Consider the following 117,728-nt stretch of genomic DNA (forward strand, 5'->3'; position numbering starts at 1 on the left):
TGACTTTCGATAGTCGACAACACGAACAATGGTCCATTAAACACCTACTCCCTCCATTAATAAAATTGCATTCGAGAGAGGGAGAGAGAGACCTCTTCAATCTTCATAATCAGGAGGGATTGGGATCATCCCGTGTGGAGAGGCAAAGAATCTTTCACACAATTCCAGGAATCCATCTTAATCTTATTTAAAATTCTGATAAGATCAATAATTATTGTTTTTTTTTGGCTAAAATGTAAAATTAATTCTCTAAATTTCTTCATATTTTATTTCAGTTCTCTAACTTTAATTTCGTTCATTTATCCTTTAATTTTGATTTTGTTTATTTCAATCCTCTATGTTTTAGATTTATTCAATTAAGGCATTTCTGTTAACTTTTGTTAAAATTTTTTGAAAAAAAAATCTAGAAAATATTTTTCAATTATTAATTGAATTTTTTAATTAAAAAAATTTGAAGAAAAATTTATAAAATTGAAAAATTAACCACAATATATAACAAAATTTGATGGAAAAACTTTAATTAAATAAACTGAAATAAATAAAAGCAAAGTTAAAAAACTGAAATGAAATCTGAAGAAATTTAGAGAGTCAGTTTTGCATTTTACCATTTTTTTAATAATCCCTCCTAAAAGCAATAATTAATACATATAAGACCACCATTAATGACACCTAACCTAACACAAATTCCATGCAACGCAACCGACCTTATTCGATACAAACAACACAGAAAAAAAGACCAAATACATTGCCAATAATTTTTTTAATAGATATCTCATTAGATCTATTCCTATATTTCTTGTGTGAATTAAGAACAAGGATGAACAAGATGATCAAAGAAATACATATGAGGATGACACCACAACCACCATGCAATGATGATATCTGAGGTCAACTGTATTAGAATCACGAGCATCTGATCTGCCGAACAGGATAAGTACAAAGAACTCACGGTTGTGATTGGTTTACGTTTTTTAACCATATATACATGGGGAGGTTGTTAATAATTTGTCAGATTATAATTAATTTGATTCAAGCTGCTTCTAGAAGCCGAACAACATTGGAACCACACCAACCTTTCGTAGGTTTTTTCCTTATTATTACTGAGTCTAAATCACACGTTAACTAATTGATTAGTTAATTGATTCATCCCCTCTGGCTAGCACACTAGGGTAAAACCCTCCGTCCATTAAGTGTAAAGTAGTCAAATAGCTGGATTTTATCTTTATTCTCTCTTGGCAACTCTATTTTCTTCTTCTATGATTTTTGTCTTCATGTTTGGCGGGGTTTTTGGTTTGATTTCAAACCTAATCACTATGGTAGGTTGTAATATTGTGAGGGTCGGTCTTTGGGTTATCAAATAAAAAATTTATGATTGAATTTCACTTATTAATGAAAAAAGTTAAATAATATATTAATCTTATTATAAAGAATAATTATGGTCTATTTAGATACTGTTTATTGTTGAAAACTGAAAATATTGTTGCAAAATAATTTTTAAATGTGTGAATAGTTTCATGGGACCTATTATTAATGAAAATTTTGTTGAAAAAAAAGGTTTGTAGATCATCTAAACAGTGCATAGGACCCACGCGCAAAACACTGAACGCGCAAACGCTAAACACTCGTTGCTATCCAAACATTCACTCATTATGTAACTGTTACCATACGTTCAATTCTACTTATTCAACTTAACAAATAGTGTAAAAAGCTTGAAACTTGTTTAGTAATCTTATAAAAAACAAACAAGTCAACTAGCTTCCATGGAAAAACTCAGTTTTGGGCTTGTCGCTTAGCATCCTTAGCATCACTAGAAAGAGAGATAAAAGTGAAACCATGATGAAATTATGACTTCATAAAAAAAAAGTTCCAAAGACCAAAAAGAAAAAAAAAACGAAGTTTCTTTCTCCCTTCTATTTTTCTCACACGTATCATGCAAAAAGTCAAAGGTGGCTAGCCCTTGTCATTTTATCTTGAAACAACTGTGTAGACATTGGACTCATCACCCATTCTCCCAAATAAGCAATAATATATCACCTAAATCCGCGTAAATATACTCAATAAGATTGAAGAATTCATATTGTCCAAAAAGGAAAAGAAAAGTCAACAAGGTATAGTTGTAAAGCTCTCTTCTCACTTTGTCTGGTTTGGACTTTATAAAGCAGTAGGTGAATTTGAATATTAGACGAATATATATATTTAGCCCCTCCCTCTCTAAGTCTTTCAAACCATATATAGACCATTTCACCAATTCATCTCCTCTAAAATTCTCATTCTTTTCTTCTTTTGTTTCATTCATATCTAGCTCCTTGTTTCATACATTTCACAACCACTAGACGACTATGTGCTTGTAGTTTTTGAATCTAAGAAACCAACACCAAAATTGTTTATCAGCAAGTCAGCAAGAATGACTCTCAAGAAATTCACGTGGAGATCAGTAATACCAACATGTTACAAGTCTGAAGGCCCTTCATCCAAGACCAAGAAAGTCATGTGCTCAAAACAAAATTCATTACAACGGATTTCACTCTCCGATTTTAGTAACCCGGATTCAATTTTTTCCGAGGACCTCTCTATATCTCTTGCAGGCTCTAATCTGCATGTGTTTACGCTTATGGAGCTAAAGGAGATCACCCAGAATTTCTCTTCAACTAATTTTCTTGGTGAAGGTGGGTTCGGACCCGTTCACAAGGGGTTCATTGATGACAAACTTAGACCTGGTCTAATGGCTCAGCCCGTGGCTGTCAAGCTTTTGGACTTGGATGGTTTACAAGGTCATAGGGAGTGGTTGGTGAGTATTTTTATACAACTTTATCTAATTGTGTACCTAAATTTCCTAATTTACATTTTTGCATTATGATCATGCAGATTTAAATGATTGCTGATTCTAGCTTTTCTTACATTTTCTCCGACAGACAGAAGTTATTTTTCTGGGGCAGTTGAGGCATCCACACCTTGTGAAACTAATTGGATATTGTTGCGAAGAGGAACATAGACTACTTGCATATGAATATATGCCAAGAGGAAGCTTAGAGAATCAATTATTCAGAAGTATGCTGCTTTCTCATCTCTATATATATATAATTAAATTAACAACTTTTGATCCTTGTACATTTACTTTATTCTTTTCCCTATCTGCATGGAAATTCATAGAAAAATTAATTAATGTCTATCATTTGGTTTTGCAGGATATTCGGTATCACTACCATGGTCAACAAGAATGAAAATTGCTCTTGGAGCTGCGAAGGGCCTTGGCTTTCTTCATGAAGCGGAAAAACCTGTTATATATCGAGATTTTAAGGCTTCAAACATCTTGTTAGACTCAGTAAGCATCACTTTCTTTTTTTTCTTTTTTGTGACTTTTGTCTCTTGCCATTAGACTCCCATGACATGGGGTTGTATACGGTAATATGAACTTATCTTATCGATCATTTTCTTTGCAGGATTACACAGCAAAACTCTCAGATTTTGGGCTTGCAAAAGATGGTCCTGAAGGAGATGAAACACACGTTTCCACTCGTGTTATGGGCACCCAAGGCTATGCTGCTCCCGAATACATCATGACTGGTAATTAATTTATTAGACCCATTTTATTTTTTTTATTTTCCCGGCAATTTAATTAAACACTAAATGCCAATTCAAATGTGAACGCATATTGACTTTCGACTTGTTCCAATTTCAACTTTCATACTCAACTTGCAAAGTAATAAAGCTAAGTTTTTTTGCTAAAAAAAATAATAAATTAATGTGATAATAAATATGATTGGTGTCATTTTAACAAATAAATGTCTAAACCACATTTTCATAATTTTTATTATTATTTCAATTTCAATTAAATTTTTGTAATTAGTGACATATATATAAGTTTGTAAAACTTAAATAAATAAAATACCAAAAAATAATTAACATTTGTTTAATGTTCTTTCTCAGGTCACTTAACAGCAATGAGTGACGTGTATAGCTTTGGAGTGGTACTCTTAGAGCTTCTAACAGGAAGAAGATCAGTAGACAAAAATCGTCCTAACAGAGAGCAAATTCTAGTAGAGTGGGCAAGGCCAATGTTGAATGATTCCCGGAAACTTGGCAGAATTATGGACCCAAGATTGGAAGGACAATACTCGGAATCTGGGGCTCGAAAGGCGGCTGCATTGGCATATCAATGCCTAAGCCACAGACCAAAGCAAAGACCATCAATGAGTACTGTGGTTGAGACATTGGAGCCCCTTAAGGATTATAATGAGACCCCCTTTAGCCCATTTGTGTACACGGTTCCGTCTGAAAATGATTTACACGAGGAAAATGCCAAAGAATTAGAAGGACAAAAGGAATTGAAAAGAGATTCCCAAAAGAAAGAGAGTAGGCACCATCATGGTCATAGGCATCAACATAGATCACCAAAGTCACCGAAAATTCACTCACAAACTGACTTGCGCCAAAACTGTAGAGATCATCAAGGGTTGCACTCTCCTTTGCACCATATGGGCAGTGCGGCATAGACCAATAGTAATGTAAAAATCATACTGTAAATGTAAATACAGATTTGTTCTGGGTTTCCTTCATATTGCATAGTTTGTCACTTTATTTTTTTAGGCTGAAGTGTAAGGATTTTTGTTTCGAGAGAATAATTTTTTCTTTAATTGATTTTTTTTTTTTCAAATGTGTACAGGAAGTATTGTTTTTTAATTGTATGTGAAATGAAGCAGCGTTTTAAATGTTTTTTTTGTTTTTTAAATAAAATATAATAGAGGCACTTTTGTTATCAATTGTTTGTAGTGCATGCAATGATGCATTTATATTTATGGTTTTAATTAATAAAGAAGGTGAAGACCATTCAAAACTAGCCCACTAGATATTTAGATATGTTTATCGAAAGCAGACTTTTAACATTGTTACAGCGAGGCAGTTTGAAATTTTGCAACGCGGAAACCTTGGTAGGTGATGAAGTGAAGTGCCACTAAGCAATTCCACTAATAATTATTATTCTTAAGCAGCCCTTCTCATGGATTTATCGTAAGATATAGATTTGGATTTGGCTTTTACTTTTGAGTTTATTGCTTCATTAATTAGATGAGACACAAATATGACACATACCTACCTAGCTGTTCGAAAACAAAACTTGATTCACCGTCCCAAGACTTTCTATTTTTTTATGTGAGCAAATAAGACTTGTTTATAGGATCAACAAGCGCAAGTGAATTATGAGAGACAATGGATTTGTTTAAAACTTGCTTATTTTGCTAGAATTAAAATTTTTTTTGTTGAAAGTACAGTAGAAAAACGTAAATTTTAGTTAGAATAGTACAGTGGAATCTATTAATAGCACTAATAAATATAGTATGACTCATAAATAATAATAAAAATAAGTTAAATAGTAAAATAAATTAAAAAAAAAGCTAATCAAAACCACACGGGTCCGTTTGAATAGAACTTATGGTTGAAAATTAAAAACTGAAAATACTATAGTAAAATAATTTTTAAATGTGTGAATAGTACTATGAGACCTATTTTTAATAAAAAAAATCGATAAAAAGTGAAGTTTGTGGCTCCGTAAACAGTGCTCGGATGCACTGTTCACGCAAAAAAAAGTCAACAAATGCGGTTACTGTTTATGCACGGTGCATAAACAGTAGACTATGTCTCCTAAAACTCGTGAAAAAAAAGAAAAAAAAAAGAGCTGAAACTTGAGAGGGAAAACGTAGACGCACATCATTTGTATCCAAACGGATACACTGCAGGCTTATTCGGCCATGGACATTTGATATTTTTAATGATTTTCTTTAGTGTTATTCACTACACATGTCTTCTAGAAGTCCAATCATATAAATGTCGCTATAGATAGGCAATATTTTAGACTAGGCAATATTTTAGACCATGAGTTGTCAATCCAAAATCAAAATAGCTTTTTTTTTAAATTTTTTTTAATTTATATATATTGCCAAATTGTGGAAGCCACCTTTTGGGGTTTGGATTTGTTTGCAAATTGAGCCCAGATTTTTGCACGTCTAATATGGGCTGAACAGGGTCCACCTACTTCCAGTTCTGATCATCCTCTAACTGTGTTTTTTTTTTTTGAGAAGCTGATCCATCCCTTTTATTTGTTCTTTGCTCCATTCTAGGATCTCTGATTTTCTTTTTTCTTTATTTTCCTCGAAAACATTCAAATATTATTAGCCTTATCACATGCGCTCCTCACAGTGAGTCGTTTTTTTTTTTTTTTTTTTTTTTTTATAGTTTTTTTTTTTTTTTTAATTTTAATTTTAATTTATATATTATTAGTGAGGTTACAAATGAAGAGATTTTTATAAAATTAAAATTTAAGATTTAAAATGGAGTAAATTACTGGATTTAGTCTGTACTAGTTTTTAGAAAAAAAAAAAAGTATCAAAAGTATGTGAGATATGTTTAGATAGAGAGTGTGCTAATTTTTAAGAAAAAAGTTTCTCTAGTAATTTTGTTTTTGAATTTTGTTGAATTACAATTTTAACCTTTTTTTTTTTAAGAATAAAAATTATCTAATTAGATTAGAGATATTTTTGATATTTTTTGAAGTCATAACTAACTTTTTGAATCATTTTTATATATAAAGATAAACAAGCTAATATTTATTTCCAATCCTTCATAAATATCCATAATTCCATTCCAAATATACTCTCACAATTCCCAAGTTCCCAGCTTACATAACAAGAAAAAAAAAATTGTAATCTCCTATCAAAGAAATATTGTAATCATTTGAGAAATTCCAAAAGAGTTTATGACCAATTCATTACTCAAACTTGTTGCTGCAGGTACACATATGATTCTATTATATGGTTATCTATTCTTGTTGCAAATTATACAACTAGCTACAGTATTATGTAAAAATACACTAGACAGTAGCTTATGCAACCAATATATATATATATATTGCTACCACACAGCGTGTGACTTGATGATAAGAGTCATTCTCTCAACACTGTCCCATCATCCAAAGAGGAGTAGTTCAAGCAATAATTCTAACAAGGCCGTGATGTAATATAAGGTCGATGAGCCTACACCAGAGACTCCTTTTTTATTTAACAATATATATATAGCTATTTTTTATACCCTTTTTTGCCTCTCTCTCCTCTCTAGACCACCAAGTTGCTGTTGCCAATAACCATTTTGACGGTCATCACCAGCCATCATTGTTGGAAAAGGGGAAAAAAAAAATCATAGATATGTGGTTTGAGCGATCCAATTTGGGTGCAAATGACGATTTTGTTTTGGGTGGCAACTTCGATGTGGGTTCAGTGGGTACTTCATTTGGGCCGCGGCGATGTTTCCTTTTTTGGGCATTGTCAACAAAGATGAATGGTTTGGGTTTGAGTTTGCTTTGGATTTTTGGGTTTGTTCTTAAACTTAGCATTGTACGGTGGCTTGGGGTTTGTGTTTGTGTTGTGATATGGAGGGGTTGTGGTGACGATGAATTTGTGGGCTTGCGGTGGCAGGGGTTGGTTGAGTGATTTGTTGAGTTTTTTGGGTTCAGTTGTGTCTAATTAGAAAACTTAAAAAGGTGGGCTGGGACTCGGGAGTTGGGACACATGAAAATAAAAACTGGGTGCCTTTTCTTTGGACTTATCACTTACTTTTTTTGTTCTAACACTTTATGAATTTTTATAAAGCAAATCCCCATGTCACTACCTCAGCTACAAATTCTCATTAATTTTTTTTTCTTGTTGTATACAATGGTGTAGTGGTGGTAGTGTCGTGATGGGGTGGTTGTGTTTGAATTTAATCTTGGGTTTTGTTGTCTTTGGTGGCGGCGGTTGGTTGTGATGGGGTGGTGGTTGTATATACTGAGAGGAAAGAAAGGAGTGAGGAGAGAGAAAAAATAAATATTTAAATTAGGTAAGAAACAAAGTATTGAGTTGGATGTGTATGCATAAAGAACGTAGACAACTAAACTATTAGAGAGGTGTTATGTCCATAACATTTTTATAATATTTTCAAAACAAATCATAGGTAATTAGTTGTTATTGGTTTAAATTTGAACCTATTACTAAGATTACTTTTTTTCCTCAACAATAACAATCAGTAACAACTTGCCACTTAAGATTTGTTGTAAAAATGTTGTGGATATATCATTTCTCAAACTATTAAAAGTAGAAGTTTTTAGGCTAATTTAGCTAAAAATATGAGGAGGTTGATATGAATGCTCTAATATAGATAAAGTGACTTTTTTGGTGAGACAAAATTTTTCCCATTTTTTTTGGAATTAGCGGATGGAAAAACTCTTAGGCGGGATTTTTAACTTCTTTGTAATGGGTTCAGACTTCAGAGTTTTTATATAATGTGTTAAAAAATGGATGGACAAGTATGTGGTATTTACTATTTAGACAACCACAAAGCTAGTTTATTCCTAATGCAAACCAATTCAGTTTAGTATTGTTTTAGTTAAGATTCAATTTTATATGAAGTTTGCCAATGAAAGAAAATCAAAGCTAGTTCTAGTTAACATGCATGTTAACATTTCAAATTTTAAATTAGATCTTTATAAGAATATCTATTTGGAATCACAAAGGAATTTTAAAAATTGATTTTGGTGGGAAAGTTTATTTGAAACCTAAAGTTAAAACTAAATTTTTAAGAAAATATATTTGATCCCATTTTGAACTAGCTTGTTTTTTTTTTTTATAAATATTTTTTGTTTTAATAAAAAATATCATGAAACTAAAACTAAGGATAAAATAGGGTGGCACTAGGTCAGATCAAGGTGCCCCATCACCAATAGGAGCAGAGCTATATATATGTGTGTGTGTGTGTGTGTGTGTGTGTGTGTGTGTATTGTACGGGGAATGGTCCCAGGCCCATTGAGCCTTGAGCCCAGATCTTATGGTACATCGCATGATCCCATCCCTATTGGATCCTTAATCTTGGGCCGGACGCGCTTTAAGGCCCAAGCTGAGCTTGAGTACTATGATAAGCCCATCCTGTCCTAAGCATATCAGAAACAAGCCCGTACCGGTCAATTGTAGTTTGATCGGGAATGTACTCACCGAGAACAGCCTATGTTCTCGGTTGCCCTGTATTGCCTTAGGGAGTATCGCTACCAAGTAGTCTATTGGAGGTTAGAACCAGTTCCAATGCCATTAACCACCGTTCCCAACAGAGCATCCTTTTATGAGAAATGATGGGATTGGACCCCATCCACATGAGTGAGATCAAGAAATCATCATAACGCCTCCACTCATCTTGAGCTATAAATAGGAGAATAGAGTGAGAAGTGGGGGTTGGCATTTCGAAAGAGAAAATAGAGAGTAAAAGAGTGATAGTATTAGCACCACTAGGAGGGAAAGTAACACGCAGAGGAGAAAGAAAGGGAGTTCATGAGAGAAAGGGTCTCATTGAGTTGCTTGGCCAGGGACTGCACATAGTAGGAAACACTTAAGCCCACTATACAAATAAGTTATGAACCCAATCCTAAGCCCAACCCATCCAGGGAAGTTTGGGTATGCACATATATATAGGATTGTGGTTTCTGATTCAAGAAACCCAGGTCTCCAAGAAACTGATAAAAGGATAAAATAAAGAATGAGATCTCTATAATATAACAGAATTGGGAGAAAGGATCCGAACTTCAATTTTATTGATTACTTTCAATTACAACACCATTCTCTATTTGCCTATTTAATCCAGCAGCAGCTAACTAATAAGATATATATATATATATATATATATATATATATATATATATATATATATATATATATATATATATAGTTTAAATTATATATTATATTATTTAAATTTAATTGCCATTTTTGCAAGGTTTGAAAGAGGTAATTGGGAGACAACTTTATTTCAATTTTTTTTTGAGAGAGTGATTCCTGTTGTAACACCCCATAATTTTATTACTAATTTCTTTCTTATACATAAATTAAAAAGGAGGCTCACAATTAAATGGATTTAATTGATTTGGGCCTAAGATAATTCAATCAGATAATTATTAGGTATAAGAGGTCCAAGTGAGATGGCATATATATATATATATATATATATATATATATATATGGGTCTTGATAAGCTTTAAAAAGCCCTAACATTTTTCCTCTTAAGCTATACATGTATATATATATATATATATATATATATATATATATATATAAATAAGAGGGTTCCTTTTGTTTCAACCGCGACACACAATTGAGCTTTTCTTTTCTTCTCTGCGGCTGTGTGTAGAAATTGCAGGTATAGTTTTCTCCTGCAGTTTGAATATTCAATGGCTATCAATTGTCCCATGCTTACAGGAAAGACATGAGTTTGTGCATGAATTTATTTTAATACCTATAGGTGTCAGTCCGTGAACCTAATCTATCATTATATTAATGGAAAAGATGTCCTATAATTATTATATTAGACTAGGAATGATGCATATGGCTATATGTCAAGAAAGGGGTACTCCATAGGCTTTGAGATTGATTGGATAGAAAATAGTACATTATTGAGTAATAAGCTTGGACTTCATCAATTTAAGTTTGTCACCATGTGATGGGAAAAGGTTGCTTTATGATTGATATATATCTTCTTTACCATCCTTCTAGTGACGTGTATTCATCTTTAATTTATTGTAGAAGGCAACAATGCTTTTCAAGCCTAGAATATCTTTTTAGCCCCTATAATGTAGAAATAAGAAATTATATATTATCTAAGCTAAAATATTGATGGGTTACAAGTTATAACTTTGTTCTATGAATTATTTATTTAAAAAGGTTTGTTCCCACACCTCAATGTTAGTGAATTCCACTTATTGAGTTATCTCACTCCCTTTTTATTTCTCCTTATAGATACATTAGAGAGATCATTGGAGTAGAGATTCTTGGAAGACAACAGTTACAAATATTTTTGTGGAACTGAGGATTTTAAAATTATTTTTATAATATTAAATATTGTATTGGAAAATTATTTTGAGGATATTTTATCTTTGGTGGGATTAGAGCTTTGACAATTGTGATGATATTTTAGGTTGTTGGTTGCATTTATTTAATATTTTTATGGATTATTTTACTTGAATAGACTTTTATTATTTATGATTTTGGGGCATTAAAATTGTGGTATCAGAGCTTAGGATATGATTCTGTAGAAACTTAAAACAAGGTATGATCTTGATTTTTGTCAGAGCATTTGGTATTTAGGTTATGTTTGATAAGTAGTTTTAAATAATTTTGGCAATGTTACTTCTTATGTTTAGTAGTAATAATTGTTGCACCATCTATATTTCTTAATTTTTTTTGTTAACTAGGTATCATGCCACCCAAAAAGAAGAGAGTAGCGAATTCCAATAGGGAGGAACCTATTGTTAATTTACAAAGGTCAACCAAAGCAAGGGTTAATACTGAGGCTGAAGTCACTCAAAACATGAGAGATAATGAACGTCCTAGGGTGACACGCACTGATCCTTTGGATGAAGCTGTTGCACGACTGTTGGACAGGTTGACCCATGCTGCTAGTAGAGGTGCAGGTAGAGTAGAGGCAAAGGTTGGTTGCTCTTTTGAGACTTTTATGAAGCAGAATCCCCCTTCCTTTGATGGAAAGCCGAATCCCACGGTAGCTGAGAATTGATTCTTGCAGATAGAGAAGTTGTTAGAAGCTTTGGATTGCACTAATTCTCAAAAGGTGCGGTTTGTAACTTTCAAGTTAATTGGAGAAGTTGAGTGTTGGTGGAGATCCACTAAAGCCATTTTGGATGAAATGGACACTGAGAGAAACCCCATCACTTGGGAGAAATTTAAATGGGTTTTCTATGATAACTACTTGTTTGAGGTGATTCGGGAAAGAAAAGAGAGGGAATTTGCTAATTTGGTGCAAGGAAGTATGACTGTTGAGCAGTATGCAGCTAAATTCATCAAGTTATATCACTTTGGACCTTAAATAATCCTTACTGAGGCGAAGAAAGCAAGTAGATTTCAAAAGGGGTTGAACGAGAGACTTTGACACCATCTGATTGCATTAGGAGTTGATAATTATGCAGAGTCAGTTAAGAGAGCTATGAGACTGGTGGAAGATTTCAAGAAAAATGTTAGGAATGAGAACCCACCTAGAAACACTAGACAGATAGTCTTTCGACAAGGCAATGCTCAAGGTCATTGGAGCAAGAAAGGATCTTTTGGGAGGTCTAGGAGTAATTCATCATCAAATAAGCTAGAAAATAAGAATCCACCCTAGAATGCTCAAGGTAGAAGTTCGAATGCTTGCCCTACATGTGGAAGGTTTCATAGAGATACGCCATGTTTCTTCGAAGGAAAGGCTTGCTATAATTGTGGGAAGACAAGAAAGTTAGCTCAAACCTATACATCGCCTCAACAAAACTCAATGGCACAACCTAAAAATAATGATCAGAGGAGGAAGGAACAAGGGAGAGTTTTTGCACTCACACCACAAGACGTTCAAGCTTTAGATACTGTAGTTACAGGTTTCCTTCCATTATTCTCAAACTTTGCTAAAACTCTATTTGATTCAGGATCTACTCACTCTTTTATCTCCTGTTGATATGCTAAGTTATGTGATAAGAAACCTGGACTTATGGATTATGACTTGTTTGTGGCCACGCCTATGGGTGATTCTTTGGTGTGTAATTCTATGCTTAAGTCTTGTGTCATCCAAATTGAGGATAGAGAAATGTTAGCAGGCTTAATTTTGATGGACATGTATGACTATGATATAATTTTGGGAATGGACTGGTTGGCGGCTTATCATTCTAGTGTAGATTGTTTTGGAAAGGAGGTGGTGTTTCAGCCTCTAGGAGAACCCGGATTTCGGTTAAGGGCTCTAGGATGCATGCTTTACCTAAGGTGATATTAGCCCTTCGAGCTAAGCATCTATTATGGAAAGGATGCCAAGGGTACCTAGCTCATGTGGTGGACACTAGGAAAGATGTATTGAAGTTGGATGATATCCCTGTTGTTAGGGAGTTTCTTGATGTCTTTCCTGAAGACCTACCAAGGATACTTATAGATAGGGAGATTGAATTCTCCATTGATGTTTTTCTCGGAACTTCTCCTATATCGAAAGCACCATACCGGATGGCATCAACTAAACTTAAGGAGCTCAAGGAATAGCTACAAGAGATCCTTGATAAAGGGTTCATCAGACCAAGCGCATCTTCTTCGGGTGCACCAGTTTTATTTGTGAAAAAGAAGGATGAGACTATAAGGTTGTGTATTGACTACCTTGAGATAAATTGGGTTACTGTGAAAACAAATACCCTCTCCCTCGTATTGTTGACTTATTTGATCAATTGCAAGGGGCACAAGTATTCTCTAAGATTGACCTTTGTTTTGGGTATCACCAGTTGAAAATCAAGAATGAAGACATACTTAAGACAACTTTCAGGATGAGGTATGGGCATTATGAGTTCTTGGTAATGCCTTTTGGATTTACCAATGCCCCTGCTGCATTCATGGACTTGATGAATATGGTGTTTCATGAGTACTTAGACCGCTTTGTTGATGATATTCTAAATTTTTCCAAAATTATGGAAGAACATGAGGTGTACTTGAGAATTATTTTTCAAATTTTGAGGGAGAAGAAGCTACATGCAAAATTTAAGAAGATTGAATTTTGGCTTGACCAAATGGTGTTTCTAGGGCATGTGATATCTGAGGCAGGGATTTCTGTAGACCTTAGTAAGGTTGAAGCTGTGGTTGATTAGGCAAGATCGACGAATGTGAGTGAGGTTAGAAGCTTTTTGAGCCTTGCTAGCTATTATAGGAGGTTTGTAGAGGGATTTTCCTGTATTGCAGTTCCATTGACTCAACTAACTCGTAAGAATGCCAAGTTTGTGTGGAAAAAAGAATGTGAAAAGAGCTTTCAAGAACTTAAGCAAAGATCGGTCACTGCAACAGTACTAACCATATCTAGCAACTTGGAGGCTTTGTCATTTGTAGTGATGCTTCAAGAAAGGGGCTTGGTTGTGTGTTGATGCAGCATGGTAAAGTCATAGCTTATGCTTCTGCCAATTAAAGAGCTATGAACAAAATTATCACACTCATGACTTGGAGTTAGCTGTAGTGGTGTTTGCATTGAAGATTTGGAGACATTACTTGTATGGTGAAAGGTGTGAGATTTATACAGATCATAAGCTCTTGAAGTACTTCTTTACTCAGAAAGAATTGAATATGAGACAACGAAGGTGGCTTGAGTTGATTAAATATTATGATTGCTCAATCAATTACCATCCAGGCAAGGCTAATGTGGTGGCTGATGCATTTAGTCAAAAGTCTTCCGGTTTCTCAACTGCCTTGTTAACTACTTAAAATGAGATTATTAATGACTTGGAGAGGAAGGGAATTGAAATTGTCATGGGTGATTCCCAATCCTTTATGGCCAATTTGACAATACAACCCACTTTGATTGAGAAGATTAAGAGTTCACAAGTTGAAGAAGGGAAGAGACCAGAATTTAATGTGTCTGTTAATGGTGTTTTAAGGTTTAGAAATAGACTTTGTGTGCCAAATGATTTTGCATTAAAGAAGGAGATTATGGAAGAAGCCCATCATACCCCATACTTAGTGCACCCTGGTAGCACTAAAATGTATTGTGACATTAGAGAAACATATTGGTAGAATAACATGAAGAGAGAGATAGCTTAGTTTGTGGAGCAATGCTTGACTTTTCAACAAATTAAGGCACTAAACCAGAGACCTTTAGAATTATTGCAACCACTTCCCATTCCTGAATGGAAATGGGAGCATAAATGTATGGAATTTGTGACTGGTTTGCCAAAATATTTTAAGGGACATGAGGTCATTTGGGTAATTGTGGATAGGATGAAGAAAACAAAGTCTAGTACAGATATATATTGATAAATTACTCACTTGATTAGCTAGCACACACACACACACACACACACACACACACACACACACACACACACACACACACACATATATATATATATATATTGATGAGATTGTAAGTCTTCATGGAGTTCTAGCATCAATTGTGTCTAATCGAGACCCAAGATTCACCTCAAAGTTTTGGGAAAGTCTACATAAAGCTTTGGGTACTAATCTTAGCTTTAGAATAACCTTCCACCTGCAAACAAATGGACTATTAGAAAGGACTATTGGGACTTTGGAGGATATGTTAAGGGCTTGTATATTGGATTTCAAAGGAAGTTGGGAAAAATACTTGTCTTTAGTGGAATTTGCCTATAATGATAGCTACCACTCTAGTATTGAGATGGCTCCCTATGAGGCTTTGTATGGTAGAAAATGCAGGTCCCCATTGTGTTGGGAAGAGGTTGGTGAGAGATTGTTGGGACCAAAAATCATTTAGATGACATCTGAGAAAATTGATTTGATTCGTAAACGATTGCAAACAACACAAAGTTGACAGAAGAGTTATTATGACAACTCGAGAAGGAAAGTATCATTTGAAGTTGGGGATATGGTATTCTTGAAAGTCGCTCGAATGAAGGGTGTGATGAGATTTGGGAAGAAGGAGAAGTTGAGTCCCTAGTTTGTTGGTCCATTTGATATCCTTAAACGCATTAGTAAAGTTGCCTACGAGTTGGCTTTACTGCCTACACTTGCAAGAGTGCATAATGTGTTTCATGTTTCCATGCTAAGGAAGTATATCCCGAATTCTTCACATGTTTTGAACTATAAAACACTCAAGATCAAAGACATCTTGACTTATGAGGAAGTTCCAATCCAAATTCTTGACCACAAGGATCAAGTGCTACGCACCAAGACCATATCATTGGTTAAGGTCCTTTGGAAGAATCACACAATGGCAGAGGCATCTTGGGAGTGAGAAGATGAGATGAAATCAAATTATCCAGAGTTGTTCTCTAACAAAGGTATTTATAATTTTGAGGACGAAATTTTTTTAAGGGGGGAAGAATGTAACATCCCATAATTTTATTACTAATTTCTTTCTTATACATAAATTAAAAAGGAGGCCTACAATTAAATAGATTTAATTGATTTGGGCCTAAGATATTTAAATCAGATAATTATTATAATATAAGAGGCTCAAGTGAGATGGCATAAGTGTGTGTGTATATATATATATATATATATGAGCCTTGATAAGCTCTAAAACTCTAGCCTATTTTCCTCTTAAGCTACATGTGTATATATATAAGAGGGTTCTTTTTGTTTCAACCGCAATACACGATTGAGCTTTTCTTTTCTTCTCTATAGCTGTGCGTGAAAACTGCAAGTATGGTTTTCTCCTGCTTTAAATTTAGGAAGTTTGAATATTTAATGGCTATCAATTGTCCCACGCTTAAAGGAAAGACATGAGTTTGTCCATGAATTTATTTTAGTACCTATAGGCGTTAGTCCGTGATCCTAATCTATCATTATATTAATGGAGAGATGTCCTATAATTGTTATTATATTAGATTAGGAATGATGCATATGGCCACATGTCAGGAAAGGGGTACTCCATAGGCTTTGAGATTGATTGGATAAAAAAAAAGTACTTGATAGAGTAATAGGCTTGGGCTTTATCAATTTAAGTTTGTCACCGTGTGAATGGGAAAAGGTTGCTTAATGGTTGCTATATATCTTCTTTATCATCCTTCTAGTGACATGTATTCATCTCTAATTTATTGTAGATGGCAGCAATGTTTTTCATGCCTAGAATATCTTTTTAGGCCCTATAAAGTAGGAATAAGAAATTATATATTATCTAAGTTAACCAATTTGTCATCCACGCACTGCCATTGTTCAAAAATTTGTCCACCAATATCTTTAAGTTTTGGGGCATCAAGGGAATAATGGGCTAGTTATGGGATTGATAAACTAAGATATAACATATGGCTTCTACTATTGGATTGATCAGATATCCATCATTCAGCCATATTGAAGTTTCATGAACGTCTATGATTATATTAATGGAAAAATCTGAATAGGCAAAGCCATAAATCGGGTTATGCAGCAATATTTTTAATCCCAAAAATTTGATCAAAGCTGAAAGTGAATTAGATAGTTAAGTGAATAAATGGAAAATTTTAGAAATATCAGTGTTGTCCAAGATTATATTGTTTAAGTGTGAAAAAACATTTTTAGTGGGGAATTCGTGTATTGATGGGCCTATTTTTGCTGTTGCTAGGTTTGGATTCTATTGATTTATTGTGACTCAAGGGTGGTTGGTTTCATTTTTGCAAGTAAGAGGTAAGTGGAATTTACTAATTTGGGGGTTTTTCCAAAACAATTTTGATTATCAAACTATTCTTATATCAAAGAAATATGTTAATATTCTATAAATATATTGATATTCTATAAATGTTTGATGTGCACATTGTATGGAAACATTGACTATTTGTTATATGAAAAACTTGTGGGACAACCTAACTTATTAAAACTTGTATGTGTGGATAAATCTTTGTATTTTTTTTTGAGTATTATGACTGTATTATTTGTTGTTAGCATCTTGAATTTGTGAATCCTATTGCAAGTTGTGATTGAAAGCTTAGTGTTGTATTTAGTCCTTAGTAAGGGACAATTATGCTGTAGCTAGTCTTTAGCAAGAGACGGTCTTAGAGAAGGGGATAGTGCACATTTGGTAGCTCCTCAGTAAGGGAGTATACCATTGAGGATATAAAAAGGGAGCTCCTTAGCAAGGGAGTGTACCTTTAGGTTCCAAAGGAGCCACCCTTAAAAGAGGGGATGAAAGGGAGTTCTAGTCCTAAAAGGGAACAACACAACCTCTTCAATGGTGCGTAAACATTGACCACGAGAAAAGCCTAGGAAATTGTTTGTATAAAGGTGTTGATAAATCATAATGGCTCATAATACAATGATATTTTTATATGAATTTTTTTTTTGAGAATACTAAGTATTTTAACACATACACACACATACAAGGGGAGATGGGAGAAGGTTTTAAAGAAACTAACAGCGTTGTATATCCAAAAGGGCTTAACTCTTGGATACACAACACAGACTTTAATTATATGAAATATTTGATGTGAAAATATTGATGGGTTGCAAGTTATAATTTGTTGTATGAATTATTTTATTTAAAAAGGTTTGTTCCCACACCCTAATGTTGTGAATTTCACTTATTTAGTTATCTCATCTCCTTTTTTATTCCTCTTACAGATACATTAGAGGAATCATTAGAGTAGAGATTCTTAGAAAACAACAGTTATAAAATTATTTTGTGAAACTGAAGGTTTTATGATTAATTTTATGGTATTAAATATTGTATTGAAGAATTATTTTGAGGATATTTTATCTTTGGTGGGATTAGAGCTTTGACAATTGTGATGATATTTTAGATTGCTGGTTGCATTTATTTAATATTTTTATGAATTATTTAGCTTGAATAACCTTTTATTATTTATGATTTTGGGGCGTTACACCCGTGCTTGAACCCATTACTCTATCTTTACTTATCATTGCACCAAGATTTGAAGTAGGCAAAACCGCCCCTACAATGCCCCCTTTGAAGAACTAGAAAAACCCACTTAATTGGAGTAGGACGGGAAATTTTGCAATTGATTAAACTGGTTATGTTTTCTTTTACCAGTGTTTTATGATATGCCAACACCCCCTAAGAATTATAAATGTTATCAAGTTAGTAAGGCTTTTGGTTTATTTATTAAACAGAAGGCCCATCATAAACATGAATAACATTCCCCAAAAAAAGAAAAAGAAAAGACATTTATACATGACTACGACCCAATTATTTTGTAGCTTGGAGTAACAACATGGGTATGAAATCTATAATAACAAAAAGGTCGGTAAAACAAAATATATTGCATATGAAATTAACAACTAATAAAGATGAAGTGAGAGTCTAGGCTCCATCACTGCAACAAGTGGGAATTTACGGCATGTTGTGAGCCCATAAACTTCATCCATGCTCAATTCTTCACATTTCATATTGTCTGGTAATTTCCAGTTAAACCCATGTAACATATTTGCCAAGGTAGAGCTAACGACCTTTAGTCCAAGGCTGTAGCCAGGGCACATTCTCCTCCCAGAACCAAATGGCAATAGTTCAAAATTTTGTCCCTTCACATCGATATCCTTACCCATAAATCTCTCTGGTCGAAACTCTTCTGGTGCATCCCATATAGATGGGTCTCTCCCTATACTCCATGTGTTTATGAAGACTCTAGTTCCTTTTCTGATTTTGTAACCGGCTACATCACAATCTTGAATTGCTAAATGTGGTGCAAGTAATCCAGCTACAGGGTGCTTCCTCATTGTCTCTTTCATAATTGCATCAATATAAGGAAGTTGTGGAATGTCTCTCTCTTCCACCCATCTCTCTCTCCCAATTACTCTATCCAGCTCTTCGGTGGCCTTTTTGATAAGGTGTGGTTGCTTTATTAGCTCAGACATTGCCCATTCCATAACTGTTGCGGAGGTATCCGTTCCTCCAGCTATTAGGTCCTAGTTTTGATACACATGACCACAGAAAATTTCAATAAATGATATCTGGCAATCTGAAATGCTAGCAATGGTCGGCAAAAAATATGGACAAACTTCGTTTTATTATTGTCCTATGATCAGCCTGTTTGTAATTGTTGTGTAAATCGTAACTATTTACTATAAATTACAAGTAGATTATGAGTAATTAAGGCCATGCTTGGTTTAGTGTGTTTTTAGCACCTATTATTCATTTTTCATAACTCATTACTCGCTTTTTGTGGGCCACACTAAATGAAGTTGTTTGATTTAGCTTTCATTTTCAATTTCTATAACTTAACTCAAAAAACTAAGTTAGAGCTGAGGACAATGAGAAGAACTTTTAGGAGTTTTCAAGTGATGAAAACTGAGTTGAAATGACATTTTTGTAAATAACTCTACTAAAGTGGGGTCCAACACCATTGGACATATGTTTATGACTACAAAAGAGTTATATATTTTCTCGCTCTTCATTATCACAAACTGATTTATTTCTTTGTCTTTTTTTCTTTGCACTTCACAGACGATCATGGACTCTTGTATTGAGGTCCAACAGCAAGAGTTTGGATTAATCCAAGCCTAAAGTGGAACAAGCAAAATGATACCTCATGGTATTTCTAACAAATATATCTAAGGTTCAAATTTCCGATTTCCTAAATATTGAATTATATTTAAAAAAAAAATGACAGATGTTTTTTTATTTTGTGATAAACTTAATTATTAGGCCACTTAAATTCTTTAGGATTAAAATTTTTTTATAACTCTTTTTGTATTTCACTTTATACTCTATTAGTCATACCTTCCCATGTATTCTTTTTTACTTTCCTTATAAAATATCAGAGTTTAGAATGAAAAAAGAAAAAAAAAAAGGACGTATGGCATGGCACGGTTGATGGAGCATGAACAAAAGGTAGGACAAATAATTTTTATTTAAATCTTCTTTGTTTATTTAAAAAAGGTATAATTTATTAGTTAAATCAAATTGGTAAACATATCCACCCACAAAAAGAAGAAAGTGAAACATGAGGCAAAATAGAAGCATTAACAACTCCCTTGAAAATATGTTTTTCACATAACTGGTTTGGAGGAAAATTCATGCAACCCATTACATGAAAATTGAAAAATATCATTCATAAATACTTTGTCACATGATATTTTTAAAAATTTATATGACTTATTTAAATAATATACATTGATGATATTATGAATTGCTCTGTAGGGGTAGAGGGAGATTCCCTTGGGCTGGTTTGAAAGAAAATCTTGTCCATTAAAGTATTAAAATACATTTCAATAAAAATTAGAATTAATTTAATATAATTCTTTTGTGGGATAACAATTTTGTTCATGTATCTTCTCACAAAAGGAAGAAAGTGAAACACGAGCGGAAAAAAATACATTAAAATTAAAAGTGTTAGATGCACAATATTTTTCCAGCAATGCTTAGGGGGTAAACTGTTATTGATTTTCTTTTAGGCTTATTACTAACATCATTTAATAAAAAATTATTCATTCATTTTATATTAATAGTTTGCCATCTAAACTTTGTTAAGTAGTTTTATTTAAATTAGAATGGTAACGATATTACCTGAGTGAGTGCCTTGATACAGTCATAAGTGAGTTTAACATCAATATTAGGATCATCAGCCAGCTGCAATAATAAATCCACCGTATCCTTTGGCATAAAATCATTCCCTCCTTCCTTCTTTGCCTTGTGTTCATCAAATACGTGGTCAAGGAATCGATCAAATTTTTTCCTTAAACCCTTCATTCGCTTCACATACCCTTGTAAGTCCAAGAAATCGAGCCATGGTATCCAGTCTCCTATATTAAACACCGCATTTAGCAAGAACAACTCGTCTAACATTTCTTGAAGTTCTTCTGGTCTCACTATCGAGGTCTTGTTTTTGGACTCATCACTAACATACTTCTTACTCAATACAATTCTGCTTATAATGCTTAGAGTAAGACGGAAGAGATGGTCTTTTAGCATAATTGGCTTCCCTGACAAGATGCAAAGGCGTGACAAAAAAGCACGCATTTCTTCAACACGAATGTATTGATAAGACTCGAGTTGTTTTGAGCTAAAAAGTTCAGAGAGGAAAATCTTACGGCCTTGTCGCCAATATGGACCATAGGGTGACCACGTGATGTTGTGATAGTTATAAGCTGTGTACTTGCCAGCGGCAGTTTTTGGTCTAGAGGCAAAGACATGGTCATGTGTTTTTAGGAATTCCTTTGCCATTTGGGCAGATGAGGCAACCACAACAGGGAATGATCCAAACTTTAGTTGCACAATTGGTCCATATTTTTGGGCTAATTTGTGAAGGGATTGGGGGGGATGGGAACCAATAAGATTTAGATTGCCTATGATTGGCCAAGGTTTGGGACCTGGTGGAAATTTTAGCTGGTGGGATTTGAAGGGTAATAATTTGGAGAGAAAGGCTAAGGCTGCTAGTGATGCCATTACTATAAGAGCCCAAGAAGATGACTCCATTTGGTGGGAATTATGGAGGATATGGTCGTGCGAGTTTGAGGCATGGTGTATGGGTTTTATATACTTGGAAAAAATTGGTTTTTTAAATCTTGCGTTTAATAGAATTATATTCGTTGTACTTGTACATGTAAAGCGTACACAATTATACATATTTGTTTACAATTGTGTACGCTTTACATGAACAACGAATATAAACATATAATGTGTGTTTTGGACGCAGTAGTAAGATTTGGACAGACGGGCCCGCTAATATCCGTAAGAATCCAAAACATAATTTAATGCGATATGTGTTTGCTCACACAATCATTATGTTTTTTCTGAATCAGCTTCTATAATTATTGCAGCAGAGTGAGCCCTAACCACTACTTTCTTGCCATTGGCCATGTTCTTGACTTCTTTCTGGGATGTCCAATCGTTCAGTCACGCCCCCACGTCGGTGGACTATGGCCCAGTTATTTGGATCTTGCACTTTGAGATGAAGGAAATGAAGGCTTCGTTTGTGGCCTTCCATAACCCTACAAGACTCTCATAAATCAATGCTGCAAATAGAACAAACTCCTAAAACAGACCGGAAGCCCTATACCACCGAAAATTATATCTTGCACCCGGCATATATGCCGGGTGCAGGATATACCGGCTCACCACATAATTGGCAATTTTTATCTTTGGTGTTACCAAGTTCCAACCATATATTTTTCTTGAGAGTTAGGGTGCTTTCATCATGTCAGTGGCCATGCATTATTTGTATTCCCTTGCTCTCCCTAAGCTTGGTTTATAAGTATTTTTAGTTTAAGAAGCTAAGCTTATAAGGTTTTTTTTTTTTTCTTTTTTCTTTTTTTTTAAACTTTTAAGTACCATTTTTTTAAAACCTCACATTTTTTATTTATTTCATTTTTCTCACTTTATATATATAAAGTTGAGAGAAAATCCAATTAGGTTTTAGATTAAATTCTATTTATTGTCTAATTTTACGCCATGTATCCTATTTAAGTTTTTTTTTTTATTTTAAATTTTGTTCTAGTTGAGTTAATGAGGTGCAAAAGACAAAATGTCTAATATAAATAAATCATCAAAAACCCAATTAACAAAAAAAGAAAGAGAAAAAGAAAAAATAAACTCATGTGTGTATCCAAAAGAAATTAAAATAAAAAAATTAAAAGAGAGAGAGTATAATTTGAATCCATATATGTACATATGTGTAATTGTAATTTTTTTTTTAATTATACCATGCATATGCACAGGTTATATAATAATCTATATATATAATTAAAGCTAAAATTGAAAGACAATCTAATTAGCTTTTAAATTAAATTTCAATTATTGTTTAATTTTGTACTATGTGTCCTATCTAATATATATATATATTAAATTCTTGTTCTAGGTGAGTTAATGTTGTGCAAAAGACAAAGAGTCTAATATAGTTAAACCACAAAAAAAATCCCCAAAAAAAAGAGTAAAGTCATGTGTGTGTAAAGTTAAATAAGTTGATGCCAAATCCACACTAATTAAGAGTTATTGTCTATTAGATGGTTGGCTTAGCTTATAACCCATATCTCAAAACTCAACACTTAAACTCATAACTCATGACTCTATTCCCACTATCACTCAAATATCTCTAAAATGTGAGTTTGGTTCCAAATGTAAGTTATATCTCTCACTCTCTAACTACATCTTTTGGCAAAATGGTGGAGCCCACCCACTATCACTACACAGAACGGTCATATGGGTACCAGCGTGTGAGATTCTCCCCCTTCATTTTACTGCTCTTCCTTCCCATCACAAAACCCAGCAACTGATTTCACGCCTCTGTACTCCACAAAACCCATTTCACATAACCCAGCAATAGATTGGTTCCCTCCCACTTCTGGCATTGTTTCTCCATGAACTTTTTCTCTTACTCATAGCACATATTTTCCTTCTTCCCTATTTTAAATTTCAAAATTTATTTTTCTCTTACCCACAGACTGAAAACCACATATACAAACCCTCTTTAAAAGGAACAAAGAAATGAGAAAGAAGCTAGATTTGTGATCCAAAATTGCCAACTCAAACCCACAAACACAGAAAACCCAAATCCAAACCCAGGAATCCTAAGATCAAAGACCAAAATCATGAAAATGAGGAGTGGATTTCTGTTTCTTGGTATATATTTAATTCAGCATATACTGCTTAGATTCTCAAATTTAATTCTCAGCATTATTTCATAATGTCCGAATAAGTCTTATCATGCCCGGATAAGTCTAAAATTACATATTACTTTCATTGAAATGGGATACAATCTAATCAGTGATAAATATATATTTGTTAAAAAATTACAATAATTAGATATTTTTCAGCGATAAACACATAGTTATTTTAACAAATACCTCACAAAATAAAAGGAAAAAAAAAAAAAAATCTAATTTTCACCCTAACACTTCTTGGACTTACTTGTAGTAGAATAGCAAAAAGATTGAAAATATCTTTGATTCGCCACACCAGCACATAATTGCAAACATTTTGCTCATCACAAGATAGGACACAGGTGCTCTCTCTCTCTCTTGCTCTCTCTGTTTGAAAGTCTCTCTCTATGGTGTCTCCACTCTCTTGCTCTCTCTGTCTGAATGTCTCTATCTAGTTTTTGTCATTTACAATGTAACAAAGCTTCTGTGTAAATAATAGTTGCAGACAGTAGACTAGATAACCACGTGTATCATACTATCGGTGTGTGGTTAAACTCTTCTCTAGAATCTCTACCAAAGCATGTGGGTACGTTGTAGCCGTGTCCTATGTTACTATGTAGCATTACCATAATCCCACTTTCGAAGGTACTTTTCCTTTCATCTTTTTATAATTTGACTTTTCTTTACTATGTATTTAGCTCTGTTTAAAAATAATTTATTTTATTAAAATTAAAATTTTTTTACTAAAAGTACCGTAAATAAAATTAAAATGTAGTTGAAATAGTATAATAAGACCTATAAATAGTATCAAAAAATTTAATAAGATCTATAAATAATAACAAAAATAAGATAAATAGTAAAACAAAACTAGCTGTTTAAGCCAATACCAAACACACTTAATTGTTATTAAAATAACCCACATATCATATATCATTATATGTTAAAATTCAGGACGGACCTAGTAGGGGGCCTGGGCCCCCCTGGCCCAAATTTGTTTTTCCTAGGTATATTTTATGTTTAAATAGTTAGGTCCCCTCTCTCCCAAAACCTTCCCACAACCATAATTCACGTGTATGGATTAGATTTACAACCATGGTCCACAGGTTTTGGTTTCATTAGTTTGCTCTCTCTTTTTTCTTTTTTTGTTTCTCTTTTATTTAACCACCACACACGTGTATGGTATACTGGGATAGGTATGACTTTTCTTGATTCTTCTTTTCTTGATTTTTATGAAATTAATTATATTATTATATAACATATTAACAATACATACATACATACATACATATATATATATATATATATATATATATATATATATATATATAAAAGCTGATTTTAAAATAGATAAAAATATATAATATAAAAAATAAAACACTAAAATGTGCAAATCATTATTTGATAAGATTTTTTTAATGCATTTAATTTCAAGAATTGTTTGTCTACTTTGCAACTTTAACTTATTAGTATTTTTTTTTATATGTTAGTCATTAAGTACTTAATGGACAATAATTTAGTTTTAATAATAATCCCATAAGCAAGTTAAAACTATTTGATCTATTCATAATGATATTTCTAAAAATAATACTATACTTTTGGATTCTAATGTTGAGTTATAAAATAATTAACTTACATATTGAATGGTATTTACATTATACTTTAAACTATTATATAAATTATGAATATAACATATATAAACAAATCTCGTTTTCATTTGGGGCCCCCAAAGACAAGTTTCAAGTTATGTCATTGCTACGATTTTATTCACATAACTTAAATTTCTTAATGACCACTGTGGGGAGTAAAAGGATCCAAATGGGTATATGGGCCTTTGGACTGTAGCATGGAGGGCCGACCTGCTCCGGAATTAAACTCTACGAATTGGCCCATACGCCGAGGATCCGAAGGCACAGCTGAGGACGAGCTTCTCCTCGGACAAATCCAAGAAAACTCAAAACTTCATTATGAAGGTCAAGGCATAACTCTGGAAAGACTAATGGTTAAAGGAGGACACCCTGAACCTTCTAGATGCACCAGTGTTAAAGAAAATATCAAATGCAAAGGTTGCCACCTCCGCATTAAAGGCTCTGCACCTACCTCCCTGGCCGCATTAATGGGGAAGTGACCCCTGAACAGTAGGGCTGAAACTTCTAGTCACTGTCCAAAAAGTATCGGGGAAGGAAGTATTTAAGGGGGTGAAGGCTAGAGAAAAAAGGGGTCAGCAAAAAAGAAAGAAACTAAGAATTGTAACTTTTAAGGAAGAAACAAAAAATAATACAGAAATAGTCCTCGGCTTACGTCCGAGGAGGCCTATTTTCAGTTATCTTTTGTTATCTATACGTGTTTGTAACTCTTAGCCCGTTATCAAGTTCTCCGCACTTCTAATCTAGGTTTCAAGCCTACGCTTTACAAATTTTATTGTCTAAGGCTCATTGGGCCTGAGCCCGTAGTTGTCTTTGGGTCCAGGTGCAATTGTGCACTTACAACTACCTTAAAAATATTTCTAGAGTTGTCACAAGCTATATGTATGCTTATTTGGATTTTTTTTTTGCTTATATTCCGGCCCCCTAGACTTAAAATTCTGGGTCCGTCTTTGATTAAATTGCATATACATTACTGTTCTAGATTTTATATGTAGTATGGATGTAATTAATTTGACAATGCCTAATGTTTCCATTTGTTTCTTGATTGTATCTTGTACTTCTTTTTTAGTTGAATGAACTTAGTTTACCATTTAAAAAAAATGTAATTAATATATAAACAATTTTTTTTTTCTAATTTTATGTATAGCCCCCTTAAAGATAAATTTTTAGCTCCACCACTGCAAGTACTTTGTTTAAATGTTGTGAGATTTATAACAAAGTATTTGATAAAATACTTTCTTCTTGAGTGTTAAATTAAATTTATTATTTTGAAAAAATCACCACCTCGAGATATCTCAACAATTAGTATCATAATTGGTTTGATCTCGAGAGAAACTAATCAAATGAGAAGATTGTCAGTAACAGTTGTATTTCACATTCATAAGGAAGCTCAATAATTCCAACTACGAATTGTCGAGGTCATGCTTGGAGTCGTACTTGATAGGAAATGATTTGTGGGAAGTTCATTATCAAGAAGGCACAGACCACCAATCGATCACAGAGAAAGAACGAAGTGGAACACCAAGGTTGCCGAAAGAAGAGCACACACTTGCTTCAATTCTAAAAATAGAGATCAGACGCATGGAGCAAGGAAAACTTGCTGCTGCATAATATTTCCTTAAGATGAATACATCATGACAATAGCTATATAACTATTAGATCATTCACATAACAAGATATCAGAATCCAAGCTATAGAGGCTCCTCATCAATGGCATACGACCTGAGTATATATGCAACTTACTGCCTGTTGGACTATGGTGGAAACATGAAGGTCGAAGAAAAGGATGAGGCATTAATTACTTTCAAATTATTTCAAGGGAAAGCACAAAGTAAAATTTAACTTGATATGAGGAGTGACAGTGGTGGATTTGGAAATGAAGATAATAATGGTAATAGACTCCTCTTTAAGAGCTTTTGACCCAAGGTCACTACTATTTAAAAATAATGTAGTCGAATCAGCAAAAGTTTTATTTTATTAATACTGCACATTTTACCTATCTCGTTCCCCATATCGCAAAATCAAGCCCATAACTAACATCATTCCCAAGATTTTATTTACTAATAAGCAAAGCCTTGGTCCATGACAACAACACAATTGGGAATTTGCGAGATGCTGCAAATCCATAAACCTCATCCATGCTTAAATCTTCATTTTTCATATTTTCTGGTAGTTTCCAATTAAATCCATGTAACATATTAGCCAAAGTAGAGCTAGTCACCTTGAGCCCAAAGCTGTAGCCAGGGCACATTCTCCTCCCTGAACCAAATGGCAAAAGCTCAAAATTTTGACCCTTCACATCAATATCCTTACCTAAAAACCTCTCTGGGTGGAACTCTTTTGGGGCATCCCATACTGATGAGTCTCTCCCAATACTCCATGTGTTTATGAAGACTCTAGTTTCTTTACGGATTTTGTAATAACCAGCTACATCACAATCTTCAAGAGCCCAATGTGGTGCAAGAAATCCAGCTACAGGGTGTTTCCTCATTGTCTCTTTGACAATTGCTTCAATATAAGGCAGTTGTGGAATGTCAATCTCTTCCACCCATCTCTCTTTCCCAATTATTTTATCGAGCTCTTCAGTGGCCTTTTTTATGAGATGTGGTTGCTTTAAGAGTTCAGACATTGCCCATTCCATCGTTGTTCCCGAAGTGTCTGTGCCTCCAGCTAGTAGGTCCTAATTAATATTGATTAACATGAGCAGGATTAATAATGTCAATGCCAAGGGGGCAAGCTAATATTCGAAACTTTAACAATGGTTGTCATATAATAGTAGAATTAATTACAACCTTTCAGTTAATTGTAATTATCCATGCTAGATTATAGGTGATTTCTAATATTCACAGTAAACTTTAAAGTAACACATTTGTGGGTTGATTAAGGCGAAAAGTGCAAATCGATGAGAACTAATTTGTAAATTTTGACGTATTAATATACCTTAGCAACTACCGAATTTAGTAATTTGTTAATTTCGACACTAACTTGTGTGGAGAAACTAAAATAAAAAAAGATCGGAAATTGCAAATAATCCTATAATTTTCAAATGCAGTCCAATATGTTCTTGACATAATTTTTTTTATTATATGAGATCAAAATTTTATTTTGACTTATTTAAATGTATACATGTGTGAAACTCTCTCTAGAGACTTGAATATTAATCATCACCCCCTACCTTCATAAAAACTTGTACTTGTAAAGTAACAATTATACCAAAGAGTGCAATAATGTTTTTGAAATAATTATTCCTTGCAATATTATTCTGACCGGAACCTTATTTTTGATTGCCTTATAAGGCTGGCTCTTCCACCAGATCACTTAGTAAATTGTCTATGGCCTTCAAGTAGAAGCCCCCTAATTTTGGTCACATATAATACAATACTATATTTATATTCACTACAAAAAACGCGGGTCTTAGGCCGCGTTTTTTTCAGCCGCGTTTGGAAAAACGCGGCCTAAGACCCTACTTGGGCCGCGTTTCTAAAAGCAAGAGGAATAAATTTTAAATAAATAAATTTAAATATAGAAAGTGAATAAGTATTACTTAATCAATTTTCTTACATTTATTAAGTAAAAAAAAATTGAAGAACACTTCCGAAATCTTTACTAAATACTCTACGTAATTCACTAGTGGGATAACAATTTTGTTGACATAACTTCCCAAATAAAAAAAGTAAAACAAGAGGAAAATATAAACACTAGAACTGAAAAAGATCTTCTCCCAAAAAAAAAAGAAGAAATAAAAAGGTAATGGTATTACCTGAATGAATGCCTTGAAATTGTCATAGGTGAGCTTAATATTAACATTAGGATCATCAACGAGTTGCAAATATTACATTCACTATGTCCTTTGACACAAAATCTTTCACTCCTTCCTTCTTTGCCTTGTGTTCATCAAATACATGATCAAGGAATTGATCAAAATTTTTAATTAAAGCCTTCATTCGCTTCACATACCCCTGCAAGTCTAAGAAATCAAGCCACGGTAGCCAGTCCCCTATATTAAACACCCCATTTAGAAAGAATAACTCGTCTAACATTTCTTGAAACTCTTTAACTGTGATTATTGGGGTCTCATATTAATTTGGACTCACTAGCATACTTTTTATCAAATACAATTCTGCTTATAATGTTTAGAGAAAGATGAAAGAGATGGCATTTTAGCATAATTGGCTTTCCTGACAAGGTGCAAAGGCGTGACAAAAAAGCACACATTTCTTCAACACGAATGTATTGATAGGAGTCGAGTCGTTTTGAGTTAAACAACACAGGCATAAATCTTACAGCAATGTAATATTGTGATGATAATATGATAAATACTTGCCAGCAGCAGATTTATGGTGGTGGGGTGTTGTGGGGTGTGGTTGCTGCTACTTTGGAGAGAGAGAGAGAGAGAGAGAGAGAGAGAGCACCGACAACAGATGTGCCAAATGCCAAATATTTGGCACATTTGGCACACCAAACACAAATGCCAAACCGAAAAATACTATTTTATTCGACTTTTCTCTCTCCTCTCATTTTTTTATTTGATTTTCTCTCTCTCTTCTTAGAATCTGTCTCTCTCTCCCAAGTTCCCAACCTGTGTTCTTCCTCTTCTCACAATCGGACGCGAGCACTGAAGAAGGCAGCACTGAAGAAGGCGGTGGCGACGGCCAAGAGAGGAGGAAAGGCAGCCGCGACTTAGTCGAAATTGGCAGCGGCGGCCGTGACATCGGATTCATCGATGGGGGTAGATGGGTTTGTTGGGTTTGCCATGGTGGTGATCGATGTTGGTAGATGGGTTTTAATAGCGGCCAGTGGTTGGTGGATTTGGTGGTTGAAGGTGGTGCTTGACGGTGTGAGCTTGAAAGTGGGTTTAGCCGGTGATAGGTTTGGGTTTGGCAGGTGATCTCACCCCGAGGCCACTGTTGATCTCACCCTCTTCCCTCTCCTCTCTGTCCACCTTTCACTTTGCCTCTCTCTGGTTGTGGGTTTTTTTTTTTTTTTTTTTTTGCTGCAATTTGGATTGATCTGATATTGATGAGTAATTATGGTGGTTGGTTTGCAGTAAAAGTGTTGTTGCGGCAGTGGATATTGGTGGTTGGTGGTTGTGCCGTTGATGTTGTTGCTGTTGTTGATGATAATGGGGGAGGAGATAATATATTATTTTAATGTGTAGTAAATATTATTTTAATGTATAGAATTGAATGATAAAATATCTGATAAATGTGGTATTGTAAAATGATATGATAAAATAATAAAGTATGTCTTTGGTGTGGCAAAATTGCTTTTTTTTTTTTTTTTTTTGCCACATCTGATGTGGATGCTCTTATAGTAGATAAAGTAACTTTTAATGTGTTAAATACTAAATTTTTAAAAAGAGTTGATGCTAGTGCTCTTAAACAAGAGAGTTAGAGGGTATTTGGTACATGCACTTAAAAATTGAAAATATGTGTGAAAATACGTGTAATGTTATTTAAAAATTGAAAACATGTGTTTAAGTGAGTGTACCAAACGAGGTCTTGAAGTCTTAAAATTTTTTTTTATTCCGATGTGCATATAATTTCTAATAGATTATTACGTGGAGAAGCTGCTTCCAAGATCATAGAGGTAAGTACTCATTTTATTTCAATAAAAAAGAGGTATTAGTTAGGAAGAAGTTACGATTAATGGTGTGAATATTATAATTCATTCCTCAAACTTACTAATGCATATAGCTGTCCTATTATTTGGGTGGGAGGCGGCTCATTAGGAGGAAGTTTACCTTCTTTGGGTAAGAAGGAAGAGGCTATATAATGTGCGGTGGACAGTGATATTCAATCCCTTTCAAAAGTGGGATGGACAAATAAGAATTACAAATGTAATTGAGTCAACAAAAGTTTTAGTTTCTTACTGCACATTTTACCTAGCTCATTCGCCATATCGCAAGATAAAGCCCTGAAGTAACTTCTTTTCCAAGATTTTATTTATTGAGCAAAGCCCATAGTACATAACTACCACACATTTATATGGTAGAATGGTAGCATGGGCATACAACATAAGTAGGAAATGATTCAATACAGAAAATTTGCCAAAAGAAAAACAAATATATATATATATATATATATTGTTCATTACACATCAAATTCACAACTAATAAAGATGAAGAGGGAGTCGAGGTTCCATCATTGCAACAAGTGGGAATTTGCGAGATGTTGCAAATCCATAAACTTCATCCATGCTTAAATCTTCATTTTTCATATTTTCTGGTAGTTTCCAGTTAAATCCATGTAACATATTAGCCAAGGTAGAGCTAATCACCTTGAGTCCAAAGCTATAGCCAGGACACATTCTCCTCCCAGAACCAAATGGTAATAGCTCAAAACTTTGGCCCTTCACATCAATAGCCTTACCCAAAAACCTCTCTGGGCGGAACTCTTCTGGTGCATCCCATATTGATGAGTCTCTCCCAATACTCCATGTGTTTACGAAGACTCTAGTTCCTTTCTGGATTTTGTAACCAGCTACATCACAATCTTGCATAGCTAAATGTGGTGCAAGCAATCCAGCCACAGGGTGCTTTCTCATTGTCTCCTTGACAATTGCTTCAATATAAGGAAGTTGCGGAATGTCAATCTCTTCCACCCATCTGTCTCTCCCTATTACTTTATCGAGCTCTTCTGTTGCCTTTTTAATTAGACGTGGTTGCTTTAGGAGTTCGGACATTGCCCATTCCAGAGTCGTCATGGTTGTATTTGTGCCTCCAGCTATCAGTTCCTAATTTTGTTTCACAAGACAAAGATTAATGTCTATAGATCAAGCTGAAACTATAACAAACGGCTTTCATATAACATGATTAAAGTCTAGCATATTTAAAATATATTGGTTTTTGTCTAAAGTCTAACAACTCAACTACCACAACTCATATTGTAACTATCAAATTTATTAAATAAAAATATATGAGTCTTTTTTTTTTATTGAATTTAAAATATGAGTTAATTGTAGATATCCACAGTATATTATAGGGAATTTTTAATGATAACCATAAACTACAAAATTTAGCAATTGACATTCTAATTCGGTATTAATGTCAAAATTAACAAATTTATGGCTTGTTTGAGGTGAAAATTGCAGATTAATGTGAACTGATTTTTTAATGTTGACATATTCTTAATATATATACCTTAGCAACTAATGAACTTATTTTTTAATTTCAACTCTAATTTTTGTTTAAGAAATTATTATTGCCAATGATTGAATAATATAATACTGGATGAGTCTTCAATTATAATACTTATTGCATATAATATAATTAATAATGCCGAATTGATATTCCAAGTTTGCAACATAAAGCAAAATATGATTTAAAAATAATAAAAAGAATGGTTTTTAAATAAACGAACTTAAATATAAATAGCCGAATATTATTATTTAATTGATATGATAGAAATTTTTTTTAAGAAATAAAAAAGAGAGAAAAAAGTCTAATATAAAGTTATCATCTATGCCTCAATATTTACTAAGCTAGGCCAACAGGCGCTACTACTGTAATTACAAAAAAAGCCATGCATGCTTCCACAGTATAATGCATGCACTTTCTTAATAAAAATTTGGAATACAATTCTAAAATCTTTTATAGATATTCAAGTAATTCATTTGTGGAATATTAACTTGAAAAATGTTAGAGTTATAAATTATTTTGCAAAATATTTCACAAGAAGTTGATTTGATGAGTGTTTATTGAAAAGTATAAAAGTGATGTTAGTAGCAATGGACTGAAATAAGAACATTTTATAAAAATATTGTAAAATAAGCCGTCACTAACATTGTTCACAATGTTTTTGAAAGACAACAACAAAAAAGAAAAAGAAAAAAGAAGAATGTGAGAAACAAGAGCAAAATATAAAAAATTGAATTAAAAAGATAGTGGTATTACTTGAATGACCGCCTTGATACCGTCATAGGAGAGCTTAGTATCAGCATTAGGATCATCAGCGCGCTGCACTAATAAATTCACAATCTCATCCTTTGGCACAAAATCATTCGCTCCTTCCTTCTTTGCGTTGTGTTCATGAAGGACATGGTCAAGGAATTTATCGAATTTCTTACTTAAAGCCTTCATTCGCATCACATACCTCTGCAAGTCTAGGAAATCAAGCCATGGTATCCAGTCCCCTATGTTAAACACCACATGTAGGAAAAACAACTCGTCTAACATTTCTAGTAACTCTTCATGTGTCACTGTTGAGGTCTCATTTTTGGACTCACTGCTAACACAGTTTTTACCAAAGACAACTCTGCTTATAATGTTTAGATTATGAACAAAGAGATGGTCTTTTAGCTTAAGTGGCTTCCCTGTACCTGACAAGGTGCAAAGGCGTGACATAAATGCACGCATTTCTTCAACACGAATGTATTGATAGGAGTTGAGTCGTTTTGAGTTAAACAACTCGGAAAAAATCTTACGGCCTTGACGCCAATATGGTCCAGCTGGGGCCCAAGTGACATTGAAATTGTTATAAACTAAATGCTTGCCAACGGCAGATTTGGGTCTAGAGGCAAAGACCTGGTCATGCGTTTTTAGGAATTCCTTTGCCATTTCGGCAGATGAGGCAACCACAACAGGGAAGGAACCAATCTTGAGCTGCATAATTGGTCCATATTTTTGGGCCAATTTATGAAGCGATTTGGGAGGATGAGAGCCCACAAGATTCAGATTGCCTATGATTGGCCAAGCTTTGGGACCTGGTGGAAATTTTAGCTGGTGGGATTTGAAGTGTAACAATTTTGAGAGAAAGGCTAAGGTTGCTAGTGATGCCATTGCTATAAGAGCCCAAGAAGAGAAAGAAGAAGAAGACTCCATTACTTGGTAGGAGTTAGAGGATATGGCAGTGAGAGTTTGAGGCAGATTATGGGGTTTATACAGCATTAAATATATATACAGAATTTATGCACACGTTGTCCAAAACAGATTGGCTCAACTTTTAATTACGTATTGCACGCATATGGAAAGTGTTTTGGAAGAGTCCAAAACAACAAAAGAAGAGTTCTAAAATACTTTCCCAATATATCACTTGCTTTGTTGAAGCTATAGCAGTCCAGTCCACATTGAAGCTAGCCTCAGCCTAGGAGTGTGCAAACCATGACCGAAGCCGACAACACCGACCGGCACCGACCCCCCCGCACCAAAATTGGCACCGACCGATGGAGCCAATGCCGGCGATCGGAACGCAAACGGAGCTCCGTTGCCGGTGCGGTGAGGACATCGGAGATGCAAAGCAAGCACCGAGTAGAGCCGAACCGAACCGAAAAAAAAAAGAAATAGAGAAATATTTTTCAAATCAGGGATACGACATCGTTTAGGTGTGAATCTGTTTTAAATTTTTTTACTAAAACGTAGTTGTATTGGGTTATTATAAAATTAAAAAAAAAAAAAACACACAGAGACACAAACGGCACCGTTTTATGTTTTATGTAGGTTTTCAGACTTACCATACTATAAATTCACTCTTTTGCACCTGGGACCCTTAACTCTCTCTCTCGCTCTCACCTCGCTAGTTGCCTCTAGCGGTCTCGCCGGCCTGAGTCACGCCTTGCAACAGTAGCAGTAGCAGCTCACCACGGTAAGCCATCAGCCCCTCTTTTTTGGTTTTAATGGAAATGGAGTGAGAGAGATTGTGTTTGTAGTTGTAGCCTTGTACGTACTAAGATAGTAAGATTGGACAAAAGTCATCTGCCATTAACGTGTTTGTGCTTTGAGATTCTGACTTTGAGAAGATACTAGAGAGTAGATTGTAGAGAGTGTTTGTCTTTTGGAACTCCGGATAAGAACTAAGAAGGAAGAAGTGGGGAGTGGCTAGTGGTGGGGACTCTTATGTCTTATATGATATTTAATGGAGAGTGTTTGCTGGAGAGTGTTTGTCTTTTAATGGAGAGTCTTATATGATATTTAATGGAGAGTCTTATATGATATTTATTGGAGAGTGTTTGTCTTTTATATGATTCATCATGCCTCTTGGGCCTTGGCTGCCGGCTGGACACATGTATGGACACACATAACATAAGTACAAAACACATTGAATTAATTTATTGGTTGACACTTGACATTGGACTTAATTTATTGCTTTTTCATATTCTATTATAACTTTATAAGTTTTTATATATTTCGTTACTTTCATGCTTAGAGGTAGGATTAGTGAAAGCTTTTCTTAACTTTAATTTGTCCACTGCTATCATTAATTCAACAACCATTCATTCATTAATTTATTAGTTAATTTATTTCGTTAGTTTTTAGTTAATTTATTTAGTTAGTTTTTAATTATTTATTTATTTAGTCAATTTAGTTAATTTATACCTGGTAAATATATAGTTAATGCTTGTCAATTATAATGCTTGTCACTTGTCAGTTTAGTTGTTATCAATTTTTTAGCATTTATTTGTCATAGTCTATTAAGTAGTAAGTAGTAAGCACTAACGTTTTTTTTTTTCTTCATTCTTCAGCATTCTAATTTTTGAGGGAGACGAGATTGAGAGAGTTCACGCTTTCAATCCTTCACCGAGAGGTAATCACTAAACACTCACTATATTTAACATTATGATTTTAAATTTTTAGTACATAGTAACAACTGCTTTAAGTTTATATATAATTATATATAAAATTAGCTTTCATTTTATATTTATTTAATTGTGAATTGTTGTTAATATTAGTGACATGAATTGTTGAGTAATGATTAATGATTGTTAGTCTCTTATTGCTGCATTTTTGTAACCAAATTGATTAGTTATTGCTATTATTGAATCTGGTTGTGACATTCATTGATTGAGATTTGAGAGTGAGTTATTTGATACTGCATTTGTTGGAAAAATTATAATCTAATATTGTTGTGGAAACTTTGTTTTTTTGTTGGTTGAAATTTTTTTTATTAGATAGATGTCGATGCTCCACCTGGATTTGGTGCACCTGGGGACCATAACCCACCTCCTCCTAGTCCTGGTAGTGCTAACCCTAACCCACCTGAACCTGCAGCACCAATTGGACTTTGTGCATCACTTCCCCCACTATCACCTAAACAAGGTGGTAAAGACCCGTCTATAGTATGGCAGCACTTCATTAAGTTGGCTAGTTTTGATCCCAATAATCCTAAGTCTCAATGCAAGTATTGTAAAAATCAATATAGATGTCATGGTAAGAAAAATGGTACTTCAGGCATGTTGCAACACATGAAGGCGTGTAAAAAGTGGCCTTTTCCCCGTGATGATAAGCAAAAAACTTTGTCTTTCCAAGCGAAGAGAGAAGGGGAAAGTGGTTCAAATGTGTTAGTGGTTGCAAACTATAGTGAAGAGAAGATAAGGTTGGCATTGGCAAGGATGATCATCATTGATGAATTGCCTTTTAAATTTGTGGAGCGACAAGGCTTTCAAGAATTTATGGAAATAGTTGAGCCTAGGTTTCCTATTCCCCATCGCACTACCATTGCAAGGGCTTGTATGAAGATTTATTCTAGTGAGGTGGATATTTTGAGAGGAGCTTTTGTTGGGCAACGGGTTTGTGTAACAACGGATACTTGGACATCCATACAAAACTTGAACTACATGGTAGTTACCGCACACTTCATTGATGGGGATTGGAATTACCAAAAGAAAATCTTAAACTTTTGCCCTATAGCTAATCACAAAGGGGACACCATAGGTAGAGCGGTTGAGTCATGTTTGTTGAAGTGGGGTATAGACCGATTGTTTACAATCACTGCGAATAATGCTAGTTCTAATGATGTGGCAATTGATTATGTGAAGAAGAAAACAAAAGAAAGAGATAGTAGCATATTGGGATGTGAGTTCATGCATATGCGTTGTTGTGCGCATATCTTGAATTTGATAGTGCAAAGTGGGTTGAAGTCCATTCATGAATTAATTGCCAAGGTTAGGAATGCGGTGCGATATGTGAGAGCTTCTCCCGCAAGGTTTGAGAAGTTTCAAGAATGTGTTGAAAATGAGAAAATCAAAGCCAAATGTTTGTTGTCCCTTGATGTGCTAACAAGGTGGAATTTTACTTTTCTTATGTTAGATTGTGTTTTGAAATTTGTGAGAGCATTTGATAGGTTGGAAGAGGATGATGGACATTACAAACTTTATTTTTCTAAATCAGATGGGAATGGGAAAAAGCCCATTGGTCCTCCTAACTATCTTGATTGGGAAAATGTCAAGACCTTTGTGAAATTTCTTGGCATACTTTATGAGGTGACACTTAAATTTTCTAAGTCTTTGTTTATTACCTCTAATACATACTTCCATGAGCTTATTAGCATTGAAGATCAATTGCAACAATTGTGTAGTGTTGATGGGGATCCACTTTTGAAGAGTATGGCAGTAGAAATGAAAAAAAAAAGTATGATAAGTATTGGGGAAGTATGGATAATATCAATTTGATGCTTTTTGTTGCTGTTGTTCTTGACCCAAAGTATAGATTAAAGTATGTAAAGTTTTGGTGTAGGGAGTTGTATGGAAAGGACAAGGGGGATGAGATGAGCTCTAAGGTTCGGGATGCATTGAAGATGTTGTATGTGGAGAGAGTGGGTCAAAATGGAGCTTCGAGTTCTAGTGGTAGTGGTGCTTCATTGTCTAGGGACTCCATGCCAAGTGTTGGTAATGCTTCATTTTCTGATCGCATGAAAAATTATAATAATAGGTTTAAGCAGCACTTGGTGGACGAGGACAGTGTGGAAAGCAAATCTGAGTTAGATAGGTATTTGTTGGAATCTTCTAAGGACCGTGATGTGGAAGATTTTGACATCTTGATGTGGTGGAAAATGAATTCTTCTAGATATCGAGTCCTTTCCCAAATTGCCCGTGATGTGTTGGCTATTCCTGTCTCTACAGTTGCATCCGAGTCTGCTTTTATTACAGGGGGGCATGTTTTGGATTCGTTCCGTAGTTCACTATCTCCTAATACAGTTGAAGCCCTTATTTGTACCCAAAATTGGTTGAAGGATGCAAAGAAAAAAAGACCACTAAAGCTTCGGGAGTGCATGGATAATGTGGAGAATATGAATGGTTTTGAAATTGACACTAGTAAATATATGTTCATTTTGTTTGTTGTATATATCAATTGTTTATTTATTTGCTCAATGCTTACGAATCATTTTATTTTGAATGGGATTGTAGAAATTGCATCGGTTTGCCCAATGCCTATGGAGGAGGATCCAAGCACCGTTATGTTGGATAATGATGAGTGATATGCTACTCTTTGCTTGGAGTTAGTTAGTAGTTAGTATTATGTAAGTATACATTTGTTTGTGTTAATTATAAATATTCTATTGTTCATTAACGTTTTATTGTTATTAACACATGTTTATTTTGATTTGTTTAGTTTTGTAGGAGTTCTAGAATGATGCATAGTGCACAGACTTACTGGACAAAGGACTTACAAGAATTAGCATTCTTTTGCCTATATGCTAATTATATCTGTACATGTTATTGGTAGTGGACTTTTCACTAATGGTAATTATTTAGGTATTCATGGGTGGGATTATTATTGGAGATACAAGCAATTAGCATTCTTTTGCCTAAATGCTAATTTAATTTGTATATCTTTCTTTTGGCATTTGTGGACAGTGATAAATGGTTCTGTAATACATTATTAAGTGGATACATTAACGCTTATTGTTATTGACACTGACAAACAAAGTGACACTAATGATATTATATGCTACATGATAGTATTTTGGGAGTTGAACTCTTATTGAGGCAATTTCAAAATATTTTTGCATGGTGAATTAAATGAAAAAATTTGGATCATTATGTGAACAGATTTTTTGCACAGGTTTTGGAATATGTTTTTCTTGAACAAGTTGATATATTGATATTGGGCTTGAAAGCCCAATTTTTTTATTATTAAAAAAATGGTTTTTTTTAATATTACAAATTCTGGAGACTCCTCTTTAAGAGCTTCTGATCCCCAAGGTCACTACTATTTGAAAATAATGTAGTTGAATCAGCAAAAGTTTTATTTTAACAATACTTACACATTTTACCTATCTTGTTCACCATATCGCAAAATAAAGCCCATAACTAACATCATTTCCAAGATTGTATTTACTAATAAGCAAAGCCTTGGTCCATGACAACAACACAATTATATATCAATTTCACATTTGATAAAGATGAAGAGGGAGTCGAGGTTCCTTCACCGCAACAAGTGGGAATTTGCGAGATGTTGCAAATCCATGAACTCCATCCATGCTTAAATCTTCATTTTTCATATTTTCCGGTAGTTTCCAATTAAATCCTTGTAACATATTAGCCAAAGTAGAGCTAATCACCTTGAGCCCAAAGCTGTAGCCAGGGCACATTCTCCTCCCTGAACCAAATGGCAAAAGCTCAAAATTTTGACCCTTCACATCAATATTCTTACCTAAAAACCTCTCTGGGCGGAACTCTTCTGGTGCATCCCATACTGATGAGTCTCTCCCTATACTCCATGTGTTTATGAAGACTCTAGTTCCTTTTCGGATTTTGGAACCAGCCACATCACAATCTTCAAGAGCCAAATGTGGTGCAAGAAATCCAGCCACAGGGTGTTTCCTCATTGTCTCTTTGACAATTGCTTCAATATAAGGCAGTTGTGGAATGTCAATCTCTTCCACCCATCTCTCTCTTCCAATTATTTTATCGAGCTCTTCAGTGGCCTTTTTTATGAGATGTGGTTGCTTTAAGAGTTCAGACATTGTCCATTCCATCGTTGTTCCCGAAATGTCTGTGCCTCCAGGTCCTAATTAATATTGATTAACAAGAGCAAAATTAATAATGTCAATGTCAAGGGGGCAAGCTAAAATTCGAAACTTTAACAATGGTTTTCATATAATAGTAGAATTAATTACAGCCTTTCAGTTAATTGTAACTATCGATGCTAGATTATAGGTGATTTCTAATATTCACAGTAAACTTTAAAGTAACAAATTTGTGGGCTGATTAAGGTGAAAAGTGCAAATCGATGAGAACTAATTTGTTAATTTTGACTTATTAATATGCCTTAGCAACTACCGAACTTAGTAATTTGTTAATTTCGACACTAACTTGTGTGGAGAAATTAAAATCAAAATAGATTGGAAATTGCAAATAATCCAATAATTTTCAAATGCAGTCCAATATGTTTTTGACATAATTTTTATTATTATTTGAGATCAAAATTCTACTTTGACTTAATTTAAATGTATACGTGTGTAAAACTTCCTCTAAAAACTTGAATATTGATCCTTATCCCATATCTTCCTAAAAACTTGTAATTGTGAAGTGACCATTATGCCAAAGATGTGCAATAATATTTTTGAAATAATTATTTCTTGCAATATTAGCCTGACCGGAACCTTATTTTGGATTACCTTATAAGGCTGGCTTTTCGGCCAGATCACTTAGTCAATTGTCTATGGCCTTCAAGTAGAAGCCCCCTAATTTTGGTCACATATAATACAACACTATATTTATATTGCAACATATAGCAAAATCAATCTTCCAAAAAGCAAGAGGAATAAATTTGAAATAAATAAATTTAAATATAGAAAGTGAAATATGTATTACTTAATCGATTTTTTTACATTTATTAAGTAAAAAAAAAAATTGAAAAACACTTCCGAAATCTTTAGTAAATACTCTACGTAATTCACTGGTGGGATAACAATTTTGTTCACATAACTTCCTCCCCGCCCCCCCCCCCCCCCCCCCCCAAAAAAAAAGTAAAACAAGAGGAAAATATAAACACTAGAATTAAAAAGGATCTTCTCCCAAAAAATAAAGAAGAAGAAATAAAAAGGTAATGGTATTACCTGAGTGAATGCCTTGATATTGTTATAGGTGAGCTTAATATCAACATTAGGATCATCAGCGAGTTGAAATAATACATTCACTATGTCCTTTGGCACAAAATCTTTCACTCCTTCCTTCTATGCCTTGTGTTCATCAAATACATGATGAAGAATTGATCAAAATTTTTAATTAAAGCCTTCATTCGCTTCACATACCCCTGCAAGTCTAAGAAATCAAGCCACGGTAGCCAGTCCCCTATATTAAACACCCCATTTAGAAAGAACAACTCGTCTAACATTTCTTGAAACTCTTTAGCTGTGATTATTGGGGTCTCATATTTGGACTTTCTAGCATACTTTTTACCAAATACAATTCTGCTTATAATGTTTAAAGAAAGATGAAAGAGATGGCCTTTTGGCATAATTGGCTTTCCTGACAAGGTGCAAAGGCGTGACAAAAAAAAAACACGCATTTCTTCAACACAAATGTATTGATAGGAGTCAAGTCGTTTTGAGTTAAACAACTCGGAGGCATAAATCTTACGGCCTTGGCGCCAATATGGTCCATAAGGTGCCCATGTAATATTGTGATTGTTATATAATAAATACTTGCCAGCAGCAGATTTGGGTCTAGAGGCAAAGACATGGTCTAAGTGTTTTTAGGAATTCCTTTGCCATTTCAGCAGATGAGGCAACCACAACAGGGAAGGATCCAAACTTTAGTTGCATAATTGGTCCATATTTTTGGGCCAAATTGTGAAGGGATTGGGGAGGATGAGAGCCCACAAGATTTATATTGCCTATGATTGGCCATGGTTTTGGACCTGGTGGAAATTTTAGTTGGTCGCGTTTGAAAGAAAATAATTTTGAGAAAAAGGCTAAAGCTTCTAGCAATGCAATTACTAAAAGAGCCCAAGCAGAAGAAGGAAAAGAAGACTCCATTTGGTAGGAATTATAATGGGGTTTGTATTTAGGCCCTGCAGTTTACCTGAAATATATACACCATTCATGCACACGATGCCCTTGTGGTTTTTTGGGACGTAGTAAGACACTGATAGACAGATGGAGACAATGTTATTGCACGCATATGGCAAAAGTCGGTAAGAATCCTAAACAGTTGATTACATTTCTAATCTATATACACTTTTTTTTGTTGGTATTTGCAGAAGTTAGGGCTGTCCATCTCACCCACCAACCCGACCAACCCACTCAACCCGCCCGTACCAGACTCGCTACAACCCAATCCAACAGCTCTGGTGGTCGGACGCGGGTCCTGAGCTCCAAAACCCGGCGCCAAGGGTTCGATTTCAGTTCCATTCCTTCAAAACCCATTCAACTCGACCCGCCTGAAGAGAGAACTACTCGTTGCGATTTCAAGCTTTCCGACGAGATTCCCAGCACGATTTTCGCAGATTTCGAAGACCAAAACACCAGATTCGGCGATTCTAGGCATGATTTGTGGGAAAAAGCATCGGATTTGGCGAAATCTCTGCCAGATCTGGCTAAATCACATCAGATCTTGGACCAAACAGGAGAGATCTCGCCGATTTATCCTTTTTTCGGTACTCTCTGGTGGGTTTCAGCCTCACTCGAAACCGCCACTCACCCAACGGGTAAAACCCGACCCTAATACGGGTCGGTTGCGGGTCTAGCAACTCCCTACCCGATCTTTAGTGGGTTGGTTGTAGGTTGGGCACAAACTCGACCCGCCCGACCCGTAGACAGCCCTAGCAACAATGTCTGAGTCACCATCCACCACTACTTTCCCTTTCCCAACATATTTCTTACTTTGATGAAGCTAAGGGTCCGTTTGATTGGATGAGTGGAAAAGTGGGAGGATAGAAAATGGTGGAAGGATGAAAAAGTAAGGTTTGTTTGGTTGGAAGTGGAAAAGTGGAGTGATGGAAAAAATGAGTTTAAATAAATTTACTCATATACCCTTGTTAAAGAATGATGCTCAATTAAAACAAAAAAAGTGACAAATAATCACAAAAAAATAGCAATCACCGAAATTTATTAAAAAAATAAAAATCACATCCCTAAAAAAAACAACTATCACACCCAGGCACTAGAAAATCAAAAGAAAAAAAAGGAGGAGGTGAGTTATTGCCCAGAAGAAAAAAAAAAAAAAAAAAAAGTGAACGCCTAGGCATGTGTACATGGGCATTTTTGTCAATCAAGAAAAAATTCATTCCCACTCAATTTTCTGTCCACTTTAGGGAGAAAATATTTTGGTGGGCTCGGAGAGAAAACACCTGGGTCCCACTAGTTATTTTCCTTCCTTCTCACCAAACCAAACATACTTTAAAAAAAATTTCCTTCTTATTTTCTCTCCAAATTTTTCCATCCACTCTATTTCACCTCCAAACAAATTCACCCTAATGCTATGTTTGGATGTTAGGGGAAGAAGAGCGAGTTGAGTAGAGGGAGGGAGAGTAATTTAATTACCTTATATGGATGTTTTTTATGGAATGAGGGGGAGGGATTTGGAGGGGTTTGAACTACTTCTAACCCCTCATTTTTAATTCCCCCAAATTGGAGAGATTTGGAGGGAGAGTGGAGTATAAAAATACTTGACCAAATGAATTATCAAATTTACTCTTACCATATTAACAAAATTACAAATGAAAAGACTAATTATTCCCCTCCCCCTTACTTAATTTTAAAAACATCCAAATAATTTGGAGGATAATCATTCCTGTCTACTCTCCGTTCCACTACTCTCCTTCCATCTACTCCTCTCTACTCCCCTCTACTCTTCTCACTCTCAAAACTTCCAAACATAGCATAAATGTTGTCGACATTGTAGCTACAGCCTAAGCCAAATCGTTCATGTTGCACTATGATTTGGGTCCAAACCTTTTCTCTCCACATCCTTTATATTGTCCCAGAGGGCCCAAAAATCAACTAAACTGTATCTTGGTTTGGAGTTTGGGGCATGATTTTTAATTTTAAGTAGTTGCTAATCTGTTCTATGCACCCAAAAACTACTTTGAATGAGATCTAAGTGAGACTCTTTTAATATAAAATGATATATTTCTTCTTCCTCTCTTTATCCTTTTTTCTTAATTTTATTATAAAACAAAAGGAATCATATGCAATGCAAAAATCAGGTAAAACTTTAGGTATGACCGTACGATACCTTAAGTGTAGTATATTAGGTTCATTAATTAAATTCAAACATATATATTTTTTAATTCAGTTAGAAAACATAATTTTATTGCTTCAAAGTTTTGTGCCCAGTTAAAACATGAAAATGCTAAACCATCGTACACATAGACTGTTTTAAGATTTACAATTTTATATTCAAATAATAATAAATTTGAACTAAAAGCATTATTATAGCTCAAATCTAAATCAACCTACAATCACCTCCCTCCCAGACTATTGCATTTTTCAGATTCAGACTCTTGATCTAAAATTCTCATTCTCTTTCCCCTTGAAAATTCAATGTTCTCTGAAAATTGAATTGAATTTCTAATATAAATTTTGATGTGTCAACCTCAGACTATTTGTTTTAGTTCCAAGCCTAAAACTTGCCTTTGGACCATACACAATTTTTGGCAAGCAATATGCAAACTAACGCAAGCAAATAAGATTTTTGATATTCTGATTAGAGTAGTACTGTTTAAGCAATCAATATTATCGTGACAATACAATATTGAGTGTTCTTTTGGTTTGATTAATTTTGTCAATTTATTTTACTATTCAGCTTATTTTTGCTACTATTCATGGGTCCCACTGCACTTTTTGGTATTATTCATATGTCCCACTATACTATTTCAACTAACTTTTACCTTTATCTATAGTACTGTACGTTTGGCAAAGAATTGGGTAAAGGCCAATTTACGGTCGCTGTGTTTGATAGCGATGTTCAAACAACAGTTTTTAGTATTTAAACTAGTATTATTAAACTCAACCAGCTCATACAGTTAGATCAGTAATTTGGCGACTTGGCACATAGATCGGTTTAGGTCATCAATTGGACCGGATGTGCATAACACCTAGTCAAAACAAGTAAAATCCGAGGGTTCTAAGAAAACCGTGTAACCTGGCTGGGTTTTAATAACTCAACTGGGTTTGTGAATTGTGTAAAATTACATATGTTTTTTGGTGCCAAACACCTCTTTTTTTTTTTTGCATTATGAATACATTAAACAAGTGTTTTTATAAAACATTTTAAATCAAAGTTTTCTCACAGATTGGTGATAGGTTTTTTTTAAAAAAATTTCTTTGGGTTTGCATTTTTTTTATTTATGTTTTGTAATGAGTTTTTTATTTGATTTGTGTTTTTTTAGACTTGAGGTGATGGTGGGTTGTGTTTTAGTGGTGGTGGTGGATTTCTAGTAGTGTTGGGTTGCAAATTTGGGTTTTACGGTGGTGGTGGTGGCAGCTTGTGGGTTTATGGTGGTGGAGTGTTGTGGGGTGTGGCTGCTGCTACAATGGAGAGAGAGAGAGAGAGAGAGAGAGAGAGAGAGAGAGAGAGAGAGAGAGAGAGAGAGAGAGAGAGAGAGAGAGAGAGAGACTGCGTGATGTAAATTGAGCTGTAAAATAGTGTGTTAGAGTAGATAAAGTAACTTTTTAACGTATTAAATACTAAATTTTATAAAAGAGCTCATGCTAGTACTCTTAAATAGGGTAAAATAACCTTGCTTTGGTTATAATTCGAAACAAGAAAGTTGAAGTCTGAAAAAGAAATTTTATTCTGATGTGCATATAATTTCTAATAGATTATTACGTGGAGAAGCTGCTTCCAAGATCATAGAGGTAAGTACTCATTTTATTTTAATAAAGAAGAGGTATTAGTAAGGAAGAAGTTACGATTACTTGTGTGAATATTATAATTCATTCCTCAAACTTACTCATGCATATAGCTGTCCTACTATTTGGGTGGGAGGTGGCTCATTAGGAGGAATTTTTTCTTCTTTGGGTAAGAAGGAAGAGGCTATATAATGTGCGGTGGACAGTGATTTTCAATCCCTTTCAAAAGTGGGATGGACAAATAAGAATTACAAATGTAAGTGAGTCAACAAAAGTTTTAGTTTCTTACTGCACATTTTACCTAGCTCATTCGCCGTATTGGAAGATAGAGCCCTGAAGTAACTTCTTTTCCAAGATTTTATTTATTGAGCAAAGCCCATAGTACATAACTACGACACATTTCTATGGTAGAATGGTAGCATGGGAATACAACATAAGTAGGAAATGATTCAATACAGAAAATTTGGTAAAAGAAAAACAAATAAATACATATATATATATATATATATATATATATATATATATATATATATTGTTCATTACACATCAATTCACCACTAATAAAGATGAAGAGGGAGTCGAGGTTCCATCATTGCAACAAGTGGGAATTTGCGAGATGTTGCAAATCCATAAACTTCATCCATGCTTAAATCTTCATTTTTCATATTTTCTGGTAGTTTCCAGTTAAATCCATGTAACATATTAGCCAAGGTAGAGCTAATCACCTTGAGTCCAAAGCTATAGCCAGGACACATTCTCCTCCCAGAACCAAATGGTAATAGCTCAAAACTTTGGCCCTTCACATCAATAGCCTTACCCAAAAACCTCTCTGGGCGGAACTCTTCTGGTGCATCCCATATTGATGAGTCTCTCCCAATACTCCATGTGTTTACGAAGACTCTAGTTCCTTTCTGGATTTTGTAACCAGCTACATCACAATCTTGCACAGCTAAATGCGGTGCAAGCAATCCAGCCACAGGGTGCTTTCTCATTGTCTCCTTGACAATTGCTTCAATATAAGGAAGTTGTGGAATGTCAATCTCTTCCACCCATCTGTCTCTCCCTATTACTTTATCGAGCTCTTCTGTTGCCTTTTTAATGAGATGTGGTTGCTTTAAGTGAGAAAAAGTTAGAAATGAAAAATAGAAAATTGAGAGAAATTATAACTTTTTATGAGAAAAGAATGGGTAATTGCATCCAGGGTTGTGTGTTGCACCAGATCTTCATCTTCAACTCCAAACTTTTGCACTATGTAGTCAATTTGGATGGAATGAGAGTACTAGACTAGTAGAGTACTTGACACTTTGTATAAATGGTAGTTAGCAAAATGGTAGAATACCATTTATTTTCAAAAATTTCAGCAAAATAATATTGTTTTGAAACTATCTAGTAAAATGCCACTTTTTTGGAACTTGATATTATGAAAATTGAGTTCTATATAGAACTCAATATTACCAGTATCAAATTCCATGCGTGTTTTGCCATGGTGGCAAGCACTAATGTGGCTTTTTTAAATAAAAAATGTCACGTGAAACTTGATATTCGAATATTCAATTTATGTATAATTTTTTTTAAGCGAAACTTGCTATTATTAGTATTAGTATCGAGTTCTTTGCAAATTAAATAAATAAAAAAGTGGAACTTGACTTGCGCTAGCTTTTTCTTTTTAATCTTTTATATATATATATATATATATATATATATATATATATATATATATATATATATATTATTTATAATGTTGATGTATCATTCAAATCCACTGCTATTCTATTTGATGTTTTCTATCTTTTAATCAATGCTATTGCTTTTTTTTAGCCAAAAAAAAAAAAGTGATTGCTTTTTTTTATTTCTTTTTTAGCTTTAAGCTAAGACATTAATTTGACTTAAATTTACAACTAATTGCCTTTAATATGGGGGGAAAAAAAAAGACATGACCATCGCCATAACCATTCAATTAAAAATTGCAATGATTGTCCTAGGAGGACACCCAAGTGATAAGGGCTAAAATTGAGAAATTTCTTTTGGGCAAAGTACAAAAACATCCTTTGAAATTTAAAGGAATAACACTTTTGCTGAAAACTGAGAGGAAAATGATTCGCTCTTTTTTTAGGCTTAAAGGTTAGTATTTTATTTATGAAATAATTTTGAGAGAAAGGCAAAAGCCACTAGCAATGCAATTACTAAAAGAGCCCAAGAAGAAAGAAGAAGAAGACTCCATTATATTATCCTAGAGGAAACGTGAAGCTGTCTCCATTATATTAAATTATAATGGATGTGGTGTGAAAAGGTTTGGACCCAGATCATAGTGAAACTTGAAGCTGCAATGTCTAACAGCATTTAGCTTCAACAAAGTAAGAGATATGTTAGGAAAGGGAAAGCAGCGGGTGTGGATGGTGATTCTACTGCAAATTATCAAGGCATGGTTGTACCAAATCCGTGAGCTATAGTGAATCTAATCGAAAAAGCAAAAAAAAATTTAAAAATGTCTAAATACATTGACTCCATCTGCCTCTCAGCGTCTTACTATGCCCCAAAAAACACAAGGGCATCATGTGCATGAATGGTGTATATATATTTCAGGTCTAAATACAAACCCCATAATAATTCCTACCAAATGGAGTCTTCTTCTTCTTTCTTCTTGGGCTCTTTTAGTAATTGCATTGCTAGTGGCTTTAGCCTAAACAACAATTAAGGCTTTGTAATTTTGTATATATCCAAAAAAAAAAAAAAAACTCTTGAGTTTTTTTTGCTGTTTTTATTATAGCTAGAGATATATAAAGAGATGAAAAAAAAAAGTTGATAATAACAATTAAGATTTTATGTTCATTTAAAAAATTGATAAAGCAGTAGATGAGAAGTTGATAAGAACAAATAAACACACCAATGTTACGAGCTCAAGGAAATTTTCAGACCTTGGTCAACTCAATTATCGATCATTCTCCATTGTGTTTGGAAACATGAGGGTTGTTCAATACACCAGCGTGTTGACCAATGCTGGGGCTGCTGGGTCTGTCTATGAAGTGACCATCAATGTGCCAATGATGGTGGTACTAAAATAAAGCCTATAAAGCTTGTTTTTAAATATGTTGGGGAGAAATGAAGGTACACGGTTAACTTTGTGACTAAGAGAGATACACCCAGGGCGGCCAAGTCTTAATTTGGGTCAATTGTCTAGACCAACGCCAAACACCATGTTAAGAGCGCAATTGTTTTTTCATGGACACAATTGTGAGATTAGAGTCTATGCCATGCCGTTTTTGGGTTAATTTTATGATCCATGGGGCTTGTAGAAGGACACGTGTGGATCAAGATATGAGTTGCCTGAAGTTTGGGGTTGCTAGTTGGTTGGTTTAGGAATGTCTAGTGATAGAATGTTTTCCAATAAGACTTCCTAGTGTTAATGAACATGATGAGTGACATAATAAATAAATAAATAATAACAAGGCAACTACAAAATATTTACAAATTAATGCAACAATTAGTATGATTTGTGCCACATTAATAAAATAGAAAACAATTTCTTAATTTTTTTTAATGTTCAAAAATTGATACATCAGTTTGTAAATTCTATATAGTAAAACTTATAATAGTTGTGTAGTACACAAACCATCTTTTTGAAGTATTTGCAATTTTTCTTTTTTCTTTTTTGAAAGAACCAAATATAGCTACGTTTTCCATAATTTACCAATCTAATAAAAGTCATTTCTCTCAAAAATAAAATCTAATAAAAGTCATATATATCATCTAATTATATTTCATATATATTTTAACCTAAAAGCTAATTAATTTTACCAAAAAAGTTGCAAATAGAGAATAACAAAAGTCAAACAAAGTGTTGATTCCTATGTCTTATCCCGTTATTTTGTTCTTATTTTTTTCCTCAAATAAAAACCCCGTCCATGTCTATCTATCTTGCATTAGTATCTACTTTTTTTGCAATTGGATGCCAAAAAAAGTGAGACCTTTAATCTCTTCTCCCTTATCGAATGGGAGGTTTGGGGTACATAGCTAGCAAAGCAAAGTTTGGCTGCAACACTTGTTGGGGTAATTTGGTTTTAGTAAGCAGGTTTTTTAATCATACAACTACTTTTTCTAAACTTTTTTTCTTTTAATTCAAAATCGTTGAAAAGTTTCAATGAAGTATTTTTGAATTGAAGACTTTGTCAACTAATGTTCAACAAATGTATTTCAATAAAAATTCTTGTTTGTGAACTACTATTCTAGCTAATACGGCATTCGTTGATGATTTTGGGGCCAAGTTGACATAAAACAGACCACTATGACCTTGAATTATCAAGTGTGCCTAAAATTAAATCCTGCGAGACAAAAAAACATTAATAGAAATCATATGTGCAACGAAGTTGCAATTTTATTTTCAATTAAGGCAGAGTCAAGTACGGCAATAAGGATACACTTAATAGGAAACTGGTACAAAATATAAGAAAATACAACATACGATATCGATTATTGTCATAACTAATAAAGATGAAGCGGGAGCCGTGGCTTCATGACTGCAACAAGTGGAAACTTTCTTGGCGTAGCCAAGCCATAGATTTCCTCCATGCTCAAATCTTCTGGCTTCATATTTTCTGGCAATTTCCACTCAAACCCATGCAACATATTAGCCAAACTGGAGCTAATCATCTTTAGTCCTAGGCTATACCCAGGGCACATCCTCCTCCCTGAACCAAATGGCAATAGCTCAAAATTTTGTCCCTTCACATCAATAGGCTTACCCAAAAATCTCTCTGGGCGGAACTCTTCTGGTGCATCCCATATTGATGGATCTCTTCCTATACTCCAAGTGTTTATGAATATTGTTGTTCCTTTGCGAATGTCGTAACCAGCTACATTGCAGTCTTGAAGAGCCAAATGTGGTGCAAGCAATACGGCAACAGGGTGTTTTCTCATTGTTTCTTTCATAATTGCATCAATATAAGGAAGCTGTGGGATGTCTTTCTCTTCTACCCATCTTTCTCTTCCAATAATCCTATCCAGTTCTTCCGTTGCCTTTTTGATGAGATGTGGTTGCTTCATGAGTTCAGACATAGCCCATTCCACAGTAGTTGCAGAGGTATCTGTACCTCCAGCTACAAGATCCTGACATTAATGAACAAAAGCAATTGTCATTCACTATATATTTATCATTTAGGGGGATAACCAGATAAGAGCAGGCCTTCTTTTTTTTTTAAAAACCTATAACTCCAACCATTTATAATTAAGGTTGATATCTTTTAGCCTATCCTACAAATTTTAGAACATGTCTTATAAATTGATGAGTCAATTTTTAAATACAATACAAAAAAATATTTTTATTATTTTGTTAATGTGGCACCCTTAAGTGTAGTTCCGCTCCTGCAAACAAATTTGATCAAGAAGGATTATATCTGCATGCATTCTCGGTTAGAAAAATAGAAGGCACCAAAATTACAATTATTCCCCATCTGCTAATTACAAGAAAAAAATAGAGGTTAAACAAGAAAAATAAAAATAAAATTAGAAAGGTTAATAAGGCATACCTGAGTGAGCGCTTTGATATTGTCATAAGTGAGCTTAACATCAATATTAGGATCATCGGCGAGCTGCAATAATAAATCCACCATATCCTTTGGCACAAAATCTTTCACGCTTTCTCTCTTTGCCTTATGTTCACCAATAACATGGTCATGGAATCGATCAAATTTTTTTGTGATAGCCTTCATTCGCTTCACGTATCCCTGCAAGTCTAAGAAATCGAGCCCTGGTATCCAGTCCCCAATGTTCAACACCCCATTTAGCAAGAACAATTCGTCCAACATATCTTGAAATTCTTTGAGTGTCACTATCGAAGACTCATATTCAGACTCGCTGAAATACTTCTTGCCCAATACAATTCTGCTTATGACGCTTAATGTAAGGTGCGAGAGATGCTCTTTCAGCCTAATCGGCTTCCCAGACAAGGCACATAAGCGTGAGAGAAGAGCACGCCTTTCTTCGACGCGAATATACTCAAAGGACTCCAGTTGTTTCGAGCTAAATAGCTCAGAGAGATATATCTTACGCCCTTGGCGCAAATATGGTCCATAAGGTGCCCATGAGATATTGGTGAAGTTATAAGTGGTGTATTTCCCAGCAGCAGTTTGGGGTCTACAGGCAAAGATGTGATCGTGTGTTTTTAGGAATTGCTTTGCCATTTCGGCAGATGAAGCAACCACTACTGGGACAGACCCGAACTTAAGTTGCATAATGGGTCCGTATTTTTGAGACAATTTATGAAAGGATTGGTGAGGGAGAGGACCAATAGCGTTTAGATTGCCTATGATAGGCCAAGGTTTGGGTCCTGGTGGAAGTTTTAGCTTGTGGAATCGAAGGGGGTTATGTTTGAAGAAAAAGAGCAAAGCAGCTAGCCATGCCATGGCTAAAACAGCAGCCCAAGAAGTGAGCTCCATTGCTGAGGATTTTGGTGGTTGCAGTGGTGAGAGAGTTCTTTGCGGGGGTTTATATAGGTTTAAATCTAAGGGTAGTCATGAAGAGTTTCATTTTCATAGCTGTACTGTATCTTAAACACGAACTGCACGTGGAGTAGTGAGATAGTCAGATAGAGAATATTACGTACCAGTCACATATTATTAAAATGAACGCATTAGAAAAATGTGAAGAAGTTAAAATAATTATAAAATAAAATAAAATAAAAGAAGAAAAAACTACTGCTTAATCAAAGGGAATCCCATCTTGGCTTCTCTCGGTTAAAGGTTTAACTATTATTATTTCTTAAGATGATATTAGAATACAATATGCATGTATGGCTGATAATGATCCCTTTAGTACTTAATTTATACACGTAATCATATTTCCATAAAGTAGAGAGAGCAAAATAGTAAGGTTCACGATGCACAAGGTGAAGGTAAAACACGCCTGTATTCAGAAAAATAAAAAATGAAAAAAGGGGTAAAACACGTTTTTCTCATGATTTAATAATTCACAGCTGTAAACTAATAACCTTTCTGCTCAATCAAATTCACTTGCTCCTCTTAGGGTTCATTTGGCTAGAGAGGTAAAAAAAAAGTAAGAGAATAGAAAATAAGAAAGAGATAGAAAGTTAGAGGATATAAAAAAATTTAGTTTCCTTTATTTGTGTTTGGTTGGAGGGATAAAAGTGGAGAAATAAAAAAAAATGATTTTGAATAAATTTACTCATATGCCTTAAAGAAATGGTGCACAATTAAAACAAAAAAAGTGAAAAGAAAAAAAAACAAATAAAAAAAGAGGAAATCGCCCAAATTTATTAAAAACTAAAAATCATGCCCAAAAAAAAACTCTAAAATTCATGTCTAGTTAGACCCAAAAAAATGTGTGTGTGGCGCCCACAACTTACGCCTAGAAAAGGGGAAAAAAAAAAAAAAAAGAGTAAAAAGCAACCAAAAAAAGAAAAGAAAAGAAAGCACTACAACTCACACCCAAGGAAAAAATAAAAAATAAAAAAAGAAAAAAGCAACCAGCAAACACGTAAAAGGAGGATGGTTAGTTCAATCATTAACTGAAACTATTCATTTTCTTTCTATTTTCTTTCCTAATTAGGGAGATAGAATTTTGGTGGGCCAAGGGAGAATTCACTTTCTCTTAGCAATTTTCCATACTCTCATTCTCTCCAACAAAACAGACATAAAATTAGTTTTATCGTTTCTATTTTCTATCCTCCTTGTTTCACCCTCAACTAAACAGACTCCTACTCTCACAATTTCAATCTCTTATTCCAATTTCTACATAGAAACCAACTTATTAGTAGGTTTGGTTGGAATTGTTGAAAAGTGAGGATGAAAAATGCAGGTTTTCTCATGGTATTTGGTTGGGGGATGAAAAAATAAAATGATGAAAAAATTCTCATTTGATTGAGAAGATATATAAGATAGACAATATAGTTTATATAAATTTGCTATCATGTCCCTATTAAATAAAACAAAAACAAAAAACCAAATTATGTATAAATGGTTCTTCATTTTTTTTTTTTTTTTTAAGAAAGAACAAGTTCAAGACCCAAAACTTTTGTAACAAAAAAAAAGTCTAAATTGTTGAGAAAAGAAAGGATAAGCACAAAAGAAAAGAAAAGAAAAACCAAAGAGAGGATAAGCACAAAAGAAAAGGTAATTAAAAAAATGAAAGAAAGGATAAGCACAGGAAAAAAAAACTAATAAACAAATAAAAACAAAATCGTTATGATAACATAGAAAAAGATCAAAAAATAAATAAAGAAGCAAAGAAGAAAAATAAAAAAATGCTTTAAAAAATCTAAGCTTTGGGTTGGGCAATTTCTTCCAAAACACAGCCCTCATTTTCACTCGAGTTTTCTCCCTAATTTGGAAATATTGAGTTTTGGTGGGCCTGAGGATAAAACTGCCGAGCTCCACCATTTTCTTCCCTCATTTCCACTCCTAACCAAACACACTCTCCCAAAACACACCCTCCAATTTTCACTCCAACCAAACGAATCCTAAGTGTGTTTGATAAATGATTATAAAATAGTATTTTACTTAATTTATGTACATTTTGTGAGTCTCACACTACTTTTTGTCTTAACTTTATTTTGAATAATTTAACTTTTAATTTTTTGAAAACAAGCTAAGTTTTAGCTTTTGTGTGTATTTGGAGAATGATTATAAGCTAGATTTTCGCTTGTTTTATATATTGTTTGCATGCCTCATACTACTTTTTATCGCAAATTTATTTCAAATAATCTAACTTTTTTTTTTATTTAAAAAAGCTAACTTTTAGCCTTTTCTTTCACATTATGCAAATAAGCTATCAAAAAAAACAATTCTCAAATAGATACCCTACCAGCCTCTTTCTTTCTCTGCCTATCCATAGCATACCCAGCTCATTCAAAGCTTATACACTATGCTTTCAACTTGTTGTCCTTAACATGGGTCTGTATGTTAGTTCTCAGCTTGAAGAGACAAGTTTGAATCTGATGAGTGAAGCTACCAACACTCTCTCTCTCTCTCTCTCTCTCTCTCCTATTATAGGGATTGTATTTTGAACATGAAACTTTGATTAAAAGGGGTTTTTTTCTATTCATTTTTTGTGTTCAAAAGGCTAAAATATGAGTTTCTTGTTAAGTGTTTTGGTGTTGTCTAAGTAATCTTGTTGATGTTTTGGACTATCGTTTGTTGTTATTTGGCCTATATTTTTGGTTTAAGAGACCAAAGAATTTTTTTGAGAGGTCAAATTTAATTTTCTTAGGCTCAAATTCTAGATGAAAATGGCCAGATCTAGGCAAAATCTTGCAAAAAATGGTTGAGATGGCGAGATCTCACCGAATTTTGGCCTTTTTTCATTGTTTTCATGTCAGATTTTCACCATTTTCCAAATCTTCAACCCTGACTGACCCGCCTGATCTAATCATCCTCTCAGTTGGCAACAGGTTGAGGGTTTCTCCACCCGATTAGGTCGGGTTGAATGCAGGTTAAGCCTAAACCCAATCTAACCCGATTCATGGACAGCCTTACATAAATGTAAGACCCACACATTATAAATTGAGAAGTTAGATATATCAATATACCGTATATGTATGTTATAGGAAATTTGTTTTGTACCAAGAGGAGATTTTGTGAATGGTGAAGTCATCTCCTTCTAGCTACCACATTTATATAATAATATAAAAGTGAAACGCGTGACTTTTTGTTGACCATTCTTTATTGCGCCATGTGACTAAATAAATTTATGCCACCTATTCATTTAAAAGCACCAAACATTTGTGCCTTTTTATTTTGCCTGTTAAATTTTGGTATCTACTCACTATTTCACATAAAATGTATATATTAAAAAAAATTGTCATTAAGAAGAAAGCATCAATAAGGAATAGGGAAGAGAATAAGAAATCTTAGAAGGATAGCTTTCGTAAGACATGTAAAGAAATCATTCAATATAATTGTTGCTACCGTTGGTGTGGCTTGATTCCTAGACCATTTTCACTATTTAACAGGAAAAAAAAAAAACCAACTTACAAATAACAATTTTAGAGAAGACTCACAAGTTTCTTGTGTTTTTAAGAAAGATGAAAAAGAAGTTGAGAAAAAGCTACTAAATTAATATGAACCACTATTTATACCTAAAGGATTATGACCCTTCAACAAGCACATTTTCATTCAATATGCATCTTTTCAGTCAATAGACACATTTTCATTCAATAAACACATTTTCATTCAATATGCACATTTTCAGTCAATAAGCATCTTTAATATATATTCAATATGAAGGGTTATGACATTTCAATAGACACATTTTGGTATATCCAATTTAAAGGGTTATGACCTTTTAATAGACACATTTGGTATATATATTACAACATATCTTATATATACCTATATATACAACACAAACTAAACTAGAGACATAACATTATGTTTCTTATTCCTTTCTATAAAAAACTAATAAATAAAAATGACATTTTTTTTTCCTGAAACTCATCCAGTAGCTATTCTCGTGCATCATACGGGTTAGCGATTAGTTATAAATAAAAGAGTACACTAGTGATGTCTATCTTATATATGGACATAAGATAAACTAACTAATGATTATAAAATGTTTAGATAAACTAAAAATGGTTTGTTAAGATGGGATGCTTTAGAGTAATGCTATTTTCAATAACTTGTAACTTTGTACAATGGAGTAATTACCTGATATTACACCTTGTTCTTGGTATGTCAACCAGAGATGTATATCTGAAAGTAAATTTACTTGAGAAGATGCAATTAATCTACACTATAGAGATATTAAAATAAACAAATTTGCTCGGGAAGATGCAATTAATCTACACTATAGAAATATTAAAATATAACGTTAAACTGGGCCTACCACTAGGGCCTGTTTCCTTTGCGGCGCCCCGCGGGGGGGGGTGTGGAATTAATTAATATTCATGCAAAACCATTGCGTCAATTCCAAGAGAAAGAGCACAAATAAATGCCTTATTTTAAGCAAGCAAGGAAAATTATATCTTGCACCTAGCATATGTTGGATCTCACAGGTACACGATATACTACCTTTTAAGTAAGTGCATTCACTTTCGAATTACCAATTACTTTAAATAAATAAATAAGTAATAGCATTCACAAAAACCTTGTGTGTGTGTGTGTGTGTGTATATATATATTGGACTACTTTTAGCACTTGGCAATTCTGCTATGTATGCTCTAACTCTAAGTCTCTTGGTGATATATGAGGATCAAGTTAACAGTCTCAATAATAGGGTTGTAAACAAACTGAACTTTATTCAAGTAGTGAGTTTTTTAGTTCGGGTCAATACTCAATAACATAAATAAAATGTTCTAACTCGAATTGAATTCAAACCAAGCTTACAAACAATATTCAAAATCAAACTCTTCCAAAAATTTGAACTCGGTTTGACTCAATTTGTTTCATTAGTTAAGTCGAGCTTAAACTCAATATGAAACTATTATCCAAGTCCAACACAAATATATTATCAAGTCTATATTAAGTATATTATCAAGCTCATTTATGTTGAGTTTGGCATTAGCTTAAAAAGCCAACTTTTTTTACTATGAAAAATGTTAACGGATGCCCTTAGAACAATAATTAATAATCTATTCAAAGAAAATTTTTATGAAAAAAGAAAAAAAATCAATTAATATTTTGACAACTTTTTCCATTTCCCATAAAAGTGGTGTCAAAATTTTCCCAAAATGGATTGTTGACCATTACCCTAAGGGCTTCCATTAGCATGAACATTTTACTATTTAGCTTATTTTTTCTACTATTCATGAGTTTCATTACACTTTTTGGTACTATTTATAGGTCCTATTATACTATTCCAGCTACATTTTAGCTTTATTTATAGTATTTTTAGCAAAAAAAATTTAGTTTTAGCTAAATAGATTGTTTTCAAACAGACTCTTAATTTGGACAAGTGAACCCAACTTCCAATTAATTAACGGCTTACTAAGATATTGTTTTATTTTTTTAAGTTCATATCAATCTTTTTACCAACCCTTAAATGAGCCTAAGCTCGGTTAATTTATTTTTTATTGAGCCATATTGTTTACAAGCTTGTTAATGAACATATATATATTACTTGACTTGTTTATTAAACAAGTCCAAAACTAATACTCAAACTTGACCTGTTTGTAAATAAACATATATGAATGAACTATATTTTGAGCCAAAAGCCAAACCCAAGCTGTTTATGATTCATTTTCAACCTTACACATGCAATAAATATCTAAATAGAGGCAATAGCGTGTGTAGAAGTGAAACCGTTACTCTCATGATTCTGGCCATATTCCCGTTACGTGCATGTATTTCTCATTGTTGCACTGCAATTAACCACTTCATAATTCTCTTTGTTGCATTATAAACATTTCAGTCATTAAATGTTTTCACAAATTGAACTTGGCTGCTTGCGACGAATAATTTTATCAATTCACTTGGTTTTTCTAGCTTCTGGGCCATTTGATAATTAGTTCATTACTTAAATTTAAAGGCGGTGTGACACAAAAGTTGTGTGTACTAATAATTTTCTTCCCAATATAATCCATCATTTGGGCTTACGAATGCTAATAATTAGAAAGTAGTTGTGAATTAATCTTACGAGAATATACAAATCTTCATTCGTCATCGTTGCACTTGAACATGTACGTATACCATGTCATGTCAGGTCATTACGTGTCGAACACGTATCTCAAAGCATATGCATGTCCATGCATGAACGTTTGGTTGGAATTCGCCACAACTTCAATGGTAAGTTTGGTAGGAAAACTATTGAGAGAGAGAGAGAGAGAGAGAGAGAGAGAGAGTATAAATTGTTTGGTAAAAGGCAAGCAAAGGATTGACAAATTTTTCCAGAGTCCCAATTTTCGTTGTACTTTATATATGCTTAGAAGTGGACGAATTCAAGAAAGGACAAAGGAAGAGACCTCTTCTTTGCTTGATAGGACAAGATAAGAGACTTGATATGGGCAGAAGTAAAGTTTCTGCAACAAGATCTTTATTGAAGTTGGTTGGCATTTAACAAATTATCTTTAGATATTTCTTATAATAAGATTATGTAAATTTTAACAAATTTATCGTAAATTATATCATCTTTATATATTTTTTAACTTTTATGTTTGTAAAATTTTAAACCAACCAAAAATTAATAAATATGTAATACATTGATTAGAAGTTGTGTTTATATTTAATACAGCTATGGATTTTTCATATAATTTTGTATGTATATTTTATAAGTATAGTTTTTATGTGACACTTTGATTAGAACTTACTGTGATTTCTACACTTTTTTTTGTAACTTTTTAAATATAGGAGTTGTTTGTTATATAATACTTTATTGATATCTTAACCAAAGGGCATACTAGTAAATGTGGATAATGGTTCAAATGCATAAAAATAAATAAATATATGCATATTACATATATATATATATATATATATATACACACACATAAAAGATGGTTATAAATTTTTCTTTTCTCCTCTTCGTGCAACCAAACGAGAGGAGATATTCGTTTCTTTAACGTTCAACGACCAATTGAATATACGCGTGGGAAATACATCACGTTTTTTGCTTTATCTATTTGCCTACCCAACATTTTCGGATACCTATCTGTCTACCAAACATTTTTCTTTTTAAAAGGAGTTTTAACAATTCTTGATAATAGTTTTTAATCATCAGATCAAGACACTAATTGATTTTTGGTATAAACAATGATTAAATTTTAAATTTCTTATTTAACTATCAATGATTTTACTAAAATTAAATTAATTAGAACCCGCATTTGTCTACTAAACTTAGACTTATGAAAATGGTGAAAAAATAGTTGCCAAATTGCCAATAGTAACAAATTTTTTTTTTTTTTTTAAATTAATGTCTTCAAATCGAACATGCTACCAAATAATTGGTGGCCAATTAAAGGTACTGTACAACATTGGACGGAAATCGCTCAAAGGAGAAGTAACTCTGCCAATGGGAGTAATTTATCATTAATCCCGTGGAATTGTTACAAAGACAACCGTTTCTGCCAATTAAAATAATAAACAAAATGAAGCTCCATTCACATATATACAAGACAAAGTGAATAAAATAAAAAAATAAAAAAAGTTCAACTAGCTGTAGTATGTTTTGGTCCTTGACTCTTTGTCGTTGTATGTACATAAAAAGAAGTGGTGACTTCTCAATCTGATACCACGCACTATGGATGTTTGTTCAGTAGAAAAGGACGTATCACCTACTCAGCTCAATCAGGGTGCAGATTTTGGATGAGCTGAGCTTATCTTTACTTTCAGGTTATTTTTCTACTATTTATAGTTCTACTATATTTTTTTAATACTATATATTTATGAGTCTTACTATATTATTCAACTTATATTTTAACATTTTTTTTACATTTTTAACAAAAATTTAATTTTATATTTTAGCTAAATAAACTATTCTAAATAGACACTTAATATAATAATTGCCTACTTAGCTCGGTACATGGTTGAGTTAAATTCTAGGTCCACAATTCCACAATTATCACCTATTAGAAAAAAATCCACAACACCACCGCGCACCCTTGGTACGGTGGTCACTCTACAACTATAAATACTTATGAGGTGTGGGAGGCAAGGACCAGGGTTCAAGTCTCCAGGAGAGAGCTTCACACACATTTATTTTGCTATAGTGTTTTGCTACAGGAGGGAGCTTCACACACATTCAAGTCTACATCATTTAAAAATTATTTTGCTACAGTGTTTTCAGTTTTCAGTAATAAGCGATATCCAAAAGTGTTTTGTAAAAATAGGTGTGTAAAATAAAAAAATTAAAAAAAAAAGTAAGTTTTTAGTGTAAAATAGAAGAAAAAAATTTTACTTATTGATGCGGTTGCTCTTAGGGCCTTTCAATGTTTTCTACACTAGACCTATCTAAAGAGGCCCACAGCATAAAATTATTAGCACAAGTATGTCATATGGAACATGCTTGTGCTAATAATTTTTTCTGTTTTGGGCTAATTGTGGGTCCTTTTAGATAGGCTGAGTGTAGAAAATTTGTCACATAAAACATACTTGTGCTAATAACTTTTTCGGTTTTTTGCTAACCGTGGGTCTTTTTAGATAGGTCTAGTGTAGAAAATTTGCCATATAAAAGCATAATTGTGCTAATAATTTTTTTCGGATTTTTGCTAATTGTGGGCCCTTTTAGATTTCAATTAGTGAATCATGTGACTAAGTGAACATTTGGATAGTAGCAAGCGTCCAGCATTTTACTCGTGGATCCCGTGCACTGTTCATGGGACCCACAAACCTCTTTTTTACAAAACTTTCATTAAAAATGGGTCTCACGGCACTATTCATCATTTAAAAATTATTTTGCTATAGTGTTTTCAGTTTTTAGCAATAAGCGGTATCCAAACAGACCTTAAACATGGAATTGTATTATTATGCGCATTTTGGAGGTTCAGGTGGTTTTTTTTTTTTATGTTACTGTGGGTTTTTTTTTTTTGTGGTTATGGATTGAATTTCTTAGATAGTTGTGAGCTGATTGTAGTGGTAGGAGTAGGTCGTGGGTAGTAGTGGTGGTGGTGGTGGTGGTAGTGGACAGTGTGAAGTGGTGGTTGATTGATAATGGTGGGCTGTATATTTTGTATTTTTTTTATTATTGTAGTTTTTTATGTTATTTTAATGTGTAGTGGATATATTATTTTATTGTATTATTTATATTATTTTGTTGTGTTAAAAGTTAAAATAAAACCACTGATGTTAGGTGTTTTGTAAAGTGAGGTGATAAAATAAATAAAGTAGTTTTTTGTTGTAGACCTTTTTAGATTCAATTAGTGAATCGTGTGACTAAATGAACGTTTGGATTGCAGCAAGCGTCCAGCGTTTTGCGCGTGGGTCCCATGCACTGTTCACGGGACCCACAAACCTCTTTTTTCAGCAAAAATTTCATTAAATATGGGTCTCACAGTACTATTCATCATTTAAAAATTATTTTGCTACAATGTTTTCAATTTTCAACAATAAGCGATATCCAAAGAGACCTTAAACATGCAATTGTATTATTATGCGCTTTTTGGAGGTTCAGGTGGTTTTTTTTTTTTTTTTACCGTGGCTTTTTTTTTTTGTGGTTATGGGTTGAATTTCTTAGATAGTTGTGGGTTGATTGTGGTGGTAGGAGTAGGCCGTGGGTAGTGGTGGTGGTAGTGGGCTATGTGAAATGGTGGTTGATCGATAATGGTGGGCTGTATATTTTGTATTTTTTTTTATTAATGTAGTTTTTTATGTTATTTTAATGTGTAGTAGATATATTATTTTATTGTATTATTTATATTATTTTGTTGTGTTAAAAGTTAAAATAAAACCACTGATGTTGGGTGTTTTGTAAAGTGGGGTGATAAAATAGATAAAGTAATTTTTAGATTTTAATTGGTGAATCGTGTGACTAAGTGAACGTTTGGATAGCAGCAAGTGTCCAGCGTTTTGCGCGTGGGTCCTGTGAACAGAACGTTTGCGTGTCCAACGTTTTGCGCATGGGTCTCATGCACTGTTCACGGGACCCACAAACCTTCTTTTTCAGCAAAACTTTCATTAAAAATAGGTCTCACGACACTATTCATCATTTAAAAATTATTTTGCTACAGTGTTTCCAATTTTCAGCATTAAGCGGTATCCAAATAGACCTTAAACATGGAATTGTATTATTATGCGCTTTTTGGAGGTTCAGGTGGTTTTTTTTTTTTTTTGTTACCATGATTTTTTTTTTGTGGTTTTGGATTGAATTTCTTAGATAGTTGTGGGCTGATTGTGGTGGTAGGAGTAGGTCGTGGGTAGTAGTGGTGGTGGTAGTGGTGGTAGTGGGCTATATGAAGTGGTGGTTGATCGATAATGGTGGGCTGTATATTTTGTATTTTTTTTATTATTGTTATGTTATTTTAATGTGTAGTGGATATATTATTTTATTGTATTTTTTATATTATTTTGTTGTGTTAAAAGTTAAAATAAAACCACTGATGTTAGGTGTTTTGTAATATGGGGTGATAAAATAGATAAAGTAGTTTTTTGTTGTACTAAATTGCTAAATTTATAACTTCATCAATGTGGATGTTCTTTTGCGGTGTAGAACAATGAGACATAAGGTTTGTTTGGATACCGCTTATTTTACTGAAACTGAATACTTATTACTAAAAGTACTGTAGATGAAGGTAAAAATTAGCTGAAATAGTACAGTAGGGCACATGAATAGTACCAAAAATTGCAATAGAGCTCATGAATAATAGCAAAAATAAACTGAATAGCAAAATAATTTTCATTTTTCATTGGTTTCCAAAGAGAAGCATAGTCTCCTTTGTATATAATCCTCTCTATTATGTGACAAAGTATTTATTTGGATTGCGTTGAATGCGTCCGCGTTCAGTGTTTTCCTTCTTTCTTTTCTTTTTTTTTCTGCTGCGCGTTTCAGTGGACAACATTACTGTGCACGCGCTGTTCATGTACTATTTACACACTTTTCAGCAACTTTTTATTAAAAATTGGTCCTATAGTATTATTCACACATTTAAAAATTATTTTGTTACAGTATTTTCAGTTTTTAACTGTATCTAAACGGACCCAAAGACACATGTCCTTTTAATTTTCACATTTTTCAATACAAATACTCATACTTGAAAAGGGTGGTGTACTTCCCATAAAAAATAAAAAAAAATTAATAAAAAAAGAAAAGGGTGGTGTACTATCATGTATCAATGAGACATAGAGGTAGCATAGGTAGTGCAAAAACACATGGGTATCTAATGCATATCCTCAACAACCGGTTTGAGATTTCATATATATTTGGGTACAAATGATTAAAATTTTCTTTTCTGTTATTACTTGAATGTTTTGCAAGGAAAATAATGAGAAGTAAAGTAACCCTTTTTTAGGGAGCAAAATGAGGAATTTTTGTTAGGAATTTTTTAGTAGCATACTACTAATTAGCACTCAGAATCAAGGAAGTCAATACCGTACCGGAGGCTGTACCGGTTTGGCCACCGGTACGATATATTTCGGATACCGGTCAATACCGGTGTACCGTTTCGGGTTTACCGCTATTTTATATATATATATGTATATATTATATACACACACTAAAATCTCTAGAACCATGGTTATAAACATATAATATTTCACTTATATTATAGTAAATATAAAATTTTATCATAAAATATTACTTCAATTCAGAATAAATTATTCATAGTTTTAAACTTTAGTATCAATTAAAAGGAAAAAAAAACACAAAATAAAAAATAGAAAGCTTAGTTGTTTATTGCATACTAAGAAAACAAATCATACTAATAATTTAGTGTAAATAAGTTATTATTATGTCCTTACAAAAATTCAAAAATTACAAAACCAAAAAAAAAAAAAAAAAGTTTTTTTCTGTACCGGCCGGTACGCCCGGTATCGGCCGGTATTGCCCGAAATTGGCCGGTATGGCCGGTACGCGACCGGTACGGCCGGTATTTTTTCCGGTACAAAATAGAAGTGTACCGGTACCGGTGCACTGACCGGTACGGTACGTACCGGCCGGTACGGCCGGTACCGGTACGGTATCGACCACCCTGCTCAGAATACTAACAATTTTAGACGACCAATTGAGTATCTTGGGGTTATTTTTTACTTGTTTTCCTTCTAGTCTTTTGAACAATCACAGGTTCATAACATTCATAAAAATTATATATAAGTACGTAACAAAACTAGACTACTTCTACAAGAAAATATACTACTAAAACAATTAAATATAACAAGATCACTATAAGCAAGTATAAAATAAATAAAATTTAAATTAAACTAAACTAGACTACTATGGTCAAAAATAAATTCAAACTCACTTTTGTACCTTTGAACTACATAGAAATTGAATAGAAGAAGAAAATAATCAAGTATATCATAAGATAATAAATAGAAATTGAACTAAAATAGAAAAGATGTATGAAGAGCGACTACGAGTTAGACTTTGTGAAAAGAGGAGTGGAGGGAAGCTGTGTATGAAAGTTAGTAAAAGTTAATGGCTAAAAGTAATTAAAAGAGTAATTAGAAGTTAGTAAAATATATAGGCATATGTTGATCTGCTGGGAAGAGGAATGGGAAAGATTAAGTGATGAAAGAGTTGGGATTTGGGAATGGCGAAATTTTGTGGCTCTGTTGGAGAGGGGGGGGGGGGGGGTTTGGCCGTGGGGGGGCCGGCTTATAAATATTTGAACTGTGATCTATGCTTTACTTGCTATTAGAGAGGTCCTATAAATTTTTAGAGGGGCCATTCCCCCCCCCCCCCCAAAAAAAGTACAACATAGTTTTCCTCATGCCTTATTTGAGTTATATATGAAATGATATAAGAATGAATGAAAATGATCAATTTGTAACAACGTGGCATTATTTTCCTCCTTAAAAAAATCATTTATTCAAATTATTTCGAAAATAAAAGAGTTCCCTTCACCTTAACATTTTTACTATATGGAGATTATAATATTACGATAATAAATTATTTATTATCATGGAATTGGTTTTATTTCATATTGCACAAATTCACCCTATACTGTAGGGGTTTTGTATTTTACACCCCTAAAAGTGTGCTAGTCTAATTACTAGATGCTAATTACAACCCCTCTAATTACTTGATTAATTTTAAGCTAATCACAATTAATACAAAATTTACGTAATTAATTAATTGCTCAACCGAAGCTATAAGGCAAAGCATGGATAAGTATAATTGGGTAAAGCATTTAAGCTAAGGGGAACAAGTAAAGGGATGCAAACCAAAGATAACACCTGATGTGTTATCAAAAAAGAAAATTGAAGGGACTCGAATTAAAAACCACTCCGTGCCCGCGGCCCCCCAAGCCAAAAATGATCCGCTAATAAATAAGTTGGAGTAGGAGGATAATCAAAGAGACTTGATTCATCCACTATATTTAAGCTCTCCAAGCTTCTGTTACCAACAAACAACTAAAAGTCTTGCCTTCACTAGCTTTCCAAATTCCACAATAACTCTTGATTGCACCACCACGCCTTACTAGCTGAATATGTGGTTAAGCTCCAAAATACTCTCTACACTCAAATTGTGCATGGGTTATGTTTGGATGAAAACTCCTCTCAATGTATGAAAATAGGAGAGGGAAGAGAGGAGACTACAAGAAATTCTCTCTTAAGGGATGAGAAGCTCTCTTTCTCTCAAAAACAGATGTTTCTAATTTGCAAAACCCTTAATCTCTAGGTTAAAAATTGTGGGAAAAAGAGGCATAGCTGGTCCAACAAAATAAGTTGTTAGTGTAACTTGTAGGTCCCTTACGGGTTGACCAACTCATGAGCTACTCACAAGACACCCTAGCATATAATAGACTTTTGAAGTTTGAACTTCCTCACGTGCCACTGGCCAAAAATTTTGAAAACATGAAATTTTCATCAAAAGGCACTCAGGACTTTATCAACTCATGAGTGACTCTATTTCCTTTTTTTCAAAACCGGAAAAAAAAAATTGAAATTTTAAAACTCTAAGTTAAGTACAAAACTTAGTAACAAAAGGATTAAACTAAGGAAGTTAGTTTCGTACCGTACCGGCCCATATGGTCGAAATTTTCCGTTCCGGCACCTTCACCGGTACATGTACACTTTCATTTTGTACCGGATTTAATACCGGCCATACCAGAGCTGTTTCGGCCGTACCGGAATAAATACCGGATTCCGGCCGATAAGTGCATTTCGGACCGAAGCAAAAATCTTTGATTTATTGGTAAACTTTTAGGAAAAGAGAGAGTTGCTTTGTAAATTTTGAGAGAGAGGAACGCTGACAAGAAGAAGTAGAAGAGGAAGAAGAAGCAATTAAAGTAAGAAGCAGTACCGGATTTGTTGCCGTTGTTGATCACCCAAGCAACACCGGATTAGTTCACCTGTGGTCTGTTCTCTCTTCTATTCTTCTTCCTCTTTTATCTGCTCAAGACTTCCCTCTCCGGTTTTCCCTCAATTTATCTGCTCAAGACTTCAAAGCTCATGTGAAAATCTGACACTAATTTGAAATGTGATGGGACTTTAGCTCTAATATTATTATTATTATTATTATTATTATTATTATTATTAGTGTTAAGTAAGTTGATGGAACTTGCCACTCTAGCACTCACCCACCCATAGTCACGTTGAAGAATATATATATATATGAACTTGTTGGTTTTTCTAAAGTATATATTATTGTTGTTGTTATTGATTAGATGAGTGACATAAATTTATCATTTTAAAATTATATATATATATATATATATATATATATATATATATATATATATTAGCGGTAATCCCGAAACGGTACACCGATATTAACCGGTATCCGAAATATATCGTACCGCTGACCAAACCAGTACAACCTCCAGTACAGTATTAACTTCCTTGAATTAAACACATGATATAGAAAATCACTTCCATAGACAAAAATAATAAATCATAAGCTTAAGCGCACATATACAAATGAGATAGGAATTCGATGAGCATTAGACTCGTGTGTCATGTGTGAATATCAAATGTGAATTAGTCCAAAGTTCTAGAATGAAGCAAACCAATTCAAACAAATGTAGTTGATATCATACCGGTACCGGCCGGTATGTACTGTACCGGTATGTATACCGGTATCGAAACACTAATGTTTCGTACCAGTTTAAATACCGGCTGTACTGGCTATGTACTAGCCGTGGTCTATTTCGGGCAATACCGGCCGGTACCAACTAAACAAAAGGGAGATGACAATTTATAACTTGTTTAAGGACTATCTAATTTTGTTAAAAAATTGCCATTAGAAAAAATTGTTCACATATGAAAAACTTCTATAAAATTAATATAAAGATTTAATAGATCTTTTTATGTGAGAATTTTTTTGTTAAAAAATTTCCAATAGAAAAAATTGTTCTTGTCTGAAAAAATTCTATAAAATTAATATAAATTTTTTCATGTGAGAATTTTTTTTTAAAAAAAAATTTAGGTTAAAATACAAAGTGCACCCTCTAAGTATGACTAAAATTCATTTCTGTCTTTTAACTTACTTTCGTTCAATTGAGTTCTTTAAGTTTCAAAGTTATTCAATTCAGGCATTTGGTCTACTTTCATTAAAAAAAAATTTATCATTAAGTATGCAATTAACTAATGAAAAAAAAAAAAGATGTTTTGAAAAATATTTCTTACATAAAAAAAATCTATAAAATCTATTTATTAATTTTATAAATTTTTTTTCTTAAGGGCTATTTTTTTAACAAATTGGACATAAGATCTGAATTGAATAAATTTGAAAAATAAAGAACTCAATTGAATGAAAATAAATTTAAATAACTAAAATGAATTTCAGCTAAATTTAGAAGGTGTAATTTGCATTTTAGCATTTTTTTTTTTTATTAGTTAATTACATACTTAGTGACAAATTTTAACAAAATTACACAAAATATCTTAATTGAATAAATTTGAAACTTAGAAGACCCAATTGAAGGAAAATAAAGATAAAGACTTGAAATGAATTTCAATCAAATTTATAGAATGCAATATGCATTTTAGGCTTTTTAGCTACACACAAAAAATAAAAATCCAAAAAAAAAAAAAAAGAATACATTATCCATGGGCCCAAAAGACAATGGACCTCAAATCCATAGAACTCTAAGTCATACATAAAAACCCCCTTAAGGAAACCCAGCCCGAGGCCACGATTTTCTATAAAATAAAACACTTGTCCAAGTCCAGAGCTATTTTTTCGTTTGCGTTTTTCTTGACCAAGAGCTCCATCTAGCCATGGCGACCTTGGATTCCGACGTGCCGATGGTCCCAGTCGGCGAGGCTTCGAGCAGTGCAGGACCTTCTTCCTCAAAGAAGAACAAGCGTTTCGAGATCAAGAAGTGGAACGCAGTCGCTCTCTGGGCCTGGGGTACCTCTTCTTTCCCCAAACCCTAACCCTAGCTTTCTCTCCTTCTTTTCTTCTTTTTTGCATTATTTTGTTACAATCAATTTGTGCCTGCGTGTGTGGGTTTTTTTTTTTTTTTTTTCTTAGGGTTTTTGATGATTGAATCTTTTTGGAGTAATGTAATGCAATGTAATGTTGGTTTTTGCTTGCAGATATTGTGGTTGATAACTGTGCGATTTGCAGGAACCATATCATGGATCTTTGTGAGTTTCTTTTTTCTGGCTTTTGATTTTCGATTTGTTCTTGCTTATGACCTTAACTTACGAATTTCTACTCAAAATTTGGCCCATTGTCGAATTTAAAGAACCTACAGTGTCCTTGAATTATTGGAAATTTTGTGTCTAACAAAAACAGATGGGAGATTTATGGGTTTTTTTAAAAATAAATAAATAAACAATTTGTGGTCTAAACTGTGTTTTAGCCTTTAAGGGCCTGTTTGGCAAGGGAGTTCAAACCCACATTATCAGTTTTTAAACAACCTTCCACACATTTCCACACACTTTTTCAATCAATCGAATTTCAAAAAATTACAAACAACATTAATCAAACTCCTCTACCAAACGGGCCCTAATTATTAGTATGTATTTTTATTGTGGTCATGGTGTTTGTTGATTAGGCATCGAGTGCCAAGCGAATCAGGCTAGCGCTACAAGTGAGGAATGTACAGTTGCTTGGGGTAAGCTTTCGATTCTAAAAACCCTATTTTTTGTTTACTATTATCTTACCTTGTGTCTCTGTATTGGTTTACTTGTTGTGTTAACCATTGTCAATGACCTTTAAAGAGTGTGGTAGGTTATAGTTTTTAACGTAGTGTTCTATAATACACTCTTTCAATTCAGTCCTTTATGGGTTTTTTTTTTCTTCCAATTTTAGTCCCTTAACTTTAAGCTGTTTTAAATTTAGTACTTCTGTGTAGGTCCATCCAATCTTGCCCTTCATTGTAGTACTTTCACTTTGTAAATGACGTTTAGTGGATTTAATGTTGTAGATTGGATGGAAAAATTACATGGGAAACAAATGGAAGTTAAATAATTTAAATGAATTTTGGAAGGAAAAAAAAACAAAGAACTGAATTGAAAACAAGTCAAAGTGAGAGGATGTAATTGGTAGTTTAGCCTATTATTCATAAGCTTGAAACAAAGTGTGCTTGATATAAGGGATGGTGAAGTATTTCATAAATTTGGTTCTTTGTGTTGAATTTTGCTTCATAAGGATATTTATTGTTTTCTTTGTTTACTTTGGTTTGGCTGAGTTCTAGAGATTAATTTTTTTTTTTTTTTTTTTAACATGAAATTTTATGTTACTTTCCATGTTATTTGGGTCTGTTTGGTTAGGTGTTTTGGGATATTAAAAGAGCATTTTTAAAACCCAAATCTCTATTTTGAAACCACAACTTCTCATAGCTTTTTTACGAAAGCTCATTTTAAACTTAAAACACTATTCTCCAACAGCTTATACAAATGCACCCTTTAGCTAATTGCATTGTGTTACACCCAAAACATCTTAACCAAGAGTGTATAGTTACACCTTTTTCTCAACACACCATCAATTTAAATCAGAATGTGCTTATTTATTTTTTAGGGGATTTAAGGACATGTTCCATTTTCCATGTTCTGCACATCCATTTTGACAAATCATAGGGATATAATTACCAGATGGTCCAGACTTCAGTTTAAACTTGTTTATCATAATTTGTTAAGAGCTGACAGCATGTGATTATACATGGCCAATGAGCTGACACTATTTAATACTACATGACAGTATGACACTATCATTATATGTGATCTGCCTTTGCAAGAGTAAGGTAAAGAGTGAGGTTGTGGGTTCAAGATCCATCAGATATATGTGTATTGTGTAATCAAAAAAATTATATAATACTATATGCTATTTAGAAAGGCCTATGAAGTCCACATTTATTTATTCAGGAAAAAAAATCCCTTGTCTCCACAACTATCAAAGTTACTTAGCTTGATTTGTAGGAGTTGATTGCTGTAGTTAATTGTGGTTGATTTCTCTGTATGATTCCTTTACATCCTGATCGATGGCTTGATGCTTTCGATCAAGTGGCTAAGAAGATGTTTACAAATTTTCCATGTGATATCAGCATGACGTCACTCTTGTTCTTAATGCAGTATAATTTGAGAATCAAAAGTTTCTTAATATTTTTACTCTGTAAAATGTTATTTATATTTTTGAATGTTTGATTAATGATGTCTTGGCCAAACCCTAAGTTTTTTTTCGGTAAAAAGAGTTATATCTGAACATTATGTGACAATCTTTCAACTTCATACTTCTGCCATTGCTATTTATCAACAGAAAAAAATAAAAATAAAAAATGAAAGAAGAAAAAACTTTATAATTCTGCTATTGTTAGAAATGATTCAGAAGAATCAGAACACAACATGGTAAACACGTTTCAGTTTAAATAATTTCATATGCTCCCAACCTCTATTCATGAGTGCTCATGCGGCTGAAGACGCAACCTTTTAAACTTGCATAGCATTTGCTTTGGGGAATCTTGGATAATCTAATATGCCACATAGCATTTGGTTTGGGGAATCTAGGATAATCTAGTAGGCCCCTAGCAATCATATCCCTAGCAATGTGATGCTGAAAACCTAGATATTCGGAAATATAAATGCTCATGTTTGATGTGATTAGGGATCTGATAAAGTTTCTTAAAATGTGAGATCTCAATGTTTGGTTTGTTTCTAGGAATGATGTAGAAATTATTTATTGCCCCCAAAATATATTGTAGTACCCATCACTTTATGTGGCTTATTGCAAATAAAGAAAAAATAATTTGAGCTATGAATTATATCTAATCTCCAATGATGATAGTCTAATATCATTTTCAAATAATAAATGCAAGAACAACACAAATATTTCAATTTATTTTCTTTGTTTTTTATGGTTTATTAAGACATCATGTCTTGTCAATCAAAATTATTTATTTTTATTAGAAGACTAAAACAGTTCCAATAGGAAATAAAAATCAAAGTTAATGATAATCCTTAAAGGTGAAGATAATCACCCCTCGCCCCTGGAAAAAAAAGGGAACATGGATCCCCACCTTGTTAAAAGGGAATCACCTTCCCACAAAAGTGAGGTTTGATGGGATTCTAGAAATCTTCAAGGATAATCCCAAAAGAGTACCCTGAATCAAACAACTTGTTATGTTAGTTATTTAACATGTTTTTATGGTTTTATATCTCTTTAATGGCAGGACTGTATCCTTTAGGTTTTACATTTAAAAGTAAAAAGTTTTCAGGGCTGTACCCTTTCTACTCATAAGCTTCTGCCTACCCATTTCATTTGGGGACTCCATACTCTTACAAAACATAGGTAGAAATAATAAATAGTATTGTCTATAAAGTAGCAATGGCCGGTCTTCCTTTGAACTTTGTTAAATTACCAGGCATTAAGTTACTTATAAAAAAAAAAAAAGAATTACCAGCATTAAGTTGATATGCGATTCTGCATGTTCAAATTGCTTTGATATGTTTTATGGCTTATGTCCATAATGGTTTTACAAATTAAATTCCCCATTTTTCTTTTGGCACAATTAGAAGTGTGTGTGTGTGCGTGTGTTTGTGTTAAATGCATTTTTGTTAACAATAATCCTACACTTGTCAGATCTGTGATTTTGTACAGCTTGTATAAATATACTGTGTTGCAGTTTTCAATTGATGTGTGATTTGGTGTGGTAGTAAAATGCAACTTCTTATGTGCTTCTACATGTGGTTGTGCGATAGTTTTGTATTTTTCTTAGTTTTGTATTTTTCTCAGTTTTTTAAATAAAAAAGTAATTAAGATGATCATTATTGCATTTTCCACTCGTGTGCATATGATCTCTTTGGCTGAGGGGCTGGTTTTTTTGATGTAGGGGTTTGTAATCATGCCTTTCATTTCCACTGCATCAGTAGATGGCTCAAGACTCGTCAAGTGTGCCCATTAGGTAAGCATTGTGCCTAACACCCCCTCCTCTTCTTATTCTACCTGTCTCTCTTATATCATTTTAAGAACTTTATTTATTTCCTTTCTTATTACTTTTTCAGATAACAGCGAATGGGAGTTTCAAAAGTATGGTCATTAGAGTCAACATGCAGCAGCCTTCGGACCCGCGCATCTGTTTCTGCTACAGTCTTGCTAAGAAAGATCAGGAGTTCACATCTGGTTCTGCTACAGTCTTGGTAAGGACCAGGATCTCTTATCTGTTTCCATAATCCATACTCTTTTTTGTGAATTGTGCTGGAGTGACTTCTTTCCAACAAGCATTTGGGCTGTATAACTGTAGGAGTTTGATTGGTTACATATCAACTGCAATATGTGAAGTTCTCTAAACATTTTTAGCACTGTTCGATGTTTCTGTTTTTCCATGTTTTATCGGTGCTTAGATTATGTGAATTTTCATTGACATGAAGATAGCTCATACTTCACCCCAGAAAAAATTGTGGCTCATCCATAAATATTAAATCTATTAAAAAAAAAAAAGAAAAAAAAGCTTCCTATGCCCTATGGTCTAGCCAGTTTAGCCGATATCTGTAAATTGGTTCTGAACTCCTATTATGACAAAAATTCAGGGAACAGCAACTGTGCCCATTGTACCATCGCACTAGAAATGTTCTCTTAAACCTGATTAGCTCACACCGGTGCACGTGTCTTCGCTTTTCTCCGAAGAAATTTTTGGTACTAGTTTTGGGGTGGGGTTTATATACATAATTTGTGGGCTAATTTAAAGGGGGAAGACAAACACAACAAGGGCGATGGGAAAGTGGCACAGGGCTATAAACCCATTGGCTATATAATGTAATTAAGCCATGCGAAACATTGCCTTTAGTAAACATTACCTTTGGTCTCTGGATGTTCAAGCATTGACTAGCTGCAGTGAAACTTTTGGAAAGAATTAATACAGCATTCACAATTTGGGCAATCTTAAACCATTTTAAGAAAGAAATGGTTTAAGCATGTTGAAAAGGCAAAGACGACATCATTTTCCAAGAAAATTTATTTATGTCAAGTCTACGTATACCCAAGTATGTATTGATGCTATCAGATGGTCCATGATTTATATATTCCCTCCCAACTTCCCTCCTAATAATATAGTGAAACAAAACTATGTTTTCCATTGAGAATGTTATTCAAACACAAAGTCATTATCAATATTTTTTTTCTTTTCTTTTTGTTCAACGAAAAGTAGGATTCTACAATCCTTGATCCGATCCTACAATTCAATATATGAAACTCTTCGACCAATCCGATCCTACAATTCAATATATGAAACTCTTCGACCAATCCTACGTAGGATCCTAATTTGAACAAGCTTGATTACATGATTTTACTAATCCCGTCTGGTTAGCCTGTGATGATAAAAATTATTGTTAGCCAGTTAGCTTAAGTCTTATAATGTATATGTGGTTTACCGTTTGTGAATTGGTTCTAAACTCCTATTAGGCTATTACGAAACAAAGTTGAGGGAACAGAAATTTTGAGCTCATTGTTCTGCTGCACTTCTGAAAAACAAAATAAGTCTCTCATGATGATTATGTCTAAAAATAGGGGTGTTCATGGGTGTTTAGGTATGTCGTAGCTGCCAATCAAAGAGGGAAAAAAACCAAAACCAAAACCAAAGAAACAAAACAAGTATTTCATGATGCATTCTTTTTTGATGAATATTTCATGATGCATTCTTGAATCAAGGAAGACATGTAAATTAGTCCACTTTTTTCAAATGCTGACCTAGTTATCATGACATACTCTGTCAGTCCCCAAGATTGGAATTTGCAATTATTTATATCCAATTTCATTTAATTGACTTACACAAATAAAAGAGCACGGTAGTTTTTAATTTGGGAAAAAGAGTATATTTGAGAAGCCATTATGATCAACCCAATAGCAAATAAATGGGAGAAGACAAAAAAATTTATAAAGTCGTCGCCTAAGAGATTCCAACTCTCGCGGGGCCTTAACCACTCGGAAAAAGTGACTAATATTTGTTACTTATTAATAGTGAATGTGAATTTTCAATTTGTTAAGTTTTTAATCGCAGTCACGAAATACAAAAAATAAATTTCATTTTTGGTTCGTGCTTTCAAGCTTGATCTACAAGCGGAGTGGATCTTTTATATTTATTAATTTTTCTTTTTACAAAATAATACACTTCTTTTTAAAATAATAATAATTTGATAATTATAATAGAGGATGAAAGATTTAAACTAGTGCCTAGTCTGAGCAAGCATAGTCTTGTTAAGCCAACCCGGCCCAAAGGGTACGGCCTAGAATTTCACTCCTTGCACGACCTAAAGTTATTTCTGTTGAGCTTGGCTGATCAAATCCCTAGTGTGGTCCTTCAATTAGAATAGCCAAGTATGGTATACATGTACCACAAAACTAACAAACCCCCAATATGATGTGATCTACATTAGGCCTTCATAAATCTATGGAGCTCCCAAAGGAATTTTATTTAATTTTATTATTATTATTATTATTAATATGAATCTAGGATTTTGTATATAGCTAGAACGGCCTTCAAAATTTACAAATATTAAGAATTAATCAAATTGAAGCTATAATGTCATTATTTACTGAAATTGAAATATCAGCAAGATCTAGGTCATAATTTGTATCGATAAGACAAATCAAACTTGGAGAGTCTTATGTAGAGATTAGCTACTGACCTCATCTAGCTAAAAAGAAGTGTTTGGAGAAGTACGTTTCTACTAATATTGATAATATTAATAAGGGCTCACAAATCCCATCAGCATTTCTTACAAATGTAGAGAGATGCTAATAGAGTTGCCTCAGGTAGCATGGGGGAATAGTGTGCTGTCAGAATCCATTCTTGACAACATTGGGAAGTGTGTGGAGTCCACCCTTATGTGAGAGAGAGGATGCATATTTCCGAAACATACTGAATTTTCTCCCACTGAAAAAACCCTATAATACCATAATTAAACATAGAAAAATGTTTGCACCTCATCTTTTCTATACTTTGTCATTTTCTTGAGCTTACTCTATTAATCTCTTTACAAACTTTTCTGGAAGAAGAGGGGGGAAGGGCTTATCGCTTGATCATATGTCGTTCTATCTCACATTAAATAGTTATAATAGATTTTTTTGGAGGTAGTCAAGTGCGAAACTCGTGCCAATGGAAACTGTGTCGACAATTTTTGTACTCCAGGGAAACTTATTGCGTACTCCCTGGAAACTTGTTTTTGTCCCACATCGCAAAGATCATCCCCCACTTGCTGCCTTATAAGATAACTGATGGTACACTACTCCTTCAGCTTTAGGCTTATAAGGCAGCAAGTGGGGGATGATCTTTGCGATGTGGGACAAAAATAAGTTTCCAGGGAATACGCAATAAGTTTCCCTGGAGTACAAAAATTGCCAACACAGTTCTATCACACATTGAACAACTATAATAGATTTTTTTGGAGGTAGTCAATGGCAAAACTCATGCCAATGGTTTGCTCATTGGTCACTACTGTTTTACTTCTCCATTGAAATAAAATAATATAATTAGTAAGTAAAATAAAATAATTCATGGTTTAGGAAAACAATTAATTCCAGAGAATGGGTGGGGGAGGGAGAGAAGGGCTTATCACGTGATCACATGTCGTTCTATGACATATTAAATAGCTATAATAGATTTTTTTGAAGGTAGTCAAGTGCGAAACTCATGCAAATCGTTCGCTCATTGGTCGCTACTATTCTGCTTCTCCATTGACAATAAAATAATATAATTAGTAAGTAAAATAAAATAATTGGTGGTTTAGGAAAACAATTAATTAATTAATATAAGGAATGTAATAACATGCTAAAGAGATAAAGAGGTCCAGCAATGCTATTAAATAGATTTAACAAAGTGTAAGGACCAAAAGCTCATAAAATCAACTTCAAAACGTTACTGCTGCTTTATTCACTTAAGAGTCCTCATACAATACATTTGGTAGAGAGGGTTCAACAACAAAAAGCCCTCTTCTCGTAGTCTCTTGATTCCTATTTATACTATTCTCTGTTTTCATCGTAACCTTACACCTTGCAATCTGCGGTCCTTTTCCTGTGACATTTGTCCGTCGGCAATGGAACAAGATTCCACTTTGCATCCCACACTGTTCAGGTCATGTCCACATTAATGCGACGGATAGAGGAGATGCTTGCTAATTAATGCGGCCAGAATGGTTGTTGCCAAGCATTTAATGCAACTTTGCAACCTTCCAAATCAGCCTATTACAACCAGATATTTGTAACATGCCCCTTATGTAGTTATCGTCCTCGCCACCTCATCTTCGGGCACACCCGGAGAGACCTCATCTTTCATTCTAAATGTTGGCCTTCCTTTCTTCGGGTCCTCAGGTTCTTAGGTCCTCAGGTCCTCACACAAAGCAATGTAAATTTCCTCAAAAAAAAAAAAAAAAAACAAAGCAATGTAAATATTTTATCAAAGCTATGTACATATATTCAACTATGGCAAAATAAAATATTTTTCATAGCCAAACAAGGAGTATCCAACAATGTCAAGTAAAATTAAGATAGTTGCACAAATATAATATTAGTACTGTTAGAATAGTGTCAGAACTGGAAGCCAGGGAGCGGAAGTATAAGCAAGAAAAACTATTATAAAACTTCAAATAAGTATTCATTTATTATTAAGTTATTAACAAACTATCATCGTTTAACCCAAAAAAAAACAAAAACAAAACAAACAAACAAACTATCATCAAATACAAAGATACAAAATTATTGTTTCTTAATACGTTACCATACAATCATTTATGATAATAAAACTCATTTATGTTAGGCAAGGCATCTTCCGCGAGTCTTTTCATGATCACTAACAAGTCCTATCGTAATGACTTGTCCTTAAGTGTCACGAGCTTACAAGAGAGAATCTTAGGAGCAACTTGAATGGATAATGTGGAAACAACATCCAATTTGGCTCGCTTGGATTCCCTATAATCTCATATTGTATTCGAGAATTCTCATTTATGTTTGCGTATATATAAATTTATTCAACCTGGCCTGTTCATATTTAATCCAAATCTTGGATTCAAAATAATAAATTTCAGCAACACATGTACAGGCTACGGAGTATTGTATTGTTAACTAAATTTGTTTCTTTAAACCCCTTGTGTGCTAGTGCCGCACCCACGCTGTTAGTCAGAGGCCGATCTTTCTTTTTCTTTTTTAATTCTTTGGGTGGAGCTAGTACGTTTTGGCATGCTTTAGAGCATTCACAGCAGTGGAGCTAAAAATTTAGCAATTTAACTCCACCAAAAGTTATTTTATCTATTTTACCTACACACATGCTGCAGCAGTGGATCTATTTTAGTTTTCAACACAATAAAATAATATAAACATTACAATAAAATAATATATCTACCACAATAAAATAATACATCTCACTACAATAAAAACACCACAATAAAAAGGTAACGTGAACACAAAATAAAAAATTAATTTTTTTTTAGCTCTCATGAACAGTGCACATCTATCTATAGATGTGCACTGTAGCAATGAGCTAAAAAATATAGATTTAGCTCCACTGCTGCATGCTTCTTTTTGGTGTTTTGGTGGAGCTAAAATAGCTATATAGCTATTTAGCTCCACTGCTGCAAGTGCTCTTACAACTTTGTACTGAGGAAGGAATTTTCATTTATCGAATTATGAATTGAATACCGTCCCACGTTTGGACAAAGAAAAAAAAAAGAAGAGAAATGTTAACCGAATGTACATACTATGCAACCTACTTAATAAAAAATTGGTATAAATTGATAAAAGGACTAAAAATCGTATTAAAATGAGAAGTTACCTTATTAACTCTACACTATAAAATTAGTTAAAAATCTAATAAAAAGTTCAATGAAGTTGTTTCTTAAAGCATTCACAATGGTTAATGTTATCCTATTCTATTTTATCATTTCAAAAAATTATTTTATCAATTATACCATACTACTTTACAATACTCAACATTCCAACTTTTTTTTACAATACAAGTATACAACACATTAGCTTCTCAAAAAAAAAAAAAAGTACACAACACATTAAAATAATATACCTACATAATAAAATAATATATTTCAAAACATAAATAAAAAACAAGAAATGAGATGAGAGGCGAAGATTGAGATGTGAGGAAGAGAGTAGGAGGAAAGAGAAATGAATAGAAAAATATTAATTCTTTTTATAATTGTGGTACAGTAACCTCACAAATTTGTGATAATACTTTAGCATAATTCTGAATTTTGTTGGGATAGAAGACAAATACAAAACTTGACGTTGGCATGTGTTTTTTGCTTTGAATTGCAAATACAAAACTTTTCAACTAGCGTTATTCAGTTGACCTCCATAAATGCGCACGTAAGTTTCTGCACATATGCTTTCTTTTCCTCGAAGCTAGCTAGTTGAAAAGTTAACTAGAAAGACAAAAAGAGAAATTAGGCTTGTATAAAAATTAGATTAAAAGAAGAAGAAGAAGATGATAATGATGATGGTGATGTTGATAAGAAATATTTGGAGACAGCTGCAACTACCGATGCTTTTTTATGTTGGTAGACAGAGAGAAAGAGGCAGGCAGTGGTGTCCAGTCTCCATGTGCAACTGGCACTCCATGCCAACAACCAAGACATGCGTTTAGATTAGAGTAAACAGGAAGCGAAATTTCTAATTTGTTTTCTCTTTATCTCCCCGTCCCATGCGGCACAGTCATTGAAGGGATATGATTGTGACCTCTTTAAGACAAATACAAAAAAAAAAAAAAAATCCCACCTTGAAATGCAAACTCACACATTCCCACATCAACTATCTATTTATTCTCTAATCCTTTCTTGTATTTGAGGAAGTTTAGTGCGACAAAATTTTTCACTATTTTTTCTACCATTTATAAGTAATGGAAATAAACGGTGGTGGGTTCATAATTTCAGGCTTATGAATTATTATGTGACAAAATTATGAAATTAATTGTTGTACTAGATTTACTCGTCCTTTTCAATTAACAAACTTATCATTACATTTTTTGCTCTCAATTTTTTTTTATTTAGGGAGCTCCCAAATTATTTTAAGAGGTAAAGTTTAAGAGTCTGTTTAAATTTTATTTATTTTGTTAAAAATTAAAAATTTATTACTAAAAACACTCAAAAAAATAATTTTTAAAGCTAAAAACACTATACATCAACACTTGTTGTGTTTTTCCTTGCTCAACTAGTCCATAAACAGTCTATGACATACTGGTCAAAAACATCCAATATAGCATTTACTCTACAAACGACCAATTCAAACGCATGCTAAATATTGATGATATTGAAACTTCTTGCTTTCCGTCATTTCTTGATTTAGAATTGCAAAAGTGGCCAAATCTTAAAAAATATATATATATATATATATATATATTTTTTTTTTTATGCATATAAGATTGAGACTTTTTCCCCTTTTCGCTGTTGAATTGACTCGACGTTGACAAGATTGAGATGAAAGAAAAAGATGAAGGGTGAACGTAAAGTACTTTGAAAAGAAAGAGACATATTTTGAAATGATTATCAATAATATATAAAGAAATGCTAGAATAAAAACCATTTTACATACTTTCTTACAAACTGCAACGTAGTTAGTAATTATTTGAGAGTAAAAAATTAATATCACAATTAGATTCAAATGAGAAGCAGTATAAATTTATCATGTTAATAATTAGTAAAAATATTATTAAAAAATTTGTGTTTATAAATAAGTGTCAATTTTTACATTTTACTGTAGTTCCAAAGTTATAAAACCAATACTATTTTAATATGTCGATGATTGTGGTTGTTGTTTATTGTATTGGATATATGATTTTAATATGTTTAATGTTAAACAAAACGTTTGATGTTAAGCGTATTATAAAGTGAAGTATTAAAATAAATAAAATATTATTTTAACTTATTAAAAGCTATACTTTGTTGTGAATGCTCTCTAGTCATTATTTTGAGAAGGGAAAAGTTTGCATGTGACTAAACAAGGCAAAACAGGTTGAGATTCACTAACTTGACCTGAATATGAATTTTGTTTTTTTTTTTTAACCCAAAGTAAAAACTAGTTGACCCGATACAACCCAATAACCCGTGGCCCAAACCATTTTTTTAAACTTTTTTTTTGTTGTAAAAAAAAAAATTAATTAAGACAAGATTGGTGTACTTGTTTGTTGTAGGCTTTATAGTGCACAACTCAAACTCAATTAAAAAATATAAAACATGTGATTATTACAATATTTAAAAAGAAAATCAAATTTTTAAACATTTTTGGGATAACATCAGTCAAATATAATAGCTTCAAGAAAAAAAAAATGAGACATTTATCTAATTGCATGCAAAAAAATTGAAGATGAAATGACTGGGGCATTCTTCTCTCTTGAATTAATAACGCAATAAGTAAAAAATTTTATATATCAAATGACAAAATACATTATACATGCCAAGATAATATGCTTGCAATGAAGTTAAAAATATATATTTAAAATTATAAACATGTATTAGAAACATTTATAAGTGTGAAAAGAGTAAACCCGAAGCATATCAATAAAATTTGTTTAAATTATGGATACTTAGGCCTATTTGTTAACAGTCCATAGTCAAAATAAACGAATTTTAAAAAAAAAATGTTATTTCTTTGAATGTATGTTGGTTAACAATGATATAATATTCATAAAAGAAACCATTTATAAATAAGCAAATAATTAAAATTTAAAGTATATTCTAAAACTGAAACAGAGTACCAATCATAGTGCATCTAAAAATAAACACAACTATCATTATTTTCCAAGATATTAAATTAGTTTTCAAGATTATAAATTTCTTATATGTTTCTATTTTTTTATGAAATTAGTCATCCAATAGGGCATTTGTAATTTTGTTTTATGTTTTATGTTTTGGGCTATTGATTTTGTGTAGAAGTGAAAATTATGTGTTTGTTTCAATTAGATTTCAAATGATAGACAAGATTCCTTTTATATCTGAGCTATTTTGTTTTGGTTAGGAATGTTGAGATTTGTATAATTTTATAATTATTGAACAAGTATTAATTTGTTGAGATGAACTATTTCTTGATAGGAGTAATAAATTCAAAGTAATGAATTTCACACAAAATAGTTTATTGCATGACTTATCGAGTGGCAAATATTTTTTTTTAAATTAAAAAAAGTTATGTAAAAAAAATACTGATCGACTCAACCCAACTAATTGACCTGACTCATTTCTAGCCTGCTTAAAATGAACTTTCTTTCTTTTTTTTATCCAAACTTGACCGGCCTGTTTTGTTACGTCTACGTGTGATAGAGTAAAACAAGATAGATCAAGCAGGAAGGGATATTTTTACTATTTATATATTTCCCAATGTATAAGAATTCTCTCTCGTATGGATAAATTGAAAGGAAAACATAAATGAATCCAACCTAGGCCTCCTTTCCTGATGGCTGTTGGTCAAAACTCAACCCATCTTTAAGCATATGTTTGGTTATGGTGAAATGGGAGACGATGGAATTAAGGTCACTGAAAGTGGGAATTCCTACTTACCAGTTTCGTTCACACTAGGTCAGCCCTAACTAAGTACAAGTAGTTTGCATGAGAACTCTAAGAATGTCCTCTCAATGGTTCAATACTCCCACACATTTTGTATTCTCATTGCGGCATTCCTTGTAGCACTAAATATTAGTTTGGATATCGCTTATTTTACTAAAAATTAAAAACTTTTTTGTTAAAAACACTATAACAAAACACTGTTCACACTATGCGGTTTGCGTTTTTCTTCATTTGTTTGCAACAGTTCCGTGAGTCCAATGCTTAAAACGCGTGAACAGCATCTAATGCTGCAAAACGCGTTACCCAAACACACGCTAATAAAGAATTAGTATAAATTGATGAAATAATTAATAATAGTAGTGCAGTGATAAATAAAACTTAAAAAGTTTGTTTTATTGACTTTACACCCTATATAATTGGTTGAAAATCTAACAAAAAGTTAACTTTATTAACAACGGGTACCACATAATGACCATTAACACTCCTCATAAATCTAATATATAATTCATTAATTAATTTGATAAAAGTACAACTACTGAGTGACTGGGGTGTATCTCCAGTCTCCATCTCCTCCCCCTCACTTCCAACAAAAGTAATCCGCATTTTCGGCTACTGCTTAGACTTTAGAGTAAGAGTCAGAGGGTCTCACCCACTCAAATCCCACTAGTAGTAACTACTAAGGCAAGTTAAAGAAGTGGGGAAGAATGGCACATGGGTTCAGTAGGCATGGATGGATCTGTCTCAGTCCTCATATAATGCCTTTTCCAATCTATGCTTCTAATTATTGCTGTCCATAGGATATTATCCTATGAGATATTTATTCGTGTGGGATAGATGGAACCACCTCATCGTCCCACTAACCAACCCATAACCTACTACAAAGAAAGTAGCCGTTATGTTTATATGTGCAGTATTTTGAAAAGGACTCGTGCCAACTGTAATAAATTCTTGTAATAGCTTTACCGGCAGGTAATTTCTATTCATGAAAGTTCATTATCAATAATGTTAGTGGTGGTGGGAAGGTTTTATAATTTATAGACCATAACGGACCCCCCCGCAGATCCTTTTTATCATTTAAATTTCAAAGTGACATATCAATGAGTAAAGTTTTCCTTATACCAAATAAAAAATTTAAAAAATTAAAATAAAAAAAAAAAGATGGAAGAAAGAAGAAGAAGATAAAAATGTACTATGCATTTGATAGTATTGCACTAAAATATTATTTCCTTTTGACCATTTGAGATTGAGAGTTGCCCTACTTGCACAATTATTATTTGCTTCTTACATACTCTTTCTTATTTTTGTCAATAGTCTTGTAACTTAATTAACATCTCCTCACGCACAAATGGTATGTTTTGATATCGCTTATTTTGCTGAAAACTGAAAACAATATAGCAAAATGTGAATAGTGCCATGAACAATGCCCTCAACGCTGTAGCTGTGTTTTTCTTCATTTGTTGGCTGAAATGTGAATAATGCCTTGAGTCCCAGTTTTAATACACAAAACGCTGTAAACGCGTTAGGCAAATGGATGCAAAGTGTTTAAATGTCTAAGAGAGAAAATTATTTGAATTGCTGAATTAGCAACATATTATAGCATTCTCAAATCTATATATATATATACACACACACACTAACCTATCATATATCATTAAAACATAAAACTATCATGTAGTTTATTTTGTGACATTAAATAACTCCCTTTTAGTTTGTTTTATAACTTGCTTTGTGGTTTGCTTTAGGTGGCATTAGGGCTAACTTTGTTTGATGATGTTGCAGTGTTTAACATCACATAAAATAAATAAATAACTGAAACTGAAACTGAAAAAAAAAAAAAAAAAAAAAAAAAAACAACAACAACAACAACAACGAAGAAAAAGATATTTTTTGTCTATAATTTTTCATCACTGCATATATTTATTTTGTTTGTATCTTTCCTACTATGGTAAACCTTTTTGAATTTTGACCGTTTAATATATGATTGTTTATCTAATCATGTTATAAGTTATGATTAATTTTTGCCTTTTTAGCCTAACAGGCCAACGCCCAGAAGACTAGAGAACTCTCTCTTTCTTGTTGTTTTTTTAGGGAAGGGGATCGTAGAATTTCACGGGAGTGCCTTTTGAACTGACATAATAATCCAAAGGCCCTTGCCTTTTTATGGGTGTACAGTTCTTGATTTCCATATTTTCTTTCACTTTTGGTAGATGTCTGTGGGGGACTGAGGGTCGAGGATGAGGTTTGAGAATTGGGGCGTACGATGACCCGAGGACCAAGGATGAAGCTCAAAAGTCGCAGTGTAGGATGACAAGCCCAAGGGCCGCGAGCCTGAGGAGAAGGGCTGCTCAGGAAGGTGTTGAGAGGAGTCCAGGAGCGTGTGGCTGAGAGGAGAAGACTCTAGTTTGGAGTAGCCTATGGGCTCCACATTGCTTGCCCTACATCTAGCTTCTTGGCCGCATTAAATGGTGGGTAACAGCTTTATCAGCTGCATTGATGAGGAAGTGACTTGAACAGTGCAGATCACAGTTAAGCAGGTTGTTTCCATCACCTTCTACAAACTGTGAGAAGGGACAAGTGTCAAAGCAAGAAATCAGTTAGGTGGGAAATGGACTGTTAAGATGCAAGGAAGGAGGGAGTATATATAGAAAGAGAGAGACCGCATAAAGGGGGGATGAAAAAAAGGATTAGAAGAAAAAAGGAAAAAGAGAAAACAAGAAGAACATGGTGAAAACAGTGTAATGAACAATACTGTTTGAGTGTAACTTAGTCTCCTCAGGAATTCTTTAAAGAAAGAATTTGACTCATTTAATCTTAAATCTTGCTTGTTTTCTTCCCTATTGACCCTCAAGATGGGCCAATTCTCTGTTGTGTTGTTCCCTCTCTACAATTTTTTTGTTTTAAGCCTGAACTGGTTTGATACAGCCACTGTTTTGAGTTGGTTGTGGGCTAAAAGATTTTCCTGCCCTTACAATGTCCGTTTGCTTAACAATCAATGATCATGCCTAAATTCCATGACGAAGCTGCTAATGATAATGAAATATTTTTTATATTTTTTAGACATTTTATCATATAGTAAATAATATCCAATTGATACAAAATTTGACATGTGTATTAAGAGCTTTAATTTAAGAACATGCAATTCAACAGTTAGATTTTGAAAATATGTTGTAATATTTATTTTATTGAGTGACTTTGTAGCCTTAAGTTACAACAGATTTTGTAACTAAACTTTGTTCTCACACACACACACACACACACACACACACACACACATATATATATATATTCTCTCATCTTATGTTCACAAGCTCAAGCTAGGGTTAGGGAATTTGCTCCCAAAAAAAAATAGTGATAGGGAAAATTTGTGTAAGAATTATGTGGTTAAATAATTAAATTTATAATCAGTAATTTAAGTTTTTAACATGGTATTAGAGCATAAATATTTTAACAAAATGATAGTTTTGGACTTTGCACTTAAATTATTTAAATACTTAAAATGATTTAGAGCTATTTAGGACTTTTGCTTTGGACTTTCTTTAAAAGTCATACTAGAAAACCTATAATTAGTTTGCAATTGTATATACAGCAGTTTTAATAACTTGACTAACTATCTATATTTTTATAATAAAAATTGTGTTTAATTTTAAATACATTCATGTGTTTGCATGAGTTACATACTAGTATAGTTAAAATTAAAACTTAGAGAAAGTCTAATTAGACTACAAATTGCAGTCCAATTTTGCGCCACATGTGTCCAATCTAATTTTTATTTTATTTTTTTGTGTCAAGGTGAATTATTAGATGCAAAAGTCAATGAGTCTAAATCCAATTAGATTCTAAATTGAATTTCAATTCGAGTTAATTTTGACTATTTTTTATTTTGGTAGCAAGTAAGTTATTAAGTGTAAAAACTGAAGAGTCTAGATCCAATCAGATTCTAAAACTATTACATATTTTAGAAATTCATGATTTAAAAAATGTGTAATTCATATGTGTTTATAATTGTATTAACCTCATCACACCCATTTTACACGTATAATGAGGCTTTTTTTGTGTATAATTTTCAGAATTTTTTTTAAAAATTTTAAATAAGTTTGTTTCGAAAACATAAATTACTAGAAAAGTATTATATTTTGTAAACATTTTAAGTGGAGCTAGAAATATATTTTTACCGATTGTTTTCAAGTTTTTTCACTATCAAACCTAAAATTTAAGAGTATTTTTGAACCATATAAAAGTTCAATACAAAAAAAGAAAATCATAGTATAGATGTAGCATTATAATTTAGAACTCTATAATATATATATATATATATATATATATATACACACACCCACAAAATGACATGTGAAACAAAAAAAACCATTCATACTTGACGAAAGAGAACAGTACACAGTCAACAGAATGCAGGGTAGCAGTTATCTTTTCTTTTCTTTTCTTTTTTTTTTTAAATCTAGTCAAAAAGAGCGTGTGAAAGAGAGAAGGACAGAACACAGAAGGGTGTAGCTTTCATAAAAATCTAGCCGTTAGGCTCTTTTTAAAATGGCGTGCAATACTCTCTGCCTGCTATGCAATTGCAAATTTGCTATCTCTCTCCACGATTTAAGAGGACAAAATTATACCGCATGATTTGCGCGTGACCTCCTCGATCATCGTGCCCATTTTTTCATTTCCTTCAATACCCTTCGTTTTGGTTCCTAACTCATTTTCATGCTACCGTCACCCCCCCTCAATGTCGCCGTAATATGCGTTTGGCCGCTTCCACTTACAGGTGTATAATTGGGAATATGGGATGACTTTACTGTTCATGAATGATTCATGAGATGCATGTCCATTTATTTATTTTTTATTTTTAAAGGACATGTCTTCTTCATTTTATATTTATTTTTACAATTAAATATTGGACATAATTTAGATACATAATTAGTTATAATCTAAGATTACAACATAATTGTTGAATGGTACGTTTTTTACTCTATCAATATACATGTCAAATTTTGTGTCAATCAGATATTATTTACAATATGATCCATAAACTTATATTTTATGCATAATTTTAAATTGCAAAACTCTGTAATTTAAATAATTCATTAATGACCTAACTATTGATATTTAATTTTCTAGAAATTTTGTCAGTATGGAGAATATAAAAAGAAGATATAATTCAATAGTAGATTTGTCAAAATTCACTTCCAATAAAAAAATATTGAATAAGGTTTTAACTTAAGGTTACAATTAATGAACACAGTTTAACTACAAAATCTAAGACGAGAAACTCTAAAAGTTGTCACAAAATATTAATTTTGAAATGAATATTCCCTAAAAATGAATAGTTGCCGTTTGTCATTTGCCATACTGGTTACCAATATTATTATGGCTTCGGTTAATGTCCCTTGGGTATATATTAATCATCAATTTTAGTAAACATTTTGTGAAAAATTAAAAAAGTTGTGGAAAAAGTTAACCACTTTCACATTTTCACATAAAAATTTTTCTAAACATATATTAGTAGAACTCTATTATTATTGATGATGCAAAGAAAATTAGTAGGCTGAACGCTTCGAACTTGAAATGACTACTTGCTGTCCTGATGATCTGAAAAAGAAAGAACAATCAAAGGTGACCAGGGTTGCCGGCCAAGAACCCTTCGATGACAAAGTTAGTTTTCTCTCTATATTTTTGGAGTTCCAACTTTTTGGGAAATGTAAAAACGTACCTTTATTTGGTCTGAATGAGCGTTTATATAGTGTTCTAACGACAGTTATCAAACTTGTAATCTCCCCTAGATTTGAGGAGGTGTGAGGGTTCAGGGATCACTTCTTCAACTGTTTAGGAGTTACATTTTTCCTCACAAAACGGTCACTGGAAGTTATGCGTGTGATACGGAGTTGTTATATTCACTTTGGAATTTTTCTCAAGTGTTAAGGGCTCGTCTAGGGAACCTCCAGTTAGGTGCATCTTGCTTCCAATGAAAGGTCGTTACCTTCTGGAGGATCCCCCAAGACGAGGTTGATGGTTCTCTTTGGACGACATGACATGGTGTTATAGAACTGTCCATGCAAAGCCCCGTCTACACACCTTACTGCGTGGACGGCCTTATCCTGGACGAGGTTCTTGCAACCTTTGCCAACTTGATTTTGTCTGGGACGACCTCCATGGACGAAGCTGGAGTTATATTTTTTTATACCCTATCAATTATTATTAACAGTTTTACATTAGTATTGATGATAAGAGATATTGCCAAGCAAAAAAACCGAGAGTACAACAAATATGTACTCCCTCCTCTATACAATATTGAATTTCACTAATATATATATATATATATATATTGTAAGTGTACAATTGCACCTGAACCCAAAGACAATTATGGGCTCAGGCCCAATGAGCCTTAAATAATGAAATTTGTAAAGTGTGGGCTTGAAATCTAGATTAGAGGTACTGAGAACTTGATAACAGGCTATGGTGTGCAAACATTTGTAAATAATGAATGATAATTATAGATGGACCTCCTCGGACGTGAGCCGAGGACTACTTCTGTATTATTTCTCTTTCTTTCTTAAAGATTACAATTCTTCATCTCCCTCTTGGTTACAGACTGCCCCCCTTAAATACTTCTTCTCCTGATACTTTATCCACGTGTTGCTCAAATCCCCTCCCCTCTAGATATTTCTTCTCTTAGTGCCTTTGAATAGTAACCAGAAGTTTCAGTTCTACTGTTCAGGGGTCACTTCCCCATTAATGCGGCCAGGGAGGTAGGTGCAGAGTCTTTAATGTGGAGGTGACAGCCTTTGCTTATGATATTTTTCTAACACCGGTGTATCTAAAAGGTTCAAGGTTTCCCCCTCTTAACCAATAGTCTTTCCGGAATTCTGCCTTGACCTTCGTAGTGAATCTCCGAGTTCTCTTGGGTCTGTCCGAGGAGAAACTCACCCTCGAATGTGTCCTCAGACCCTCGGCGTATGGGCTGATTCGCAGTACTAACAAATTCTTAGCTCAAGAACAGATTGGCCCTCCTTGCCCAAAGGCCCAAATGCCCGCTTGGGTCCTTTTACTCCCCACATATATATATATATATATATATATATATATATATATATATATATATATATATATTAACTAGAATCTAATTTTGCGTCATGTATCTAAATTTATGTGAGGATTACACTATAATTATCTACTTAAGTTTGTGTCATGTGTCTACTTAAATTTTTTAACCTTTATGCCAAGTGAGTTAATGAATGCAAAATACTACAAATTTAATATTAAGGAACTATAAATTTTAAAAAAAATAAAAATCAATCACATATATTTAATAAAAATCACCACATGTTCTATTTTATTAAAAATTAGGAAAGAAAAAATGATCATAAGTAGTATTAAATTTGGATAAAAATTTTAATATGTGATGAATTATGTTTACTTTTAAAAAAAAAGTTGACTAATTATATATTTTTATGATAAAAATTGTGTTTAATTTTAAATGTATCTATACATATGCACTAATGCATGTGTTACATGCTATTTTTGTTAATAATTTGACTAATTATTTATAGTTTTATAATAAAAACTATGTTTAATTTCAAATGCATCCATGCGTAGGAGTGACAATTCGTGTTCGCGTGTCGGGTTTGTGTTAACTCATGAGTATTTGACTATATGGGTCGACGCTAACCCGACATGCTTATTAAATGGGTCAAGATTCCTCAACTCTAACATGATTCATTTATTAAACGGGTCAATCGTATCAACTTATTTATCAAATTTTATCAAAATGAAAAAAAAAAATGAAAAAACAAACAAATAAAAGTTTTTAATATAAAATTTAAAACAAACGAATAACTGCATCACAAATAATCATTCAAAACTAAAGTATATCTTAATATCACAAATTTCAATCACAATATGTCAAAGAAAGTAAACCACAATAACTAATAAGTTTATATACCTAGGGTTTGAAGGGTATATTAGTAATATATAATTTAATTAAACGGGTCAAACAGGTTTCATAGGTTGAACACTAACTTAACTCGTTTATTAAACGGGTTAGTTGTGTCAACCTGAATATGACACAAACCTATTAAATCTCAACCCATAACCTGCTAATTTCATGTCGTATCGGGTTCGCGAGTCATGTCCAATTTTGTCAATCCTATCCATGCATTTGCATGGATTATATGCTAGTGTGTGTGTGTGTGTAATCATATACTTAATGTGAGAAAGCATGAGATTTTATCAAGTGACACATTTTTTGTTTCGTTCGGTTCAATGCTCTAATATTGTTATTCTATCTAATCCTAACCCATATGAGTTGGCTACAAATAAGAAAGTGGGCTTGTATTTTATATTGAGTGATAGCGGTAATTATGATTTTGATGTTAAGGCCAGACATTATGGACTTGTGAGTTTTGTAAAAGTTGTGATTGACTGTGAGCATTTGTGATGTGTATTTTGTTTTAGAATTAAGGAGAAAAAGAAATATACATTTTATATCAAGTTTTATTCTACAGTATTCCTTCAAAAATGTTTTTTATTTTATTTTATAATTTCTCATTACTTGAAATAGCTATTATGGATATGCGTGTAATTTATAATTGTTGCTTCTTGTGATGAACTTATTATTAACAAAGTTTTATAACAATTAAGTTATGAAATATATACAATATTCTCGAAAACTATTTTATATAAAATATTACAACATTATCCATGCATTCGAGCAACTTGCTAGTTAAATTATGCTATAATATATGTACAATTTTCTCTAAAACTATTTTATATAAGATATTACAATATTATTCATATATCGCACGGCCAACTTACTAGTTAAATTAACAGTAAAACCCCCTATTAATATGAGAGAATAAAATACACATTTAAGGTGGCATCGAAGTATTCTGTAATTTATTTGCCTATTGTGAAGGAGTGAATGTAGCCCATACCCAAAATCAAGCAGACGATGATCGGTTTAGCAAAACAATTTCAAACTTTCATAAGTTTGAAAAGGCTTTTGTACAAGAGTTTCTCTGGATGGCAATGGAGTTCTTACTTCATACATCAACAAAGAATGGGGTAGATTAAATTGGCAAAGATAATCTGGTGGAGGTAGATTGGTGGACCCTCGAGATGACGTTTCTCCAGCCATTTGATAAAAATATTTAAGCTCTGGACCCAACAACAGTTCACATGTTCACCGAAGTGGGGGAATAAACCAAAATCTCACAATAAAAAAAAGAAAACAAAGAAATCCATTACGCACTTGCTATTCCTCAATGAAGATATGGAAAACTTTGGGACGATAGGATGATAGTTAAATTTAGATGGAGTCCATACAAAACATATTAAATACTCTTAAACAAGAACAACCATTTTTCGTCTGCAATACACTCCAAAAGTAATATGAGGGTCCTTCTCTCTTGTTTTTTTAAGGGCCCAAACACAACTTGCAGGCATTATTGTTTTTAAAAGACTGCAATACTTTTAGAATAACCAATAAAATAGAGCCAAAATGGGAATATAAATCAAACATGGCCCCCAAAATTAGTGAACTTTTTCTCTTTTTATATTTAAATGTTATTGATCAAATTTCTTTTCCCTTCTTCTCTTTCTTTGTTTTTTTTTTTATAGGTCTTAGAAGTCACGGATCTTGAACTTTATTCTTAGATGCTAGCGAGACAAATCCAAATATTTTAGGCACTAGAATGCTTAGCACAAAAAATAACACATTGGTCATTATTTAGAGGTGATTCATAAGTTTTTGAGTTCAATACTTTAAGAATTTTCCTATAAAAAAGCATTTTAAGAATTTCCACCATTTGTTAAAGTGGTAAGTCATAATTGAATGTACATTATTTTACTTGAATCTACCATTAACCCTATATTTCTTTTTTCTTAAAAAAAAAAAAGTTTACTTCAATGACTTAAAATAAAAAATAAAAATGGTAAATATTATTTATAAAACGAAAAATAGAAAAAAGATAATGAGCAAAATTTCTTTCCAATCTAGTTTGGAGAGAAACCCTAAAAACTCATCATATATCTTTATATTGAGTGTGAATTTTGAAAATCTAACTATTAGATTGCATGTTCTTATTACATTCTTAATACTTACAAAATTTTAAGAAAATCAAAGATCAATTGATATGTCATCAAATAAATGTTATAATTTCAAGTTTATGTGTATATAAAAAATAAGTTAATTGATCAAATAGTAAATAATATCCGATTCGAGTGGAATTTGATATGCATGTTAAGAACATAAGGAACATAAAATCTAACAATTAGATTTTCAAAATTCACACTCAAGAAAGAAATATATAAGAAATTTAAAAAATTTCTCTTCAAACTAGAAACTTTGTTCAAAGATAATAAGAAATGTAAGGGTCATTTTGTATAAGAGGTTAAACACATTTTTACAATTTTTAAATAATATTATGCGTGCACTCACGCATTTTTTTATAAAATACAAATAACATAATAACGTTATCAAAAGCGCCCCAAATGATTATAAAACCAACACGAGTCTTTCCCTCCTTCCATTCTTTAGTATTCTGTCTGAGTGACAGTCAGCGACTGTCTAGTCTTTCTCTCTTTCTTTCTTTAAACTTCTTTTATGAATAACTGATTTTAAGTTAAACGCGTTTCTCTCTCACACTCACACAGACACAGCCAACAAGCCAAGCCAAGCCATTAGCCATGGCTTCCAATGCCTTCTTGCTCTCCCTCACCACTGCTCTCCTTCTTCTTCTACTGCCACTCCTTTCTGTTTCAGCCATGGCTATGGCAAAGCAAACTTACATTGTCCATATGAAACACCAAGACAAGCCTTCTTCCTATGCAACCCACCACGATTGGTACTCCTCTCAACTCCAATCCGATTCCTCTCTTCTCTACACTTACTCCGACGCTTACCATGGCTTCGCCGCCTCACTCGACTCCGACCAAGCCGACTCACTCCGCCGATCCGACTCCGTCCTCGGCGTTTACGAAGACACTCTCTACACTCTCCACACCACTCGCACTCCCGAGTTCCTCGGCCTCGACACTGCGTTCGACAGCCACAACACTCAGGTCCTCGACCACGCCTCTAACGACGTCATTGTCGGAGTTTTAGACACGGGTGTCTGGCCCGAATCCAAAAGCTTCGACGATTCGGGTTTGCCCGAGATCCCGGCCAAGTGGAAAGGCAAGTGCGAGTCCGGACCCGATTTCAATCCCACACTCTGCAACAAAAAACTCATCGGAGCACGAAGCTTTTCCAAAGGGTACCGCATGGCCTCCGAGAAGAAACTAACGGAAGTCGTGTCGCCACGCGACATTGACGGCCATGGGACCCACACGGCCAGCACCGCCGCCGGGTCCCCCGTGGGGAACGCTTCTCTTCTCGGCTACGCGCCCGGCAAGGCGCGTGGAATGGCGATTCGGATGCGCCTCGGAGTTTATAAAGTTTGTTGGAGCGTCGGGTGCTTCGGATCCGACATTCTCGCGGGTATGGATCAGGCCATAAGCGACGGCGTCGACGTGCTCTCGCTCTCTCTCGGCGGTGGGTCCGCTCCGTATTACAGAGACACCATCGCAATCGGAGCTTTCACGGCGGTCGAGAAGGGCATTTTCGTCTCTTGCTCCGCCGGAAACAGTGGGCCCAGCAGAGGCTCATTGGCCAACGTGGCACCATGGGTCATGACCGTTGGAGCCGGTACTATAGATCGGGATTTTCCGGCTTACGCTGTACTCGGAAACAAAAACCGGTTCACCGGCGTGTCTTTGTACAGCGGAAAAGGAATGGGGGACAAACCGGTTGGTTTGGTTTACAACAAAGGCAACAGCACGAGCAACATGTGCTTACCCGGCTCGCTCGAACCGGACTTCGCACGTGGGAAAGTGGTGGTTTGCGATAGAGGAGTGAACGCACGTGTGGAGAAGGGAGCGGTTGTGCGAGACGCGGGTGGGGTTGGGATGATAATCGCGAACACGGCGGCGAGTGGGGAAGAGATGGTGGCCGACAGTCACTTGCTGCCGGCTGTGGCGGTGGGGAGGAAAGTAGGGGATTTGATCAGAGAATACGTGCGGTCTGATTCGAATCCAACGGCTGTGCTGAGTTTTGGTGGGACGGTGTTGAATGTGAAGCCTTCGCCAGTAGTGGCGGCGTTTAGTTCTCGTGGGCCGAATATGGTGAATCCGCAGATCTTGAAACCGGATGTGATTGGGCCTGGTGTTAATATCTTGGCTGCTTGGTCTGAGGCTGTTGGGCCCACTGGATTGGTCACAGACACTAGGAAGACTCAATTCAACATCATGTCAGGTACACTTGCATTTATTATTTCTCTTTTCTTTTTGGTGTTGCATTAATTTTGAATTACTTTCAGAGAAAAAGTTGGTCAAAATTTTGAACTGCTTTCATCATCAGCTTTGAATATGTACAAAAGCTTGTTTATCAATCAATTTTTAATTTATGATGCAGCTAACCTAGGCGTGATTATTTATACTTTATGATGATGTTGAGAAACTATATAGGTACATCAATGTCTTGTCCACATATCAGTGGATTGGCAGCATTGCTAAAAGCAGCTCATCCACAATGGAGTCCAAGTGCAATCAAGTCTGCACTAATGACTACTGCTTACACTCAGGACAACACCAATTCCCCTCTCCGGGATGCTGCAGGAGGAGGATTTTCCAACCCGTTGGCTCACGGGGCCGGTCATGTAGAACCAAGTAAAGCCCTTGATCCGGGCCTTGTATATGATATCTCAACCGAGGATTACATCACCTTCTTGTGCTCCTTGGACTACACCGTTCCTCAAGTCCAAACCATTGTCAAACGCCCCAACGTTACGTGCTCCAGGAAATTTGCCGACCCTGGTCAACTCAATTACCCGTCATTCTCTGTCTTGTTTGCAAAGAAGAGGGTTGTCCGATACACTCGTGTGTTGACGAATGTCGGGGCTGCTGGCTCTGTCTATGATGTAACCGTTAAAGCACCAACAATGGTGAATGTGGCAGTGAAGCCTACAAAGCTTGTTTTTAAAGGTGTAGGGGAGAAACAGAGGTACACGGTTACCTTTGTGGCCGAGAGAGGTGCACCCAAAACACCTATGTCTGAATTTGGGTCAATTGTCTGGAGCAACGCCCAACACCAAGTTAAGAGCCCAGTTGCTTTTGCATGGACACAGTAGTATTAGATTGCTTTTAATGTATTTGGGCCTCAGTAGCTTTACTAATGAAACAGTTATCAAAGCCCAGCTCTATCGGACATGACCGAAGTGGCTTGTCATAAAATTTGCAATTGGCTTTTTTTTAGTAAAGTTAATGTTACAGAATGACTGACATGCCAATGTTAAGTATAGCTTTTCCGTAGCTTTTGACTATTTCCAGTTGATATTTTCAAGCTTTCGTTCTGTTGGAGTGGAAGTGGGAAACAGAAACTTGTTTTTTCTTTATTTAATAATATGATTTAGTTAGTTACTGAACTGTCTCTCTGTTATGTCTGTGCCAGCATCAAATTTAATTTAGTCATTCTATTTAGTTACTGAATTGTCTCTCTGTTATGATTTGTTGTTATTGTTTAATTACTACTTTCAGTACTTACTTTTTACTTTTTTTTTTACTGTACTTACTTTTTACTTTTATTTACTGAACATCTCATTTTATTTTAAATATACAATGACAAATAAAAGTGAATTTTAATTTTTACTATTTTATTTAATTAGTGAGTAATATAACAGTCTCTCATTCAAACAAAAAAAGATTCATTTTTAAAAAGTTTTAGAATTAAGTGAAACCCAATTCAATCTTAACAAAATGTTGTATCTTTTGCACTACTCTGCAGCTAGAATTGCTGCTAGTATTTCACATATAAAGAATGCTGCGAGTCTCTTTGCTTTAGGAACATTTAATATAAGGGAAATATTTTCTTTAAGACCTTTTCCTCGTGTGTTAAAAATATTTAGTATTCTAAAAAATTATAATAATATAAGAGAAATATTAATGAATGTTCTTAAGGTAATTGTTAATAAACAATTTAAAAAAGTTTTTATGAGAAAAAAAATATATTTTAACAGCTTTTTATTTCTCATAAAAGTGATATCAAAACTTTCCTAAAATAGATTGTTAATTATTATAAACCCAGTTTAAAATATTATTATTACTGTTTTTGTATGTGTTCTAATAAGTATTACTATTTACTTAAAAAAATTTGGATGTTTATCCCACATTGGTTGTGTCTAGTGTCGGCTGTTTATAACCCCAGTCTACAACTACAAAGGTTAGGTCATTTTGTAGTTGTACTGCACCATTATTACTATTTTCGTGCATATTTTAATAAGTATTACTGTTTACTAAAAAAAAAAAACTATTTTCGTGCATATTTTAATAAGTATTACTGTTTACTTAAAAAAAAAAAAAAAACTATTGCCCTAGTATAGATTGTTAACTATTGTTTTAAGAGTACCTGTTAACATTAATATAATCCTCATCCCTCATGCCCTGCCATTTTTTTTAATTCCGGTTCCGCATTAAACTCTATACATGTAGGTGTAGTGTAGCCAACCCAAGTGCATGTAATCTAGGCTTGGTTAAGTTGAATAGTCCCAAGAGTCATCTTCTCCTACTTAATCCTTACTATTCCAAGTCTTGCTATGTCAACTAAACAGGGAATGAGAAATTGGTCTCATAACAAGTCTAGCCCAAGGGCAGAAAGGTTGTTAACACCTCCTAGGCAACGCCACTTAATTTGGGCCATTGTCACACATGCTCAATTATTTTTGGAGGAGCACTTTCTAGTTTATACTATTTTTCTCCCTATAGACCCTGTCCAATGGCCATTTACCCAAATGGCTTTATGTCAGAGAACTGAATGAAATGAATGAACATCTGCAAATGTCCTGTTATTGAAGTTTTTGCAGGAAAATAAATCTGACAGATCCAAAATATGGCATGCGCACTTCAATAATTCATGTCAATTATGGGTTCAGTGTAGGGACACCTATTTTGAATTATGGAGGCAAAGGAAAAACTCATTGCAATGGCACTCCTGCATAGCTGAGCAGAGCTCCACCTAAGGCTAAGGTTTTTAAACATGAAAGCTTAACTTTGAAGTTTTGCCTTTATTAAATTTAAAGGCCTCAAAAGAACTTTTTTAAAAGCAGAAACAAGAACCTTCAATCATTCAATAATAAAATTACTAATATGTATCAATGGTAAATTTTCAAAGCAAAATCCTTCAATCCAGGGCAGAGGACACCAATTTCCTTCATAGATCTGTCTAATACCACCCATTTATAATGGCACTTGAAGATACTATCTTATATCCTTCCATATTTGCAAAGTTTATATTCCATTTAAAATAAAAGGTCATGTTGAGGAACAAAGCTTCCAAATGGAATTGCTTGAATATACTAGAAACATAGATAGCAAGGGTTACAACAGATGTCTGTACAACAGCAACGAGGGCGTACCTTTGGACATTTAGGACATGAGCATCTGCATATGCAGCAAGAGCAATCAGGGCATGAAGGAGATGGGAAATGGCAACAGTTTCTTCTGCATGAGACTTTTCTACAGCAATTTGAACGGGGACAAGAGCAACACCACCGCCACTTAGGAAAATGACAACCGACACAGAAACAACAGTTGCACGGATTACATGAACATGGATTACATGAACAATACTTGCATGGATTGCAGTCACAGCTGCAGCAGCTGCAGCGTGGCCTTTCTAAATGAATTGAGCACCCGGTACAGCAGCAACAGCAGATCCATGAGAGGTTAAAACATGGCATTCCACTGCACAAAAAAGGACACTCGTCATTATATATGGACATTAGTTTTCACAAGAGGCATGAGTTGACAAATTCTGTTTCTGCGAGAGGCAGACCAGAAATCTTAATTTGTTCTAATTTAATTGGTACTTCTTGCTTAGGTTTCCCTATCACCACACTCATAACTGCCAGATAAAATTGAGAGTTGAGGAAAAATTTTGCATAAGAGGCAAGTACCAGAATAAACCAACTTCCAACTGTGATTTTCCGGGTCAGAATAGGTTCATCATGCATACCTTTGTTAATTGAAGTCAAGTTCAAATAAAATCACAAAGCCAATGTTATAAGGCTCTGGTGGCAATGCCATATAAGCTCTAGCTACTTTCTAAGATGACAATCAAGTCTTTTCTTGTGTATTATGTTAGTAGAGTAAAAAAAAAAAATCAGAGCTAAAAATAATTTTAATTGTTAATTTTTACACATTTTTTTTAGAATATACAAAGTAAGGCAGAACCACAGCATTCACCACAGCAGCATGAGTAGACACTGAGAATCGATTGATTATAATTGAAAATCACAACCACATTTCCAAATGCTGAGAAACAGAACTTCTACAATCATGTGGTAGTAATGTTGGACAGGTTTTGCTTATTGAGTTCATCATTTAGCGCTCCAATAAATAAATATGTTATAATGTGTGTGGTAAAACTTAGTTCACAGATAATACAATTATACATGTATAAAACATAATACAAAAAGACAGCAGAATGGTACCAGAGCCATTTCCAGAAGCGACATGGCCGACCGATCTTCCGATTCCTACTTGAAAGAGAAAAACATAAGGATCATATTCCCCTTCCAAATTTCATAAAACAACTTGATGACAATATTCTTACGTTGGTATAAAAGGATCCGAGTTTGCCACCACATAATCAGTAATCCTACAAAATGGTCATGTTCAAAATAATCCTTTAGGTGGGGAGGAAAAAAAAATCTATATATTTCAAAAAGAAAATTCCATTAACGAAATCCTCCACATAATCCACAAAAATTTCTTGTAGACACTGGACAAGTTGCAAAATTTAAGCATACTCTTTGCAGCATCTAGAAGCAGGTTGAAGGGATTGAGCAGATTTTAGTTCCTCCTGCGCAAAGCAAAATTATCAATCACATTTTTGCCAACCATAAGCATAATTAATAAAACAAAATTGTTACTTTATTAACTCTGCCAAAACTGTTTTTATGCAGACTTTATTATAGGAAGGGTAACAAATTCGTTTTTGAGATTTTTTTATCGGGAATTGAAATTGAAATTGAAAAAGCTGTAGGAATATGAAACTTGAGAGTAGTTTCTAACATTGATAGCCACCTCATTTTTTAGATAAGGTATCAGTAAGATATAATTGAGCCCAAACACCATTATAACAAACAGTGAAACATTTGCACAAATTAATACAACTCAACTACTCTACCTACTGTCCTTTACACTCTTAAATTTGAAACAGGAATCTCTACATGCTACACACAACCTTTTTAGGAATGGTTCATTTTAAGTATTTACAATAGCCAATCCTTGTCGTTACTTCCCACTTGATTGCTTGAAAAATGCTTTGTTCAGTCCTCATAGTGCCATTGAATATTCTAGCATTCCTTTTGAGTACCAAGGTGATAGATTACAGCATCGATGGCCAAAATAAATAAAAATTCTAGAATCGGTTTCGGTGAGTCCAATTTTCGGACTGCTCTGTTATGAATGAACTAAACCCCCAACAATCTCATTGTTATCAAGAAGTCCAATTGGAATATGGACACGAGTGCTTCTCAAAAAAAAAAAAGATGAGGGAATATGGAGAAAGTTACATTAATACTAAAAAATCTCAGACAAGTACACCTAAGGTAAAGCCAGAGAAAATCTGGTAATATCACTTGGATATATGTATATACCACTTAATTGGAGCATAACATAGCTAAGTCTTACTAAATAGTCTCAGCTGCTCAAAGCATCAGTGGTTACAGAGTTTGAGGATGCTAATTAGCTAGCTACAGAACTACTGCCACTAATAATGACCAATTTCAGACTTTTTTTTTACTACTATGATACAATTTACAAAAGGAATATTATCCTGGACATTCTTATGGCATGCAAAACCAAATTTGGTACAAAATGTATCAGGGGAAAAGGTGATTCACCTCAAATTATCAGTTTCCATTTTTAGAAGAACATTCCAATCTATTCTTTTGGTCAGATACATCCCCCCTTAGTAGGTTGCTTTTTCAACCTGATATTCTTGTGTGTTACATCTGTGAAGATTTTTAATGGCTTCAAATTGATATTCTATAAAAACTTTTTTTTTTTTTTTTACCTCTTGAGATTCAGTAACAAAAGTCATTGTACTACACTACACCCATCTAATCATACACTTCCTTTGCTTGTTTTCACTTAATTTCCACATCATTATGCTCAAATTATTAAAAGATCATAGTAAGAAAAAAAATATCTTAAAAGTAAAAAGCATTTGAACTGCCTTTTCCAACCCCAATTTACTATTATTATAACAAAAAAGCAAAGTAATGCATTTACTAATTTGAAATAATCAAAATTAATTAAACAACAGAAATCAAACAAACTGACCTCAAGAAAGCCAATCTCTCTTTCAAGCATCTGAACCTTGGCCGTTTCCCGACGCTTGCCGTACAAATCTGGATACGCCGGTGGTGACTTTGGACGTGGTGGTGGCAGAGATGGCACCGAAGAAGAAGAAGAAGAAGAAGAACTACCCAACTGAGCAGGAGCAGCCATTAGCACACAAACTTTGCTGTTGGTGACAAGAAGTAACCGATTGTTTGTTTCTAACACTAAAAATTCCAAATCACTCCAAAACTTAAGCCATCGATCGGAGAAAAAGACAGAACAAGAAAAACCAGTACTTGAAAGTGGTAATAACAGAATTACTTATAGTACATGTAGTAGAAACAAGAACCAAGTAGCAGTAATATTAAGATGTGAAAACTGTTAAGGCAAGCTGTACAATAACAAAGCTTGTGGCTTTAAGGCAGTAATTAGGCACTCTGACAAAAACTAATTACTACCCACAAACAAGAAAAAAGAAAAGGGTTCTCTCTTTCTCTCTCTCTCTCTCTGTGCTTGTTTCTGCAACAACAGCGAGGTACATAAATGTATGATGTATCAAACTGTGGTTGCAGGGACTAAATGAAGGTTAAAGTTTTTAAGAGAAAAGAGCAATAATAAGACTAAAAAGAGAGTCATTATTGTCACAGGCTATGAGTGAAAAGTAGAGGAGAGGTTCTGAGGTCTCTCGAGGCACATCTTTTGTGCATGGTAGTGTTGTGTGGTAATAATAATAGTAAAGACGGCTGTGAAAAAGCCTGCAACTGCAACTCTCTGTACGAACCCATTTGGCAAAGTTGAGGGATTTCATTGAAATTTTGATTTTTGAAGTTTGTAAACAGTGTGACTGAGTGGGTTTTTCTTTTCTTTATTTTCTTTATTTTGGGTATTTTCATTTTTCTCTGCTAAGTTGCAGACTGGGATAGAGCGAAAAGCACGATGAGGAAGTACCTCAGAGACCGCACGTGACCGCTTGTTAGGAAAGAGAAGAAAAAAGGGTCTTTGTATTCGTATTTTTGGTGGGGTTCGAGCTTTCAATTACGAATCAATCAGCTCTGACTTTGAGATAAAAAAGAAAAGAAAAAAAAGAGTGACTACCAATGTTACCTCATGTCAATTGTCAATTTTACTAGATTTCCTTTTACAAACAACACCAATTCCTTTTCATAACATTTAAAGTTTTATTTTTTAGTTAATGTGTGTACTTTTTTTTAATATAAATATTAATGTGTGTACTTGTGATAAGGAGACTTCGATCACACTTGTACTGGGAAAAAAACAAAAAAAATTTAATAAGAATTTGAATTGTTGTTCAAAAATTTAAAAGTGATTGACTGGTAAAAAGTAAATCAACTGCATCATAAAATTTACCATAAGAACCCAGAGTTGCATAGAGACAGAGACACCCATTTGCCATTACAGGAACAGGACCAAGCTTAAAGGAATTTACCCAAACCTCCAAACGTGAGACCTTCCACAACCCGTAGGTACTTAGGTTATTGGCATAATAATTATTCTTTATTTATTACGAAATGAAAACATAAATTCAGAAAAAATGAGATTTTGTCCTTAATTTTTAAACTATATAACAATATGTCCTTGTTTTAAAACTCGATTATAGAACTTGAGTTCCTTGAAAATTTTCAAGTGGAACTCGAGTTCCTTAAATGAAACTTGAGTTTAACAAAAAAAAAAATTTTTAAGTTTGATTTAGCTATAACTCAATTTTCAAAAATTGTCTTGCATTGAAACTCGATTTTGAGAAAATTGAGTTTCAAAACAGAGATTATATAGTTTCAAAATAGAAACATTGTGCTAAATATTTAAACAATAAGGGCAAAAACTCATTTTTCTCCCAAAAACTCAAGGGTAAAAGAGTATGTCACTAATATTGTATTGTAAGCTCATGTTTGAAATGGTCTGAGAAAGATCCAATGGTCCAAATTCAACATTGCTACCGGAAAGCAAACAAATGTACCGATACTTTTCCTAGGAGGGGAGCTCTGCTACCCCAAGATTTTGTTATTTTTTTAGAACCCCCAGCAGATGTGCTGTTTTTGCTTAGTTTGGATGTAACTGGGATGTAATCTGAACGTTTTGTTTCTGCTTCTTAGTTTTTATTAAGGGTCCGTTTGGATAGAACTTATTTTGCTGAAACTGAAAACTGAAAACTGAAAACACTGTAGCGAAATAATTTTTAAATGTGTGAATAGTACCGTGTGACCTATTTTTAATGAAAAAGTTGCTAAAAAGTAAAATTTGTGGGACTCATGAACAGTGCATTTGTACACTGTTCATGGCTGAAAAGTCCAACCTTGCGGTTGGGTTAAAAAAAAAAAAAAAAAAAAAAAAAAAAAAGAAAAAGAAGCAAAACGCAGACGCAGCCTATATAAGCTGTATCCAAACTCAGCTTAAAGCTTCCTTTCTACAAAAAAAAAAAAAAAAAAAAGGGTTCGAAATGAATCCTCACGTCACCAAAACTGTAAGCTAGACATTGCACTTACAAGTTCTGTTTTTAGCTCAATTTTTAAGAGTAGTGCACCACTAATAAACTTTTTAGGGTAGAAAGCTGAGTCCTAAGCCAAACGTGTCTGACTCACATCTTTTAAGTCAAAACCACCCATCCAATGACTCTCATTTTTAGGTAATTTTCCTTCTTTTGTGTGACAAATTAATTATTTTTTTATAATTTAAAATTTACAATGACGGAAAATTTGAGTAGTTGAAATTTCTTTTGGTAATATCAAAAATTATCAATTAAATAACAAGGTTCTAGGAGCAAAATGTAATGGGCTTTATCTGCCACTTCATTCTTCAAATTACATATAATTAATTATAGTGGAAAAATAAACCATGCTTGGACATTCCTTTTAGTGCATTTTTACGTTCGACTTGAGGTTGGGTACAAATTCTTGGCAAATTTTTTTAAATAACTATAAAATCTAAACTATATTATTAATTAGCCAAGGTTTGAAACAAATTTGGTATATAACAAATCGAGTCCTTTGGACTCGATTTTTGAATGCTAAATCGAGTACACCGAACTCGATTTCAACCTCATTCGTAGTTGATGTGGACACCTGGTCCATGTCAGCATAGAAATTGAGTCCTGTGGACTCGAGTTTTGTGAAATAGAAAACTAGTCCTACGGACTCGATTTCGTACTACCTAAACTGAGAAATCAAAACGCTGAAGAAGAAAACGCTGAAGAACTAGAGATGAAAACCCAGAGATCAAAACGCCAAAGAAGAAACCCAGAGATCAAAACACCGAAGCAAAACCCAGAGATCAAAACGCCAAAGCAAAACACAGAGATCAACAACCAGAGATAAACAATGAAGAAGAAAGAAGCAACGATGCAAATCGGATCGGGCGCCGAATCAGTCGATGGAAATCGGATCAGGCGTGTGGTTTCTCGCCGCCGCTGCTCCAGTGGAGGAGAAAAACACGTACCCAGCAACCCAGACGCCGATTCTGACCAAACCCAAGTGGCGAAAACTTCAGGCGATGGAAATCGAATCGTGGTTTCTCGCCGCCGCTCTAGTGGAGGAGAAGAACGCGTTGATTTGTTTTGGGTTTTGTATTTGGTTTTGTTCATGGGTTTTGGGTTTGGGATTTTGAGAAATGGGTTTGGATTTTGAGAAATGGGTTTGGGATTTTGAGAAAAATGGGTTTGGGACTTTTGGAGGCTTGGCAGAAGGGAAGAAGATGTGAACAAGACTTGAAATGGAGAAAGAAGGGAAGAAGAGAACGGGACCTGAAATGGAGAAAAAGAAGAAGAAAAAAGAACAAAGGGAGAAGATGATGAACAAAATGAAATCGAGTCCTGAGGACTCGATTTCTATTTGATAGAACTCGAGTCCAATGGACTCGAGTTTTATGTCTACGTGGACCACCTTTCCACGTTAGCTACAAACGATGTTGAAATCGACTTCAAAGCAGTCGATTTAGCATTCGAAAATCGAGTCCAAAGGACTCGATTTGTTATATACCAAATTAGTTTCAAACTTTAGCTAACTAATAATATAGTTTGGTTTTTATAGTTATTCAAAAAAATTTTGCCCAAATTCTTGCTTTGCTCTTTTTCATCGACGGTAGATGGGCATAATATTCTAAGCACAAATTTCCTGTAATACTTGAAGATGTAAACTTGCAATTTACATCATTGAGTATTTCAGTAATATGAACATGTCTTTTTTATATAAATATTTTTTTTTTGTTAATCCATAAAAAAGTGTTGATTTAGATGAAAAGAACAATGATATTTTGGATTCAGATCCTCTAGAGTTCTTAGGGTACTCTACCAAGTAGAGTTCATTAAATCCTAACCACTCTTTAATGATTTAATGGTCTAGATTCTGCCATGTCAGCATTTCATTAATAATCATCTTAATTATTTTGTTTACAACATTATTTTATTATTTTAAGAATATTATTAATGAAATGCTGACATGGCAGAATCTAAACCATTAAATCATTAAAGAGTGGTTAGGATTTAATGAACTCTACTTGGTAGAGTTCCTAGGAACTCTAGAGGATCTGAATCCTAATATTTTTAGGCGAGTTAATGGTGAAAATGTGACAAACTATTATAAAAATAATACATTGACATAACTGTAACATTTAAAGGTATTGTAGGGTCGTTGGACCTAGAAATATGTGTGGGGTGGCCCAAGAGTATTCTTCGGGCTAAAGGCCCAGTCCGAGGACACTGAACGGTCCGAGAGTATATGAATGTTAACTCACAAAGGCAATACTAAATAAAAAAAAAAAGATAATGTCTGAGTAAGTATGTCCGAGGAAGATTATGACCTTGGTCGAGGTAGGAGAAGGGTTGGTTAACATCCACAGGCTATGTTCTAGAAATTCCTATAGGTAAGGGTAGACACGGTAAATGTGGAGGATAAGAAGAAAGGCGGTGAAATATCTAAGATAAAGCTGTTACCACTGCCCCCGCATTGAATGCTCTACAACTACTATTCTGGCCGCATTAACGGGGAAGTGAGACCTAAACATTAGTGTGGAACTAGGCTCCTATCTCCAAAGACTTCAGGAGAGGTGGATGGGATAAGTATCTAAACCAGCAATCTAACCCTGACATGGAGGATGAAGATGAAAGGAAGTAGGGAGTATAAAAGAAAGAAGGGACCTTAAGCAAAGGGGGGGGGGGAGAGAAAAAATGAGAAAAAACACTGTAGACCTCACTATTCATAATTGTAATCTATCTTAGGGAAGAAGTAATATAAGTCATCCTCGGTTTATATCCGAGGAGAGGATTTCTTTCATTCTCATGTAAATAGTTCCTTACAATTTACCATTGTGATCAGAGCCAATCATTTTTGTTATCTAAATATCATTAGAACCTAGGTTTCAAGCCTACTCTCTACAAATTTTATTATAAAAAAGCCTTTTAGGCCCATCCCTTTCTGACTGTGGGTTCGGGTTCGAATTGTGTCCTTACAGGTATTAATTACAAAATTTAAAAGTAGAACAGAATAGATGTGATGATAAACTTAGAAAGCATAAATTAAATTTGACCATAAAAGAAAAAAAAAAAGTTAACAAGGCTGCATTTGTTTCGGTTGAAAATATTTTTCAGAAAATAATTCTACATTTTCAGATTTTTGAGCTAGTTGAAAATGTTGTTCAAACGGCAAATATCTAAGTTGATCATAAAATCACTCCTCGTGGACCCCACCCACCACTACATCCCACCGCGACCTGCATCACAATTTTGGTGACCCACCCTGGGCAATGCAGTGAGTTAGTCGTGATACACACTAGCACTCCGGTGACCAACTGTGCAGGAGACAAGACAAAAACCTTGTGGGTGAAATTTAGCCACTATCCACAACTAGGTTCCTCCACGTTGACCACATTCAAGCTCCTCCCCATTACTCACATAACGAATGTATCATTAATTAAATTTATAATAGGAGTAACCATTCGTGTTAAAGGAGTGAGTGCCATTCAATAATTTTTCCTTGTGGAGGTTTGTTAAAATCTTGTTCTTAACATATATATAGGAGAATGTCGAAAGGCTTGTACCTCAACTAATTGGCACGTCTTGATTTTTTATAAATGAAACTGATATGATTTCAATAAAGCTGAAATTGAAGTACAACAGAGATAGAGAAATAAGATATAAGAACCATTAGAATGGTTATCATTTTGATTGATCTCTAATAAGAAGATGTTGAATTAGTGGAAGATCAAAGCCAAACCATGACTGAGTTGACCCAATGTTTCTAGCAGCTTGAGATAGCTCATGAGCCACTCTAGTGTAGTCCCATTTCAGATGCCTCACTTTCTAGCTACAAATGGATTCAAGCATGGTGAGAGAATCTTGAATAATAGGATCCATGTCTCCCCCAACGGAGCCTGACCTCAATGCTAGAACTACAACAAGATAGTCAGACTTAATAATAAGCAGAGTGAGATTCATTTCACGAGGTAGAAGAACACCTTCTTCAATAGCTATAGCTTCAGTAACATCAGCCGCATATATGGCAGGCAACAGCTTACTTCTTGCCCCTCCTAATTTTTCCAACAAAAATATTTAAGATTCAAATATTTCATTTCTAGATATTAAACATATAGACACAAGAATTTGGAAAAATTACTCAATACTTTCTTACATTAATGGTGGATCATACCATAAATTTAATTAGTGAGACCTATCATTTGTGTAAAAGATAGTAATACCATTTTTTTTATACTCAAATATATCTTTCATTTTTTTTTACAACTAAAAAATGCTAAAGTTATTACAAATTTTGGTACAAAGAAAATGAAATTAAAATAAGAAAAGAAAAATGTTATTCTATAGTCATAACTAATTCTACCCTCATAACTGTTTTATGTAATAGACTGTGACTACATATTTGTCGCTTTTACATGAATCTACTTTTTTTTTTCTTTTATAATTCACAATTAGTGGTATCAAATAGTTATGAAAATGAATGTAAAATTGGTTGTAGTGGTAGAATTTTTCAACGGAAAGGTCTGAAATTTGAATCACATTTATTTTTGTTCCAAATCATTGCTTAATAGGAACTAGGAAGCAAGAAGTCAAGAAGTAAATCCAATTCCAATGTGGACATAATTATGGTGTGTAGCTAAAAAGAAAAAAAAGAATGACTGCGGTTCAAGGAAGTTTTGCTGTTGGTGGATGAAAACAGTGACCCAATTTGCACATACATAACTTAACAACAAAGCAATAGCATACAGCAACAATTAGGCAGGCAAAGGCAGGAAAGGCACTACTACGCAGGCTGTGTTTGTAAGGGAATTACTGATAACTCTGAAATCTGAAGCTTTCCGTACAAGTCTCCACCAAGCAAGGCAACCCTGTTTTTTTATTTTATTTTATTTTTTAACAACACAACACAGTTACACAACCCAACCCAACTCAGAAGATACAACGACAAAGTACAAACCCATGTGTGTGCTGATGTTTGAATTCCACGCGCAATTGAATAGCGTGTATCACTCAAACCCATGAGTCCTCCCATTGAATCAGACTTGTCATTTTCAGTAAAATTTTTCTCTTTATCTTTTTTCCCGCTCTTTCCCAAAGTACCACGGCAAAAAGAGTGGTGACGTGTTGGAGCAGGTTAGCATTTCAAGGCACTACAATGTTTAAAGTGGGCCGGGTGTGAAGTTGAAAACCAAAACCAGAGTAGAACATTAGAACTAGAAACAGCCAGCCAACTATCATTCTCACGATCTCTAGGATCTTGAGAGAGTATGTATCACCCACCCTACAGTGACCTTACTTTAGTTAGTGGGACCCACCTTCAAATACTACATATCCAGTTACAGTAACCATCCTGAAAAACCATGATGATGTGTTTGCCCTTTTATGGTTACTCTCTCTCTCTCTTCTTATTCTTTTTCTTCTTCCTCTTTAAAAAAAAAAAAAAAATTTGTGTTGTCATTGTTATATTTTAGAAAATTAAGGATTTGTTTGGTCATCTTAAACATATATTTTTAGTTTTTAAATAATATTATAAAAATTTTTATACACTTTTTCACCCACATATATTTAAAAAAAAAACTAAAAACTATTGTTTAAAAATATACTAATATCTTAAAATCTAAAATGCAATGAAGTTTCACCCAAATTTAAAAATACATAATCTAATTTGGGCTATTTCAGTTGATTGCAAGTCAAGCAAATCATTACAAAATTGACTTGTTTTTTAATTGTCAAATCGTGTCAACCTATTTTGTCACAAACCCAATTACACCAAACATGAACAGATAAAAAATGTCTTATCAAAGGTCTTGTCAAATATTGTTACTCCTATATAAGTGAATTATATTTATTGTCGTAATTTCAAGTTTATTTTACGATGAGCACTACACAAAAGTGACTTATTGGTGTTGTTTTGAATTAAATTTTTGTAATCTAACATATGATGTGCTTTATAAAATGAACTATTGTTTAATTACAAGGACCGAAAAGCAAATTGTTAGTTTCTGACACCATTTATACCAATTAAATTTTTTTCCCCGGCAAGTTTGATTATGAATCATGACCATTTATACCAAAATGTATTGCTAGAGTCTACTAGCAAAATTGCAGGAGTTATATTTCTACATATTGTAAATGGACAGTCTATTTGAAAATGAAAGGATCAGCTTCCTTGATATAATTTATGGCAAATGCATTGCGCCCCACAGTTACTGCACGTTGTACTTGTGCACTAAACGCCTGCAAATTTGGTGTTGTGCTTCTTTAGAATGACAATTCACAAGATGCTGGCTTGGGCCTATTGGTACGTTTGGGCTAATGGGCTTCCCACTCGATGCAATTTACGAAGATGGGCGGCTCCTAAAACACTGTGGAAGTTTAAAATGAAATGTCTTCATTATTCAACAGGATAGGACTTGGTCCTTCTGGGTTCTTTGTGTCTGGGAACCAGTATCATATATTCTGAGAGTTGCAAAAAATTTGATTCGCATCTGATCCTTCCAAGTTTAATTAATTAAGTCCAAGTTAAACAAACTACAACTCTCTCATCTTTTAAAGCTCTGGAATATGTTTCTCATGGCAAATGAGTTGTCAATGGCTGGGTACCAAAACACCCGAAAAAGAACCTAGGCACCATTTCCTCGCTAATTTATGCAGTATACTCTATATGTATTTGTTGTTGTGATTACAATATAGGATATCACTTAACCTAAAATTTTAAACCTCTTAGTTTGAACCAAATTATGATATATGATTTATGAACAATTCATTTTCTTATTATTATGTAACGTAAGATTTCACTCACACGTGTATATCCAACTATCTTTTCTTCATATGTGAGTCTTTGCCTCTCTGTGGGCTTCTAAGCCTCTACTTAGGCCAACGAACAAGTCCTACTTGTTTCTCTTTACCTATAGACTTTCTTTCCTTCACTAGCACTTTCTTTCCTTCACTAGCACACTATCTATATATAGGCCTCTTTATGCTATTTATGAGAATCACGTGACAACGCACACTCATTAATGAGAACCTAGCCCGCACTTCCTTGTGCATGGGAACACCTCGTGCTACACCATGAATTAGCACCCATTAACAATACTCCTTTGATTGGCCTATTTCTAGGATCGTTTGTGTAGACCTTTTAGGTTTGCTATGTCCAACTCCAACTATGAATGGGAGACCCTGAACACTTTGCCACCTTTTAGGTTTTTCCTGTAGGTTTGATGTTCATGTTCTTTGATTCTGGGTTTGATGTTGTTGTTAGGTTTATTTCTTGATTTAAGAAGGACATTGAAAAACAAGTTCTTATGTTCTTAGATCTCAATTCATGTAATTTTTTGTTTTTAATTTTTTTAATTTAATAAAAATTAATTTAAATGTTGACGTGGCATTTTTTAATGCCAAAATAGATTTTTTAATTATTATTTTAATGTGCCGTCAGTCACGTCAGCCTTTTTTGTTAGTTGAGCGACGATAAAAACTTAAATGTTACACGTTAATTGGTTTAAGGACTAAAAGTAGTAAAATAAAAATGTAAGGACCAAAATGACAAAAAAAAAAACTAAAATATAAGAACTAAAAGTGCATTTTCACCTAAAATTAATTAAACTTTCACTAACTTTCGCTCTCTTCCCTCTACTCCTTGTCTCCTCCCCCTCCCCACACACACACTCTTAGGTTTTTTACCCCTATTTGATTCGGATGGCAAAGTTGTGGTTAAGGCTACGTTCGATTTGGGTGTAAATAGAATTAGGAAATTATTTTACACCTGATGCATGTTTGGGTGCACCTAAAAATACAGTCAAACTGAAAATAATTTTCAGTTGACCGTAAAATACGCCAGCTGACTCGTAAAACATTTTACGCATCCCTTTTACCTTCATTCTATTTTCGGACTCAACACACCCAAAGAGAGAGATAAAGCGTTAGAAGAAAGACACACCCAAGAGACCCATCTTCAAGCTTCAGACCAAAGCACCAAACCCAGATCACGCCACCCCACCCCCATCCAAGTGCCGGTGAGTTCTCCCTTGCTTCCTCTCTTTTCTCTCTTCTTCCTCATCTCCTCTTCTCTTCCATTTCCGACCTCTTCTCCTCCGTCTCTCTCAAACGCACCTCCGACCAACCCAAGCCCAGATCTCATCGCCGCCACTCGCCGATCTATCTTCACTCTCTTTCCCTCCGACCAACTAAGGCCGGATTAGACACTACATGTCACCGATCTAGTGCCTTCACCCAAGTGCCCTCTGGGTTTGATTTTCGTTTTCTTTGATCTCTAATTTTGTTGTTGTCGTCATGGTGTGGGTGGTGGTGGTGGTTTTTCCCCCTTCCTAATCGGGATTTTGTGTGGGTGGTGGTGGGTTGTGCTTGTCCTTGGTGGTGGTGGTGGCTGGTGACTAGCTTGGGATTCCATTTTTCAAAAATAGATTTTTTACATCCAAGACCAAATAAAATAAATAATTTTCGGGTGTAATTTTCACAAAGTCAAACATCAGAAAACTTTTTCCTTTACGTAAAATATTCAACTAAAATATTTTATACTCAGGATGACATTTTACCTATCACCAAACACAGCCTTAATGTACCACGAAAAATAACAAATTACCCCATCCCTCCCCCCGAAAAAAGTGTTTTTATTTGAATGTAACGGAATATATTAGTGATAGAAGGCAATTTGCATATTAACAACAATAAAATTAGGTGATTTTGTTCTTAGAAGGGGGGTGATATTAATCCATATAATTTTGACCATAAGATAGATTCTTTACATTTCAATCGACATAAAAGAAATTTGAAAAAAAAAAGAAAAGAAAAAAGAAATTTGAATGGTGATTTTATATGGGGATAGGGGAGGGGGTAGGAAATGCAGTTAATCCATTAAATTTTGACCATAATATAGATTCTTTGTTTTTCAATAAAAAAAAAAAAAAAATTGAATAATGATTTTTATCTATAAAGAAGCTATCTTAAGAATCTTGAGGTGAGGATGAAAAATCTTCATCTAAATCTTAAAAAGGAAGGAAAAGAATTTCTAGCCCATCGTTTCTCTCAAACCCCATCAAAGAGAAAAAGTTGTCTTCTTTTCTTTTATAATAACCCTAATCCTTGTCTACTAGCTTAGCCAAAAAAAAAAAAAAAAAAAGCCCTTTGTATTCAGTGATATATTGTTTTTTGACACATGTCAAGATATACATCTTCCATGATAAAATTTTAAACTAGATCATATGCATGCATTTTAGGGTGAGCCAAACGTTACTCCAAAATCCACCCTAACAAGATACCCTAGGATTAGGAAAGGAAATCATGTTCAAATGTCCTTTGTCAAAGTAAGACTTTTATCTTTCAAATGATTCTCTTCCTACTCACTCAGCCGCAAATTTCAAAAAGCTCACAAAGCCTCTTTTGAATGTATATTGTTTAGTTATAAGGAAACTTCATTTTGCTTTCAATCAACCAATGACTTGCATCTCAATCATTGGAATTTATTAGGATAGTAACTTCTTTTTCATTTTTTAATCAATGTGATAGTGTATTTGGATATTTTTTTTTAAAAAACGTTTAATTGTTTATTTAAAGAAAGTTAGTTAAAGCATAGTCTAGCAAATAAACATTAAAAAAAACTCACAATCAAATTAACTAAAAAGTCCAATGAAAAAATCAATATCAAACAGACTCATGTGATTGATATAAAATCACTTTTATAATATATATGTACCCGATACTAATACTACTATTATTATTCACCAATTTTAATATGTCATCGAAGTTTTAAGTAATGGCTAAGTGATAATAACATTGTTTGTGATGTCTTATATATATGTAGTTCAAAGTTCAAACCATACCCATCTACCAATTAAAATAAAATAAATAAATTATAATATACCAAACTTTAATATTTATCCCTATGCACCCTTAATAGGAAACTAATAAAAACAATCGCGGGGACTTTCCCATCTAGTTCGCTAGTGAGGTATCAATTCTCCTCTTCAACAAGCAATGTCCATGTATTCCACATATTCTCTTCACTTTCTAGACTCCAATGGATCGCATTGTCAAGTCTTGCCAAACCTCTTTTGAATTTAATAAAGAAACAAAGCAAGCATCTTTCTTCTCCTTCCAAGTCCCAACATTATATATAAGAGTATTGTTGCATGAGAGCAATACGGAGCTCGAAAGAAGTATAGAGAAAGATGGGTGCAAGGGCTAATATGATTCCAGTCATAAACAAGACTTACTGTTCCTCTTCACAGGTTGTCCTTGTAGTTAGGAGGAGGCCACATGTGACAAATGGAGGAGGCTTTGTGGTGACAGATTGTAATCAGAAGGTGATTTTCAAGGTTGATGGGTGTGGTATTCTTGGCATAAAAGATGAGCTGATTCTGAGAGATGGAGATGGTGATGGAGATGCTTTGCTGCTGATCCGCCGAAAGGTACCTAATTAAATTTGTACACCACAAACAAGTTATACACACACACACACACACACACACACACACACACATGTAGACATACATTAATTTAAACGTCCTTGATATTTGGCGTGGTAATTTGGATGGCCTCAAAGACTCAAAGTGATGGTGATGGTTTGATTTTGATAATTTTTTTTTTCAAATTTATATGTAACTGCTAGTAAATACCGTTGGTCTATTTATTTCAAGTGAAATAAAAAGGTTATTTTTAAAAATTTAATAACATGGTATGATGCAGTTTTAAACCTATAATATTTTATTTGAATTATGAAATAAATATGTTTGAAATGAAGAAGATTTTATTCTCTCAAAACTATAGATTAGAAGGGAGAATTGGGGAAAACCATTGTTGAGAAACATTAGTCTCCAATAAGAGAACATGATTACCTAAAACAAGAAATGCTTCCAAACATGGACTTAGATATATAAGCCCGTTTATTGAAGCATTGCCTTAAAATGTTTGGGATTTAAAAAAAAAAATCTTTTTTGGTTTCTTAAAATTAAAATTCTTGACAAAATAATCATATTATTTGTCAATTTGAGAATAATCTATTTAGTTGAAATTAAAAACTTTTTGCTAAAAATACTATAGATAATGATAAAAGTTAGTTGTATAGTATAGTGAGACTTAATAATGGTACCAAAAAGTGTAGTGAAACCCATAAATAGTAGTAAAAATAAACTGAAAGTGGAGATAAGCTGAAAAATTCAGCTCTTCCCAAACGCAAACTACGAGCCTTCCTTTTCTAATGACTTCTTGAGCAAGCATTAAGGCATATACACAATATATTAAGAAATATATACACGTTTAAATAACCAAAAAGATGAATTTATTCTTTTTGTTTGACTTTTGGCATCTTTCTCTTTTTCTTTTTTTAATTTCTTTATTCTTTTCTTTAATAAAAAAAAAATAGAAGGGTGGAATGGTTGAGGCTCTAAGCATTTACAAGAAATGGAAAGGCTACACTTTTGATTATGAAGGGTCTCAAAAGTTAGTTTTCAGCTTAAAAGAACCCAACTCCTGTTTGGTAAGGAACAATGCAATGAAAATCTCCACGGAGCCCAGGGTAAGCAACAAAGATTGGGACTTTACGATCAAAGGCTATTTCCCAAATAGAGATTGTAGCATCATCGACACCAAAGGAGACATTGTGGCACAGGTAATGGAATTGATACTATTCTGGCTATAAAATTGTACACCACGATGCTTAAATTAATTAATATCAATGTTGTCTAAGGTTTTTTCATAAGGATTTGTTGTTTATGAAGTGCAGGTTGGAGTGAAGAAGGAGGTGCAGGAATTGATGGCAAGCAAGGATCTATACCATGTGGTGGTAAAACCAGGCATTGATCAAGCTTTTGTTTTTGGTGTCATTGCTACTCTTGACTATATATATGGTGAATCTACGAGGTGCTAATTAATATAGCAGACGGAATAATTAATGTTTTTTGTCACATCAGAATATGAGAGAACATAAGTAATTCTCCACATATAACTGATGCTATCATGTAATCCTACTTTTTACCTATCCTAAAGTTTTAGGAGTATGACTTTATTGTTGATGTTGTTGTTTTATTTTTTTCCCAAGTAATATATTATTTTGTGTCCTAATTTGTACTAATTATCAAGAGTTTTGTACTTTAGTGGTATTGTTCAATTTTCTAAACAAAGAGAACTTGAGTTTAAATCCCCCTCCACTTATTGAAAGAAAAAAAAATTTAAGTTTTGGAATGATTTGTTTGTGTATTTGAAAAAAAATATTAATGAGTGATAGCCCAATTGATTACTTTTAAATAAATACATCAAGTAATTTACTATAATAATTCAATTGAGATTGTTCAGCAAAGTAAAAAGAAAAATAAAATCAATGGAGATTCCTTTTACATTAAAATTTTTTCCAACATATTCCACTAAAAAAGGCATGAACTTTACATTTTTTTTTCAAGATTTAGAAGAGTGTTGGTAGACAATCTTACACTCCCTCAATTTTTTTGAAAATATTAATTTTTGGACTTGTGCCCGCGACATGCTGATTTAGATGGAAGACGCTTACTTTTGCACCAAGCCTAACTTTTCATACTCCACTATCTTGAAACAAAGAATCTTAGTGAATAGTGGACACAATGCAAAAATATTCTAATTATTAAGCATAATAGGTTACAATGCAAACATATTCTAATTAAAAGTATAATGGGTTTGTCACTTTTTTTTTTAGAAGGTAATGGGTCTGTCACTTGGATTTCCAAAGACAGAAAATAAAGAAAATTCAGTTCCACTCCCATCCCCTGGCCCCTTCCAAAAACTTTTCTTATTCAATGGCTTCAAGAGGCATCTCTCTTACAATATATATATATATATATATATATATATATATATATATATATATATATATATATATATATATATGAGTTTCACATACTATGAGAGGAAGATCTCATAAAACCATCTTATCAAATATCATACTATTACCATGCATTAGTCGTGCACTATTAGTTAATGCTAACATCTAAAACTACCATAATTAAATAGCAAAGCATTAGTAGTCTAATTGTAGTTGATTTCTAAGATCTGAATCAGTTCTAAAGTTAGAGGAGTCCAAAAATTGAATTGGCAACAATATATATACACACGAGATATTGTATTTGAACTTATTATGTCTTCTTTACCATTAAGTCAAGTCATCAATTGTTTCTCAAAAAAAAAAAAAAAAGTCATGTCACCAATAAAATTCTTTATAGTATGATCAGAATTTGATCCTAGATTCCTTATTCAACAAAAAAAAAAAAAAAAATTTTTTTTTTTTCCAATTGAACTAAATGACTTCCACAACAAAAGTAATAAGGATCATTTAAGCATATTCACGAGGAGCCAACTTAACCACCAAGCAAGGGAGATAAGGTTGATGTCTCCATGCTCTAGCATGGCCATCTTTGAGTTTGAGGGTGGAGTATCCTTTTGTTTTTGGGGTAAGAAAATCTTTTGTTTTTGGTAATTGAACAAAAAAAATCAATAGATCATCTAAATAATATGCAATGACTTGTATCCTTAGCATCCTACTTGTGAAGCTCATCAAAATTAAAGCTTCTGTTGTACACAATGCATGAAAGAAATTCAACGAAACAAATATTGGTTTATTGACAATTAGGTTTGCTTCCGAAGAAGTCTCTCTTGTCGATTCCTTTTTTTTTTTTTTTTTCTTTTTTCTTTTTTTGATGCTTTGAAAGTGGATAAGCATAAAATTAAAGAACATGAAGAAAAAGAATGCACTAAAGATTCTTATATAACGCTGTTTCAATTAGCTCAACTGACAAGTTTTTTTATCATCAAATAAGGAACTTGTATTTGAATTTTTGTTTACATTAAAGGGTCGTGTTAATTGGTGCCTTTAGGGCAATTGTTAATAAACTATATTAGGAAAATTTTAACAACACTTTCATGGAAAATATAAAAAGCTACCATATAAATTAATTACTTTATTATTTTCCTGTAAAATGTTTCTAAAAGTAATTTCTAAACCAATGCTATTAGGATATTCGTTAACATTTCCCTATATTAAAAAACAATAGAGTGTTTTTACCTGATAATAAAGAATAATTATCATGGATTCAACAACCTAGGTTGAAATTCTATCCATTCTAGAAGAGAGTGGAAAGATTATAATTGATTAGAATTAAAAATTTAAAACCGACTATGGTAGAGACAAATTTTGATTTTTAGAACCA

At 33.6% G+C, this 117,728-nt stretch overlaps 10 protein-coding genes and 2 pseudogenes across 11 annotated transcripts; 5 read left to right on the forward strand and 7 right to left on the reverse strand.

The window, feature by feature from the left end:
- The first annotated feature begins 2,271 nt into the window (after positions 1-2,271).
- LOC142644701 (EPD1-interacting receptor-like cytoplasmic serine/threonine-protein kinase 5D) lies at positions 2,272-4,716 on the forward strand. Its single transcript, XM_075819276.1, has 5 exons — positions 2,272-2,788; positions 2,913-3,048; positions 3,186-3,322; positions 3,441-3,564; positions 3,928-4,716. The coding sequence occupies exons 1-5, from the start codon at positions 2,405-2,407 to the stop codon at positions 4,491-4,493; spliced, it is 1,347 nt and encodes a 448-aa protein (XP_075675391.1). The 5' UTR covers positions 2,272-2,404; the 3' UTR covers positions 4,494-4,716.
- Positions 4,717-11,259: 6,543 nt separating this feature from the next.
- LOC142643135 (uncharacterized) lies at positions 11,260-13,663 on the forward strand. Its single transcript, XM_075817677.1, has 4 exons — positions 11,260-11,490; positions 11,584-11,840; positions 12,719-13,037; positions 13,304-13,663. Exons 1-4 carry the CDS (start codon positions 11,260-11,262, stop codon positions 13,661-13,663), a joined length of 1,167 nt encoding a protein of 388 aa, XP_075673792.1.
- A 4,926-nt stretch (positions 13,664-18,589) lies between these two features.
- Positions 18,590-21,968, reverse strand: LOC142642711 (trimethyltridecatetraene synthase-like). The gene is made up of 2 exons (XM_075817119.1): positions 20,974-21,968; positions 18,590-19,373 (listed from the first exon to the last, which is right to left on the reverse strand). Exons 1-2 carry the CDS (start codon positions 21,880-21,882, stop codon positions 18,750-18,752), a joined length of 1,533 nt encoding a protein of 510 aa, XP_075673234.1. The 5' UTR covers positions 21,883-21,968; the 3' UTR covers positions 18,590-18,749.
- Positions 21,969-27,740: 5,772 nt separating this feature from the next.
- LOC142643138 (trimethyltridecatetraene synthase-like) lies at positions 27,741-29,962 on the reverse strand (annotated as a pseudogene).
- Positions 29,963-31,604: 1,642 nt separating this feature from the next.
- On the reverse strand, positions 31,605-35,050 carry LOC142642460 (trimethyltridecatetraene synthase-like). The gene is made up of 2 exons (XM_075816822.1): positions 33,582-35,050; positions 31,605-32,422 (listed from the first exon to the last, which is right to left on the reverse strand). Exons 1-2 carry the CDS (start codon positions 34,572-34,574, stop codon positions 31,799-31,801), a joined length of 1,617 nt encoding a protein of 538 aa, XP_075672937.1. The 5' UTR covers positions 34,575-35,050; the 3' UTR covers positions 31,605-31,798.
- A 4,739-nt stretch (positions 35,051-39,789) lies between these two features.
- Positions 39,790-42,384, reverse strand: LOC142642231 (trimethyltridecatetraene synthase-like; annotated as a pseudogene).
- Positions 42,385-46,671: 4,287 nt separating this feature from the next.
- LOC142643139 (trimethyltridecatetraene synthase-like) lies at positions 46,672-47,688 on the reverse strand. Its single transcript, XM_075817680.1, has 2 exons — positions 47,659-47,688; positions 46,672-47,315 (listed from the first exon to the last, which is right to left on the reverse strand). The coding sequence occupies exons 1-2, from the start codon at positions 47,686-47,688 to the stop codon at positions 46,761-46,763; spliced, it is 585 nt and encodes a 194-aa protein (XP_075673795.1). The 3' UTR covers positions 46,672-46,760.
- A 2,909-nt stretch (positions 47,689-50,597) lies between these two features.
- Positions 50,598-52,678, reverse strand: LOC142642392 (trimethyltridecatetraene synthase-like). Its single transcript, XM_075816737.1, has 2 exons — positions 51,726-52,678; positions 50,598-51,306 (listed from the first exon to the last, which is right to left on the reverse strand). The coding sequence occupies exons 1-2, from the start codon at positions 52,632-52,634 to the stop codon at positions 50,683-50,685; spliced, it is 1,533 nt and encodes a 510-aa protein (XP_075672852.1). The 5' UTR covers positions 52,635-52,678; the 3' UTR covers positions 50,598-50,682.
- A 16,197-nt stretch (positions 52,679-68,875) lies between these two features.
- Positions 68,876-73,485, forward strand: LOC142643043 (RING-box protein 1a). Its single transcript, XM_075817562.1, has 5 exons — positions 68,876-69,093; positions 69,282-69,332; positions 69,746-69,805; positions 73,016-73,087; positions 73,188-73,485. The coding sequence occupies exons 1-5, from the start codon at positions 68,961-68,963 to the stop codon at positions 73,223-73,225; spliced, it is 354 nt and encodes a 117-aa protein (XP_075673677.1). The 5' UTR covers positions 68,876-68,960; the 3' UTR covers positions 73,226-73,485.
- A 19,722-nt stretch (positions 73,486-93,207) lies between these two features.
- LOC142643258 (subtilisin-like protease SBT1.8) lies at positions 93,208-96,139 on the forward strand. Its single transcript, XM_075817802.1, has 2 exons — positions 93,208-94,971; positions 95,184-96,139. Exons 1-2 carry the CDS (start codon positions 93,366-93,368, stop codon positions 95,843-95,845), a joined length of 2,268 nt encoding a protein of 755 aa, XP_075673917.1. The 5' UTR covers positions 93,208-93,365; the 3' UTR covers positions 95,846-96,139.
- Positions 96,140-97,945: 1,806 nt separating this feature from the next.
- Positions 97,946-101,371, reverse strand: LOC142642714 (uncharacterized). 2 transcript variants are annotated; one of them, XM_075817122.1, is made up of 5 exons: positions 101,061-101,371; positions 99,521-99,573; positions 99,325-99,369; positions 99,203-99,250; positions 97,946-98,453 (listed from the first exon to the last, which is right to left on the reverse strand). In XM_075817122.1, the coding sequence occupies exons 1-5, from the start codon at positions 101,226-101,228 to the stop codon at positions 98,066-98,068; spliced, it is 702 nt and encodes a 233-aa protein (XP_075673237.1). In that variant the 5' UTR covers positions 101,229-101,371; the 3' UTR covers positions 97,946-98,065. The 2 variants fall into 2 exon arrangements, with proteins under 2 accessions (XP_075673237.1, XP_075673236.1); XM_075817121.1 differs by having other exon boundaries at positions 99,203-99,247; positions 101,061-101,365.
- A 12,325-nt stretch (positions 101,372-113,696) lies between these two features.
- LOC142643866 (protein LURP-one-related 6-like) lies at positions 113,697-115,627 on the forward strand. Its single transcript, XM_075818594.1, has 3 exons — positions 113,697-113,966; positions 114,920-115,165; positions 115,280-115,627. Exons 1-3 carry the CDS (start codon positions 113,727-113,729, stop codon positions 115,421-115,423), a joined length of 630 nt encoding a protein of 209 aa, XP_075674709.1. The 5' UTR covers positions 113,697-113,726; the 3' UTR covers positions 115,424-115,627.
- The last annotated feature ends 2,101 nt before the right edge of the window (positions 115,628-117,728 follow it).

This window comes from Castanea sativa, chromosome 7, assembly GCF_040712315.1.
Source record: "Castanea sativa cultivar Marrone di Chiusa Pesio chromosome 7, ASM4071231v1".
In the NCBI taxonomy this organism is placed as follows: Eukaryota; Viridiplantae; Streptophyta; class Magnoliopsida; order Fagales; family Fagaceae; genus Castanea; species Castanea sativa.

Bases quoted from the DNA above. Each gene is read 5' to 3' on its own strand.
- LOC142644701 (XM_075819276.1), top strand. From the start codon at position 2,405: ATGACTCTCAAGAAATTCACGTGGAGATCAGTAATACCAACATGTTAC. The intron at 2,789-2,912 runs GTGAGTATTTTT...TTTCTCCGACAG, and splicing joins AAGGTCATAGGGAGTGGTTG to ACAGAAGTTATTTTTCTGGG. The intron at 3,049-3,185 runs GTATGCTGCTTT...TTGGTTTTGCAG, and splicing joins AGAGAATCAATTATTCAGAA to GATATTCGGTATCACTACCA.
- LOC142643135 (XM_075817677.1), top strand. From the start codon at position 11,260: ATGCCACCCAAAAAGAAGAGAGTAGCGAATTCCAATAGGGAGGAACCT. The intron at 11,841-12,718 runs GTATGCAGCTAA...ATTCTAGTGTAG, and splicing joins GGAAGTATGACTGTTGAGCA to ATTGTTTTGGAAAGGAGGTG. The intron at 13,038-13,303 runs GCATCAACTAAA...GGGTATCACCAG, and splicing joins CGAAAGCACCATACCGGATG to TTGAAAATCAAGAATGAAGA.
- LOC142642711 (XM_075817119.1), bottom strand. From the start codon at position 21,882: ATGGAGTCATCTTCTTGGGCTCTTATAGTAATGGCATCACTAGCAGCC. The intron at 19,374-20,973 runs GTAATATCGTTA...TATCAAAACTAG, and splicing joins GTATCAAGGCACTCACTCAG to GACCTAATAGCTGGAGGAAC.
- LOC142642460 (XM_075816822.1), bottom strand. From the start codon at position 34,574: ATGCTGTATAAACCCCATAATCTGCCTCAAACTCTCACTGCCATATCC. The intron at 32,423-33,581 runs GTAATACCACTA...AAACAAAATTAG, and splicing joins GTATCAAGGCGGTCATTCAA to GAACTGATAGCTGGAGGCAC.
- LOC142643139 (XM_075817680.1), bottom strand. From the start codon at position 47,688: ATGGCAAAACACGCATGGAATTTGATACTG. The intron at 47,316-47,658 runs GTAATATTGAGT...TCTCACTTAAAG, and splicing joins ACGCATGGAATTTGATACTG to CAACCACATCTCATTAAAAA.
- LOC142642392 (XM_075816737.1), bottom strand. From the start codon at position 52,634: ATGGAGCTCACTTCTTGGGCTGCTGTTTTAGCCATGGCATGGCTAGCT. The intron at 51,307-51,725 runs GTATGCCTTATT...CATTAATGTCAG, and splicing joins ATATCAAAGCGCTCACTCAG to GATCTTGTAGCTGGAGGTAC.
- LOC142643043 (XM_075817562.1), top strand. From the start codon at position 68,961: ATGGCGACCTTGGATTCCGACGTGCCGATGGTCCCAGTCGGCGAGGCT. The intron at 69,333-69,745 runs GTGAGTTTCTTT...TTTGTTGATTAG, and splicing joins GAACCATATCATGGATCTTT to GCATCGAGTGCCAAGCGAAT. The intron at 73,088-73,187 runs GTAAGCATTGTG...TTACTTTTTCAG, and splicing joins TCGTCAAGTGTGCCCATTAG to ATAACAGCGAATGGGAGTTT.
- LOC142643258 (XM_075817802.1), top strand. From the start codon at position 93,366: ATGGCTTCCAATGCCTTCTTGCTCTCCCTCACCACTGCTCTCCTTCTT. The intron at 94,972-95,183 runs GTACACTTGCAT...GAAACTATATAG, and splicing joins TCAATTCAACATCATGTCAG to GTACATCAATGTCTTGTCCA.
- LOC142642714 (XM_075817122.1), bottom strand. From the start codon at position 101,228: ATGGCTGCTCCTGCTCAGTTGGGTAGTTCTTCTTCTTCTTCTTCTTCT. The intron at 99,251-99,324 runs GTAAGAATATTG...TTCTCTTTCAAG, and splicing joins TCGGATCCTTTTATACCAAC to TAGGAATCGGAAGATCGGTC. The intron at 98,454-99,202 runs GTACCATTCTGC...TTTTTTGTGCAG, and splicing joins CGCTTCTGGAAATGGCTCTG to TGGAATGCCATGTTTTAACC.
- LOC142643866 (XM_075818594.1), top strand. From the start codon at position 113,727: ATGGGTGCAAGGGCTAATATGATTCCAGTCATAAACAAGACTTACTGT. The intron at 113,967-114,919 runs GTACCTAATTAA...AAAAAAAAATAG, and splicing joins TGCTGCTGATCCGCCGAAAG to AAGGGTGGAATGGTTGAGGC. The intron at 115,166-115,279 runs GTAATGGAATTG...TATGAAGTGCAG, and splicing joins AAGGAGACATTGTGGCACAG to GTTGGAGTGAAGAAGGAGGT.